The sequence below is a fragment of the Schistocerca piceifrons genome, chromosome X (assembly GCF_021461385.2).
Source record: "Schistocerca piceifrons isolate TAMUIC-IGC-003096 chromosome X, iqSchPice1.1, whole genome shotgun sequence".
Classification (NCBI taxonomy): Eukaryota; Metazoa; Arthropoda; class Insecta; order Orthoptera; family Acrididae; genus Schistocerca; species Schistocerca piceifrons.
The window spans coordinates 256,129,190-256,273,368 of record NC_060149.1 but is presented as its reverse complement, the minus strand read 5'-3'; the positions used below and the strand labels follow the sequence as shown (position 1 = coordinate 256,273,368).

The window sequence follows — 144,179 nt, the reverse complement described above, 5'->3', positions numbered from 1 at the left end:
ATCGAACTAAGAAACACAGGTTCTGTTGTGACTACCGATACCGCAATAATAAGACAGTAACGGACGCATACCCCATTCCAAATATATCGGAGACCTTGGATCACATAGGACAGTGCCAGTACTTTTCTACGATGGATTTGACAAATGGTTATCATCAGTTAGAGATGGCTCCAGAGGATCGTCCAAAAATTGCTTTCTCTACACCTGGACGCCATTACCAGTACATTAGAATGCCATTCGGTTTGAAAAACGCTCCGGCAACGTTTCAGAGGTTGCTACGCAGTATCTTGAGGGGTTTGAAACCACGGCAGTGTCTTGTCTGTTTGGATGACATTATAATGTTTTCAAGTAGTATGAAGCAACATAGCCGGACAGGGTGGCCAAGCGGTTCTAGGCACTTCAGTCTGGAACCGTGCGACCGCTATGGTCGCAGGTTCGAATCCTGCCTCGGGTATGGACGTGTGTGATGTCCTTAGGTTAGTTAGGTTTAAGTAGTTCTAAGTTCTAGGGGACTGATGACCTCAGATGTTTAAGTCCCATAGTGCTCAGAGCCATTTGAACCATTTTTGAGCAACATAGACAGCGGTTAAGGGAAGTCTTTATGAGGTTAAGAGCAGCTCGTTTGACGTTGAGCCTGGAGAAGTGCCATTTTGCATTAGAAGAAGTAAAATGTTTGGGTCATATTATCAGTAAGGACGGAGTGCGAACAGATCCGAGTTTGGTTCAGGCTGTAAGGGATTTTCGGGAACCGAAAACTGTTAATGGGATGCAGTCATTCATCGGACTTTGCAATTTCTATCGAAAGTTCGTGAAGAGTTTTGCAGATTTCGCACAGCCGTTAACGCAATTGTTACGGTAGGGTGTGAAATTTGAGTGGACCGAAGATTATCAGAAAGCGTTTGACAAACTGAAAGAAGTGTTAGCATCAAGTCCGGTTCTTGTGTTTCCAGATTTTGAAAATGAATTCATTCTAGCATTCGATGCATCGAATCAAGTATTAGGGTGTGTGCTTAGTCAGGAAATTGATGGGAAAGAACATCCTGTAGCCTATGCGTCTAGGCAGTTGAATGCAGCAGAGAAGAATTACTCAACAACAGAGAGGGAGATGCTTAGCATAATCTATGGAATCACATATTTTAAATGTTATTTATATGGGAGAAGATTTCGGGTAGTGACAGATCATGCTGTGTTGAAGTGGTTATTGGGGTTGAAGTATCCGTCCACTAGACTCGCTAGATGGGCTGTGGGGCTTAGTGAATTCGACTACGAGGTGGTGCACAAGCCTGGGAAGAAGCACGGCAATGTGGATGCACTAAGTAGGAAGGTGGCAAAAGTAAAAGTCATAGGTTATGACCTAGCAGTATGGCAAAAATTACACGACGCGGACAATGATTGTAAATTGCTTCGGACACAGCCACAGTTTAATGTTTACGACGGTCTTCTGTGCAGGGAAACGAAGTTAGGGCCACGGGTTTTAAAGGAAGCACATGATCACGTGTTATCCGGTCATAGAGGGTGTAGAACGACGAATAGGGGAGTGGCAGAGAGGTATTGGTGGAGAGGTAGGGAAGGAAGTGTGGATTAGTATGTCAAGAATTGTATACCATTGCGCAGAGAGCAGATTTGAGTCGGAAACAGATACAGCTACAACTATTACTGGAAGCGACATGTCCATTTTCTTTTCTGGGGATTGATGTCTTAGAAACTTTTAGGCGAACATCATCGGGGAACAGATTCGTTCTGACAATAATAGACCATTTTTCCAGGTATGTGGAGATGGTGGCTATGCCAAATCCACAGGCAGCAATGGTCGCGCAAGTGTTAGTAAATAACTGGATTTTGAAGTCTGGTTTACCAGAGACCATAATTACTGACCAAGGGACCAACTTCATGTCGGATTTAATGGAGGAACTGTGTAAATTGTTGAACATAAAAAAGTTGAGGACGAGCGCGTTGCATCCACAGACCAATGGAAGGCAGAATGGGTACACAGAACAATCGGGAAGACGCTGAGTTATTATGTGGATTCTCATCACCATCAGTGGTACGAGTATTTGAAGCATATTGTATGCGCATACAATGCAAAAGTCCATCCAATTACTGGTTTGTCTCCATATGAAGTAGTGTTCGGGCGAAAAATGCCGTCACCGTTTGATTTAGTGAAGCTACAGGAAGGAAGGACCGGTGAATCTGTACGTCAATTTGCAGGGACAATTCGGGATGTTTGGAAACGGGTACAAAAGGCGAATACAAAGGCTTTGGAAAGGCAGGAAGACGCAGTACAGCGGAAAGGAAGTTTACTGCAGTATAAAGTGGGGCAATGGGTAATGCTGTCCAGCCAGCCCCTATACACAAAAAGGGAAAACGAAGAAGTTCCTCACTAGGTATCAAGGGCCATACCAAGTTGTTGAAACCACATCTCCCGTTAATGTTAAGCTTCAGCTGCCAATTAGAACGACAATAGTACACATGGGGCGGTTACAGCCATTTAAGGGTTGCCCAGATGTGATTCCAGTCGTGTCACAGGAAGGAAAGAGGAAGAAGAGAGAGTGAAGAGAGGTGCTAAGCACAGAGAAAACCAGGAAGATAGAGTACAGCATGAAGTACCGCATGCTTTGCGATCTAGAAGGTAGTAGAGTATTTGTAGGTTTTTTTTCGTATTATGTGTCATTGTGTTTGCGTAGACTAAGTAGGCATTGTATTATTGTATATGTGTTTTCGAGTATTGTGAGCCTGCTGGGGCAGCAGTCTTTAAAGAGGGAGAAAGGGTAATGATGATCCCTGGCCTCAGGTTGCAGAAAAGGGTCGTGTAGTGTAGTTAACGACAGTGCTGGGTCAGGAAGGTCGTGTTTATTGCACCACTTCGTATAATGAGAGTAGTCACATAATCGGTGTTGAGTTTGAATCAAAAATAGTGAATGTTGGAGGAAAATCTGTGAAGCTGCAAATATGGGACACATGCACCGTGCAGTTATTTTTAGCCAGGGGGAAAGGAATAGACTGTCCAAGGGACATCGTAGAACCCTTGCAACAAGTCGGGATGCATTGGATCTTCTCCACCTACGAGAATTTGGTAGTAGTAGCAAGTTGTTTTGAGCGGGGAGTATTTGCAGAAGCGAAACGTACAGAGCTCGAAGGGAGCGGAATTTTAATCAATGGAACTAAGTGTAACGTAATAGGACCAACCTTCCATCGGCCACCACCAATTTCAGTAGTCACACAATTGAATGTTACGCAGCCACAGCTGTACTGGCCAGAAACCACTTTAGAGTTTTTGCCACGGCAGAATCTGACCTTGTTAAATCAAACTCTGGAGCCAGGTCTGTTGAAATCCGCAAATCAGTCCATTTTAGAGCAAGAGGGACGCATATCCGTCCAACAGCTTGTGCAGCATGTCGCTCAGTATAGGGAAAGGCAAGGGCAAATAACGATCATTTTGAGCACCTCTGTGCCAAGTGTCATCGCAGCCTTAACTTTGTTATGTGTTGTTTTCTTTCTGATCAGGCGGAGAGCCAATTCCCGGAGGGATCCGAGGGTAGTCCAAGGCCCAGTAGATTGGATACTGAGGGCATAGGTAAGGGGTTGAACTAACGTTCAGCGGAGTGGTCATCCATTAAGGATTGTTTTTATAATTTTCCCCTCATGTCATGTGCTTAGGAGCACTGGACTGTGTCTAAGTTTTCTAATAGTAAGTAAGTATGTCGTAAGTGCCAATCCAAACAAGTTTAAGAGTTAGTTAAAGGACGAACCGGGGACCAGGACTTTCCAAAGAGGGGAATAATGTAGCGGCACCACCGTTTAGGATAGGGAAAGTTAGTCTTGCGCGATATTCGGAGCACGAAAAGGGCGCACACAGCAGTCTCCATGGCGCATGTCACAGGCAGAAGAGGGCCACTGGCAACCTAAGTGTTATGCATATGTGACGCAAAGGATGCGCTTGGCAAAACAAGGCACACAGCCGAGTACAAGTAGGTGCCATTTCCTAACGAGATTCATTCAAATGTGGCAGCTCTCCTGGATGGTGAGGCGTGTCACACCACTGGGCTACACGCAGCAACAGATGGGGCGACAGCGTCCTAGTCCACGGCGGGTCGTCGGTTCAACCCTATAAGGCTGACACGATACGCAGCCGCCCGGAGCGGACCACTCTTCGGTTCGCTACTGCAGGCAGTCGTCTCGGCTCCCAACATACGTCGGAGACTTCCGAGGCGAGGGCCGAAGATCCGGACACCGGATCGCGGGCAGTCGTTGCCACCACGTTCTCAGCTATACCAGCGAGGAAGAAGCAGCAGCAGGGCTGGCCTATGGCTCCCGGCGGAGCAGCACGGCTCACACTGAGCAGTGCTGAGTCGGCTGCTGGCGCATCCATCCTGACATCATCGGAACTTAGCAGGCCAGCCAAGACCAGCACAACACAGCGTTGCATTGCACAGGCCGCTGGGGTGCTTCCTCAGCATTGCAGGACCCTGTGACGCTTACTGAGGTGAACAGAGCACTGTAATACATTCCTGGAAATTGAAATAAGAACACCGTGAATTCATTATCCCAGGAAGGGGAAACTTTATTGACACATTCCTGGGGTCAGATACATCACATGATCACACTAACAGAACCACAGGCACATAGACACAGGCAACAGAGCATGCACAATGTCGGCACTAGTACAGTGTATATCCACCTTTCGCAGCAATGCAGGCTGCTATTCTCCCATGGAGACGATCGTAGAGATGCTGGATGTAGTCCTGTGGAACGGCTTGCCATGCCATTTCCACCTGGCGCCTCAGTTGGACCAGCGTTCGTGCTGGACGTGCAGACCGCGTGAGACGACGCTTCATCCAGTCCCAAACATGCTCAATGGGGGACAGATCCGGAGATCTTGCTGGCCAGGGTAGTTGACTTACACCTTCTAGAGCACGCTGGGTGGCACGGGATACATGCAAATGTACATTGTCCTGTTGGAACAGCAAGTTCCCTTGCCGGTCTAGGAATGGTAGAACGATGGGTTCGATGACGGTTTGGATGTACCGTGCACTATTCAGTGTCCCCTCGACGATCACCAGTGGTGTACGGCCAGTGTAGGAGATCGCTCCCCACACCATGATGCCGGGTGTTGGCCCTGTGTGCCTGGGTCGTATGCAGTCCTGATTGTGGCGCTCACCTGCACGGCGCCAAACACGCATACGACCTTCATTGGCACCAAGGCAGAAGCGACTCTCATCGCTGAAGACGACACGTCTCCATTCGTCCCTCCATTCACGCCTGTCGCGACACCACTGGAGGCGGGCTGCACGATGTTGGGGCGTGGGCGGAAGACGGCCTAACGGTGTGCGGGACCGTAGCCCAGCTTTATGGAGACGGTTGCGAATGGTCCTCGCCGATACCCCATGAGCAACAGTGTCCCTAATTTGCTGGGAAGTGGCGGTGCGGTCCCCTACGGCACTGCGTAGGATCCTACGGTCTTGGCGTGCATCCGTGCGTCGCTGCGGTCCGGTCCCAGGTCGACGGGCACGTGCACCTTCCGCCGACCACTGGCGACAACATCGATGTACTGTGGAGACCTCACGCCCCACGTGTTGAGCAATTCGGCGGTACGTCCACCCGGCCTCCCGCATGCCCACTATACGCCCTCGCTCAAAGTCCGTCAACTGCACATACGGTTCACGTCCACGCTGTCGCGGCATGCTACCAGTGTTAAAGACTGCGATGGAGCTCCGTATGCCACGGCAAACTGGCTGACACTGACGGCGGCGGTGCACAAATGCTGCGCAGCTAGCGCCATTCGACGGCCAACACCGCGGTTCCTGGTGTGTCCGCTGTGCCGTGCGTGTGATCATTGCTTGTACAGCCCTCTCGCAGTGTCCGGAGCAAGTATGGTGGGTCTGACACACCGGTGTCAATGTGTTCTTTTTTCCATTTCCAGGAGTGTAGAACCAAATAAATCATTTGGAAATTTCTCTCTGAGTTTTAATATGGCACCTCCTGGCACCCACTCACTACATTTGGTGTCTTCCCGCTACATTTGGTCACCTTGATACATTTGGTGGCAGAAGTCACCACAACATAGCATTGTGCTTTTAATTTCCCCGTCCTCCTCATCAGTCAGATGTGCTGGTATTACATCTGAAGGCATCCAGGACAGCTTTTGACCTGAACATTGTGCCCTTTGGGTTGTCTTCTTTATAATCACGGCTAAAGTCATGGTGGCTTTATCAACAGGCCAGGAAATACTTTTGATGGTATTGCATGAAAAGACAGTGCTAATCATACGGGATGAAAAGAATGTAATACACCACAGAAAGAAAACAGCAGAACAATTAACGGAGCATATAAAGTCCAAGAACTTAGAAGAGTAGATAGCAACAGAAGATTAGCAGGGACTGTGTGACATAAATGGATATGGAAGAGGGAAATGTCCCAGAAAATTCTGAAGTACAAGGACAATTTAAAAACACAACCATAAAAGGATATGAAATAAAATGACTTAATGTTATAACGTCAAGTTGAACAAATATATTTCTAGGACGACACAATACATGTAAGTCACAGAGCAAGTAAACAAGGTAAGGCGAGTCTACACTGTGACAGTCAAATCAGCACTGGTTCCAAGCCTAGCGTCCGCTGGCTGGCTGGCCGCTTAGGTGGCGCGGCTGCTGCATGGCTGGTAGACAGCGCCGCTTGTAGAGGACGCACGTAGCTGCACGGCGGCACTTTGAAAGATCGGCGAGTCACAACACTTTTCCCCCCTTTGAATCTTTTGCACTGGTCTTGATGGAGGTGGCCTGTAGATTGCTAACGTCCATAGGTGTTGTTTGACTGGCCGTGAAGTCTCGAGGAGGAGGCTTCCCATATGGACGGAAGTGTCCCCGATGATAACGGGTCGAAATGACAGGAGACGGGGTCGAATCTGCTGGGGGGCCCCGTGCACCAATCTGCCCGTTGCGGCAAGTCCGGTTGTTATAACAGGAGACATGGGTGATGTGTCGGGGTCCGTAGGAAAAGGAGGCGAGTTGCTCAGATGATGGTCATCCAGTTCCTGCATGGGCACATCTCCTGGTGGCGTCTGCTCTTGTACTGGCACCGAGATGATGGTGAGAGGGCTGTATTGTGAGTAATGAGAGATGCCAAGATCCCGAGCGTCAGGTAGAGCCGAAGGTGAGTAGCAGCATTCGGAACAGGCGTTGCCGGCACACGAGGCCAAAGCTGGTCTGAATGATGCACTGAAACACCCGTGTCTGTCTGGATTTCATACAGGCGTCGGCCATGGTGTCGTAAGATGCGGCCAGGACTCAATTTTAGCCGCCTGCCATATCCCCGTACCCATACAAGGTCGCCGGCGGTGAACCGGCCAAGCAAAGGCACCCACGGCTGTGAGATGGAAGGCCGCAGAAGATGAAGTAGCGTGCGGGGCTGCCGGCCATGTAAGAGCTCAGCCGGGCTGTGGTCGCCCATGGGGGTGAAACGGTAAGAAGCCAGAAACTGGAGAAGCGCATCATCAGCAGAAGAAGAAGTCAGGAGTTTTCGCATCTGAGCCTTAAATGTGCGGACCAGTCGTTCAGCCTCACCGTTTGACTGTGGATGGAACGGAGGGGCTGTGACATGCATGACACCGTGACGGGCACAAAAATCCGCAAATTCAGAAGAGGCAAATTGCGGACCATTACCAGTAACAAGAGTGGAGAGAAGGCCTTCCAACGAGAAAATGCGAGCTAGAGCATTTGTGGTTGCCGCGGTGGTAGGCGACGTGCAACGAACAATGAAAGGAAAGTTAGAAGGGAAGGAAGGAGATTACTGTTTAACGTCCCGTCGACAACGAGGTCATTAGAGACGGAGCACAAGCTCGGATTAGGGAAGGATGGGGAAGGAAATCGGCCGTGCCCTTTCTAAGGAACCATCCCGGCATTTGCCTGAAGCGATTTAGGGAAATCACGGAAAACCTAAATCAGGATGGCCGGACGCGGGATTGAACCATCGTCCTCCCGAATGCGAGTCCAGTGTGCTAACCACTGCGCCACCTCGCTCGGTAGGAAAGTTAGAGTAGGCGTCAATTACGAGCAGCCAATAAGTACCTAAAAAAGGTCCCGCGAAGTCAGCATGAATACGCTCCCAGGGCTTCTCAGTCGAAGGCCACGGTGACAAAGATGACTTTGGGGCGGCGGCATGTGACGCACAACGGCCGCAGGCAGCGACCATGTGTGCGATTTCAGAGTCGATGCCGGGCCAGTACACATGACGGCGCGCCAGAGATTTTGTGCGAGAGACACCCCAGTGCCCTTGGTGAAGGAGGCGCAAGACCGAAGCACTCAAAGACGCAGGTACCACAACAGGTGGCGAAGCATTGTCGGTGGAAAGAAGAATAACACCATCCCTAGCCGTGAGGCGGTAGCGCAAATCATAGTAGTTCCGCAACGGATCAGAAGTCTTAGCGGACGGACGATCTGGCCAACCCTTCTGAATACAGTGTAAAACCCGGGAGAGGGTAGGGTCAGAACCCGTAGCAGCCGCCAGCCGGTCCCCGGTGATGGGGAACCCGTGCACAACCCGCTGCTCGGCAACATCCAGGTGGAAACACAAAAGTTCGGCCCTATCGAATGCCAGATCAGGACCCATGTGAAAGCGATACAGTGCATCAGCATTCGCATGTTGTGTCGTCAGCCAGAAATGAATCTCATAATTGAAATGAGACAAGTAAAGAGCCCAACGCTGGAGGCGGTGTGCAGCCTTGTCGGGAAGCGACGTTGATGGATGAAACAAGGAAACAAGTGGTTTGTGGTCCATAACAAGATGAAATTTGGATCCATAAAGAAAAACACCAAACTTATGAAGAGCATAAATGATGGCCAAAGCTTCTTTCTCAATTTGAGAACACTTTTGTCGGGCATCCGTGACCGTTTTGGAGGCATAAGCAATGGGTTGTTCCGAACCGTCAGAAAAACGGTGCGCAAGGACTGCACCGACCCCGTATTGAGAGGCATCTGTGGCAAGAACAAGATGTTGGCCAGGTCGATGAGTAACCAGGCACGGGGCCTGTTTCAGCATAGCCTTCAATTTCTGGAAAGCCGCTTCACATGACGCGGATCAGTGAAAAGGCACGTTTTTATGCAACAGGTGACGCAACGGCTGAGCCACCGAACTTGTGATAGTATGCTATTTTCCCCAAGAAGGCCTGCAGTTCCTTAACAGATGTAGGGCGAGGAAGGGCATCGATCGCAGCGACAGTTTGTTGAAGCGGACGAATACCATCCCAAGAGAGTTGAAACCCCAAGTACGTGATAGATGCCTGAAAAAATTGTGATTTCTGAAGATTACACTTAAGACCGACAGTCTGTAAGACATGAAAAAGTGTGCGGAGATTCTGAAGATGTTCGTTAGTGGTGGAGCCAGTGACAACAATGTCGTCCATGTAATTTATACACCCAGGGACAGGGAGCAACAATTGTTCCAAGAATCGCTGAAAGAGAGCAGGGGCGCTGGCAACCCCGAATGGCAATCGTTGGTATTGATAGAGACCGAAAGGTGTGTTAAGTACCAGGAACTGCCGGGAAGCAGTGTCGGGAGGAAGTTGATGATAAGTTTCTGACAGGTCAAGTTTAGAAAAATACTGGCCTCCAGCAAGTTTAGTGAACAATTCTTCATGTCAGGGCATAGGGTAAGTGTCGATGAGGCATTAGGCATTTACAGTGGCTTTGAAATCGCCACAGAGACGAATATCACCATTGGACTTAGCAACAACGACAGGAGAGGACCACTCACTGGAAGTGACAGGAAGCAAGACCCTTGAAGCAGTCAGACGATCCAGCTCCCGCTTTACCCGATCACGAAGGGCCACAGGAATGGGCCGAGCCTGAAAAAACATAGGCCGAGCAGTGAGTTTTAGCGTGATATGAGCTTCAAAGTCGTTTGCACGGCCTAACCCAGGAGAAAAAAGGGACGAAAATGTCGTCGACAAGGAATCTAGTTGAGCATAAGGAATAGCATCAGAGACGATATTGACATAGTCATCTATGGAGATCCCAAAAACGCGAAAGGCATCGAAACCAAAAAGATTCTCCTCGTTACTATGGTCGACCACAAATATGCTAACAGTGCGAACGACGGATTTGTAAGATACCTCAGCATTAAATTGTCCCAAGAGAGAAATCTTCTGTTTATTGTACGTCCGTAATTGCCGAGTGACAGGTGATAGGGTTGGAGAACCCAAGTGAAGATACGTCTGAGAATTGATGATAGTGGCAGCAGAACCAGTATCCATATGCATGCGAACGTCCCGACCAAGTATTTGGACAGTGAGGAATAACTTCCCTGAAAGGGAAGAAGTACCATTGACAGACAACACAGAAGCAGAATCAGCGTCACATTCATGAACGTCAGGTATGCGGTCTGATTTGCAAACGGATGACACATGACCCTTTTTTTTTTTTTTTTTTTTTTTGCATTTGTAACATACGGCCCAACGTTGTGGACAATCTTCTCGTGAATGTTGCGTAAAACACCGCAGACATGAAGGAAGTTGCCGTGGGTTTTGCTGCAGTTTCTTAGAGGTTTGTTTACGGTTAGGCCGAGGCTGCGCTTGGGAGCGTACTGCGGCCGTGTCGGCCCGCGGGGACACGCCGCACGCTTCAACAGAGCACAGAGGTTGTACTTCCCCGACGTCACCCCACGCCTCTATTTGCGCCCCAGCGGCGCGAGAAATTTCAAAAGACTGAGCAATGGATGGGACTTCATCGAGAGTCTGATTTGCCAACTGAAGGGCACGTTGCCTAACTTCTTTGTCGGGCGCCGATCGGATAACATCCCGTACCATGGAATCAGCGTAGGATTCTTTGTGAACTTCAGTAACAAATTGACACTTTCTACTGAGGCCGTGGAGTTCAGCAGCCCAAGCGCGATAGGATTGATTCGGTTGTTTTTGACAACGATAAAAGGCAACACGAGAGGCTACCACATACGTATGCTTTTGAAAAGATATGGACAGAAGTGAGCACATTTCAGCAAAGGACAAAGACGCGCCGGCCGCGGTGGTCTAGCGGTTCTAGGCGCTCAGTCCGGAACCGCGCGACTGCTACGGTCGCAGGTTCGAATCCTGCCTCGGGCATGGATGTGTGTGATGTCCTTAGGTTAGTTAGGTTTAAGTAGTTCTAAGTTCTAGGGGACTGATGACCACAGATGTTAAGTCCCATAGTGCTCAGAGCCATTTGACAAAGACGCAGGATCTTTCAAAGGAGCCAATTGCGACAACAACCGATACATTTGAGGTGAAATCCATAAAAAGAACAGAGACTTACATGTATGTTCGTCCGCGACATGAAATGCCAAGAAGTGCTGTCGAAGACGTTTTTCGTAATCAGACCATTCTTCCGCCGTCTCGTCGTAAGGAGGAAAAGGAGGTATAGACAATGACGAGAGACGCCCCGCATTTGATGCCGCGACGAAATCACAAATCGCATTTGTGAGAAGCGTTTGCTGTTCTATGAGACCTTGCAATAGTTGCTCTAAAATAGCCATGGAAACCAGTGTGTCAACGACGAAAAAGAAAAATCCACTACCTCGTCGCAAATTGTTATAACGTCAAGTTGAACAAATATATTTCTAGGACGACACAATACACGTAAGTCACAGAGCAAGTAAACAAGGTAAGACGAGTGTACACTGTAACAGTCAAATCAGCACTGAGTCCAAGTCTAGCGGCTGCTGGCTGGCTGGTCGCTTAGTTGGCGCAGCTGCTGCATGGCTGGCAGACAGCGCCGCATGTAGAGGACGCGCGTAACTGCGCGGCAGCACTTTGAAAGATCAACGAGTCACAACACTTAACCCAGGAAGTACTGTACAACTAAAAGGATAATAGGAGGAAGAGCAAAGAAACGAACCAATTCTATGGTTAGATGAGGAGGAAACAGATGAGCACCACATGGCCACATGAATACAAAGCAGCCCAATGAGGGACAATAAAGAAGTCCTCATTAGACAGAAGAAGAAACAAATTGAAGTGATAGATGCTTAACAGAGTCAGTTCAGTTGCCAACAGTGTGCTCAAAAGTTTGTTGTGAATTCTGATGTTATAAATAATTAAATAAATAAAATATTAAAAGCTACTATTAAATGATTCTTGTTATAAATATAAGTGTACTTATATTAGCATAAGTGTGAGTTTCATAGTGAGTAAGCTAAAAAAATGTGAAAATTATATTTTTCATCTCCCACTTACAGTCATAATTTCAAGCCTAATTTTATGCATGAGAGTCACACAAAGAGTGTAGCTTATGTTAATACTCATAAAATGATCAACCATGTGTGATAAATGTTGATGTTGCCACAGGTTAGTGAAATGGAGTATTTTGTGAAAATTATAAGTTATGATTTCACTGGGGTGACTGCAGTGGGGAAGAGAAGAGGATGCTCAATGATGCTCATCCATGGAATTTTAGATTATGCAAAAAGACTGGAAAATCAAAGAACAGGAGTTATACACTTCAAGCTGAGTTAGAAAATACAAAATTTTATTTACAACAGCCGAAGGGAGGACAAGAGAAGGAGGTACTTGGAAAAGGTTGCAAGCAAAGGATGGACAGTGGGAAATTTTTTTAGCAAATTCAAATTTTGCTACTCAGTACATTTCACTGGTCTCCATACTTTGATAATGAAGAGCCTCATACAGATGTAGAGGAATGCAGGGTGCAGCAGCACAATTAGGAAACTTGTAGGTAAGTTGAGTTAAAAACAGAACACGTTAGCAGTCACTGAATGGATGTAGGCCAAAAGTTAAGAGTTCATAGCACTAGGTCACAGGTTTTGTGAAACCAAGTGTTAGTCCTGACCAGGTAGCAGAAAACATAAAACAAAACAAATGTGTAAGGATTTTCGCAAATGAAAATACAGTATAAATAGATGAACACTCTCCATTGATGCTGATTCAGTAGTTCTTAGAGGAAGATGGGGATATACCTCTCATAGCCAACACCTGAATGAGAGTGGTATAAGGACAAGTTAGCAAATCTAATTAGCAGAAAACACAAGGGAGCCACTAGTACATGAAGGCAAATCCCTGTGGTTATTGGGGTCAGGAGAGACACTGGTTTTAGGTCTGATTCAAAATTCAGATAGATAGTATTAAAAGAAATTAAATTGATAAAGTCTTGTTCACAAAGAAAAGGTGACACATAAAAAATAACCAGAACAAATAATTATAAAAAAAAACTTTCATATTATAACCAGTTTTGTAACACACCAAGAAAAGATGTAAAAGAACTCCAGGAGTAGTCACATCTTGACTGAAATTGACAGGTCAGGCAACAAAACCAAATCAGTAGGGAATTTTGTCAAAAAGAGAAACAGCGGAGAAGCCACAGAAGATGATATTATTTCTGGTATAGAGAATGTGAGCATTGTAAAAGACAAGTCAAGTGTAGCAGATATTTTTAATAATTACTTTTTAAAAGTAGGTGAAAAAAATTGGTGCAAATAGTTCAGGAGAGAAAGTAAAACAGTACATCAAAGAAGCAGTACAGAGACAATTAGTGCATAAAAATTAATCTCACATCCCCATATTAAATAAGGAAGATCATTATGACCTTAAAAAGTGGAAGTTCATATAGGGTCTCTCAATATCTCCAATGGAACACAAAAAAGCTTTGAACCTATAATATGTAATGTTGTTAGTCACTCATTTAATGCAGCATTAATTCAGGGTTTTTTTCCCACACAGATTAAAATTTGTCATTGTTGCGTAAGACAACACTGCAACTCGTATGAAAATACCTACTTGCCAGAGTCATTCCTTACATCATTTTCTAAAAATTTTGAGACGATAATTAATTACACAATTGTCACCCACCTGTGTAGTTATGGGATACTTAATAATCACAGTTTTGATTACCAAAGGGCCATTCTACTGAGTCAGTTGTTTGTATATTTTCTAAGCACATAATACAATTTTCAAATGATGAAATATCACCATGTGATCATCTGTGACATATCAAAGGTATTCGATTGTGGCAGTCATAATACTCTTACCCTAGGCTGTTCTGAATAATGCAAAGCAGGATACTACACACACATCACCTTGGTTCTGAGAGTTCTGGAACCTGTACAGAAAATTGGATAGAGATCAACATAAATATCATTTCCACCATTTCGCTCATGAAAACCACACATTGCATGTTCTACCATCATACAGTGAGACCTTCAGAGGTGGTGGTCCAAATTGCTGTACACACTGGTACCTCTAATACCCAGTAGCACGTCCTCTTGCATTGATGCATGCCTGTATTCTTCATGGCATACTATCTACAAGTTCATCAAGGCACTGTTGGTCCAGATTGTCTCACTCCTCAACGGTGATTCGGCGTAGATCCCTCAGAGCGATTGGTGGGTCACATCATCCATAAACAGTCCTTTTCAATTTATCCCAGGCATATTCGATAGGGTTCATGCCTGGAGAACATGCTGGACACTCTAGTCAAGTGATGTCGTTATCCTGAAGGAAGTCATTCACAAGATGTGCACAATGGGGCGCGAATTGTCATCCAGAAGACAAATGCCTCGCCAATATGCTGCCAATATGGTAGCACTATCAGTGGAGGATGGCATTCACGTATCGTACAGCCATTACAGCATCTTCCATGACCCCCAGCAGCGTACATCAGCCCCACATAATGCCACCCCAAAGCAGCAGAGAACCTCCAACTTGCTGCACTCGCTGGACAGTGTGTCTAAGGCATTCAGCCTGACTGGGTTGCTTCCAAACACGTCTTTAACGATTGTCTGGTTGAAGGCATATGCAACACTCACCGGTAAAGAGAATCTGATGCCAACCCTGAGCGGTCCATTCGGCAAGTTGTTGGGTCCATCTGCATGGTGTCGTGGTTGCAAAGATGGACCTCGCCATGGACGTCAAGAGTGAAGTTGCACATCATGCAGCCTATTGCGCACAGTTTGAGTCATAACAAGACGTCCTGTGGCTGCACAAAACGCATTATTCAACATGGTGGCGTTGCTGTCAGGGTTCCTCCGAGCTATTATCCATAGGTAGCGGTCATCCACTGCAGTAGTAGCCCTTGGGCGGCCTGAGGGAGGCATTCATCAACAGTTCCTGTCTCTCTGTATCTCCTGTATGTCCGAACAACATTGTTTTGGTTCACTCCAAGATGCCTATACATTCCCCTTGTTGAGAGCCCTTCCTGGCACAAAGTAACAATGTGGACGCCATCGAACCAAAGTATTGACCGTCTACGCATGGTTGAACTACAGACAACATGAGACATATTTTGCATATTTTCATTCATTGATGTATCATGTGATAATACTCTGGGGTAACTCTTCACTTACGCAAAAAGTATTCATTGCACAAAAGAAGCTATTAAATTTGTATGTAGGGTTCACACATACATCTTACAGGCATCTCTTAACCACAGTTTCACAGTAATTTTATTCACTTACAAAATTTGTTATCAATAACCTATCTGAGTCTGAGAGAAACGGAGACAATCCTAAGTACAACATTACAAAGAAAAATGATACACATTCTTTAATGAATCTAACTGTGGCACACAAAGCGATGAAATATGCAGTTATAAAACTCTCTGAAAACCTACCAATTAAAATAAAATGTACATTGCAGATGTTTCTCCTCAACAACAACTGCTGTACCATAGAGGAATTATTGAATATACATAATTTATCAGTTATAAAGGGAAAAACTATAAATGCCCAACTTGTATATATGATTCAGTATTTGATCTAAGTTTGTTTGTTGACAAGTTCCACATCATAACATTTATCATGAATATGATCTATGGAACAAATATCTAACTGGCTAACTAATAGTAGACTAAGCTGAATTTTAACAAGACAATAGTTCTCAGAAGGAACAATCCCTACACATCATTTGGTTTAAAAATGACTGTTCTACCTCTTATGTTTACTGATGTGAACAAAGTAATTTATTTAATGACAAACATACAACTGAAAATTCTGACCTCTTCCACAGAAACAAAAAAAAAAAAAAAAAACATTAATTTGCTCAAAAAAGGTATATGACAAATATCTATGGTAGTGATTAAGAAGGTTAACAGATATATAATGGTGTCCATTTTAACTTTGTCTCCAACACCTCAAACTTTTGCCACTTGTGTTTTATAATCAGTTCTGTTGTTCTTGTGTGCTTACTGTGCTTGGTTACAAAGAGTTCTACCTGTGGCAATTTGCATCAGCATCAATTTTTCTTTCCCTTTTACTTCATCAGACTACTAGCTACCCTTGAAATGTCTCCTGATATTCACACTGCTACTCAGCTGGTGTAGAACCAATATCAATCATGAGAAAATATTTTTGCTCCCCCACCCCCCCCCCCCCCCTCCTCCCAAGACACTGACCACATTAGGTCACTCAACAGAACTTCCAAGACTGGCTGGTAGCTGAGTGTCATCCATCGCTGGTAGCATAAGATGCTGTTCCTGATGACACATTGCACTGATAGTTCCTGTGGTAGCCTTGTGAAGAGGAGAAAGCTATGTTCACACATCTGTACTCAGCTGAACTTGACTGCCAATACTTTTTTTGTGACTATAAACTGTAATTTCAGTTTACAGATATATATTTTTGTTATCACCTTTTGTATGTCTTCCATTTGCTCGATTTCTCTGATTTCATGCTTCTGCAGTTGCTTGCCTGTATGTTCAACTGCAGTGCTCAACACTTTCACGACAGCCACTATTTTCTTTGTTTTGGCCTGGATAGCTAAACATATTAAAAAATTATTATTTTCAGTCTGGTTTTTTAATCTAATTCTTAGATTTCTTGTTACCTGCTTCTTGTCTACACACACAACCTTCTTATGACAAGAAAAACAAACTTGTGATAGTCGGCATTAGCACCAAGAAATGCTGCTGCTTCTCTCTCTCTCTCTCTCTCTCTCTCTCCCTCCCTCCCTCCCCCTCCCTCATTCCCTCCCTGTGTCTGTTTTCCCAAGAAACGATAGCATGGCAAAGTTCTTTGTTCATCATAAGCACTTTTTTTTACATAAGATTTCAATTTCACAACTAGTAGGAGTAACTGATACTTTATTAAATATGACTGTTTTAGAACTTTAGATACTAGTCATTAACTACAGTGCTGCCTGTCACTGAGCAGCATTTGGTAGAAGGACAGCGTAATATATTGTTTGAATGTAAAAATGGAAATTGTCTGCAGTATACAGTCATCACTAAATCACTGCCTTTAGTTGGATCATTTTTGTTCCACATTTAAGACTATGACAGATACTGTTAGCACTTCTGCAATCAAGCCTGAGCATAACTTGGAGCTCAAGACCATGCCTGAGTATAGCTCCAACCATGATTTTCTAGATGCCAAGCCACCTTTCGCTCGGAAACTGGGCTCCTTTTGTATGAGAACATTGTACGTACATTTTTCTACCTGTCCCTTGACAGGTGCTGCCTCATGTAACCAATTTCCACAATTATTTCAGAAGAAGCAGCAGCAAATGCAACAGTTGCTGTAACAACCGGCTCAGCCAATGTGATTCTATTGTCACCAGTTTCATGTATGTACTCATTAGCTTTTGCAGTTTGATGTAATTCTGCTACAAATGTGTCACGTTTATTGAGTGAGCAAGAAATTTTGGAAGCTCAAGAGGAAGAAGTCAATGATTCTGGATTGGATGGAGAAATATCTGAGTGGAAACAGTCTCGGGAAGAGTCACATTCAGGTAAACTGCAGTCTGCTACAACTTTTCATCAGTGATATTGTTGCTCCTACTAGTTGTGAAATTGAAATCTCATGATGAAGCAGAATCCAACACAGGTCTCCAGATTTGTTTGGAGAAGATGAGACTATTTGCTGGCAAAGCAACCAAGCATGAAAGAAACAGGTTAGTATTGCCCTGATTGCAACATACCTCTCTGCATGAAAGGATACCTCAGATTTTTCCATATAAAAGAGAATTACATGTGAAATTGCTCACTAACTCACATCACAACTTTTTTAAGGATAATTATACTTTCTGTTACGATTGTTTTAAAGTTTGTTATCTATCAAAGAACTAAAGTAAATATGAAAAATAAATCTTTCTTCAGTTTGTATTTCCCTTTAACATTTAGCAAACACATATGCACCAGTAACTCTTTAAATAGTGGCACAAATGGCTGGTTTTCTGGGCCTGAAATTCTTCTAAGTGGCTAGACTTTAAAGTGTTAATTAACATAATTAGCAAAAGTATTTTACAATAACGTATTTTTTTCCTACAGAAAAGACTTTTTTATACTTCATGTATGAAAAGATGCATCCTGTAAGCAAACACCTCAGATTGTTACAACGGACAGTTTTAACTGGTGAACTGTCTTCTTATCTGAGCAGAAGTAGGTAAAGTATTCATCAATCCAAAGCCTGCTTTAAGCATCAGACTGGTTTACTAAGCATAGTTGTAATGAAACTGGTATCCATTGAGCTTCTTTCCTACAACTGACAGTGATAACTTAGCTAGTTACACAACCTGGCAGTACCACTCAGTGTCAGTGTTATATAGCTTACCTATTAGTGCACAATGCCCAAAAGAATGGTATATATGGTAAAGTAACTGAGTCATGGAAACCATTAATACTTAACATAGAGAATGCTGAAAAATTACAAGTTAAAAAATAACAGAAACAAATTACTTGTGACTCAATATAAAAATAAATAACACATTACAACAAAAGACTTCTTGCCATTGTGCAGATCTGCTGAACCTAATAAATGGCATATGATATTAGGAAGGCCTTCAATTTATATTTCATAATCTGGGATTCGTCACTCACAAATTTTCAATTCAGATGGAAGTATATTGAAAAGGAAAACTGTAAAATAGTGCACATCCTTTCTGCACGAGTGTTAAAGAAGTGTTATCCAAGTGAAATTTCTTTTTCTGTCTAGTGTTTGCTGTCTGTTCAGTTCCTTTAGAATGAGTCCACATTATTAACCATAAATCCCATGAAGGAGTACCTGGTATCTGTAAAAGGATGGTAGAATTAGAATTTAAAGAAGCTTGAACAATGGGCAATGGCTTGCTTAAAATTCTTGAACTGACACTGCAGATTCTTCTTAAGATCCTTTTTTTGTATGAGAACATTCTTTGTGAACACACAGAGTTGTCCTTAACATGGACGCTGCGGCTGACACTTATAAGCGTTTCCGCGATCAGCACGCCAGTGCAGCTGATGCTTATAAGCGTTTCTGCAGACAACAAGCCAGTGCAGCTGATGATTATAAGCATTTCCGCGATCAACAAACCAGTGTGGGTAACGCTTATAAGTAGCACGTTCACTAGCTGACTACTCAGTATAGTTGGTTTGGCTGTGCACTCGTGTTAGTACAAGCAACCAACAAAATATCATGTTACGTTTTCCTGTCTGCAGTTGTGTGTTTTCGTCTTTAGTCGTCTGTGTTGTGCATTGTTTGCAATGGCACCAAATCAACTGACACCGGGGCCTTCTAACCCGAAAAAGAGTAGTAAGAGTGAACAATATACTGAGCATGAGTTACTGAGTGTGTTAGAAGATAGTGATGTTGAGTTCAGAGGGGACAAACCAGAGGAAGGTGGCTTGAATTTGGAGACTGCAGAAACATACCATAGTGATGAAAGTTTGGAAGCAGAACTGTCGAATATGTTTCGCGACAGTTCGGAATTGGACGATACGGATGACGATGATGAGGAAATCGTTGACGATAACGAACCCATGCTCGCAGAAGTAAGCAAACCAGGTGCGACTTGGCATGAAGAACCACATGGAATGCAGTATCACGCATTTACAAAAGCAGAATGTTTGCAGATAAATCCTGCTGGCAATACGCCAATGGGTTTCTTTAGGCTACTGGTTACAAATGACATACTGCAGCTCGTACTTGATGAAACGAAAGGTAACGCGCACAATATATTTACGAGCGAAAATGCAAAAGAGGGCTCTAAGATTAGTAATTGGAAACATGTAAGCATAGGAGCAATACTAGTCTTCCAAGGTATTTCATTACATATGGGTAATGTCAAATATGCCCGATTACAAGACTACTGGAAGAAACACCCGCTGTTCAAAAATAGAGGAATAGCGATGAGTACGGGCAGAGACTGATATTTGCTCATCTTATGCTCACTGCATTTTGCGAAAAATCCATAGTCAGGGGACCCAAAACCAGATGATCGACTATATAAGGTACACCCTATACTGAATTATTTTAACAATAGAATGTGTCAGGTGATGACTCAGTGATTCATTGAAGGGGACAATTGTCAATTAGGCAGTATAAAAAGAACAAAAGGAATAAATATGGCATCAAATTGTACATGCTAAATAATCCAGACGGTTTCGTAAATAAATGCACTGTGTACACAGGGATGCGTGGTGATATGGTGGGAAAAGGGCATGCTGGACGAGAAGCTGAATGTTGGCCATCACATTTACACGGACAACTTTTACGACAGCTTTGCTTTAGCTAAAACCCTCTTGAATGCAAAAACACATTGCACCGGGACACTAAGGATAAATAGGATAAATACTCCTAAAGACGCGGTATGCGTAAAACTTGTGAAAGGAGACACTCTTGTACAATATTCAGATGGCGTAATGATTGGCAAATGGAAGGATAGACAAGAAGACTCCTACATTTCCACAGAATAACCACTGCCCTTTATCAAATATAATAGTTGTATGTCTGGGACCGATGGGCAGGACCAGATGTTGTCGTAACTAAGAAACTATTCTTCCATGTAGTTGACATCCTAATGTTCAATTCATATTACCTATATGATAAATATCAGGACATAAAATAATGTCATAGTATTATAGAATACAAATAATAAGGGGAGTACTTCCACCAATTGACGTTACGAAAGGTGTGGGTAACAAATATTGCAAAGACACATAAGTTGTGTAAAAGTGGGACGCAATTGAAGGGAAGAAGCAAATAATGAGGAAGCGATGTACAACGTGTGTGGAACGGGGCAATCGTATGGATACACCATACGTGTGCATAACGTGTCCAAACAAACCTGCATTCTGTTTGAACTGCTGCACAATTACATACCCGTAATATAATGGGATGTTGTATCTTCAGAGGAAGATCTGTTCATATTTCATTTGTAAAGTGTTTGTATTTGTTTTATTTGATAGCCAAGTAAAATGTCGTTGCATTGATTGCTCAGAACATTAGGTTTCTGTACAGTATGTGGATTTATTTGTGGTTTGCTATAAAAACATCCCCTCTACACCTTGCAAACTTATTTCTTATATGGGATTGGGTTTCCATAGCACCACACTGCAGATGAGTCCTGTTTCTTTTTCTCCATTTGATAAATCTTTTGGTGTTTTCAGACTAATTCTCTCTCAATGGAGCGGATTTATCGCTTGTTTGAATTGTATTTTCTTTCCAATTTGCAATAAAATCAATAAATCAGAGGCGTTGTTAGAATTGTTTGCAATAAATGTGTATGACACTTATAAGCGTCAGACAGCATGCAGCATTTATCACGATTGGCATACAGCTAAAGTGTACTTGTATTTTTATATCTACCACCACCTGTTGCGCAGACGTTATATTCGCTATCAATACTACGTATGTGCACAACGTGAACTTAGCAGGTTTCGCAAAGGTATGTTTTCAGCTCTCAGCTCATGTGTGCTTATAAGCGCCTGCCTGGAGTGTTAGTGGCCTGCACTGGTGAGTGCAGCGAACGTCTTAAACATGGTATGGTACAAGATATATAGTGAAAGCAAACAAGCTTTGCATTTTAGCATCAGTAACAAAAGACATTATTATTATTATTATTATTATTATAAAATGGATAGCAGCTCTTGGTTTCTGCACAAGATTCTAAATGTTATATATACAGAAAAGTTTTTTCCATTTAAAAGTTTTGACTTCACTGATTATTTGGGCATCTTTTGATATCAAAATTTAACTTTGACAGCCGGCCGGAGTGGCCAAGCGGTTCTAGGCGCTACAGTCTGGAACCGCGCGACCGCTACGGTCGCAGGTTCGAATCCTGCCTCGGGCATGGATGTGTGTGTTGTCCTTAGGTTAGTTAGGTTTAAGTAGCTCTAAGTTCTAGGGGACTGATGACCTCAGAAGTTAAGTCCTATAGTGCTCAGAGCCATTTGAACCATTTGAACTTTTAACTTTGACAACAGTTCTGTTTCAAACTGTATACACCACTTTACATTATATTCCACATCTCTGACAATGACACTTGGGTCATTTGCAAGTGGCTTACGTTTTTGTATCGTATGTCATGTTTACTGGTAGATCACTGTATGTCATTACTAATGGACATAATGTAGTGCACTACTGGATTGTATTTGCACTATACACGCACTTGAAAACCATGTGTGCCGCTACATATATACTGGCTATTTAGTGAAGTATGATGTGAAGCTTGAGGCTTGAAAAAGGCAGACAGTCGAAATTAATAGCACAGACAATAATAGGTTACAGCCTGCTTGGACCACGTTTTCATTCTTAGATCACTGATACATACCAAGAAAAGCAGTAGATCTACAACAGGATCATGTCGCCCCCCCCCCCCCCTGCCAACCCCAGGCTACTACGGCATAACACCTCAAACACGGTCAAACATGTCCACTGTTTGTTGATACTTTGAGAGAGCTTTGTGCATCTTGATTGTTGGATGCAGGCTGAGCTTTTACCCACTTCCTTAAAACTCCACCAAATGTAAAACACATGCACATGGTCAACGCTTTTGATAAACAAAAGAAGATACTTATTGTCTGTAACTTGCTATTTACCCTTGCAACTACCTCAAACACATAGGAAGAAATTGCTTTTCCTAGAGCTAAACCACATCTGTCAACAGATTATGTGCACAGAGATATGCTATTGTGCCCTGATTCACTACCACCTGAAATAAAGCTTTCAGGTCACTGGCAATGTGGAAATTGAGTTGCAGTTGTCTAAATGATCTCTTCCTTCATATACATAAACTGATTTTATTAATGAGTATTTTAAAATGGCAGCATCTGAAAGACATTGTACAGGACACTGATTACCAGTATAGCACTAATGTATGCTGTGTTAAACTGCATATGGTTGCTTAATATTTCATTATACACTGAAGAGCCAAAGAAACTGGTAAACCTGCCTAATATCTTGAAGGGCCCCCGTACGCACACAGAAGTGCTGCAACACAACATGGCATGGACTCGACTAATAATCTGAAGTAGTGCCGGAGGGAACTGACATCATGAATCCTGCAGGGCTGTCCATAAACCCATAAGTACCAGGGAGTGGAGATCTCTTCTAAACAGCACATTGCAAGGCAGCCCAGATATGCTCAATAATGTTCACATCTGGTGAGTTTGGTGGCCAGCGAAAGTGTTTAAACTCAGAAGAGTGTTCCTGGAGCCACTCCTTAGCAATTATGGATGTGTGGGGTGTCACACTGTCCTGTTGGAATGGCCCAAGTCTGTTGAAAGACACAATGGATATGAATGGATGCAGGTGATCAGACAGGATGCTTACATACATGTCACTTGTCAAGAGTCAAATATAGATGTATCTGAGGTCCCATATCACTCCAACTGCACACGCCCCACACCATTACGAGCATCCACCAGCTTGAACAGTCCCCTGCTAACATGCAGGGTCCATGGATTCATGAGGTTGTCTCCATACCCGTTCATGTCCATTCGCACGATACAATTTGAAACGAGACTCGTTTGACCAGGCAACATGTTTCCAGTCATCAGTGGTACACAAGTAGGCCTTTGGCTCCAAAATCCCATATTGTTGATGTTTCATTGAATGGTTTGCACACTGACACTTGTCAATAGCCCAGCATTGAAATCTGCAGCAATTTGCAGAAGGGTTACACTCCTGTCTTCAATCGTCGTTGGTCCCATTCTTGCAGGATCTTTTTCTGGCCAAAGCGATGTTGGAGATTTGATGTTTTACTGGGTTCCTGATATCTCCAGTATACTCGTGAAATGGTGGTATGGGAAAATCCCCACTTCATCGTTACCTTTGCAATGCTGAGTCTCATCGCTCGCGTGCCAACTACAACACAAAGTTCAAACTCACTTAATGTTGATAACCTGCCACTGTAGCAGCAGTGACCGATCTAACAACTGTGCCAGACACTTGTTATCTTATATAGACGTTACCGATCGCAGCGCCGTATTCTGCCTGCTTGCATATCTCTGTATTTGAATATGCGTGCCTATACCAGAATGAGATTTTTCACTCTGCAGCGGAGTGTGCGCTGATATGAAACTTCCTGGCAGCTTAAAACTGTGTGTGGGACCAAGACTTGAACTCGGGGTCTTTGCCTTTCGCGGGCAAGTGTTGAATTGAAGCTGTGAGGACGAGACGCGAGTCGTGCTTGGGTAGCTCAGTCTGTAGAGCACTTGCCCATAAAAGGCAAAGGTCCCAAGTTCGAGTCTTGGTCCGGTACACAGTTTTAATCTTCCATGAAGTTTCATGCCTATACCAGTTTCTTTGGCACTTCAGTGTAGCAATGCAAGCCTTGCCTCTTCAGAGATTTAATAATAAATTTAATTTCTTCCTTTTCTTGTTTTCTGTTGCAGTAAAATCATTGTTGCAAAGCAACAGAAGTTATATGTCCAGCATACCTGCATAAACCAATTTATAATTACCTTGTCAGTTATTGACAATTAACAGTTATTAAATATTCTGCAAAACATTGGTGGATCACTAAAAGTTTCATTCTCCCACAAAAGAGAAGTAATATGCTAAACACCCTAATAAGTTTTTCACAATTGGCCATTAATTTTTAATTTTGTTCTGAGAGCTCCCCCTTCTCTTGGTGCAATGCAGTGTTTTAATCTGTTTGACAACATTCTTCAGCAATTTGAAATATTAGATGAGGTGGAATTCTGTAACTGGCCTCTGAGTGTTTTTCAAATTAATTCCTCCAATATATTTTCTTTCAGACTGGAAATGAATCCACTAGTAACATACTAAAAGAAAAGAGAGAGATTATTATTTCAAAGGCATTTATGGCTTGTTGCAGTCTCTCTGAAAAAACAATATTGAAAAACTGTTACATGGTAGTGTACTGAGACCTATCAAGAATAAAATAAAATTCTGATTATTTTTTCAAAAAGTCTTTATTTTTATAAAAAGTCAATATCCCAAACAGTACATAATATAAATCATATTCTCATCATCCACAAACTCACAAAGATTATAGAAAAAATTGTACATAAACAACAGTTTGAAAGAACGTAAAAATATTCCTCAAAAAGTTTTATTTTTCATCAGGTTTTGCAGATAATACTAAATCATATACTTGACGTAACTTTCACAGCAGCATCTTCTAAACTAGATGCCAGCTGTATTGGAAGACCTGACTCTCTCAGTATTTTCTTTGCCTCTTCAACATTTGTTCCTGCAACAAAAAATGTCAGTGTAATTTCTGAAGGTGTATTTTGGAATTATAGGAAGAGTGATGACTGTTCCAACATCTCCAGTCGAAAAGCTTTCAGTACCAAGAACATCGAACTATAACATCACAGTACTGAAGAGGTCTTGTACAGGTGTCCTGGTAAAGTGTAACAACATTCCAAGTTCGTAACAGTATTTACTCTACAAAAGTGTGCAATAATAATGATGTGTAAACTTAATGCAGACCACTTTGCCGAAGTCTCTTCAGTGACCTAGGTAATCTTACACTTGCATGACAATATATATATTCCCTAATGGTATTTGTGACTAATAATTAAAGTAAATTTAGGATAAATGCTGTAATTCACAACCACAGTAATAGATGCAAAAATAATTTCCACATGGACTATGCAACTAGTTTTTAGTTTAGAAAGGAGATTTATACTCTGGTGCAATATCTATATAACAGGTTATTGTTGGACATCAGGCAGGAAATTGAAAAATCTTCAAACATTCAAAAACAAAGTAGAAGATAATCTCACAGCCATTCCTAAAATTGAACAGTGTATTTGGACTCTGGGATGATAAACTGCAAACAAGCTCAGGAGTAGGGTGAAGCAAATGGTAATAACACTGAACAGTAACTGTAACAACATTCTAATCAAGAGTAATTTCTGAGTTGGGTCTAAAAAAAGGAGCAAGGTTACATGCAATGTTTACATTTCCCAAATATGGCAAGTACTGGGAAGCCAATGGAAATTCAATACCAAAAGTCACTATAAGAAATGCCAAACACTGTGGTATTGTAGAGTCACTGGTAAATGTGGAGTTAGATGTGTACAGCAGTGAGATATAAAACTAGTGCTGCACATGACTAGGCATGCAATAAGAAATCTGTGAATAGGGTTCATCACACAAAAACTGGGTCTGGATTACAAAGACATAGAATAAGCAACGTATAATTTAAACGGAGACAATGCTTCACACATTGGTACTACACAAATTTCATGGATAGAAGGCAAGTCAGTGCTTAAGCTGTACTTGTCCCTCTTCCTTCAATTGTAGAGCCATTAGTTTCACACGACTTAATGTGGAAAAAAGAAAAATGAAATTATTTGGTTTTTAGATGGCCAATGAATATGTATTATTCCATTAATTTCCCTGAATATTTCAGCCTTTAAGTCTTTCTTTTAGCCAATAAACCTGTTAGATTAATAACTGTGACCTTTCACTGACCTACTGCGAGAACATTAATTGTATTTTTATAACAATGTACTGTTACTAGCCCATTATTTTGAGTCAAATTATGTTTTTGTATGTTTCTTTATACAAAAGCACATACAAGTTGGGTAACATATTAATACTTCTTGTTGATTAAATAACTTTGAGAGCATGCAAAAATATTTTATGTAGAATCATTTTACAGTCTATCTTGATTGTGTGTTCTCTAATTCTGCTTCAGAATCTCCATTCTTCCAGAAACTCCCACATAAATTCCTGAAACACCTTGATAACACTCTTGTATTGCCCAAATCAGTCATTTACAGGTCTAACTGCAAACCAATGAATTTAATGTCCCGCATTATCAGCACGACTGGATGAACATAAAAACACACACACATCTCAAAAACTTATCACATAAGGCTTTCACACACAGAATGTTTCACACAAATACCACACTTTTACACAATTTTCTAAACAAATCATATGCATTATAATATATCTAAGATATGCAATACTATTTTCCAGAATGATCACACTAGTTTCCATAAAGAAATATCACAAAGTTCAAGATAGAAAGCCCTCTTTGGTTGTTTGTTTAGTTTTTGTCAACTGGAGTCACTGAACAAAGCATGAAAAGGAAGGTTCCTGAGAGGCTCTTAAAATGCAGATTTTTTTCTCATCCATGACTGATGGTCCCTCATGTTGAATGAAAAACTTTACTCTCAGTCTGAGATATGAAAGCCTCTGGGTAGAGCTTGGATATTTCATTACATGGTGGTCATCTTTTCAGCAAGCTAAAGGTACACCTGGATTGATGGTGGTGCGTTGATATATGAGCACAAACAGCAATTCTCCATAATACACAGGAGTTAGTCCACTGCCAAACACAGAACCACTTAGAAGTATGGATACCATTTCTATCTTGAAGCTAAAAAGTTAAAAGTGGTATCTTTTTCATCTACATCTACATTTATACTCCGCAAGCCACCCAACGGTGTGTGGCGGAGGACACTTTACGTGCCACTGTCATTACCTCCCTTTCCTGTTCCAGTCGCGTATGGTTCGCGGGAAGAACGACTGTCTGAAAGCCTCCATGCGCGCTCTAATTTCTCTAATTTTACATTCGTGATCTCCTCGGGAGGTATAAGTAGGGGGAAGCAATATATTCGATACCTCATCCAGAAACGCACCCTCTCGAAACCTGGCGAGCAAGCTACACCGCGATGCAGAGCGCCTCTCTTGCAGAGTCTGCCACTTGAGTTTGTTAAACATCTCCGAACACTATCACGGTTACCAAATAACCCTATGATGAAACGCGTCGCTCTTCTTTGGATCTTCTCTATCTCCTCCGTCAACCCAATCTGGTACGGATCCCACACTGATGAGCAATACTCAAGTATAGGTCGAACGAGTGTTTTGTAAGCCACCTCCTTTGTTGATGGACTACATTTTCTAAGCACTCTCCCAATGAATCTCAACCTGGTACCCGCATTACCAACAATTAATTTTATATAATCATTCCACTTCAAATCGTTCTGCACGCATACTCCCAGATATTTTACAGAAGTAACGGCTACCAGTGTTTGTTGCGCTATCATATAATCATACAATAAAGGATCCTTCTTTCTATGTATTCCCAATGCATTACATTTGTCTATGTTAAGGGTCAGTTGCCACTCCCTGCACCAAGTGCCTATCCGCTGCAGACCTTCCTGCATTTCGCTACAATTTTCAAATGCTGCAACTTCTCTGTCTACTACAGCATCATCCGCGAAAAGCCGCATGGAACTTCCGACACTATCTACTAGGTCATTTATATATATACTGTGAAAAGCAATGGTCCCATAACACTCCCCTGTGGCATGCCAGAGGTTACTTTAACGTCTGTAGACGTCTCTCCATTGATAACAACATGCTGTGTTCTGTTTGCTAAAAACTCTTCAATCCAGCCACACAGCTGGTCTGATATTCCGTAGGCTCTTACTTTGTTTATCAGGCGACAGTGCGGAACTGTATCGAACGCCTTCCGGAAGTCAAGAAAAATAGCATCTACCTGGGAGCCTGTATCTAATATTTTCTGGGTCTCATGAACAAATAAAGCGAGTTGGGTCTCACACAATCGCTGTTTCCGGAATCCATGTTGATTCCTACAGAGTAGATTCTGGGTTTCCAGAAACGACATGATACTCGAGCAAAAAAACATGTTCTAAAATTCTAAAACAGATCGACGTCAGAGATATAGGTCTATAGTTTTGCGCATCTGTTCGACGACCCTTCTTGAAGACTGGGACTACCTGTGCTCTTTTCCAATCATTTGGAACCTTCCGTTCCTCTAGAGACTTGCGGTACACGGCTGTTAGAAGGGGGGCAAGTTCTTTCGCGTACTCTGTGTAGAATCGAATTGGTATCCCGTCAGGTCCAGTGGACTTTCCTCTGTTGAGTGATTCCAGTTGCTTTTCTATTCCTTGGACACTTATTTCAATGTCAGCCATTTTTTCGTTTGTGCGAGGATTTAGAGAAGGAACTGCAGTGCGGTCTTCCTCTGTGAAACAGCTTTGGAAAAAGGTGTTTAGTATTTCAGCTTTACGCGTGTCATTCTCTGTTTCAATGCCATCATCATCCCGGAGTGTCTGGATATGCTGTTTCGAGCCACTTACTGATTTAACGTAGACCAGAACTTCCTAGGATTTTCTGTCGAGTCGGTACATAGAATTTTACTTTCGAATTCACTGAACGCTTCACGCATAGCCCTCCTTACGCTAACTTTGTCATCGTTTAGCTGCTGTTTGTCTGAGATGTTTTGGCTGCTTTTAAACTTGGAGTGAAGCTCTCTTTGCTTTCGCAGTAGTTTCCTAACTTTGTTGTTGTATCATGGTGGGGTTTTTTTGTCCCTCAGAGTTTTACTCGGCACGTACCTGTCTAAAACGCATTTTACGATTTCCTGGAACTTTTTCCATAAACACTCAACATTGTCAGTGTCGGAACAGAAATTTTCGTTTTGATCTGTTAGGTAGTCTGAAATCTGCCTTCTATTACTCTTGCTAAACAGATAAACCTTCCTCCCATTTTTTATATTCCTATTAACTTCCATATTCAGGGATGCTGCAACGGCCTTATGATCACTGATTCCCTGTTCTGCACATACAGAGTCGAAAAGTTCGGGTCTGTTTGTTACCAGTAGGTCCAAGATGTTATCTCAATGAGTCGGTTCTCTGTTTAATTGCTCGAGGTAATTTTCGGATAGTGCACTCAGTATAATGTCACTCGATGCTCTGTCCCTACCACCCGTCCTAAACATCTGAGTGTCCCAGTCTATATCTGGTAAATTGAAATCTCCACCTAAGACTATAACATGCTGAGAAAATTTATGTGAAATGTATTCCAAATTTTCTCTCAGTTGTTCTGCCACTAATGCTGCTGAGTCGGGAGCCAATTATTAACCTAGCTCGGTTGTTGAGTGTAACCTCCACCCATAATAATTCACAGGAACTATCCACTTCTACTTCACTACAGGATAAACTACTACTAACAGCGACGAACACTCCACCACCAGTTGCATGCAATCTATCCTTTCTAAACACCGTATGTAACATTGTAAAAATTTTGGCAGAATTTATCTCTGGCTTCAGCCAGCTTTCTGTACCTATAACGATTTCAGCTTCGGTGCTTTCTATCAGCGCTTGAAGTTCCGGTAATTTACCAACGCAGCTTCGACAGTTGACAATTACAATACCGATTGCTGCTTCGTCCCCGCATGTCCTGACTTTGTCCCGCACCCGTTGAGGTTGTTGCCCTTTCTGTACTTGCCCAAGGCCATCTAACCTAAAAAACCGCCCAGCCCACGCCACACAACCCCTGCTACCCGTTTAGCTGCTTGTTGCGTGTAGTGGACTCCTGACCTATCCAGCGGAACCCGAAACCCCACCACCCTATGGCGCAAGTCGAGGAATCTGCAGCCCACACGGTCGCAGAACCGTCTCAGCCTCTGATTCAGAGCCCCCACTTGGCTCTGTACCAAAGGTCCACAGTCAGTCCTGTCGACAATGCTGCAGATGGTGAGCTCTGCTTTCATCCCGCTAGCGAGACTGGCAGTCTTCACCAAATCAGATAGCCGCCGGAAGCCAGAGAGGATTTCCTCCGATCCATAGTGACACACATCATTGGTGTCGACATGAGCGACCACCTGCAGATGGGTGCACCCTGTACCCTTCATGGCATCCGGAAGGACCCTTTCCACATCTGGAATGACTCCCCCCGGTATGCACACAGAGTGCACATTGGTTTTCTTCCCCTCTCTTGCTGCCATATCCCTAAGGGGCCCCATTACGCGCCTGACGTTGGAGCTCCCAACTACCAGTAAGCCCACCCTCTGCGACCGCCCAGATCTTGCAGACTGAGGGGCAACCTCTGGAACAGGACAAGCAGCCATGTCAGGCCGAAGATCAGTATCAGCCTGAGACAGAGCCTGAAGCCGGTTCGTCAGACAAACTGCAGAGGCCATCCGTTCAGCCCTCCGGAATGTCTTTCGCCCCCTGCCACACCTTGAGACGACCTCCCACTCTACCACAGGTGAGGGATCAGCCTCAATGCGGGCAGTATCCCGGGCAACCAGTCGTAGTCCAATCGGGGGATGCGTGGGACGAGCTGGCCGTCGCCGACAAACCCCCATCCGGACCCCCACAGTGATGCCCATTGGCAACAGCCTCAAGCTGTGTGACCGAAGCCAACACTGCCTAAAGCTGGGAGCAAAGGGGTGCCAACTCAGCCTGCATCCGAACACAGCAGTTTGATCACAGCCAACTTCACTTGGAGTGTTGGCATAATCAGGTTACAGGAAATGACTGTGAGTAGCTTTATATCATTTTCAGAAATGAATCTGGATGTGGTATGACAATGAATTCATAGCCCACTTATCAGTATGATGATGTGTCCCCTTTTGCCTGAATGCTTCCACTGATTCAGTTGGGAAGAATGTCATAAAGCCATCGTATCTTCTCCTGAGGCAAGCTGGCCCACAACTGTTTTAACTGATTCTCAATATCTTGGATATTGGCACTGAGACAAAGTTGAAGCTCGAACTGGTCTCACACACCTTCCACCAGGAAAGATCTGGGGATCTTGTTGGCCATGGGAGTACCTCAACATCATGCAGACAGCTCATAGAGACATATGCTGTATGTGAGGGTGCATTGCCTCTTGAAACAGGACACCATATACTTTTGCATGAGTAGTAACACAGTAGGACATAGGATGTACTGTTATGCTATCAGAGTTTCCTCATTCACCACCAACTGTGACCTTGAGTCATACCCGATTGTTTCCAACACCATTACACCAGGAGCAACATCCATGTGTGTTTCCAAAACATTAGAAGAATGAAACCTCTTCCTAGGCCACTGCCATACTCATGGACGATGTATCTGACGTAGTGCAGAAGTGCATATGATCACTGAACACAAAGTGATGCCATTCATCAACAGTCCATGCTTCCTGGTCACAGTGCCACTCCAAATGCAGTAGTCTACACATGGGACAGGAATTCCCTAGTCTGACTGCTGATAATCTCTAGGCCTAACTGCCTGATCAAAGTTTAACATTATCTAAACAGCAAATGACCTCATTTTATTTCCAGATTTAACAACCCCACTTCACACATTGTTTCATTCATCATTTCACACAATATTTACAAGGCAACCCTTAGTTTTACCAAGTGCAATGATTGTAGGCACCTAAATAATTATCCCCATGCAATGGGACCATCCTACAGCCCATGGTGTAATTTACTCAACATCTTCACTTGTCAAGCCCTCAAGTTGTTTTCCACAGATACCTCTATAGCCACCTCATGTACGTTTTTTGACTTCCCATGTCTGTATCGCACATTTACCTCCCATTTTCCCTCTTTCTCTTCCAGTGTATACCCCTAGTTTACCTCCCATATTCTCCTACAGCGTTTACTTAAATTTATCACTCCCTGACATTTACATTCCTCATCCCCCCCTATAGTGGCATCTGATTACAAATTTAACCCTGCTCCATCTGTTTTAAATTTGATAATGTAATCAGCCAGGACAATGTAGCTGTGCAAGTGTGTGCATTCTATAGCTCTGAAGGATTCATCCAAAACTTAGCAACATCCTCAGTCTTGAATGAGATTTTCACTCTGCAGCGGAGTGTGCGCTGATATGAAACTTCCTGGCAGATTAAAACTGTGTGCCCGACCGAGACTTGAACTCGGGACCTTTGCCTTTCGCGGGCAAGTGCTCTACCACTGAGCTACCGAAGCACGACTCACGCCCGGTACTCACAGCGAAAGGCAAAGGTCCCGAGTTCGAGTCTCGGTCGGGCACACAGTTTTAATCTGCCAGGAAATTTCATATCAGCGCACACTCTGCTGCAGAGTGAAAATCCCATTCTGGAAACATTCCCCAGGCTGTGGCTAAGCAATGTCTCCGCAATATCCTTTCTTTCAGGAGTGCTAGTTCTGCAAGGTTCGCAGGAGAGCTTCTGTAAAGTTTGGAAGGTAGGAGACGAGGTACTGGCAGAAGTAAAGCTGTGAGTACCGGGCGTGAGTCGTGCTTCGGTAGTTCAGTGGTAGAGCACTTGCCCGCGAAAGGCAAAGGTCCCGAGTTCGAGTCTCGGTCGGGCACACAGTTTTAATCTGCCAGGAAGTTTCATCCTCAGTCTTGTTTATGTGCCTACCAATGAGTTAGTGCCTTGGTTATTTAGCATGTTTTTACCTTTACTACTCCCATTATTTATAAAATGTAAAGGGGGGCTACAAAATCTGCAATTTGTGGAACTTTTGTGATAGTGCTTCACATCTTCTTTGTCAATGAAAAGTTTCTCTTCATTCTGATTATGAATAATCTACCTGCCTTCATGCATACTAGACCAACTTATTCTTTTGCTATGCTAAAAGAAAAAAAAAGTTGAAAATATTACGAAATGATGCATTATTTTGTTTTTCATTGGCCTTATCTATCTTCATTCTTTTAGATGACAACAGCAATGACACTTTTCCTTCATTTTGCAGTTGTTTGTGTTTAATTTCATTAATTTCATCACTTACCTTCTAGACGCACAACCAACGGAATACTCAGTTTGATGTTTCGTGATGCATTTACTATACCATTAGCAATTGTTGCACAGTTTACAATCCCACCAAACACGTTGACTAATATGGCTTTCACATTAGGATCTGCAATGAGATGGAAGGATACATATTATTTATGTATATATGCATAGATGTTTTTATTTCTCTTACATTTTAGTTGCTGTCTTAAATGAGTCTACACGGTGTTTTACACTCAAGCAAGTAGTGAATAGCTACACACTTCTTGTGTACACAGATTCCTTTCATTCAAGTTCATGATACAAGGGACACAAAACATGGGGAAGATCAATTCTCACTTACAGAAGTACAGTTCTCTTCAAATTCTTTCACCTGTTACAACTAAAACTGATTCTTTGCAACGACAATTATTTTGCAATCTTAATTTTCCATATTACTTAGAAAGACGCACTGAAATTATTTGTTGGAATGTTAATTGATGAGTCTTTTCTGAACTATGCGTACCATTTGTTATGAAGTAGGGGTCACCATCAATTCTGTTTTGTTAGCATAAAAGTTAACATTTTGGACAGCCCCATTACTGACATTTAAAGCTAGTTTTAGAATTTCTGGCATAGCACTGACATACATTTGATGTGCATCTGTATAAAAATGCACAAGTGCATAGCAGTGCTTCCATCTGCCTTGACTGCAGAGGTTCCATCCTTTTTTTAAGTTGGTTGATTAGAGCCGAGTTGTTTAGCTTTCACTGGAAATTTACGATTCAACTGTGGATAATTATTTTCCTATTCCAAGCCTCAATTTTTTTCCATGAAACCCCAGACTAGATTCTTAAGTAAAATTAGAAGAAATGTATTTTAGCTCAGCATTAAATGCTGTCTGGCTAATGTGAATGTGAGAACATTCCTATAATGTTTTTCTAGATATTTAAGTTCTACATGCAGTAATCCTTAAGATTTATTAGGCAGTATATGCGATTGGTCTTCCCAGAGCTGGTTTTAGGCCCAAGTGACACAAACCACTGCATGCTGCGCAGAGTTGAGAGGGACGCCACAGGCACCATAAATGTAAGATTTCTGTACAGGACATATCACAATTAGTAGATTAGTAGTGGACACAGGAAGTATCAAGCTGAGATTGATGTCGGAGTGCTCGTGTGCACTGGGGAAGGGGCTAAATGATAAGTCACTTATGTGGAAAACTACTCTCTAACTGGTTTTGGTCGGCCAAGTGCATTCTGTAAATTAAAACTCTCGCCCCCAGTTGATTAGGTTGCCTACTAATCATGGTCTTAATTTCTGCTAGGACAAATGCAGTCTTGCATAGAGTGAGGAAAACTGTTTTGACCAGATGCACTTCATGATTTTCACAAATTGTAAGGATAAACTTCCCACCTATAAAAGGAAAGGTCTAAACTTAATAACTCTCTATCTGACAAGCTATCTCAGTGTTACTGACTAAGGGGTCCAGTTCAGGGGCTACAACAAGAAATTGATTCTCTTCCACTTCTTTATAATGGCAAAAAGTTACATACCTAAAAAATAATTGTATAAAGTCATACCTGAGGCAATAGCTTGTATGACCTGGTGAGAGGAAAATAAACAGCAATAACGGAAAGAAATGGAGCAACACTGATAGAGGACTATAATTATGATATTCTCCTGTAACTTTGCAAGTCACTGCCAAAATTCAGCTCCCATTTAACGTATTTGGCGAATGACTAGAAAACTCAGAATGAGTCAGGGAAAAAATAGGATATCACTCACCTCACAGAGACAAAGGAACTGATAAAGAAAACAGATGGAACAGAATTTGCCCCCATGCCTTTGTACCTAGCCAGTTCCGTTGCTTGGAGCACATCCCATTCCTTATGTTACAGATCACAGTTTCATCAAGATTAAAGAAATATTCATCACATAACAGACTACCCCCAAGTACATAATGCATGTCAGCTGACAACTATCACCAATTCAGTCAGTGATTGTTTTACAACTAACCTGATGTCAGGATTTTGAAGGCTTCATATACTTGTTCTTCTCTCACACCGCCTCCAACATCAAGAAAATTTGCAGGTTCTCCTCCATGCAGTTTAATTATATCCATTGTGGCCATTGCAAGTCCTGCTCCATTAACTGAGAAATTATTTAAAATTAACATTAAAAACACGACCTATAGAAACATCAGTAATGAAGTATCACAATTCATCAACAACGATCATAAAGTACAATAAACAAAAATCCATACACTGAGAATAAAGCTGCTGTGACAGGGACAGATGACATTTTCTATTTTAAATTTTCATTTTCAGTGTCAATAAACATTTTGATCTTCAACATAAAAAAACCTGTCGTTTGTTGGAATACATCTCTGTACTTAACTTCTCCTCCCCTTCCTCCCTTTTACACAGTGTCCCAGTTTCTATGTAATCTCCAATAAATGGTTTAGCACGATGTTCAGCCTCTCTCTCCCTTTCAATTATTGTACAACCATTATCTGCATGTAAGTCAGTAACATAATCATTACTGTCAGTAGTAGCGGTAACACTGCTGCAATTTCTACTTAAAATTAGTGCTTCTATTTTCAGTGCCCCTGTATCAGCATCCCTACCTACGTCCTACACCACGGGCGTTTGCCACCATACTTCTGTTCAGTATTGTTTTGCACACCTAACTAGTTACTGCCATCTTTATTTGTTCTTCATCAGCTGGCTAATCTACCCTAACTTGGGTTTCTGAGTGACCTAACTTTCCCCTCCTCACCTTTACGTTTCTAAGGGAGTGAACTTTTGACACTTATAGTCTGATATTTAGTAATCAAAAGGTGACTAACAATTAACTTGAAGAGAACCTAAACTGCAACTTAGTGAGGATTAGGGGAACAAAACCACAGTAGATCACAACATCCAACTGAGTTGTTCATGCTGTGTAGCGGTTAGTACCCATAAGGTAACAATGTAGTTGGCTTCCTTTATGGGGAACAAAAATGGACAGATTGCTTACTGATCTACATTGCAGATCATGCAATGAGTCACAGTTTGATATCCTCTTGACAAAATGGATTACAAGTGACACAAAGATAAAGCTGATTGTTAAACAACAATATTGACTGGTGACAAGGAATCTGCTTTTAATAAACTGCCACTCAACCATGAGAGTGATGACAACATTATCTGTATTGCTCATAGTTCCACATTAGGTAACCTCAAGCCTATGGCTCATGTCATATGGGGATGGCTGTCAGCCCTCTATCACAAATACATACTCAGCAAAGTAAACAGACCACCTACTCAGAACTAAGGAAAGGGCACTATAGACCTGTTTCTCAATGCACAACACCACAGAGTCAACACCACTGAAGGGTATTTCTCCTGGCTACAAATGAGAATACCATTTTGTAATCCCAATTATGCTCTGACCTCACATTTTCATGCTACTACACAAGGCACAGAGGGGGTTATCGAGGATGAAGATGTTGGCTAGGTGTCATGTATTATGGCCATGCATTGATGTTTGTCAGTCTCAGGCGGCTGGCGCGCTGCCAAGATGGACTTCAACCGCCTTATCGGCGGGGTCAAAGGTCAAGCGCTCAGAGAGCTGACGTAACATGCTGTTGCATACTCTATGCCGACAGATTCTAGATGTACCCTTGTCTGGTTTTCAGCTACGCTACAGTTCAATTTATTTGTGAAAATACAATGTACAATCTCCTACAAATTTAACATATTCACAAGTACCTTTACCTTTAATCCATATAAAAACAGTTTCATTAACAGATATTTTACGTCTACTACGTGTATACTAGGAAAAGGGTGAAGGTGACATATATGTTGATTTGCCAAAAGTGTGCAAACCCAGTCAGATCTAGTGTCCACGGCCCACTCCTGATTCCCGATCCGCCATGAGACCATGTGTACATCAATTTTGCAGGCCCATCTAAGATGTCTATGTCATCACTTGTTGTGGATGCTATCTCTCTAATTTCCCACATGTTAGGTGGGAGTCATGAATGACCTTAGCAGCTGCAAAGTAGGCCCTAGTGCCTCTCTTCACTACTGAGGCACCACTACAGATCGCTGTAACTAACAGGGGCTTACGTGTGCTCTGTTGTTTTAGCCAAAGAAGTGGCATAACACATCTTACCACCATTTCTTTTCATCCTGTATCAAATTAAAATGCAGAGTGGTTGACCAGGACAATCCAGACCCACAAAAATCAACAACAGCCACTTCAGTGGAAGCTCCGACATGCTTCCTCTGTTCACATAGATCCACCACGGTACACGGCTGTTTCCCAATGAAGATTCTGCACAGGCACATTAACCATACCTTTATCAGTCTCCTGTACCTGACTCAGCGTACCCTGTTCTCACAGCCACCCTGAACGGGCTCTCTAAATTAAAACTCTCGTCCCAGTTGATTAGGTTGCCTACTAATGTATGGCTATACACCAGGTTGGACTCTAGCGGGACACTGCTGGTCACAGCCATGCACTGTATGGGGGCTTATGGTGTACGTAGATGTAGATTTAGGTGTAGTTGTAGATGAGAGAGGCTCTTAATGTTAGAGTTAGTGCCCAAATATTAGCACCTCATGCTACACTGGCATAGCTCTGACTATAGTAACTAAATTATGTTACACTCCCAATGTGAATTCGTCAGGGCCCAAGTAACTATCCAACAGCACTAACCACTGCCATCTAAGCTTCCCAGCCAGGCCAGGTCATGATTGCTGCCTGCCAGACTTCCACACAGTACCCACCAAAGCTACTAATTTCTGCCATTGCTGACACAATGTTATGATCTCCACCCATCTCAACCCCCCCCCCTCCTCTCCCCCTTTGACCAGACCATCATAACAATGGACTATGGAGAAGATACAGAGATTCAACCACAGGCACCATTTGAAGAAGATCCGTGCCACAAGAACAAGTGCCCAAGGTCTTGCTCACACCATTAGTTGTGAGCTAACTACTGGTAAACATGCTCGCCTACCCTCCCCTCGTAAATTGCTGTTCCTAGTTCCACCTCTCGTACTAGCAGCCCCACAAACCAGTATAAGTGAGGGGATCTAATATCTCATCACTCCTGAAATGTGAAGACAGTTCGGAGAGTAGTGACAATATTATTCCTGGGCTCATAGTTCCACATTTATAAGCTCTATGCCTACAGGTCAGTAAACTCACCACTCTATCAAAAGCAAATAACTGGTATAACAGATGAGTCAAACAGTCCTTATTTCATTACTGGAGCCATAGTTAAGCTGCCTCAAATGCAGAAATAAAGCTATTACCTCACATTATAGACCCGAACTCCGATTTGTAACCCTGTGGAGTGTGGCTTTCGTTCATCGATTCTGATTTGGGCTCTTTACCAAGTTTGTTGCTTTCAACTTAGTATTGATCTTACATTCAACAAGCTATATGGTATGCATCTGTTACAAGATTAGCTAGAGCCAGGTCACAACACTTCAATGCTGGCATCTTATTATGGTGTGAAAAGGTTATGTTGATACCATGCTCCAAGATTCTGAAGTACTCAGGTCCTGCCTGAGACTGTAATTAGCATAGCTGTGCTGTGATTTAGAGCTGTTCACACGTCTTTTCAAACTCCCAAGGCCATGGCAGGTTAGTGTAAAATGAACAGGATTGCTCAGAGGCCCTGCTGACTCGTGAGTTCCTGAGATGTCAATATTCCAGCCTTGGCGAAAGCTTATAGGGAGAGTTGGACTGAAAGAACTTAGACAATGGCTTCATGCCATAGGGCATGACCATCTATTTCTTTGCTTGCACCTTGCAACACAAAGTTTGGCTAGCTAGACAGTAACACATACCTTAAAAATTCCTCTGCTTCTACCACTTTTCATTTGGGAACAGTTAACAGCAGAACTCTAGAACCTGATGACAGGTTAACAGAGTTGAAAGAGGAATTAAAGAACATAAAATCAGACATAAAAGAGGTATAGAAATGTGGTGAAGAAATTAACAACAAACTGGATTACAATCAGGATGTGTTTTACTACGGAGGAACAGATAATGAAATGAAGGCTTTATTATCAACAAAGAATGGAAAATGCAGAATGGACTGCAACAATATCATCTACACATTCTTTCAGAAGAAAACAGACATTGGAACTGCCAAGGACTAATTGAACTGAAAATGAAAATGACTATGTTTTATCACATAATTAAGGAATGATGTGACGTTGTTAAACCACTTTCAAATTGCAAGTGAAAGTAGACTCATAAGATGCATATTAAAATTAGATAAAAAGTTAGAAAGAAATGTACTAATCAGGCAAGTAGTCAGGATTGCAAATTTAAAATTTATCAAAGCACAGAGAGAGGTACCACATTAAGTTAAGCAAAAATTTGACGTTTTGAAAATGAAGGTCATACAGGTAATTATTTAACAAAAATGCCTATTCAAATGGTGAAAGACGTAGCAGGGATGAAGAACATGAAAGAAAAAGTATCAAACGGTATAAGGTAGCTATCAAACAGATGACAACAGTTTCAAGCATACAATAACATGATGATAAGGGCATATGTTGAATTAAATAAAACTCTTAATAAATGTCTTGCATAGGATATGACAAGGTGCAATGAAAACTCAACTGAAAATCATACAACTGAAAAATAAAAAAATAAAGTAAAATAAAGAGTATGAAGAAAACAAGACAGAAACCAATATTGGTTCAATTAAGGTAGCAAACAGCACAGCAACTAACAACAGAGAAAATGTTGCACAAGCATTCCAAAACTTTTTTAAATGTTAGTATACAAGGGTGGTTTGAAAAGTTCTTGGAATCACCACAAGTGGTAAGCACTAGCGCAAAGAGTTGTTCACGTGATATTGATTGGACTGTTGCCTGTAAACATGCACCATGTCAGTGCTCTCGGAAGAGAGTTGTAGTGGTGACATGGCTCTGTTGTTGCTCCTGCATAGTGATTTGCGAAGATGGGGGGGGGGGGGGGGGGGGGGCAAGAAAAAACGAGATTCAAGCAGCGATTGAGTACTTTGTAAAGAAAGGTATGAAAGCAAAGGACATTCATGCCGATTTCCAGAATACACTGGGGGACTCTGTTCCTTCATATTCAACTGTTGCCAAGTGGACAAATGAATTTAAATTTGGTCACGAGAGCTTAGATGATGATCTGCGCAGTGGTCGGCCAAGATGTGTCACTACAACAGAAATCATTGCAACAGTGCAAAAAATGGTCATGGAGGATCAGCGATTGAAAGTGCGTGAAATCGCTCACGCTTGGCAGATGTCATCTGAAAGGGTATATCACATTTTAACTCAAGAACTAGAAATGAAAAAATTACCTGCAATATGGGTGCCGCAACTCTTGACGCTGGATCAAAAATGCATGCTGCCGGCATGGTAAAATTACACGAACTAAGGTATGAATTGTTGCCACAACCACCTTATTCACCTGATATGGCTCCGTCAGACTTCCATTTCTTCCCAAAACTGAAAATTTTTCTTGATGGATGAAGATTCACTTCAAATGAAGAGTTGATAGCCAGAGTTGACAACTATTTTGCAGGCCTGGAGGAAACGCATTTTTGAGATGGGATCAAGGCACTGGAATATCGTTGGACCAAATGTATTAATCTACAAGGGAACTACATTGAAAAATAAAAAAAAAGTTTCAGAGATGTAAGTATTTTTTTCTATTCCGTTCCAAGAACTTTTCGAACCACACGCATAGTTCACATGATGAATCAGAAACACAAATAGTTAATAATGAAAGTGACATTGTTCTACAAGCATTGGCAGCTGAGGTGTACAAGCTCTTCAAGGTGTGTGAAAAAGATAAATCCCTCGAGGTGGCTGAATCAAAATGATTAGTTAGCAGAAAATTTATCAAAAAGAAACTAACAAAGTTTTTACAGTATTTTTATAAAAGAAGATAATTTCTGTAAACTGTAATAATGCTATAATTTTTCTACTTCACAAGAAATGGGACAGATAATATCTAAAAAGAACTATATACATATAAGCTTCTGAACTGTAATGTTCATGATATTAACTAAAATTATCATGAACCATTAAATAATTATACTTTAAACAAGCAAAGGAACAAGCTGTCTTTAGAGGTTAATATAGCACAGAGGGCCATTTGCATGTCGTTATCTAAATGACTCAAGAGAACAACGAGTATGGAAAGGCCCTTCGTCTGGGTTCCATTTATTTTGAGGAACTTTTTGAGTCAGTATTACCAGTTTTTATTTATGGTAGTGAGTTTTAGTCTTATAATGTGAAAACCATTCAGAAACTGGAAGTTCCTGAGTACACAATGGAGAGATACATGTTGGCAGTTTTGAGGTAAGTGAGAAAAGAAAGGAATCAGTAAACAGACTGGCATGAGAGACTTGTGGAGTACCATAATGAAAATGAAATTGAGATGGTCAAGACATGCTGTTAGATAAATGAATGTTAGACGGGCCATAGAAGTTATCCCTTTGATTTCCAGACGTAAGAAAAGTGCAAGGCAATAACCTGATGGAAAATGGGTGAATAGAGGGCACGAAAAACTTGCACAAGTTCCATAGATGTGTATAACAGAAGACTGTATGGTATGGAAAATTCTAGAAGAAGGCCTTTTGACCAGCAGTGGCTGTCAAATAGTTGATGATGCCGCTGCTGCCGATGACGACCTGTGTACCCAGTAGGTCCATGTTTTATTACCTGGTATTAGTTCACCACAATACAGTGATTCCTATGACAGTGTCCTAACAAAGCCTTGCAATTATTATTTGCCAGTCTTTTATCTAATGCTCCACCTAACATACAGGAATGTTGCCTGTAACAGGTAAACTGCTCTCACAAATGTGATTGCTAGGCTGAATAAATGTCCAAAGGACACTCTTGCAATCAAAACTCAACAGGAACTACACTGACAAAACATTCATGGTACAGCTTTTACTTCCAAACCTCTTGCAAACCAGGCAAATGCAACAAATAGGCTTCTGTCATGCACAAAGAGATTACCCATACTACAATCAATACATACATGTAATATTGTCCCTGGATTCTACTTTTCCACTGTTCCCTGTAATAGTAGATGATAATATACTGAGAATACCAGATGTAGCATGCAATCCAGATTGTCTTCTTTCGAATGCAAAGAAAGGTGCAGGTTTTAATGGTTTCAGCAGTCATATTGTGATTTTAGTGGGCCTCTATACTGACAATGAAAGGAAATATAAGGCCTGTGTAATCACTTTAGGCAACCATTTTCACTTAATGTTGCAGGTGGAGGCCTTGTTTCCTGGAGAAAATTGCAAGTTCCCAGACCATGATGGCCCTACTCATGATGAGGAAGCTGGCCAACTAACATATCTTCCCTCAATTCCACAACTACCATATTTACATATTATTAATCAATTGTATGGAAGAAGGAAAACAAACAGTTAATGACCTGCAATCCTATTTTAGCACCTTTCAAGGAATTTAAACAAATCCTTTGTGAGAAATATTATAAGATTCATCCACCATTCCCAGGTTCAAGTCCCAGTCCAGCGCACAGTTTTAATCTGCCAGGAAATTTTAAGAAACAGTGTTGGTTGCAGTGATCCAAAGCAGAGACTCATTTACACTTTGTTAGTTTTGCAAATAGGAATTAAATGCATCAAGTCCCACAAAGATTTAGAGCGTTTTCAATATCAAATATGGCTTTACATTACCTCATATATCTGTTTATGTTATTTTGTCAAACTCCTGTGTGCAATACAAACCAAGGAAAATATTTTTTCCTTCTCTAAGGCCAGCAGCATAATACACATCAGATAAAGATGCACCAGAATAGCTCCTTATAACAATCTTTATTAATGTCAGACTGTTTTGACATTTATCATCGTTAGGGAACTGTCTTATAACTGTCAGTGCTTTGACTAGATGGTAAATGAAGTAAATATACTGAAAATAATACATTATTACGGCTTGACAGTAGTTTGACAATTCTACTCTTACGGCATTATGTGTTTATGTTGAGAGAGTAGAACTGTCAAACTACTGTAAAATGATAATTAATGTATTATTTTCAATATATTTATATTATTTACTATCTAATCAAAGCATAGACAGTTATTAGACAATTCACTAACAACATAATGTGGATATCACATCATTCTAGATGAACTTGACAATGGCGATAAATGATGAAACAGTCTGTCATTTGAAATGGAAATGAAGTCCCATGCTTCTTGACAGAGCATCAGGGAACGATGAGGGAGACCCACACCGCCGTACTAGGCAAGGTCCTAATGGAAGTGGTTTACCGTTGCCTTCCTCCGACCGTAATGGGGATGAATGATGATCATGAAGACAACACAACAACACCCAGTCATCTTGCGGCAGGTTAAAATCCCTGACCCCGCTGGGAATCGAACCTGGGACCCCATCCTCGGGAAGCGAGAATGCTACCGCAAGACCACGAGCGGCAGACTGTCTGCCTGTCATTAATAAAGATTAATTATTATAAGCAGTTATTCTGTTGAATCTTCCTACTAATCAAGGAAAATATGTAACAAGTGAATGCTAGGGCAGTAGTTTTATTAATTCCCTGTTCCTGCTGGAGTTAGTCACTAGCCAAATAATAATAATTGTCAACATCAGAAATTACAAAAGGATGTATAACCAATTGTGTCTCATTGTACCAGCCTTAAAAAGAAAATATAACACAAAATATTGATGTCTCTTCACTTTCCATTTTACACTTATTTTCAAATACCTGTGCCCCCTAACTAGAAGAGCACAAATCAAGATTTATCAAACAATGGAAAATTCAGGATGGAATGTAACAATATTATGAGAAGGAAAGTTGACACTCACCATATAGCGGAGATGTTGAGTCGCCAATAGGCACATCAAAAAAGATTTTCACACTTAAAGCTTTCGGCCAATTGTCTTTGTCAACAATAGACACACATGCACGCAAACATAAACTCATGCAAACGCGACTGCAGTCTCAGGCAACTGAAACCACACTCAGTAGCCTGAGACTGCAGTTGTGTGTGTGTGAGTTGCATTTGTGTGTGTGTGTGTGTGTGTGTGTGTGTGTGTGTGTGTGTCTATTGTTGACAAAGGCCATTGGCCAAAAGCTTCAAGCGTGAAAATCTTTTTGTTGCGTCTATCAGTGACTCAGCATCTCTGCTATATGGTGAGTGGAAACTTTCCTTCTCATAATATTGTTACAAATCAAGATTTAAATTTTATTTGTTCAAGTGTGTGTTTCACAAAGATACAACTAAAGTTTGCACTTTATGATAACAAATCACTACATTTATTTTAAATTTATGCTATCATACAACAGACTTTGCATCAGTTCACCCAGAAAACTTACCTAAGCAACCAATGTTACCCGACATTCCAATGTAATTTAAATTATACTTTGCTGCTTGCACCTCTCTTGGATCAGTTTCAGACGTGTTGTCAAGCGCAAAAATATCTTGCTGTCGAAATTTTGCATTGTCATCAAACTGGATTTTTGCATCAACTGCAACAACATTTCCTTCAACAGTTTCAGCCAGAGGGTTTATCTCCACCTGAATTGCATCCACTTTAAGAAAGAAGTCCCACAGCCTTTTAATTTCTGTTGCAGCCTATTAAATGTAAAAAAATTTCAACTTTAAGGAAGATTATCATAAATAGTTTGTTTTAACAATTATATTAATGAAATATCTCAAAATAAAGTGAAAAAAGATACCTGTCCTTAGAGAGGCCATCAAACTAATTGATCACGATTTACTATGTAAGTGAGATGGTAATTAGTTACATGTTTATACACTTCTGAAAGGTGAATTATGCCTGTCAGAATCCGTATTACTACGTGTTGAGCTCAGACTGCTGCAGTCATTATTTCCATATTTCTAGCACATGAATTTTTCACACATTTGTATGATTAACATTTCAATTAGTGTCATTAGCTAGTAGGTCTCATTGTAAAGTCTTCAAGTGTGGCCAACAGCAAAACACTGCACTAGCAGTCTTCTTTCACAGTTACATCAACGAGAACCAATGAACAGTACACATAATTGTATTTTAATTGGATTATGTGGTCAAAGTCTACTGCTGCTCATCTCTCAATCCCTCTTCATTAAAATGCCACTCTTGTTTGCTAGCACTTGGAACTCAACTTTTTTCCAGAAATAAAAAGTTAGCTTCTTTTTAATTATTGGCTGTTGATGGTGAAAGAGTTAATGTTCTTAGAATGAGAAGATGAGGTACTGATGAAAATAAAGCTGTGACGGCAGATAGCAATTCGTTATTTGGTTAGTTAAGCTGGTAAAATATTTTCCTGGTAAAGACAAACCTCAGATTCAATTCGCAGACCAGCATACAGTTTTAATCTGCCAGTAAGTTTCAAGGTTTAACATTGGTTGTATTGATCCACACGCAGATCATTTACACTTCGTTAGTTCTGCAAATGACAGTGTGCTCCAGCAGTGCTTATGGCAATTAGTTTGTATCTGAGAGACTGCTGCTACCATCCACACTGATGTTTCACATGGTTTCCATACCTTTCTTCAGGCAAACATCAAAATGACTCCTTTTGATATTTAATGGCCATAATCCTCCTGAATCTTTTCCAATTTGAGTTTTTTTTGTGCCTCTAAAGAAGTTGCTGAAAGCATTCACTCACCCACCCACTCTCCCACCCACCCTTCCTTCCATGAACAGAGCTAGTGATATGGTTTATGTATTTGTGTTGTGCATTACCACACCAATCCACAAAACTGACTGAGCTGCACTATTGATCAGAAACCTAAGAGGCTTTTTTATAATGTGGGGAGTGGTCAGTACTGAATGGATTCAGAATAATTAGTCTCCACGTCACAAGCACTGGAGTTTCATGCACGGTGGGGCCACGCCACAACATAACCCAGCTGTTTTCACTTTTCTTGACGAGTCCCTCAGTAATCAAGTCATTGGTTTGGACTGGTCAGCAGAGAGAGGGATTGTTCTCCTGTGACCACTTTTTCCTGAGTGTAATGATAAAACTGCCTATCTCAACAGTCTTCCACCAAAAAGTGAGATTCAGTCATAGGAAAATCTGGTTTACTAATTTTTTTATTTCTTTTAGAAAGATGTCTCACCTTATTTACTTTAGCACCTTCAAATCCGAGGAATTTTGCTATAGTATTAGCCATTTCATCACTTACACCTTCTGATATGTTAACTGGTACAGTTTTTATAAGATGAGGTGTCTTTTCTGCCACATTTTCTATATCTGTGCCACCAGATGGTGACGCAACAATAACTGGACCATTGTGTTCCCTGAAAAAGTCAAGAAATTCTGATCATCAAAAAGTAGTTACAGAAGACTTTTGCAAATATTCACTTCTTAAGTAACTGTAAAAATGGTCCATTATTTTCTAGAAAAATATAAATACTCGCCTCCAAGGAGACATAATCACAATAGAAGAGTTTCAAGCATAGAAAATAGGGGAATCCATAATGTGCTGGGTGCTGTAGCTGTGCAGCTAGGTAGTACAACAACAACAACAACTACTACTACTACTACTACTACAGAGCCAAAAAATAAATGGCTCTTCACTGGGAAGTCAAACACAAATTGTCCATCACAAAAAAATAAAGAACAAGGGAAGTTTATCTGACCTGACTATCAGCATCCCAAACAGAAATATCTATGATCATCATCATCATCATCATCATCATCATCTACCATTTTAGTCATCAAGCCAGCAAGATGTGAGAGTCAAATTATAAATGTCATATCTCCACTACGTGGAATCAAAAATTCTTAAATAGGACTACACTGTGAGCACATAATAATCTGAGGCTAGAACTTACAGATTTTGTAGAAATTTTAGATCTCTAGAGAAATATAATCCCCACACACCACACTCAAACTCTAACAAATGAATATGCAGCTATATTTGGCTCATGATAAACAACCTTCACTCTTTTCACCCTTTGCTCCCTCTTTAGGGCTGGAAAACAAAAAGTTCAAGTTCCCAATATCAAGTGGATGAAACGGGTTCAGAAAAGAACTCTTAAATGCTATAAAAGACAAGGCTGGAGAATTCACACTCTTAAAAGTACCTACCGCGATGCCTCTGCAAAGTTACATTCTCTGAACCATTAACACAGAAAAATTATAATCAGAAAATCACAAAGAGAAACTGCCAACAGAAGAGAACAGATGGTAACCATTAAACAAACTCACAACAAAATAAAACAGGTGAACAGAATTCACTACAAAACTACAAGCAGTATAGTGTGCATCAAGAAACTACATCAAAAAAGCAATAAATAAAAGTAACAAACTGAGCCAAATACGGGTGTTTCACGGGAATGACATCATACGAAAAAGTGCTATGAAAAGTCATGCTGTAATGGTGCCTGTGATAGGATGCAGAGATGTATGGTGGGAACAGTACGGTGAGCTGCTAGGTCCAACATCAGGAGGCTGTACTTGGGAGGAAGGTGTGTTTTGGGGGGCGGGGTGGAGAGGAGAGAAGCAGAGATGGGTAAACGACTATGCTGGGGAGGGGAGTAGAAGTCTTGCGTCAGGCTGGAGTGGAGAGAGGGAAAGGGGTAGAGGGAGGTGGAGGCTGATGGCTTCACCTGAATCTGCAGTACAGCACTATTTCATTTTCATACAGCTGAGGCACTGTCTCTTACTATGATGCTTCCATTTAATGTGCGGAGCTTCATGAAATATTTTAAGTATATCTCACGCAGTATTAAAAAGTTTTACAAAAACAGTTACCTGTGCAACTAGCAGTAAATTCCCATTTAACTGTTGATAAACTGAATCATACACAACTGCTGCAACATGATGATAAAATGCTGTTTTGAGAGTCTTCCCCGAGTATTTTTCAGTTCCAGGTCCTATATGCGAGATCTATACCATACACCCTTCCACTACTGCCTACTCCAGTCCCATCGCAGGCATATCTTACCGCATCAAAGGAGGGCCACGTGCAAAAGCAGCTACGTAGTCTTATCAGTTTAGATGCATCCACTGTGTAGCTTTCTATGTGGGCACAACTAACAACTCTGGTACCGCGCACTGCGGAATTTGAATCCGCGCCAGACGTCATGGACATCGAAGACCCATAGAGGTCTCTGCACCATAAGATGTGGCGACGCGCGCCTCCTGGCCCGCTTTCAGTGTGAGAGCGCCACAATGGAACACGTGGCCCCAGCGGCCAATAGCGGCGCCCCCGAGAGCACACTTAAGCGCCGACCACTCGCTCATCCAGTCAGTCTTATCTCGCTTACGTTGGTTTACACCTCGCTTGAGCTAGACTGCGTTCTTCCTGGTTCGTGTACGAGTTTGTTTCCTTGTGACTCTGTTGTTCGGTCTTGTCGTATTCGTTCTGTCCTATGTTGGTCGTGTCCGTCCTTTTCCGTTGTGTTGTTGTTCGCGGGCCTCTCCGTGGGTCCCGCCGCGCCTTCTGTCAGTGCTACCTCGCCACTGTCCTGGTCGCAGTTACAACAACAACCTCTCTGTCCTCATGTACAGCCACTGCCAAACTGTGGCCAAGAGAAAGCTGTACTACCCAGTTGCTGAGCATGCAGTTCAACATAGTGTGCTTGACTTCAATTACTGCCTTACAGCTTATGCCATTTGCCTTATAGCCTACGTCATCTGGATTCTTTGCACCAATACCAGTTTTTCTGAATTGCTCACATGAGAATGCTCCCTGAAAAATACCCTTCGTTCCCGTAATCCTCAGGACCGAACCTTCACTAATTCCTATCCTCCACATCCCTCTACCCCTTTCCCTCTCTCCACTCCTGCCTGACGCACAACTTCTACTCCCCACCCCAGTATAGTCCTTTCCCCTTCTGTGCTTCGCTTCTCTCCGCCTCCCCCCCCCCCCTTCCCCCAAAAACGCATCCTCCTCCCAAGTACAGCATCCTGATATTTGACCTAGCAGCCCACCGTACTGTTCCCATCATACATCTCTGCACACTACCACAGGCACCATTACAGCATCCCCCCCCCCCCCCCCCCTATGCTACACTGCTATCCCTTTCCTCCCCACTTCTTATCTCTTCTGTATCCCTACTACCCACCCCAGCCAAAATTATTACTCACCCAGGCGGGCCACACTGCCCTAACATGACAGTGACCACGCGCACACCCACACGTTTTATTTGTCTGATGAAAGGCTTGGTCCGACAGCTAAAAAGTATCTAACAGTCTATTTTTAAAAGCGACTGTCCACTGCTTAATGTCTCCTCTATGTGGTGTGCTGCAAGCTATTCTTTACTATGAGTCCAGCCTACATTTTCCATTATAGAAAGTATTTCTCACTTAATATACTCCAATCTTCCATACGCCGCATTGTCTCCCTCACAGCAGAGAATGTTTTAGAAGCTCCAGTATGCTTATACAAGCTTGTTAACTGATAATAGGAGACTTAACAGGAGGCAATAGAAAGTGTTTGCTGTAGTTAAAAAATAAGAAACGAAATACTTTTCTACTAGCTGCACTGATGACTTCCAGTTACTGAATGCATTCTTCACCCAATATAGCAGCCCATGTTTCCCAATCACCTCCTCAGTTGTGAAAAAGTGCTTAGTGGAGGAACATAATTTTGATTTACATACAGTAAAGCATTTAGAGTTTTGCACGCTAGATTAGAGAAATATGAAAAAAAAAACATTTTCAGTTATTGAGTAACAGCAAGTCACATAGAAATACAACAATATACTGTCAAAAATATAATTACAAAAGCTCTTAGGGTTCTATCTTCATTGTTGTGAAGCACTGTGGGAAATGGAAAGACCCTGAACACGCTGCTTGTTGGGGGGGGGGGAGGGGGGGGGGAGGGGGGGGAGGGGAGGGAGGGAGGGAGGGGGGAGAGAGAGAGAGAGAGAGAGAGAGAGAGAGAGAGAGAGAGAGAAAGAGAGAGAGAAAGTTGACAGATATGCTGAGCTGGAAAAACAACGTCGAACTTTTAACTATCTCATTCAACTAAAGTGTTCCGGCATTGTACACTAGGTATAAATCAAATGAAGTAGTGCATTTTTAAAGAAATTAGCCTCATATTCATAAGAATGGAGGCTAATGCTCTATCCTAACATCCTGATTTAGGTCTCCAGGCTGAGACAAAAGCAGCCATGTGTGTGTTTCTTTCTAAATCTGAAGAGGAACTGTGTCTAACAGCTTAATCTACTTTTAAATGTACTTTTAATGTCTCTGTCCACTGCTCAATACCACTTCATGTGGTGAATAGCAAACTATCCTATACCATATTAATGTCAAAAGATGAAGTATAGTTGCAATGCAAATCAGAAGCTGGTTCTTTCAAACATGAGATTCTGGATGTGAGTAATTTCATTCATAGATACACCTTTGCAGGACACATTATATCACCTGGTGACATTAATGATCATCTTAATTTCACACAAAATACCTGCACTTAAATACCAGCGCAGACTGTTTTTTTGCATGAAATTTCTATGCTGCCTAAAAGTAACTTATTTTGCTAAAATAGTTGTCTTAACACTGCATTTATGTTTTAATGGTTTTTGGAATTCCTCATGTAGCTATCTATTTTACATATTACAGATACAAAAAATTGCTTCCTGTTCACAATGTTTTGCTGTTTAATATAAGCTTTACCTGTGAACTCCTGAGAGCATCTTAGAAAATATTTTGGGAAGTCCTGGTGGAATGTAAACAATTTAAGAAGTAAACATTACAACTCACTGAATATTAGAGGAACTGAGTCATCAAAAGGCATATAAACAAAACTGAGAACATTGCCAGCTTTTGGGCAATGCTTTTTCTGATGAATAGTGTATACATACACAAAAACAAATATGTACACACACACGCCCACACTGCTACATTGTGGCAGCTGAGTCACACAAAAAGGAAACTGTTTCCTGCTCAAGATGTTTTGCTGTTTAATATGATCTTTACCTGTGGACCTCTGAGAGCATCTTAATTAAACAAGTAATATCATGACCACAAAAACTAGGAGCATTCTTAAAAATAAAATAATAAAATAAAAATAAAATGAAAAACTGCAGGCATACAGGCGTGTGTGGACATATGTATGTATGTTTATTCTATAGATCACAAAAAGGATTCATCCAAAAGCTAGCAAAGTTCTCAGTGTTGTTTATGTGGCTTGCAAAAACTTAGTGTGTCTACTATATGGTGAGTTGTTAACTTTACTCCTTAAATTATTAAAAAATGTTTTACTATACACAGAGTACTTCTTTCTTACTCTGACTTTTATTTTCTTAATATATTCCACTGCCTACTTAATGCCAGAGATACAATAATCAAGAGACCTTTTTCACATAGTTTTTGACCAATTTTTGTTCTAAGAGCACTAACAGCTCCATTTCAGTGTGTGTAAACAGTTTGTACAACATACAAGGATTGTAATATAGGCATTTCCTGCATTCACATTCTGCTATAAGAATACTAAAAGCAGTCTTCTCATGCTACGTGTATCAAAAGCTGTCTACATAACAAGATGGAGTGAAAGGGTATGACACCACTGACGTTTCAAATTCCATTCCAGGCACATTACAGCCACCACATCCCAAAGCATACATAGAAGACAATATAGTCATCATCAATTGTGGGTTTTTGTGGATACCAGTCATCACTTTCTGTACTTCTACAGGGCGTCTCAAACCTTTTGGATCAAACTGAAACTGGTGATAGTGGGTCCACAAGCGATTATACTGAGATAGGAAACCAATGGTCAGAAATGCACATTTATTGTATACACACTGTATACACCACATAACAACAACATAGCTCACAGTAATTTTTCAAAGCAACAGCCCCATCTTGATGCACGCGATGCAACAGTGCATGCAGTTCAGCTGCACTCTCTCAGTGATCCCAGTTGCCTGTTGTACACTGGAAAAGGCAGCAGGTGATAAACAACATACACACCTTACCACCAAACAGACATACTGTACACAACTTAGTCCATAGCATGTGTGTATGACAGCATCACACCAGCACATTAACCTGTTCCACACGTATACCACTATACCTGGCGTCAGTTGTCCATTGCATCAGACAGCTTGTGGTGTGCCCGTGGTGAGGTGTGCTGCTGTGTACAGCGCATGACACATAAACAGAGATGAAATGACATGAGAGTTGGCAGACATGCATTAAATGTACAGTGTGGCAGGATGTAATGCCTGTAAACCAGCACGATTGTACAGAGAATGCTTTCCCAACAAGAATCATCCTAATTGCGAGAAGTTTCTCTCTGGATACCAACTTACAAGAGATGGGGTAGTTCACACCACAGATAGCCAGCAAATTTCCCGCCAAAGGGATGTCCAGACACCAGACTTTGAGGAGATGGTGTTGGGTCTTGTGGCCAACCACACAACAATAGACATCAATCAACTTGAAAATTCCTGGCAGATTAAAACTGTGTGCCAGATAGAGACTCGAACTCGGGACCTTTGCCTTTTGCAGGCAAGTGCTCTACCAAATGAGCTACCCAAGTACGACTCACGCCCAGTCCTCGCAGCTTTACTTCTGCCAATACCTCGTCTCCTACCTTCCAATCTTTACAGAAGCTCTCCTGCAAACCTTGCAGAACTATCACTCCTGAAAGAAAGGATATTGCGGATACATGGCTAAGACACAGCCTGGGGGATGTTTCCTTCACTCTGCAGCGGAGTGTGCACTGATATGAAACTTCCTGGCAGATTAAAACTGTGTGCCAGACCAAGACTCGGGAACTTTGGAAGGTAGCAGACAAGGTACTGGCAGACGTAAAGCTGTGAAGATGGGTCGTGAGTCGTGCTTGGGTAGCTCATTTGGTAGAGCACTTGCCCGCAAAAGGCGAAGGTCCCGAGCTCGAGTCTCGGTCCGGCACACAGTTTTAATCTGCCAGGAAGTTTCGTATCAGCACACACTCCTCTGCAGAGTGAAAGTCTCATTCTGGATCCATCAGCTTGCCCGTTTGCACATTTCAAAGGGTACGGTGTGATGAGTATTGGTGCAGCAGGTTTTCATCCTTGTCATAAAAAACAAGTGCACAAGCACAAGGACCAACAGATTTTTAGTCCCACGTTCACTTTTTCAATGGATTTGCCACCCCAGGGCTGTAGTGCTGAACTCTGTACAGTTTGTATTGCTCATGAATGAGGCCTTATTCACCTGTGATGGTGTTTTCAACAGCTGCAACAGCCATTTCTGCCCCACATCACATCCATTGGTGGTCACCAGCAACACTTCTCTGTCAATGTATGGGCAGGCATTGTCAAAGATCACTTAATAGGACCTTATTTGCTGCCTTCCTGTTTGATTGGTCCACATTAGCTGGTGTTCCTGTGAGATGTACTGCCACAGTTCTTGGTGACTGTACGCCGTGTTGTCCATGAAAGGATGCCGTTTCAACATGACGGTGCACCAGTCCACTTTGATGTTAATGTTCACGAGCACCTGAACAACACAAACCCTCATCGCTGGATTGGAAGGGGAGGTCCTGCCTCATGGCCAGTGCAATCACTGTATCTCACGTATATGGACTTTTTCCTCTGAGTCAATGTCAAGATGTGGGTGCATGAAACCCCCATAGAAATGTATGATGACCTGTTTCCTAGGGTCCTAGCTTCCTATCTCCTGATACAACAGACACAAGGGATCTTTGAGAGAGTGCAGCATAACTTGAAGCACCATTGCTGTGCATGGATTGAGACTGGCAATCTCCACTTTGAATAAGTACTATGAGCTACACTGTTGTTATGTGGTGTACGCTGTACATGTCCATAACACAATAAAAATGCATTTCACACCACTGGTTCCCTATTTGAATACAATCTGCTGTGGGTCCATTATCACCTGTTTAAGTTTGACCCAAAAAGTTTGGGACACCCTGTATGTAGCAGCAAAAAGCCTGCAGGATGTTTTTTTTTTCTTTCCAGTGAGAATTACAACTGGTGAGGTTGCACATGAATTGTTATTTAAGCTTGTCAAAGTATGTTACTTACATAAACAAGTAATATTATGACCATAAAAGGTACAAGCAGTCTCCAAAAAGATACCAGTTACACTGTATTATGCAATGTATAAAACAAAAGTGAGCAACACACTTATGTTGTTGCTGATTCATTAATAATAAACACTGTGTATGTTGTATGGCATTATACTAATATGTATATTAATATACTTAAGAGAAGTATTGTGTGTATTCTCTCTCCCTCCGGCAACCCCCTTTAGTAAATCACAATAAATACTGCACAAGATATATACACTCCTGGAAATTGAAATAAGAACACCGTTAATTCATTGTCCCAGGAAGGGGAAACTTTATTGACACATTCCTGGGGTCAGATACATCACATGATCACACTAACAGAACCACAGGCACATAGACACAGGCAACAGAGCATGCACAATGTCTGCGCTAGTACAGTGTATATCCACCTTTCGCAGCAATGCAGGCTGCTATTCTCCCATGGAGACGATCGTAGAGATGCTGGATGTAGTCCTGTGGAACGGCTTGCCATGCCATTTCCACCTGGCGCCTCAGTTGGACCAGCGTTCGTGTTGGACGTGCAGACCGCGTGAGACGACGCTTCATCCAGTCCCAAACATGCTCAATGGGGGACAGATCCGGAGATCTTGCTGGCCAGGGTAGTTGACTTACACCTTCTAGAGCACGTTGGGTGGCACGGGATACATGCGGACGTGCATTGTCCTGTTGGAACAGCAAGTTCCCTTGCCGGTCTAGGAATGGTAGAACGATGGGTTCGATGACGGTTTGGATGTACCATGCACAATTCAGTGTCCCCTCGACGATCACCAGTGGTGTACGGCCAGTGTAGGAGATCGCTCCCCACACCATGATGCCGGGTGTTGACCCTGTGTGCCTCGGTCGTATGCAGTCCTGATTGTGGCGCTCACCTGCACGGCGCCAAACACGCATACAACCATTATTGGCACCAAGGCAGAAGCGACTCTCATCGCTGAAGACGACACGTCTCCATTCGTCCCTCCATTCACGCCTGTCGCGACACCACTGGAGGCGGGCTGCACGACGCTGGGGCGTGAGCGGAAGACGGCCTAACGGTGTGCGGGACCGTAGCCCAGCTTCATGGAGACTGTTGCGAATGGTCCTCGCCGATACCCCAGGAGCAACAGTGTCCCTAATTTGCTGGGAAGTGGCGGTGCGGTCCCCTACGGCAATGTGTAGGATCCTACGGTCTTGGCGTGCATCCGTGCGTCGCTGCAGTCCGGTCCCAGGTCGACGGGCACGTGCACCTTCCGCCGACCACTGGCGACAACATCGATGTACTGTGGAGACCTCACGCCCCACGTGTTGAGCAATTCGGCGGTACGTCCACCCGGCCACTATACGCCCTCGCTCAAAGTCCGTCAACTGCACATACGGTTCACGTCCACGCTGTCGCGGCATGCTACCAGTGTTAAAGACTGCGATGGAGCTCCGTATGCCACGGCAAACTGGCTGACACTGACGGCGGCGGTGCACAAATGCTGCGCAGCTAGCGCCATTCGACGGCCAACACCGCGGTTCCTGGTGTGTCCGCTGTGCCGTGCGTGTGATCATTGCTTGTACAGCCCTCTCGCAGTGTCCGGAGCAAGTATGGTGGGTCTGACACACCGGTGTCAATGTGTTCTTTTTTCCATTTCCAGGAGTGTATAAGCAACATTTCAGTTTGTCCTCCCATCTCCCTCTATTCCACTTGCATAAGAAAATCGTGGTGGGAAGAGGAAAGGCACAGTATACTGATAAATGAATCATTCAGTTTCAAGCCACAGCCTAAACATAAGATACCCCTTATTGCCTCAAAATATGAAGGTCAGAAAACAGAACAGGTTAACTAACGATAGGCAACAGACACACCTCTCTTAACACATCTTCTGCATTCCCCATTTCTGTAGAACCATTACAGCTGAATAGCTGTAAAATATTTCTTCTGTTGTGTAATTCATAGCTAAAACTGATGTAACCTGTGCACACACAAATAAGCATGTAATGAATTAACAATGATAAAATTAGCTGTGATGTGTTGGCTGGAAATGAAAGAGTGTTATACAGTGCCACACAAATTATGGACAGTGGTGAGTATCTACAAAAGTATGGCAACACACTGATGGATGCAACTTTCAACTGGGAGCAATATCAATATCGCAGTTCCTCTTTCTTAAAGTTTTCATTTTGCATGATCATTTATTCCTAGACTAATAAAGAGACCCTTCAAGTTAATCTCTTTCAAAACTTGAGATATTTAACCCTGCTTTTATTTCAATGACAACAAATTGCCCCAAATAATTTTATTTCAAACTAAATTGAAAAATCATGTTTGAATAAAACTGATCAGTGGTCACCTGAATCATACAATACAAAAAATGATACTACAATGAATAAAGTACTTGGTTAAATAGACATAAATGTATTGAATTTTCTTGTGTAAGATGTTGATCATATCACAAACAATTTCTCTGCTGACTATACAACTGTTTGATGGTCCTCCATATCTCGAATGTGTGGTACCATAAATGAATATGACTGACAGTCCGAATCACAGTGAGAGAGGAAAAAAGAACAAATTTGTGTAAGCAATTGCATGAAGATGTAAAACAGGGTCAAGCACTCCAAAAGTACTCAAAGGTTAGTGCTACTGGTTAAGATTTTTTTCCCCTCTCCACGAGTTCTTCATCATGACAACAGCCACCTGTATTTGTACCCAAATTGGCTGATCTTATTTTACATCATGATCCGGTCATAACTTTTACTCAATAGTTGTGAACCATCTTTCTTACAGTACTATACATGGTGTAAACAATAACTGTTTACGACACACCACAGTGGTGTAGATGAAGTCAAGACGAACAGTCTGCATTCTGTCAAGCCAGTAAACCACCTCAATCTGGCCTACAAAGTCCACCTTAGCTAAAAGCATGTGCACCAGGCGAGATTTTCAGTACCCTCTCACTCTCTTATGCTAATGGCTTAGCCTGCTATTTCACTAATATTATCACTTTAAGGTTTCCCATGAGAGTAATGAAAAAGGAAGTCTTTTTTTTTAAATGTTATACAAAAACTAATTTTGTTTACAGTTGCATCTAAATTAACCATTACGAACACAGTAATATCATAGTAAAAACAACAGACAAACAAAACTATTTAATTGCTAATTTTATGCTGCTAAAATTAGAAATATTTAGAGGTAAAATTTACACAAACGTGAATATTATGTTTTGAACATGCATGAACAAAGGGTCTTTTAACCCTTTTGTCACTGATGTGACACATATGCCACTAAAGTAATACACAGTTTTAAGTACTGAGACATCTATGTCTCATGTCCCTCTAGTGCTAGCATGTAGCGAGATGCTTTCAAAACTTGGAGAAAAATACTACGGCCCATTGGGTGGATATATAGAAGGCTGTGAGTGATCATATTGAGTGTGCATATATATATATATATATATATATATATATATATAGGGAAACATTCCACGTGGGAAAAATATATCTAAAAACACAGATGATGTGACCTACCGAACGAAAGTGCTGGCAGGTCGATAGACACACAAACAAACACAAACATACACATGAAATTCAATCTTTCGCAACAAACTGTTGCCTCATCAGGAAAGAGGGAAGGAGAGGGAAAGACGAAAGGATGTGGGTTTTAAGGGAGAGGGTAAGGAGTCATTCCAATCCTGGGAGCGGAAAGACTTACCTTAGGGGGAAAGAAGGGGTATACACTCGCACACACACACACACACACACACACACACACACACACACACACACACACATCCATCCACCCATACACAGACACAAGCAGACATTTGTAAAGGCAATTGCAAACTCTTGACATTTGTAAAGGCAATTGCAAACTCTTGACATTTGTAAAGGCAATTGCAAACTCTTTGCCTTTACAAATGTCTGCTTGTGTCTGTGTATGTGCGGATGGATATGTGTGTGTGTGCGCGCGCGAGTGTATACCCCTTCTTTCACCCTAAGGTAAGTCTTTCCGCTCCCGGGATTGGAATGACTCCTTACCCTCTCCCTTAAAACCCACATCCTTTCGTCTTTCCCTCTCCTTCCCTCTTTCCTGATGAGGCAACAGTTTGTTGCGAAAGCTTGAATTTCATGTGTATGTTTGTGTGACTATGTCTGCTTGTATCTGTGTATGTGTGGATGGATATGTGTGTGTGTGTGCGAGTGTATACCTGTCCTTTTTTCCCCCTAAGGTAAGTCTTTCCGCTCCCGGGATTGGAATGACTCCTTACCCTCTCCCTTAAAACCCACATCCTTTCGTCTTTCCCTCTCCTTCCCTCTTTCCTGATGAGGCAACAGTTTGTTGCGAAAGCTTGAATTTCATGTGTATGTTTGTGTGACTATGTCTGCTTGTGTCTGTGTATGTGTGGATGGATATGTGTGTGTGTGCGAGTGTATACCTGTCCTTTTTTCCCCCTAAGGTAAGTCTTTCCGCTCCCGGGATTGGAATGACTCCTTACCCTCTCCCTTAAAACCCATATCCTTTTGTCTTTCCTTCTCCTTCCCTCTTTCCTGACGAGGCAACCATTGGTTGCGAAAGCTAGAATTTTGTGTGTATGTTTGTGTTTGTTTGTGTGTCTATCGACCTGCCAGCGCTTTTGTTTGGTAAGTTTCATCATCTTTCTTTTTAGATATATTTTTCCCACGTGGAATGTTTCCCTCTATTATATTCATATATATATATATATATATATATATAGAGAGAGAGAGAGAGAGAGAGAGAGAGAGAGAGAGTGTGTGTGTGTGTGTGTGTGTGTGTGTGTGTGTGTGTGTGTGTGTGTGTGCACGTGTGTCCAGGAAAATCAGACAAAATCGCCATCTTCTCTATTCCAAGAATGCCTGAAGTAACTAATTGTTTTTTATACATCACAGACATTATTTTAAGACATTACTACATACCTCAGTAATTCTGCTAGTTCGTACATAATTCGTGTGTAATGGGACATACAGGGTGGTTCATCTGAAGTTTTGGATGAGATTATCTCGAAAACTATACATTGGGTAAAAATAGTGGGTAAGACAAGTTCGTTAGCTCAAAGGGGGACATCAAATGATACTACACGTGACCTCCAGCCCCCACCCCCTTGGGTGGGGCAGGGGTAACTTTTAAATCTTAAATGGAAACCGCCATTTTTCATTGCAGACTCAGATTCTCCACAAAAAAGTAATCAAGTTTTGTCTGAAACATTTTTTAAACCGATGACAGATGGGGCTGAAATCGAGAAAAAAGTAAAATTGGGGGAGAACTCTGATTTATTTAGAATTATCCGAGAAAGACGCATCAAATCAATAAAAAAATGTGCACCAATTCTTTCGTTACACCAAATTAAGCTATTTTTGTACAAAATGCACTGTATTCTACTTTTAGTGTTACCCAGGCACAATGACATGGAGGTAGTAGAATGATGTTCCCATGGGGTGCTTCATTAGTGTGAGTCCTCTTGCCTCTCACAATTTGGGGTGTTTAATTAATGAAATTAGCCACTAAGAAATTGTTCAAAATTATCCCCATTTGCTTCAATGCATAAAGTCAAACATCTGCGAAAGTTATCCACAGTTTTGAGCAGCACATCCTGTGGTATGGCTGCACATGATCTTCGAATGCATTGCTCCATATCGTTTCTGGATGTGGGCTGTCTTTCATAAACAATTTTTTTAAATAGCCCCACAAGAAAAAAGATCAGGAGATGTTAGGTCTGGTGAACTTGGAGGCCACTGAATTGGTCCGCCGCGTCCTACCCACCAAACAGGGTACCGTAAATTTAAAACGTTCTGCACATTTTTAGCATAATGGGGAGCTGCTCTGTTCTGTTGGAACCACATTCGTTGCCTAGTTTCTAAATCAACATCTTCCATTAGCTTCAACAAATCATCACGGACAAGTTGTAAATAAGATTCCCCAGTAACATTTCGGTCAAAAAAAATATGGTTCTATCAAGTAACCATTTAAAATTCCACACCACACCATTAATGACCATTTGTGTTGATTGTCAATGGGTCTGAGCCAGTGTGGATTGACAGGGGACCAATAATGACAATCATGATGATTTAATTCACCATTGTTTTTGAATGTGGTTTCATCATTGAACATAACATATATAAGAAAATCATTGTCACCTCTTATCATTTCCATTGGCAGAAATGCATGCATACTTACATATCTTTCGGCGTTAATGCCTGTGTCAGTGCGATACGATACGCACGATAATTATGTGCCTTCAAAATCCTCAAAACAGTTGATTTCAGTATTCCAGTTTGTCTCTGAATCGCGCGACTACTAATTTCAGGATCCAGTTGAACACAGGCGAGAACAGTAAGGGTACGAGCCTCATTTTCATTGTATTCGCGATGACGAAGTCGACAGTGTATGTATCCACTTCAAGCTCATTGAGTGCAATTTCGAATAATGCTTCCACTTGGATGTCGTCTGTTTGGGAAATGATCCATATACAATTGCACAGCTTCAGTGTAATTGTTATGGCAGTCACCTAAAATTATCATCATATCAACAATCTCTGTACGAGGATAGTGAGCCATGTTTCGCTAAAGAGTAATTTACTTTCATCAGTTCATGTTTACGGTTCACAATTTGAAAGTGAAGTGACGTCTAATCGCATTGTATCGACCTTTATACTGAGCCACAGTTCACAGTTTGGCCACAGTAGTGCCACAGTCAGGTGAGTAATGCAATTGTGAAGACTTCCCTAACAAGATTTTAATACCATTCCGCCTCCCTCCATCAAAAACTGTGGTGATTAGGTTACATTTTGTAAAAAAAATAGCTTAATTTGGCATAATGAAAGAATTGGTGCACATTTTGTATCGATTTGATGCATCCTTCTCCAATCATTCTAAATAAATTGGAGTTTTCCCCAATTTTAATTTCTCTCAGTTTCAGCGCCATCTGCCAATGGTTTAAAAAAAATGTTTCAGACAAAACTTTATTACTTTTTTATCGAGAATCCGAATCCGCAATAAAAAAAAATTGGGGTTTCCATTTAAGATTTAAAAGTTACACCCCGCCCCACCCAAGGTGGCAGGGGCTGGGGGTCATGTGTAGTATCATTTGATGTCCCCCTTTGAGGTCACGAACTTGTCTTAGCCGGCCGAAGTGGCCGTGCGGTTCTGGCGCTGCAGTCTGGAACCGCGAGACCGCTACGGTCGCAGGTTCGAATCCTGCCTCGGGCATGGATGTGTGTGATGTCCTTAGGTTAGTTAGGTTTAAGTAGTTCTAAGTTCTAGGGGACTAATGACCTCAGCAGTTGAGTCCCATAGTGCTCAGAGCCATTTGAACCATTTTTGAACTTGTCTTAGCCACTATTTGTGCCCAATGAATAGTTTTTGAGACAATCTCATCCGAAACTTCAGATGGACTACCCTGTATATGCCACAGAAAACTTCACAGAATGTAGAAAACATTGATGTGTGTCGTATGCCAAAGCCATCTTCAAATGGTATGTTGAAAACTTGTGTGCAATATTTCATGTTTTTCATTGTCAGGAGAATAAATGTGTTTTGGGGCTGATTTGTTACTCTTTTTCAACAATTGCCATCCTGATAAAATCATTCTAAAATTAAATATTTATCTCTGAAAATCATGGGTTCACATGGAAACATGGAACACACGTGTACCATTTCACCAATTTTTAAAAATCAAACAGATCACATTTTTTTGGTACTGAAAATGTATTATTTATCACAAAGGGACATGGGTTTTGACCTTTTATTTTGCAAATACATGCTAATTATAGGTAAATTTTAACCATGAAAGGGTTAATATCCAAGAATGATTTTGGCAAAACTTCATGTGGTGTGCATGTGATGTAGCTTACATGGATTTTCTTGAACAACATGAAGCTGTTTCTTGGCTTGATAGACTGCAAGATTCTTATATCCAAAACACATCATATGAACAATTAAGTCATTCCTTGCTTCACGTCTGACTTTTACCATTTCGACCCAGTCAGCCAGTATGCAGAACTACTGATCACGACTTTATATCACATTTATATTATTTCACTGCAAGTTGGGTCATTAGGGAGGCCAAGTTGTTATACGCCTTCAGAACACAAGTGATGGTTATAGTCGACTACAAATTAATTTCAATAAAAACTCTTTAGTGAGTGGTCTCATCCCAAATTCAACAAAACTTAAATTTAATTCTGTGGTATTAAGTGCATGTAGTGTCAAGGTAAAATGTGGACATCAATTCATAAAAAGCAAAATTTACATGGTGCATAGATTCAGACACTTTGCTGAGACTACAGGTACTGACTTATCTAATCCCTTGTCACACATTCTTACTGGTTTTTTGTTTGTGATCTATATGATTTGATTAGTAATGGTCTTTTCTTGGAACACAATGTTATTGCTAGAAGGCACAACCACAAACTATGGGCACTTGTGGCAGACCCTGGCTAACACTACTGAAGTTGTCAATGTTAACAAACACTCTTTTGAGATAGAGTAGTTCATATTACGGTCATTAATCTTTCTTATGATGAAAATTCTTTGTTACAAAGGACCTAAATTTCAACATTCCCAGTAAAGTAAATACTAATACTACTAAAAGAACTGTGGTCAAAGTAAAAGGCATATGTGAGATGCTTAGGGTCCCACAGCATATACAGGTCCAGATTGCTATGTCTACTGGAAAAGCATTTTGTAAACCTGTTCCTATAGGCTCATTCTCAAACTCTCTTTGTGCCATCATCAAAAGATTGAATGCAAAACTGCTTGAAAATTAGATAATTATCACAAAGAGAGAGACAGCTAGCTCTATCGTCCTTATATCGGGCACCGATTAGGTAAATAAGACATTGGATTTCTTTTGTTCTAATAACATAGCTAAAAGGAACCTTCTTCCTAAATTTGTTACCAAGTTGAAGAAATGTGTAAAAGGTTCCAACTTTCTTTTTGCATCTGAGTAGGCTAAATGCAGACAAATCCCCAAGAATCCAAAACTACCAGTTCTTCATTCACAAATCTATGTAAGAGCCATTCCCCAATATGTCCAATTGATGGATGCCAAGGTCCTAATTATAAAATTAACAGTTTCTGCTATGCTAAGCTAATAGCTGCATTCACTTTTGAGGAAACATAGTCCGAAAAAAACAGCTATGAGACAGCAATGTTATTACGAGAAACTAAGATTCCACGAGAGACTAATGGGGTCTCTGGATATAACCAATTTGTACATAAAGGTTCCAGTTGAAAAGACTTTCGAGATTGTAAGATTGAATCTTCTTAAGTATATGAAATTTGCAGTACAGGAAATTACTGAACAGTTGCATTTGTTGCATAAAAGACTAACTTTTAACTGTTTTATTTTCAATGGTAAGACTTATCTTCAAATGGGCGGCACGGGCAAAAGGTTGCTGTCTTTCTGTGTTTTTGACTGACATTTTCATTAATTACCTAGATAGAAAATTCTTTGCAAATAATAGGGCCATGTCTAATAATATAATTTTGTATCGAGGATATGTAGGTTATCTCAAGATTTTAAACATGGCTGCAGCAGCAACTGTTAAAATTCTTCACAATAAAGGATGGCAGCCAAAAACAGTTGCAGGATAGAATTTTTTTATTAAAATTCTTGACCAAGGTTTCGGTACATATAAATATACCTTCATCAGAAGTAAAACTTCCTGAATAGAAAGACACATTCATTAGAAAAGCCATATCAACGAAAGTGAGAAACAGAAGCTTAAGTAACGGTGAAATTGCTAAAGTAATACAGGCACACAATCTTTAGTACTTACTAAAATTACATCATGCACTGGAGAATAATAAAACAATTATGCCAAAAGGCGTCATCAGTAATTAAAATATCATCTCCATTTGTACAACATGTGTAATGGGCACAGGATCAAAGCGAACAGTTTAACAATGTTACTTCGCCTATGAACTGTTGAGACACGAGTGTGAAGGCACTAAGGTAGATTGTTTCGCCGAGAGAGGGCACTTGCATGTGCCAGACTCGCGCATATTACAATCCATAAATACATACATAAGCGCATCAAAAATTATTAAAGGTTGTGTTAATTCAAACTTTGTCTTAATAAATAAAGCGTATCACGCCAATTAAAGACATTTATGTAAACTAGAAATATAGAACCAAATTTTCCTGTGTCCTAGTGTCAAACGGATAAAGCTTGCGCTTGGAACATCTAACGAGAGAGGGCACTACTGTAATGCGCGAGAGTCTCGCGTAACGTAGGCAGTGAAATACATACTAGCGAAACAACCAAAATGTTATAATAAAACGAAACCATCTGTCTGTATGAATAAAACATAGGTTATATTTTTATTGCACTTACAGCAACAGAATCACACATTTGGCAGGCTCCCTCAGTCTGCTGCATTCAAAAACACACTTCATTGTCGAGTTGGAATCAAATAGGGAAGTCTTAACTACTTCGACTTGAATACTACTAGGCAATCTAAAGATTCTTGTTTAGATGTTTTCAGAAAACCATGCACCGCGGATGTAATTATTAATGTAGAAATGGAAATGATCATATGGCATTGTTGGCCGAATGTAGACTCCTGCCACTCGTGCACTTAAGTGTGTGCATTCTTCCTGTCAATGCTCATGTCAATGTTCAACAGGCTAGCTAAACTTGTCTTAAGCTCTGCATATGTTAGAAAATCATACAAATCACACAAATATGTCTGAAAAATGGTTACACTGAAAGTGCAATACTATTGCTATTTATCAACTGGTATTCAATAGAAGGGAAAAAAATCTATTCCTGGTCCTCCTGAGAACCTGCCTAAATATGCATCTATATCCTATACAGGGAATTTCTGCGAACAAACTGTCGACGCATTTAAAAAAGCCAGTATACAAACTGGCTTCCAGATGCTCAAGAAACTTAAGACAGTTTTGCTTACACCTGTTGCTAACAAGCAGGATAAATTTACAAAGTCGAAGGTATATATAATCACTTGTGGATCCTTTGATAGTGTTTACATTTGGCAGACAGGGCATGACTTTTTAACCAGATTCAGGGAACACCATAATAACAACACTACTGCTAAGGGTTGTCATCTCAGTGATCAGCAGCATCATGCAGATATGACTGAAAAATCCCTAATGATCTTTAACATAAAGCCAAAAGGCTTAGATTTAGACATTTTGAAAGAAACTGAGATATATAAGCATTTTAATGCTAACCAACATGGAATCTTGAATGAACACATTCAATATTTTTCAGGATTTGTTATGAGCACGGCTGTGTGACACAAATGTCTGATTCTGAGAAAAACTCCAGCTTCCATTTAATTTTTATATAGTGCGCCTCCCCTACCTAACCCCCTTTTCTCCATTCCTGTCCCTCCCGCCCAATCTAATTTCTACTGTGCCTGTTTCATATTTTATAGTTTAGGCTGTACAATTACTTATGTATTTTATACTTTTGCTTTACAATTTTTGTAAAGTGCAACAAGATGACACGATTTTAATGTTTGACGATCTATGGTATCAAATAATATTTCTTAGTTATATGGACATGATGGGTAATCCCACCAAGACTGATTTTTTTTATACTACTTATACTGAAATACGTCCCACGTTTCATAAAAAAACTGGTTGTGTTCATTAGCAGAATTTTTCCCCCTATTTGATGTAAGTGCAATGGTGTACATTGAGTACTTTCATTTACCGATTTGGGTCAGCCAGATGGACTACCCTAGTTTTAAAGAAAATATTGTATTCTCCTTCCCCTGTCTTACTGCCTATAATCAAATTTGTGGCATATGTTAGTACTGCTATTGCATATTTTAAGTTTATGTGACTTGTCATATTGCACAGTTGTTGCGATTGTAGCTTTTGACGATGTGTGGCACCATGTAATACTCTTGAATTTAACTTAAAATTTAGTAACTTTTTATCACTGTCAAGGCATTGCCACTTGTAAAAAGCAAATATTTATTATAAAATAAGTTGGTTCACAGCAACCAGACACATCGTATAATAAATGTATAGTAGTTGTTGAGCATTGGCAACACTATATGTTTTGTAATGTCACCTGGTGGCAAAACTGTCTTCTTGGTCTGCACTCTGCAGAATTATGTCAGTAGCCTGTGAATGTTTGTTTCGTGTACAACTGAATACATATATCTACATGCAGCAATAGTGCCTGGATAGGTGTATTATAATTTGTGCCAGGTGTTTTTAAATCAAATTGGAATGATTAAGGCAATCCGTTACTATGTTTTAAAAAATATTTCTGGAAACAATTTTCTGCATATGTCTGATGGTGAACAAATTCCAAAATGTGTCATAAGCAATAAAGTCATTCCTTGCCTGATGTTTGACTTATCATTGCAACTCAGTCTGCCCATAGGCAGAACTACTGATAGTAATATCAATTTATTTGTATCAATTTCATTTACACCACTGTGGTATGTTGCTAACAGTTATTGTTTACACCCATGTATTGAAATTTATCTTCCATCTCCAATTAAAATGGGAAATCAGACCATACTAACCAATCTGGTACTACTATAATTCAAGTTAATGCAAACACAACAACAGCTCTCTTATTTTAGATGAATAAATAATGAAAACTAACGAAAGACATAGTTAAAAACTACTTAAAGGTACTCTTAAACTGAATATAAAAGATGTACAGCTTGTGATCTACAGACCTGTCCATCAGTATACAAACATAGGTCTCCCGCTTAATGGTAACAGACTCTGCTACCATAACTTTCTTAACTAGAATGCCATCCTTTGGAGTCTGCTTGGTGATAAGTCTATGCCCAATCATGTTTCCCAAAATGGCCTCAATTTCTGCTGGCCTGAAATAAAATAAGAGTATTAATTCTTCAATTTAACTGTTTCCTGGAGGATACAAAACACACACTGTTTAAAACAAATGGATTAATCCATCATTTGAGAACTTTCTGGGATGTAAGGTACAGTGAAGCGACTCAGACACCCTCTCCCATGCAAATGTCAACCTCACCTTCCAGTGGTGTACCCCGTCACCATGGCTATGACGACTGAGTCATTGTGATATAACCAAACCACACAAAGGGAATTGTAGGAAATGACATTCTCTGCCCACCTATAACATCTTCACTGGGAGCAAGTGTCAATGCTCAGAGGTGGCAGCCCAAACATGGCAATGTGCTGATATACTTTAACTACCCACAACTGCTTAAAATCAATACATTAAAGAAACTAAGAGAAGCAGCTAGATGGACCTAAAAACAATGACAACATTTGGCATAAAGAAGGACATGATTATCAGGTTCCAAAACGTTCAAAACTTATACCAACCTCAGAAACTGCCACCATGTAGAGCAGCAGCAGAGATATATAGACTCAGCATCCTGGCAGTAAGTGAAGTGAGATGGAATGAATTTGAAGAATTGAAGACCTTGAGTGGGCATACATCTCTGTATTTTGGAAAGCTAAACAGTGATGATCCACACGTGGAGGGAGTGGGATTGCTCCTAAAAGAATGAACAGCAGCTTGGGGAAGCATATGTCTTCAAAAATTCTCAGGACAAGATTCAAAGGAAGAGTGAGAAATAACTCCATAGCGCAATATTCTGCAAAAACTGAAGAAGCTAGAGAGGAAATGCCAATTTGTATGTAGAACTCCAGAAAACAGTCAAAAACACCACCAGGAAAGTTATTTTAATTATGACAGGTGATTTTAATGCAAAGATAGGTGCAGACAATCCTGGAATGGAGCAAGTGATGAGACAACATGGAGTCGGCAACATGATTAACAATGAAGAGGTTTTTGTAGCTTTCTGTGAAAATAACAATCTAATTATTGGTGGCACAATCTTCTCTCATGAAAAATGTCAAAATATCACAGATGTCTCCAAATCTTAACATTACAAATCAAATTGACCACACAGCTTTTAGTAGAAAGTGGAAAAAATCCCTCATATAATTGAGAAACCGAAGGAGAGCAAACATAGGAAGTGGCGACCACCTTATGGTTGCACATGTTCGCATCAAGATAGTCATTAAAAGAAAGTGTTTCCACACATTGATGTAGGAAATAGAAAAATTAAAGTAGCAGCCAAGAATTCATACTATAATCAAGAAACCGGTTTCAGGGCCTTTGCACAGATGAAGAAGTGGGCACTGATGGAAAATGGGAGAAGATGAAAATAGCTGCTAGAGGCACAGCTGCAAAAAATTGCTTGCTTCAGGAAGCCAAGAAGAAAGGAATGGGTGTCAGAAACAACTTGGAATTGTCGACTATTTGCCTTCCCTTCCACAGTTTTCACATGCTCATTCCATCTCATATCGCTTTGCAATGTTACACCCAGATATTTAAATGACTTTACTGTATCAAGCTGGACATTAGTAATACTGTACCTGAACATTACGGGTTTGTTCTTCCTACTCATTCACATTAAATTGCATTTTTCCACATTTAGGGCTAGCTGCCATTTATCACACCAACTGGAAATTTTGTCTAAGTTGTCTTGTATCTTCCTACAGTCATTCAACTTCGACACCTTACCGTACACCTTACCGTACATCATCAGCAAACAACAACCGACTGCTGCCCACCCTGCCCAGGGCACACCTGACAATATCCTTGTCTCTGATGAACACTCACTGTTGATGACAACATACTGGGTTCTATTATTGAAGAAGTCTTCCAGGCACTCACATATCTGTGAACTTATTCCATATGTTCATACCTTCATTAAAAGCCTGCAATGGGGCACCATGTCAAATGCTTTCTGGAAAGCTAGAAATATGGACCCTGCCTGTTGCCCTTCATCCACAGTTCTCACTATATCATGTGAGAAAAGGGCAAGCTGAGTATTGCATGAGAAATGCTTTCAAAAACCATGCCGATTCGTGGTCATAAGCTTCTTAGGCTCAAGAAAGTTAATTATATTCAAACTGAGAATGTGTTCCAGGATTCTGCAACAAACAGAAGTTAGGAATACTGGTCTGTACATTTTGTGGGTCCATTCTTTTTACCTTTCTTAGTGTAGTCACCTGCACTTTTTTCCAGATGCTTGGGACTTTGTGCTGGGTGAAAGATTCACGATAAATGCACGCTGGGCAAGGGGCCTATGCTGTAGGGTACTGTTTGTAAAATCGAACTGGTGATTTATTTATTTTCAAATCTTTAAGCTGCTTCTCCATGTCAGGTATGCTTATTTCTATGTCGTCCATACGGGAGTCTGTCCGATGGTCAAGTGACTGTATTTTTGTACAATTCTCCTGTGTAAACGATTTCTTGAATGTGAAATTTAAAACTTTGGCTTTCATTTTGCTATCTTCAACTGCCACAACAGATTGGTCAACAAGAGACTGAACTGAAGCTTAGACCCGCTTAGCGATTTCACAGATCTCTTCACAGACGCACGAATCTCTACTAATCTTCGCTTGACATTTGTGCATCCTCTTTTGAACCTAGCCTTTGCTTCCTCAGTATCTTAAGAATTTTGTTATTAAACTGTTGGTGGGTCTTTTCCATCCCTCATCCACTTAATAGGCACATAACTCTCCCAACCACGATTTAGAATCTGCTTAAACTTTGCCCATAATTCCTCTACATCCATCTTACTGGTTCTAATATGTTAATAACTGCTTATCTCGTCTATCTAGCAGAAACACTGTCCCAGCCTTATTGACTGATTTATTAATTTTTGTCATCATAATTGCTGTAACGACAAGTCTATTTGTAGCTACAAGGTCTAAGATAATTCCATTGCATGTGGGCTGCCGAGCTAGCTACTCAAGACAATTTTCAGAAAATGTGTTCCAAAGTATTTCGCATCACTGACTGTTTGTCTGTACCTCCCCCCCCCCCCCCCCCCCAATTAATCCATAGACATCCCAGTCTATACTCAGCAGGTTAAAGTCGCTTCCAAATAGTATTGTATGATCTGAGTATTTATGCACTCTTAAATGCACACTATCTTTGAATGACTTTAGGACTGCCATAGTGGAATCAGGTGGCCGGTAAAAACATCCAGCAATTAACTTAGTTTCACCTACACCTGTTATATGTGACCAGACAACTTCAGCGTCACATTCAACTTCGACCTCAGTAGAGAGAATATTTTTGTCAACTGCAATGAAAACTCCCCCTCCTATGGCCTCTAATCTGTATTTCCAATATATGTTCCATGACTTGCTAAATATCTCAGAGCTTTCCACTTTGGGTTTCAGCCAACTCTCAGCCCCAAGAATAATTACAGTGTGAGAACTTTCCTGAAGGGCAGTAAATTTGGAAACTTTACAACGAATACTTCGACAGTTTACTCATAAAACTGTGAAGATTCTCGCCAAAAAGAAAGTCTCCTGAAGTCATCCTGTAAGGAGCAAATAAGGACATCTCCTCACCAACAATGATGCACAACATCCAAGATGACATGAGCACTTTCTGGAGGTGCTGAATAGAGACAATGAGGGAGAGTCTAAATAAAAAACAGCACCAAAAGATGAAGATGATCCTGAAATATTAGAAAATATCATTAAATTGGAGCTGCCTCCAAAGGAAGAGATCAAGGCAGCAATCAAGCAGCTAATCAATGGAAAAGCCCCATTGATTGATAACACAAGACCACAACTTCTGACCACTGAGCCAGACACAGCCACTAATATTTTCCACCCTCTTTTGACAACGATAAGGAATTTTAAGAGCATGCCACAGGAGTAGAGAGAAGGAATTTTAATTAAATTGCCAAAAAAAGGTGAAACCACCAACTGCCATAATTGGAGTGGCATTAACTTGCTTACAATTTCAAGCAAAGTGTTGGTGTGAATAATCCTTAATAGAATTAAGGGCCAAGCTGAACTGCAGCTAAGAAAACAGCAAACCAATTTTAGAAGTAACCTTTCTTTTCAGATCAAATAAACACTCAGAGTCATCATCAGACAACCAAATGAATTCATTACTTGTCACCACATTCTTTTTGTTGACTTTTAAAATGTCTTCAACTCCACTACAAGAAGACCTACATGGAAATCTTTGAAAATGTACATTACCACAGAGAATAGAGTGAAGGTTGTCAGGAAGACTTACAATAACTACACATGCCAATTCATCAATGAGTATAAAGCTATGGAGGGCCTTCCAAGTTAAGTCTGGAGGTCGCCAACAATGTGTTTTATCTCCAACTATCTTTTTACTGGTGCTTTATGAAATTACGAGGAAAGTGGTGGAGTAAAAGGAGAGAGTGATATGCTGGGGATTGAATGAGCAATTGTAAGATCTTAAGTTTAATGGTGACATTTGCCTCCTCTTGCAGAACTATGTTGACATGGAAAGAACACTGCAGGACCTTGAGCATGAAGCCAAGATTGTCATGCCGAAACTGGAGACTGCCAAGGTGAAGATTATGAAACTCAATAAAAAGAAATATGAGAAAGTTGGAAACAATGAGGAAGTTGAAATGGTAAACGAACTCGCACACTTTGAGAGTGTAGTTACTGAAGTGTGAGGAGTAGCTGCTGATGCTGGAGCAAGAACCTAAAAGGCAAATGGGGCCTTCATACAACTATATCCATTATGGAGGGCAAGAGATATTTCCATGACAACTAAACTATGAATATTCAGAACAAATGTGAAAGCACTGCTGCTACACGAATGCGAAATTTGGAAGATTACCTCTACAATCACCAATAGTTTGCAAGTCTCCCACAGTAGATGTTTTAGGAAAATCCTAACACTTCGACTGTTGGAGGTGTGTTAATTCATCATGCATCACTGTACCCCTAGTGTGCCAGATGTGTTTAAGCGCAGCCCTTGGGTTTTCCCTACTGCAGTAAGGATGTGTTGATGCATACCGTGCCACTGGCCTTTTCAGCGCTAGGGACAAATTTAAGCACACTGAGTCACAGCTACCTGAGCATGGCAGACGTGTAAACACACAGAGCTGTCTTTCCGCCCTGCTCTTTCAGTAGCTGTTCAGTGGTCTGACTGTATAGTACAAGAGTGCCTATATGTTTGTTGCTGTGTTCCACCTTTGCAGAATTTTACTTTGCTTCCCGTGTTTTTGTCAGTTTTGTTGTTTTCTATGGAAGAAATGTCACGTCGCCCTGGTTGCACTGATAAAGAGATCCTGGATATGCTCACTAGGAGCGACAGTGAATGGAATTATCTGATGTTGCTAGCAGTGATGAATCTTCAACAGAATCTTGAATCTGTAGTCGTCAGCCCATTACATCAGGGGGAGAGAAAGAATTACGGTCAGCAGTTTGTTCGAATTCGAGTAATCAGAAAGTGACAGTGAAATGGTTCAGAAAAGAAAGCACATAAGTGACAAGTTTGACTGGAAAGAAACCGATTTCTAACCATTAAGCCGTTACTTTGATGACTCGACTTCAGGCCACAAATAGTGATCCAAGCATTCTTTCATTTTTTCTGATATTTATGTCTGAAGAACTGTTGCAATTTATTGCAGATGAAACAAATTGTTTTTCCATTTACACCAGAGAAAGTACTACAGAATCTGTGATTTTTCAACTCTCAAAGTGGAAAGACACTGCATTTGAGGAAATGTATTGTTTTGTTGCTATGTGCCTTCTAATGTCGCAAGTTAAGAAGTTAAAATTAAGTGATTATTGGTCCAGCGATACACTTCTGAAAACACCAGTTTACAGCGAAATGGTCCCGAGACCATTTTTGTCTACTCCCGAGAATGCTACACTTCAGTGATAACTCAGAGTACTGGAGGTGACAGTCTATTTAAAATTAGGATGACTGTTGACAAAGCTCTTAAGACGTTTTGTAATTAATTCTGTCCACATCACAAGCTTTGTATAGATGAAAGTATCTTGCCGTTCAAAGGACAATTATCTTTTAAGTAATTTATTCCAACCAAACAAAGTAGATTCAAAATAAAGACATTTGTACTGTGTGACTGTCAGAGTTCCACAATTTAGGAAAAAGTGGCGACATAGTGGCAACTCTTATGGGACTGTATCTGGAACAGGGTCATATTCTGTGTCGATAATTGGTGCTCCAGCCTGGACCTGTTCCTCTGGCTTCACAACCATGGAACAGCCGCACGTGGCACTGTTTGTAAGTATAGGCGCAACATGCCAAAACTGCAGAAGAAATTAAAATGAGGAGAAACTGAGTTTAAGTCCACTGACAAGATCCTTGCTATCAAGTGGTATGATAAGAGAGAGGTGTGCATGTTCACCACAAGTCACACAACACAAATGGTTGAAACAGAAAAGACTGACAGAAATACTGGCGAAAAAATATATAAACCACAATGTATTGAAGATTACAATTCGAGTATGGGTGCAGTTGACCATTTTGACATGTTACTGATCTCTGTGGGATCAGTGCGTAAGACTGTGAAATGGTACAAGAAATACTTTTTTCACATTCTGGATCTGTACATTCTAAATGCTCATGCTCTCCACCAGTCGGTAACAGGGTGGAAAATAGTGCTTACGGAGTTTTACCTTTCTATTGTACAGGAGACTGTAGAAAAATATGCTACAGAATGGAAAAAAGCTGGTAGAGGAAGGTGCTATGATGACGAGAATCCTCTGCGATTCACAGGGAGACATTTTCCGGCTGTTATTATGAGTGAACATTCGCAGAAAAGTACGCTAATGTGCAGATGTGTGTTTTGCATGAAACAGAATCTGCACCAGGAAACTAGATTGTAATGCAGAACCTGCAATATTCCATTATGTGCTGCACCCTGCTTTGAGACTTATCATACAAAGAAGCATTACTAATCATTGGGAACTAAACCTGAGAAAATTTGTTGACACTTCTGAATGAATTACTAAAAAAATCTATTTTTAACTCCGCCAGTGCCAGTCCAGTGTCCGGATTGAAAAGAAGTATGGGAAATAGATGTAACAGATGTAAAATTATTCAAACAATGCCTGACTTCTTCATATGTAGCAGTTTGCTAGCAAATGAAAGGACCTGGTGATTGAGATGGCGCAATATCTGTACTGTGGCAAATGTAAATATATCTAGTACATTGTGTGCCAATAATCCATATATTAATCTACATATGATACATTTAAATTATTAACATGTGACATAGACAGTTATATTCCTTTATCCTTAGTAGTACAAATACAGAGCACATTCAGTCCACTTGTAAAAAACCAGTTTTCCATAACTGATTTCAAACGCCTTTGATCAACGACAAATAACATGCCAAAGTTAAAACTCTGTTCTCATTGTGATTTTTCTTGATACTTTGCCTCTGTTGTTAGCCAATATTGGAAATTAAACTCACTCTCCTGGGGATGGTGGGAGGCTTAAAATTGGTTATTCGATTGAGGCTGGCTCTGAAGCATTAACAGAAACCGGTATTTGTAAAAGAAGTTTCGAATATACCCTGCTTTTATCTTTTCATAAGAATCAACATCTTTTGACTAATTTGTAGATTATTTGAAAATAGTAGAGGAATAAAAATTTTGATTCCATATCTTTGTCTAAATTTCATTTTCATCATGTGTTCACTCTACTAGATATGTGAATTGGAAGTTTACATTGTTTTTGGGCACGATTTTCACGCCCAACTTTCATTCCAATTATGCAGCTTGGAATGTTTTATAGAACATGGTTTTTCAGCAAAATCAGAACAAAAATATCACATTTTTGACATTTTTACAAAATCTTCAAATTCGCCCTTAATTCAGTCAGTACTGGAAAGTGCTACACAAATGGAACTTTATATTTGAGAACCTCGTCTTGTTAGGTTAATACATGCCAAGTTTCACGTTCGTCATAGCATTAGTCCAGGAGACACAAAAATCCAAATTCGAAATTTTTTCAGGCACCTATTTTTTTGGCCAATTTTACCTACAGTTTTCTGGCTCAAAATGGCTCATAAGATTCTTTTCATTGTTATTCTTAAGATAATGCATAAAGTTGTACAAGATGGCCACATTTGATTTGTTTACAAAAACTTTTGCCCGAGATATTACAGCTGAAAGTCATCAAAAATTCACACTGGCTCTGTGCAAGTTGTAAGCAGTCCAGAAGTTTTCAGCACAGGGCGGGTCAGGCCGCATGGGCCGCTCCACTCTCCACGGCGGCTCCACGAGACAAGCACTTAGCACAGGGAGCTATTAGCACGGATTACGCCGCAGGCTGTGGCGGTTCAGTGCGCCAAGAAGATGGTGTGCCTCCAGCAGTCAAAGGTTTAAAATCTCTCTCTTGGGAAAATGTGATCTCCAATGATGACCTTTAGAACAGAACTAGAGAAGAACCAGTCACCATCCAAACCCTGAGAAGGAAGTGGAACTGCATTGGACACATCTTTCAAAAAAGCCAGGATGCTGTAAAGACAAAAGCTCTTTGCTGCAACTTACAGGGTAAATGGAAACAAGGAAGACCAAAGATCAGAAGACAGGGCAGGAAGAGATCAAGAAGGAGAGGAAAACATTTTCAGTTGAAGATTGTTGCCCAAAATCAAGTGCGCTGGTGGAGCTTCATCGAAGCCCTAGATGCTCTGCAAAAGAGCAACAGGAAATGAAGACAAAAAAGACAAGAATTTCTGGTCTAAAATAGCTTGTGGTGACATACATCACAGGTCTAAATGAAATTACATTCTGTTAAAATCTATGCCAAGAAGAAGAATTTACCAAAAAAATTTTATGACTACCACATGCACAGGCATGGAAACTTCAATGGACGGCGCACAATCTTTATTGTATGCACAGAAATCAACAGCGATGAACAGATGTGCCATTTCAAATATTTCAAGATAGACTGATGACCATAGGAAACAATATGAATGATGTCATTCCTTTCTTTTATTCCTCAATAAGCCATAGTATTTCTCATATTATCTATGGCTTCTTCACTTCTGTCTTTGTTATACATGGGGTAGACTCTTAAGACATACAGTGTTTTGTCTTGATTATACCATATTTGTTTTCTATCAGACAATTCCCAAAGTTTTTAATTAGCTCTGTGTTTCTTATCTAGGAAAATTTACAGTTTATCCAATTATTTATCAATTAAAGTAATTCATTCATTCTTGATGCAATATCTGTTGACATATTCTGAGCACGAGCACTCTTACGTACAGACCACCACGACAGGATGTAATTTTTTTTTTAAATTTTCTTAATGGCATCATTAATACAGTAGTTCTGTAATACTGTCCCTAAGCACACACAGCCGCTCTGAAAGTGAAATTTCAACTTGAGGTCACATACACAATTGGCTGCATGGGTAAAGAGTATTGTAATATCATCAATAGAGTGAAAATTATCTGCGAGTGCAGAGGCTAGCGCATAGGAATATCAAAAAGGTAGTATGAAACTAAGTATCAGATTAAAGGAAATAAAGATTTTATAGCCACTCTTTGTGGTTTCTGCCCATATGAGTTTTAAATATTTCTTAATAAATCAACATCCTACTTCCTCATACCTTACGACATGCTACTTCCACAAAAACAAAAAAACTGTACTATAGAAAGTTACGAATAAAAAAAGCACTAATATACCACACATTGTACTCGAGCTTTTATCAACCCAATATTCCACAAGAAATACTAACAACACATACAGATACTTACTTCTTTGTTATGTGAACACCGCTTTTAAATCCATTATCAAAATGACCAAGCCCTCGACCACCTGCTAGCACTTGTGCTTTTATGACATACTCAGGAACTTCTGAAATTAAAATGGTATTTTTTCCTCAATATAAATATAACAAAATCAAAAAGCTATCTGTAATGCAATTTGAAAATTTTCAGTGCATTTTTTGCACAATCTAATTCATTCTGAGATACTGTAAAGCTACTTGCAGCCTATACGCATACTGATAGTTTTTGCTTACTGGGTCCACTATCTTAATTTTATTTGTAGGTAAGATAGATGAATCTATTTATTGACTCATTTATGTAAATTGTTAATGTAACACGTATTAACTGTATGGTTTCTTTGAGTATGATTCTTTGATTATGATAACGATCCAGGCACTACCGGAACAATATATGGAGATTCAATGCTTAGACATTCCTGGTAGCAAAATGTATGCTTATTTCAAAATATTTAATTTTAAAGCACACTTAAAATCTTCTTTCAAATAATGCATCCACTTCTTACTATGCACTGAAAGAGGCTCAGCATTTTACCACCATTTCTTGATGTGATCGGAGATTGATTGGATTACAATGCATCATTCGATGCATCATGCAGTGATACTATTCTAGAACGTTATTCGTAGGTTCTCATTAGTTGAAAATCTTCAATGCAGCCAGTGTTTAAGTGTTTAATTGATTCAGTTGTGTTAAAGACCAGTAATCTTGTTTCAAAGAATAAAAAATAATGAATATGGTACTTTATGTTGAATACTAGTGTAAATATCAAAGTGAAATAAAGAAATACATGATAACTCATGAATTTTAAAACCATGTAAACTACGCACATAATATGTCTTGCAACATTTATTTCTCTTCTATTATTCAAAACAGACAAAGCTTCTGACATGGTACACACTGCTTCATAAGCCTCTACAATGAGGTGAAAAAAGTCACGATATAGTGATATGCACGTATCTAGATGGGGGTGGTATCGCATACACAAGATGTAAAAGAGTGGTGATTTGGGCGGAGCTGTCATTTGTACTCAGCTGATTCATGTGAATTGTTTTCCCAACATGATTATGGCTGCATGATGGGAGTTAACAGGCTTTGAATGTGGAATGGTAGTTGCAGCTAGACACATGGGACATTCCAATTCGGAAGTCATTAGGGAATTTAACATTCTGAGATCCACAATGTCAAGAGTGTGCCAAGAATACCAAATTTCAGGCATTTTGTCTCATCACGGACAGCACCGTGGCTGATGGCCTTCACTTAATGACAGAGCAGTGGCATTTGTGTAGAGTTGTCACTGGTAACAGATAAGCAACACTGCATAAAATAACTGCGGAAATCAATGTGGGATGTACAACAAACATATCCATCACGACAGTGTGACAAAATTTGGCATTAATGGGCTATGACAGCAGACGACTGAATCAAGTGCCTTTGCTAACAGGACCCAGATGACTGGAAAACCATGGCCTGATCAGATGACTCCTCGATTTCAACTGGTAATAGCTGATGGTAGGGTTCATGTGTGGCATAGACCTCATGAAGCCATGGATCCTAGCTGTCAACAAGGCACTATGCAAGTGGTGGTGGCTCCATAATGATGTGGGCTGTGTTTATATGGAATGGACTGGGTCCTGTGGTCCAACTGAAATGATCATTGACTGGAAATGGTTATTTTGGGCTGCCTGGAGATCATCTGCTGCCATTCCTAAACATGTCACCAGGCCACAATTGCTCATGACTAATCTGAAGAACATTCTGGACAATTCAAGTGAATGATTTTGCCACACCGATCACTGAACATTAATACCATCAGACATTTATGAGACATGATTGAGAGATCAGTTCATGCATAAAATCTTGCACTAGCAACACTTTCGCAATTATGGACAGCTATTGGAGCAGCATGGCTCAATATTTTTTCCAGGAGACCTCCACCGACTTGTTGAGTCTATGCTACATGGAGTTGCTGCACTACGCTGGGTGAAAGGAGATCTGTATGGACAATGTCTCACACTAAAACTCTGTGAGGAAGTATTTACAATATTACAATAGCCCTTTCTTTTTCTGACTGAATGCTCTGTTGTGGTATCCATTAAATCCACCCTCTACAATCTGTCTGATCTCTTTGTTGTTTGATTTTACAATCAGTTATATGAATATAGCTGATTCTCCAATCTTATTTTCGTTGCACATTTCACATGCTTGCTTGATTTATAACCAAATACCTAACAGAAGCAAGAAGAGAGTTTGAAAATGGTTGTAAAATTAAGCAGCATTTAACATCATATTATAGTTTCAGTAAACGTATTTGCATATTGTCTGCATACATCCTGCTGCACAGGAAAGGGGAAAATTGTAGAAAAATTTCATGTTCTTAAGGACTGGCACCTAAATTGGAAAAGGAAACTAAACACATTACCCCACCCTTGTAACAGACTGGAGAGAGGGGAGAGAAGTGTTGCAGGTGTCAGTGTTGTCATATAGCAACATGGGCAGAAATAATGAGATGGTAATTAGGTCAGAAGATGATATGCTGTAACATTTCGGTTGGTCTTATGTGACAGTTATCAGTTAAATGCTGCATGGAATGTTGTAAGAGTATTCTATCCACCAGGGCAACTGGTGGATAAATAATGTCTTTTAACCATTACATCTATGGTGCCACATAAATTTCCATTTGTGTATGGTTATAACAGAACTACTCACATTACATTTGATTACTGATGTCACAGTATTACCAACAATAATTATGTCACCTTGATTTTTTGTGGACCATCCAATGATCTGCATGATCAAAACTGGTAATCAAACATTTTTACTCCAGCAGCCCTTTAGGCTGAAGACACCACGTGCGCTGATTGACTTTTCCCTACATGTGGATGAACTTAAATGGTTTCTATTTCAGCTATATTGCTGAATCTCTCTGATTTTTCTCTGACCTAGCCAATCACATCTTCCTCTGTAGAACACTACATAGACCATGAAAGAAATAACTGTGTGAAACTGCTCACTCTCTCCAAGAGTTACAGCACAGCCCAGACTGAGAATATGTTCCTCAACTTTCTAAAGATGTTCAAGATAGTTTGAAATGCCTGGATAGTGAACAAAACATGAGATTACCGAATATGTGTAACTTTGCGAATGAACTGAAAACATCCTGGATTTTCTTACAACTATCTGGGTATTGGAAATGCAATAACTGTAAACAGTCTCACTGAAGGTTTGATATTATCAAGCAGATTACTTTTATCTGTTTCTGTAACATTTCCTCAGAAGACACCTGAAGCTGCTGCTTCACCTGACAGTTTCTCCCCATTGAAAAATTGACACCAATTTTGTTTTGCTGAGCAAGATCTGAAAAGGATTGGCACTTGTTGCAGGGACGGGTAATCAACGTTCAACTTAAACAAATGTATTGTATTATGCATAAATAAGGAAAAAAAAACTCATGTTATAGTTTGTTGCATCATCAGCGATGAATCACTGGAAATAATGCTAACCATCTAGTAGTATGTGTCCAGACTGATTTAAGGTGAATTAACAGCACAAATTTAGATGCAGAAAAGGCAAGTGCCAAATAGATTCACTGAAAGAATCCTGAGTAAACTTAATTTACCTAAGAGACATATGTATGTGTCAACAGTATGTGACTTACCATATAGGATTAAAAAAGGAGATAGAAACGATTCAAAAGAAAACGGCAGATTTCATCACAGGTTTGTGTAACCTGTGGAAGAGTGTCATGCAGCTGTTCAACCAGCTTTAGTACCAGACACTAAATAAGAGTTCTTGGGAATCAGATAGGCTTCACGTTAAAAAAATTTGAGATCATAAATTCCGAGAGGAGTCAAGCAATTGATTACATTCTCTCACGACACATATTTCACAAAATGATCATGGAAGAAAAATCAGAGGAATTTTTCTTTGAAGGCAAAAATGGTACACAATGTAACCTTTACTAAGCAGGATAATATTCTTGAAAGAGATAACTGTAGATTTAAATGTCACATAGTGAATTTTTTCATACAATTATCTGATTACAGGCACAAACTGGCTAAGCCCACTGTCATTAACTGCAATTAATAATGTTCTGCGACAGCAGTTACGGAGACTAACAATGTTATATGAGACATGTCCATCATCCACAGCATTCGAAAATGGAGCCCCTAATCAATGGCTATGTTCTTTCCTGCTGTGCACAAGACTTAGGACTTGAACTTTCTTTTCATCTTGATACATTAATATTTGAGAAAGCAGTCCATGAAATGGAAGCTAATTTGACTTCCACAACCTTAATACACTGAAAAATAATATGACGTGCGGGCATACCCATCCACACGTGCACGCACACGCGCACACAGCACTTAATAGGGACTACCAGCATACTCAAATAGTACATTCTACCAAAAGGCAAGGAATACGTTAACTATCTTTAGAACGTCAGTATCAGAAAAAAGGGCCTTTTTCTTAGTGGATACCACAGTTATAAATTTATTAAATGAAGGCAGTACCTTCCCACTTAGGCTGTATTTATTTAGACCTCTTCTTCATTGCACAACTTGTTTTGGCTTTACCAGTCCATACTGAGTTTTATTCTTTGGTCAACATTATATTGTTGTGCATTTCTCTTGTCTTAAGTGCATCAACTATTTATCAAACAATCAAGAACAGTACAATATGTAAAGGAAAATGACCACATCTATATCATATGAATATGCTGCCATTTTCATAGATATGGCAGCTTGTTCTACGTAACTATCTTTCACTTAAGTTCACACTGTGTGTGCTCATTTCATGATGGTAATGCAGTGTGCTATTTTATACAGCTAACCACACAATAATAGCTTAACAGAGAAACTAGTTGTGTAATGAAGAAGAGATCCAAAAGTGGAAAAATGCTGACTTCATTTGTGAAAAAAAAATGATGCCAAAGTGACATTACAGAGGATGTTTGCTATTATGAGCAATACAGGACAATACATTCAAAGTTCACTAGAAATCACTATGTTAGTTTCTGCGGAAGTTGTCCATTATCGTAGGTTCAATTGTGATTAAAGTTGCTTGGTTAACTTGTTAACAAACTGAACTGCAATGCCGTGCTCCTGCAGAATCCAAAAAGTAGGTCTATTTAATGATAAAAACCTCTCAGTTGATGTGTGGTTTTTACCCAGTAAAACAAATGATTTTGTTTCCTAACAAAGATGGTGCTGCAGGCTAGCAACCATGTTACTAGCAAGCAAGTCAGTACTGAAGGGGATACGGAACATGTGATCTACAAAACTGTGCCTCTGCGGAAAGACAATACAGTTTTGGAATTATTTAGAAGAAACAGTTGAAATGCATATTTATCACATTTCCTCTCTATGGACTACTATATTAAGTAGGTTATTTCAGAAACACCTCCACACAGTTCACTGGTGAGTAGGAATCTAATGACTATTGTTATGGGGCTGGCAAGGATATAAGTGCAAGTTTTTGTGTTTTTTGGTAAATTTAAAATAGCTACAGCATTTTATTCTAACATTAAGTATGTGCCAAGTCTTCAACAACAAACTTAACAATATTAACTAGGTTATTTCAGAAACACCTCCACAATGTGCAAAATTTTTGGTGAACAACAGAGTAACAATAACAGACCAATGGACAGATATGTCAGAACAATGCTACCCCAGGACAGCTTAAGATGCCCTGCATTTCATCCAGACCACCTTATTTTGAACAGCGCCACTTGATCTGGTCTGTGTTCAATAGAATCAGGACAAATAGTAGCAGCTGTAGTGACTCAATGTACAAATGGGGATTAACACTGCCAAACTCTGCTTGTGGCACAGAATGATAAACTGTTCAGCATATCATAAGTGTGTGCCCAAACCAATAATTTCCTGGCAATTCAGAGTGTAAAGTAACAATCTGATTTTTCTGTAGTCTCTGTCACCTCCTTGGCAGCACCTCAGTTTGTGTTTTTGAAGCTGAAAATCTTACTCAGTGTTTGATGGTGTTTGATCAAGAAAAATGTACACAATAATCCAATTTAGGTTGCAATTTTTTGGACAATGACCAATTCTCCTTCTTCGTGAAATTGTTAGTGCTTAATATAAGGTCAGCACTTACAAACAACAAATTCCAGTGGTAGTATTACTCTTACGATTTCCAAAACTATAAAAAATGCTCATTAATGAAGCACTGTCCAATAATCAGTGGTAGTTCTAACCAGTCCCGAAACTAAGTAATTAAGTGTGGCAGGACACACTGTCCATACTTACACAAGACATCACAGTTTGCATACCATACTGGTGTTTAGTAATCTGTCAGAGTAAAGTACACTACAATATCTCACATAGTTCACTCAGTAATTAAAGTCATGACACTCAATAATAGCTCACTCATGTGACAATGATAGCTCAAATCACCTACCCATCACAACACAATTCAGTCAAAATATACACTCAAAAATCACTTTAAAGTTTCTGGGCATCAACATTACTTCATTTCTGTGGCTGTAAGTACAGGTATTTCCATGAAAAAATCGTTCATACCAACAACATGAGCAAATATCGGCAACAGAGGTGTTACATGCTTGTTATCTCGACCAGGACAAGGCGCAGACTGACTCATTTTGAGTGACTTCCAACTATTTAAAGGCTGGAGTATGAACAGACTGTTATTTTGGAAATAATACAGTCATTTAAGAAACATCCGTGAGATAAAATTTTGCTGATTAGGATGTACCATAAATATTGACAAAATTTTGGTTTACAATGTGGTAACCTAGGAATTTAGAAAAGCTCGTGAGATTACTTTATGCATACACATTGGGAATAACTCATGAGTACAGGTGTTGTATTGCAAATTATTTTCGATAACAGTAAATTATTCAAAATCTTAATTAGTGGCTAATTTAATTAGTGAGGGGGGTCATTTGATAGAACAAGAAAGGTACAGTATCACAGTTCAGAATTTAATAAGCCTAATGGCAAAATTGGCAATAGAAATTATGATGGTATGAAACTTTAATGTCAATTATCTATACTGTTGGACTCAGAAAAGTCCAAGTTAAGTTTTCAAGTATTTAGGTACATGTCATATACATAAAGAACACATAACAGTACGATAATTATTGTAATTACTGGGAAGAAAAATTATTACTCATCAGGGGTGGACGTAATCACACATGGAATAGTTCCAACTTGCTATGTCACAGGAGGATTGGTTTATTGGTTTAAAGGGAAGGGGGGGGGGGGGGAGGAATGGACCAAGCAAGGTCATCAGTCCCTTGTTCCCGGTAGAACAATTACCCAAGAGAAAGAAGAAAACAAGGAAGACATACGGCACAATACAGGAGAAAAGAAGGACGACGGAAGGACAACAAATATTACAATGGGCAAAACAGGACAAGAAAACCACAAAGAGATGCAAGAAACATGGAGAAGAAATTAAAAACAAGAAAGCAGAATACCATGGCTGGCTGACCATGAGAATAAAAATGGAGAAGCCAGCCACTCTGTAACACATTAAAACCTCCACCCTAAAAGCCCTAGGGTGGAGGACACAGAGGGACAAAGGGTATGCGCTAAAACTCAGATCAAATGATGAAACCCACCCTCACGAATAAAACATAAAACTAAAGCTGCTGTTGAGGCATTTTTGCCCAACACTGCAGGTAGGGTGCTGGTAAAGTTTAAAGTCCACCGCAGAGCAGCTAAAAGTGGGCAGTCCAGCAAGAGGTGGACGACTCTCATTTGGGAGATACAGCAACACTGAGGTGGGTCCTCGCAACGGAGGAGGTAACCATGTGTGAGCCACGTATGGCCAATGCGGAGCCGACAAAGGACAACTGATTCCCTGTGACAAGCCTGCAGGGAAGACTTCCACACATTCACAGTATCCTTAATGATACGCAGTCTGTTGTGCATGCTGTTATGCCACTCTGCCTCCCAAAGTTGAAAAACCTTGCAGTGTAAGACAGAACACAGGTCACACACAAGATTATCAGTGGTAGAGCGACCCTGGCGGAAGCTGCCCAGACAAGGAGCCAGTAGGCCACGTGACTCCAGGACTCAACCCAATCACTGACACACCATACGTTCCAGCAGCTTACAGAGAATGTTGGTGAGGCTGATGGGTCAATAGCTACCCACATGAAGCAATTTTTACCAGGTTTTAGCACCACAATGATGGTGACCTCCCGCCATTGTGATGGAAAGACGCCATCGCACCAGATCCGATTGAATATGACGAGGAGATATCGCTTGTAGTCAGACAAGAGATGTTTAATCATCTGACTGTGGATCCGATCCAGTCCAGGAGCTGTGTTGGGGCAATGTGCAAGGGTGCTGAGGAGCTCCCCCTCTGTAAATGGGGCATTATAGGGTTCACTGTGGCGTGTAGTGAACGAGAGGACTTTCCTTTCCATCTGCCGTTTGAGGGTGTGAAAGGCTGGGGGGTAGTCTCCGATGCAGAGGCTTGAGCATAGTGCTCACCAAAGTGCTTGGCAATCGTGTTTGCATCGGTAGATAACATGCCACTGATGTTAATGCCAGGGACACCTGTTGGGGTCTGGTACCCAAAAAGATGTCTGATCTTCATTCACACTTGAGAAGGTGACTTATGGCACCCAATGGTAGACACGTACCTCTCTCAACACTCCTGTTTCCGTTGTTTTTTAAGCTGGCACACACGGGAAGGAGCCACTTAAAGGCTATGAGGTGCTTAAAGGAAGAGTGCCACTTACGTTGCTGTAGAGCTTGCAGACACTCTTTAATTGCCTCAGCTACTTCTGGCGACCATCAAGGGACTGTCTTTCGCTGGGGGCAACCTAGAGAATGAGGGATCACATTTCCTGCCGCAGAAATTATCGTCGTAGTGACCTGCTCAATCACAACATCAATGGCACCACGTGGGGGAGACTCAACGGTGACAGCAGAGATGAAGGCTACCCAGCCTGCCTTGTTTACAGCCCATCGGGGTAGGCGTCTGTGGGCATGATGCCAGTGGGGAAGTGGTCACTACCACACAGGTCGTCCTGTGCTCTCCAGTGAATAGATGGGAGAAGTCCTGGGCTGCAAATTGATAAAACAATAGCCGAGTAACTACCATGAGCCACACTGAAATGTGTGGCGGCCCCAGTATTTAAGAGGCAAAGGTTAAGTTGGGACAGTAAATTTTCGACATCTCTGCCACAGCCAGTAAGCACGTGTAATGTCTCTTGCAGCGGTCTCTCCGCAACATTTTCAGAAATTTTATAAATTATATAACTCAGTACATATCTCGAAATATCTCTTCTTATCTTACGATTCCTAAACTTTAATATACGATGATTATCAATGCAAAGTAGTTTCAAGCCCTATTATTCCTTTGAGCGTGCATTTATTCCATGGAATAGGTTCTCTGCTATCTATGTTTTCTCTCATGAAAAGAATGATTCAGATCTTGCCGATTAGGCGTGAAAGAACGAAGTTGTATATGTATGTATTGTTGAGCTAGTCGCCATCTTGATGAGATTCTGTATGAGAAGGAATTTAATACATGAACTAAAGTAAGTGTGTTCGCATATTATTTAACTGATTATTATTGACAGTGTCTGCTTACTATGCTGTGTTGCACGGGATCAGTGGGACACGTCTGATTTACACTGGACGAACCTGCCATTTTGTACGCTCAAGATATCCAGTTTATTACTTTCAATAAATGGGCTAACACGGTCTTACCAGCAGATCTCCGGTCTTCCCCATGTGATCACCGAAAGTTAATAATTATTACAAATGTTTTCAGGAGATCGACTGACAATTTTTGTCGCACCGAGACTTCAAAATTGCTTCACTGCCTTATGGAATTTAAGTTAAGCTCAATTTAATCAGGATAGAACAGTAATGAACTGTGTGAATGTGATAAGCCTGCTTTGTGAATGAAAATTCCCTTAATACACGCATGTTTTTTTTTTTTTTTTTTTTTTTTTTTTTTACCATCCTGATCAGTGAAGCTAAATCAGGCCGGTGTGAGAGAGGTTTTTAAATTTCAGATCCCACAAAAATATTAAACATGGAGCTACCCCAAAAGGGGTTATGGGCATTAAAATCTCCCAAAAGTACGAAAGGTTTAGGGAGTTGATCAGTCGGTGCAGCCAATACATTCAGGGGTACCGCACCATCTGGAATGAGATATACATTGCAGACAGTTGTTTCCTGCATCGTCCGTATCCTGACAGACACAGCTTCAAGAGGAGTTTGAAGGGGCACAGGTTCACTACATACCGAGTTCAGGACATCGCAAAATCCACCTGAAACTCTATTATATTCGCTACGGTTCTTGTAATATCCCCTGTAGCCGTGAAGGGCAGAGGTCCACATTGCCGGTAACCAGGTTTCCTGAAGGACAATGCAGAAAGCAGGTGTGAAGCTTAACAGTTGCTGTAGCTCATCCAGGTGGTGGAAAAAACTGACGCAGTTCCACTCGAGGATGACGTTATCATGAGACTGCGAAGGCATGAAACACTCAATGAGGCAGCCTATGCCTCAGGGTCACCTGCTCCCACCGACTTATTTCCTGAACAGGCTATATCCATTGTGTCTGAGGGTCTGGCGAGATCTAGATCCTCAGCGGACGCCAGAATCTTCACTTCATCCTCACACGCAGAGCTTGTAGGCAACGGTGGTGTGGGTGCCACCGCAATTCCCTTGGGCTTGGGGGTCTTCTTTCTGGATTTCTCTCACTGATCCTTGGGTTTCTCTGGCTGTGAGGGCTTCACTGATTCAATCTCTGGGACTGAGGGTGATCGTGAAGCCCTAAGACCAGTTGCTTGTGGGCACTTCAGCCACTGGTGGGCATCATCTTTCCCACTACCAGAAATCTGGGAAGGGAGTGGGGAGTGACCCAAGGGACCCCTTCCTCCTTCCTAGTGAGAGGAGCTGAAGAAGACTTATGCTTCTCTGGCTGAGAAGTGGGGACTGGTGTCCCCAATGGTTGGGAGGACAGTGCTCCTGAGGTATGTGCTCCTTCCTAGCAAGAGGAGCAGCTGAGAAGTGGGGACTGGTGTCACCGATGGTTGGGGGGGAGGGGGAGACAGTGTCCCAGAGGTAGGTGGTACGGGAGCAACAGGGAAGGAAGTGGCCCCCACCATCAAGGGGGCAGGTGTAGTCTTCCGGCTCTGAGAGCCGACTGGAGCTCGCGGAACTGATAGGGCTACAACTGTTCTCTTAGCGGCGGGAAAGGAGGTCATAGCCACAGGATGTAGGCGCTCAAATTTCCTCTTGGCTTCAGTGTAGGTCAGTCGGTCCAGAATCTTATATTCCACGATTTTCCTTTCTTTCTGTAAAATCCTGCAGTCTGGTGAGCAAGGGGAATGATGCTCTCCGCAGTTGACACAGATGGGAGGTGGGGCACATAGAGTATTGGGATGGGATGGACGTCCACAATCTCAACATGTGATGCTGGAAGTACAGCGGGAAGACACATGGTCGAACTTCCAGCACTTAAAGCACCGCATTGGGGGAGGGATATATGGCTTGACATCACAACAGTAGACCTTGACCTTTTCGGGTAATGTGTCACCCTCGAAGGCCAAGATGAAGGCAATGGTGGCAACCTGATTATCCCTCAGACCCCAATGGATGCGCTGGACGAAATGAACTGCTTGTCGCTCTAAGTCGGCACGCAGATCGTGGTCGGACTGCGAAGGAAGGTCCCTGTGGAATATAATACCCTGGACCATGCTCTTATCAGGCATGATGGTAACAGAAACATCCCCCAGCCTGGCCACGTTTTGAACAAGCCCTCCACCTCTCCAAACTTGTCCTCTAAATGCTCTACAAAAAACTGAGCCTTCATCAAGACAAACGATGTCTCCATAAGGTTCATTGCCACCCTTAGCCTTTCATTACTCCCATGGTGTGGCCAGGGAGGGGAACAACTTAGGATCATACATCCTTGCATTGTACTGAGACTTGGAACACTTAGAAACTGCTGGCGTTTGATCACCAGCAAGTGATGATGTGGTACACTTCATTGCACGTCATCCGCCATGATGCCACCCACTCCGACCTGGGGACCTCCTCAGGGGTGCCACCCAGCCGCAGCAAAGGCTACCTGGCAGGATGGCCATTGCCAGGAGTCCCGATGCCCCAGGGTGACGGGCATCTACTCCTTGGCATAAGTGAGGAGTTAATGGCGCAGGCATAAGCAGAGTGATCCCTGTGTGGTCAGGGGCTACAATCAACAGGGTACATGGTGGTCCGACCACAACATACTGGCTACCATGCTGGATATGAGGTGCAAAGAATTCCATGGTCACCATCGGCACAAAAAACGAAACTGCACAGTGGGTGGAGGAAAACACACCAAGGAAGGTTTCCTCGCTCAAGAGATGGAGGATGAGCGGGACTGCATTGCCACGACGTGAAAGTGGGCTATACATCTCAATGCACAATGGACATGTTGCACCGTGTAAAGTGCCCTTCCCCAGTTGGCTACCTCTTTGGGAAAATTTTGAAAAATGGAGGTCAAACCCTACAGGGGATCATCAGATAAAGGCCAATATGTGAGATAGTCCTTTTAGTCACCTCTTACGACAGGCAGGAATACCTCGGGCCTATTCTAAGCCCCAGGCCTGCAGGGGGGTGTCACAGGATGGGTTCCTGATGAAACCAAAGCCATCAGTTTAATATATGTCTGTGACGGTCTGTGCTTTGTAAATAACGTAAATTTAGTTAACTTACAATTATAATTTTTCTAATTTTTTTTTCTGTGTGTTAAATAAGTGTACACATGTTGTTAAAGAAAGTTTTTTGTGTGATGTGATACTAGCCAAATGCTACATAATAAATAAGCAATTATAATAAATAAGTAATTAACATGCTACATGCACTCTTCATTATCTCATTATCACAACTATACAATCATGACCGCAACATTAGACTACACGTATTTATTAGTTTTCTCATTTGGCAAAAGATTTCAACTTCTTATCATCAAAAATAGGTACTTTATCCAACCAGGAACATTGTGGTGTAATTTTTTTCACATTAATTTAATTAATTCAGGGGTATCAGGATTTGAAGATATCATAATGTCATCAGCATACAGAAATACACGTGTCAAACTTGAAACCTAAGAACAAACAGCCTACTTTGTACACCAATTGTTCACAATTCCAAAAAAAAGATTATTCTAGCTTAAATTTCTATAATTTCAAAGTTGCTAATTAATTAAGATATGATCTCAATGTACCAATATTACGATGCCTTGAAATATTTCGAAATTATGTTCCGATAATATTTAAGCCCAGAATTTTCCAAACACAGTGATGATCTTAGATTTTTCATATTTTGAGTTTTAAAGGAAATATTCAAAATTTAAACTTCTTAAATAAATTATAAATGGTGGCTCTCATCGAAACCACCACATTTTTGTTGAATACGGCAGTATGGTATCATTACAATATCAAACAACAGTGCCTTATGTTTCTGTGAAACACAAGGAAACAAAACACTGAATGTATACTTTTGTGGCGGTGTTCGTAGCGACAAACAATTCGCTGTAGAAACGGCTTACGAAGTCACCGCCACACTTTTAATAGCGGGCCGACCGGTCCGCTGGAACAGTGAACAGAAAGATGAAAACCCAAACACTCTGATTAAATAAAAGTCGGTACTTATCTTTATTAACAGTAGTGAACTCCGTGTCTACAGAAATCGGTCTAGTTCGAGTCGGAGCGGATAGGTCAGCGTCGGCTGACTACAAACAACAACTCTGCTGCGATGAACACACAACTGACTAGCAAGTACACAATTCGGTGGCGAGTATACAACTGAGCGGCGAATACAGAACTGTCCTAGTGCTCGCGACTCCAGCGCTTAAGAACCCAGAAGCCAGCGGTGGCGCGCGCAGACTTGCGGTGATTTGCTGTCTCACTGGCGCTGCTTATGCGGACGGCGTCCGGACTTTGATGCTGCCAACCTTTTGGCAGCGGGCTCAGGTGGCATTACTGGCTAGGATATAACATATACGATGTAAATGATTCTAAAAAGCCAGGCTGGTCACCTTTGTAATCTCACTTTTGTAAAATTAATTGCTGTAGCATTCTCTGACAAATCACTAAAATCCATGAAGTGAGGCATTCCCACCAAAGGTTGAGATTTTAATAGCCAGACATGAGCTGACAGCAGTCAGTCGAACTGTGAATTCATGAAAGCACAGACTATGTCAATATGCTGTAAGCCTAATGTGATGCATACCACACAGGAATACTACCAGAATGATCAGTAACTATGTTAATGTAACGACAATGGCGAGCAAGCGATATTAAGCACTGAAACTTTAACCATGCAACTGCTTGACACAGTAAGAAATGCACACTATAAATGAAAACATTTCAAAATCAAACTCGGATCACTCTGCTCCACACAGTTTGTGCTTATTTAAAATAATCTGATAATCTGATAGGTTGTGTAAAACAACAATGCATTTCTCTGTAGACTAGAGGTAAAGATAAAGCTGTCATACAACACAGAGGTTGGTTTGAGCACCACAATACTTTAATAGACATTGTCCTATTGAGGGAGGTATGCTGTCCTCCTCTGGCCTATGAGCTAACTGACACAACCAGTTGTAGGGGGAGCTGCAGTTTAATATGCACTCCAGACAATAGAGCACATGCATGATAAGTTATTGGTTTTCATTAATCACTTCAGCTGTATTATTACACATTCACTGTGTTACAAGAGGTTTTGTCCTTTGAATATCTCCAGGTTGCCGAGATGTTGAAAGAATAAGACCAATTGAAACACAATAAATGTGTAATAATATAACTGAGGTGGTTTTTATTAATCCTGAACAGTGTCAGCTGTGGTGCTCAACATAATCAAGATTAGTGATAATCGATAAATAAAAAACCTGCGAGCAACCGGGTATCGAGTCCAAGATTTTTGAATGCGAACTCTGACACTTTACCACTGAGCAGCAAAATCAATAGAATGCAGCTCATAAAAACAAACAATAACTGCCTAGGAAACCTATGCAATAACATAAAATAATGCACATATAACAGATAAAATAACATTTATGATCAGAAATAATCGGACCTACACAGGTGTTACAGCAACAATAAGCAACAAAGAATAAATAATAATGACTGAAAGTTCCAACCTAAATCAGAAATCCTTGACACTTTGTATAACACAGATTTCCACAATAAGGTTTTCAGTTACATATGAAAATCACAGTATGAATAAGTTAGAAAGATGGTAAGAAGAAGAAGAAGAAGAAGATTAAGATAACAGAGGAGTCGTGCAAAGGAAACAAGATAACAGAGGAGTTATCAAAAGAAAACAATCATACAAGATAACGTAATTTGATATAAAAAGAAACTTTTTCTGCACTGCTAGTCTTCGTGAATTGAGACTCCTCCCTTGTCTGGAAACATTAAGCCCACCAATTTTCTTGGTGTAAAATTTCATATTTACACTGGAGAGCCAAAGAAACTGGTATATCTGCCTAATATCATGTAGGGCCCCCGCAACATGACATGACATGACATGACATGACATGAACTCGACTAATGTCTGACATAGTGCTGGAGGGAATGGACACCATGAATCCTGAGAGCTGTCCATAAATCTGTAAGAGTACAGGGGGGCTGGAGATCTCTTCTGAAGAGCACATTGCAAAGCACCCCAGATACACTCAATATTTTCAGTCTGGGGAGTTTGGTTGCCAGCGGAAGTGTTTAAACTCAGAAAAGTGTTCCTGGAGCCACTCTGTAGAAATTCTGAACATGTGGGGTGTCACATTGTCCTGCTGGAATTGCCAAATCTGTCTGAAAGCACAATGGACATGAATGAATCCAGGTGATCAGACAGGATACTTATGTATGTGTCACCTGCCAGAGTCGTATCCAGATGTATCAGGGGTCCCATATCACTAACTGCACATGCCCCACACCATTACAGAGCCTCCACCAAGCTTGAACAGTCCTCTGCTGACACGCAGGGTCTATGGATTCATGAGGTTGTCTCCATACTTGTTCGCGTCCATCCGATAATACAATTTGAAACGAGACTTGTCCGACCAGGCAACAAGTTTACAGTCATTAACAGTCCAATGTCGGTGTTGACGGGCCCTGGCGAGGCGTAAAGCTTTGTGTCATGCAGTCATCAAGAATACATGAGTGGGCTTTCAGCTATGAAAGCCCATACTGATGATGTTTCATTGAATGGTTCACGCGCTGACACTTGTTGATGGCCCAGCATTGAAATCTGCAGCAATTGGTGGAAGGGTTGCACTTCCGTCATGTTGAACAATTCTCTTCAGTCATCATTGGGCCTGTTCTTGCAGGATCTTTTTTTGGCTGCAGCGATGTTTGAGATTCAATATTTTACCGGATTCCTGATATTCACAGTACACTTGTGAAATGGTCATATGGGAAAATTGCCACTTCATCACTATCTCAGAGATGCCGTGTCCCATTGCTCATGCGCCTACTGTGACACCACGTTCAAACTTACTTAAATCTTGATAAACTGCCATTTTAGCAGCATGCCGACTGCAGTGCCATATTCTGCCTGTTTACATATCTCTGTATTTCAATATACATGCCTATACCAGTTTCACTGGCACTTCAGTGTATTTGCACTATCATAAATATCACATTTAATTCACCATGTTTCACAATGAAAATTGTAGTTTACAGACACTGCTCAGAAGTTATTAATTTTTCTTACTATAATGACCATAGTTGTTACACAAGCCCCTACAAGAAGACACCATTGGGGAAACTCGAGGAAGTCAATGATCAGTTTGACCACTTGAGATTTGTTAGGGACTGTGGGTGTGAATCGTCTCTTACTTTATACTACAGGAAGAAAACAATCTTTTAGCCTGCATGAATCATAGATGAAAACTGTTTCACATCAACAGCAATAACCACAAGAAAATCATAATGGATGAAACAACAGAATGTTAACCCACTTACTTAATTTCTTAGAAATATCCACTGCATCTGCTGGATTCTCAGCCATCAAAAAGTTCTGCACAGTAACTCCACTGTTTTGCAACAGTACTTTGCTCTGGTATTCCATAAGATTCAAACATCTTTGCTGGGTAGTAGAAATCTGGAAACAAAAGATTTTATATGAAAAATTACAGTGTGGAACATCTGCACATGAATTTGCATTTCTTACAGATAATATTTCATAAATTCATCTTTTTCACAAAAAGGTATTGAAGATGTTCAATTTATGTTATGTGATAATTCTGGAGAGTCACAGTACACAAAAATACAAGATAGCAGAAACATTGCACAAATGTTCTTTTCAAATAGTCAAAAACACGGCATACGGCATCAGAAGTGTTGTCACAGTGGGTAACAGAATTTAACAGCATGGCCACATGTCCTGATTAAACTGCAATTGAATGAGTAATAAATTATTACTTTTCTCCATATCATTTTCATGTCAATGAATGATTACAAGCTGTTTGTCCTAAGCACCAAACCAGCAAGGTACCATCAATATGGACTACATGAGAGTGATACATCCAGACAAAGAATTTATGGTGGAAGTACATCATCTATGAATGTCTTAACTGAGCACCATTAACTCATTCAGTGTATTATGAATCAAAACACATCAGCTAATAGTCAACTGAGTAATTTCTGTTGACTTTCTTATAATCAGACAGGTACCGTTTCCCCCCACTGGGCTCACAAGAAAACTGAGCAACAATCATTCATGCTTAGGACAAGTATAATTTACACTACATATTGCCAGCTTGACAGAAACATCTTGATAATGAGTAAATATTCTACACTACAGTTTTCATAAACTCAAGCTCATATGAATTCAGGACTGCAATGATTGCTAAATAAATGTAACTCTAGACACTAACCATGGGAAGACGACATAAAAAGTGGTCTATGTAATTCTTTGCAGTTCACTGACAAGCAGCAAGATAGAATGTACATTGATAAACCATGAGAGCTACACAATTGACTAGCCTTCATCAGCAACACCAGATAAGTTCAAAGCAGGCAGATATATATAGCAACTACGCTGCTGGAGGTTGCAGAATCCTGACTCCACATTTGCTGAATATGTACTAAGTCATGGCCACAACTATCAGTCACAGTCATATGTCATTCACTTGGCAAAACAAAGGCCAAAGGCCTCTGCTGGAGGTCCTGGAAATCAACCAACACCTAGCTCACAGCCCTGATCTAATCTTAAATGACCAAACACAGCTTAAAATTTCCCCTCTTCTAAACTTCACACAATCCTCTCAGTTTTCCATTACCTGCCACACTGCCTGTTCCTTCACATTTCATTTCCTGTATTTATTGAAATTGCCTATGTAATCAGCATGTTCTATTGTTACAATTGCTAATTCTTTCTTTTAATTGGTTTCTATATCACCTTCCACGTTAATTACCTCTTGGAGTTGCCTAATCATATATTTTATTTTACTTGGTTCGTTTATTTAAGTAAAGTGTTGTTTATGCATGGTTTTCGAGTATAGTGTTAATGTTTTTCCTGAATGAAATTTTCACTCTGCAATGGAGTGTGCGCTGATATGGAAACTTCCTGGCAGATTAAAACTGTGTGCTGGACCGAGACTCGAACTCGGGACCTTTGCCTTTCGCGGTCAAGTGCTTTATCAATGAGCTACTCAAGCATAACTCATGACCTGTCCTCTCAGCTTTAATTCCACCAGTACCTTGTCTTCTCAACTTTAATTCCATCAGTACGTCATCTCCTACCTTCCAAACTTCACAGAAGCTCTCCTGCAAAGCCATGTCTCCGCAATATCCTTTCTTCCAGGAGCGCTAGTTCTGCAAGTTTCGCAGGAGAGCTTCTGTGAAGTTTGGAAGGTAGAAGACGAGGTATTGGTGGAATTAAAGCTGTGAGGATGAGTCATGAGTCGTGCTTGGGCAGCTCAGTGGTAGAGCACTTCCTCGACAAAGGCAAAGGTCCTGAGTCCGAGCCTCAGTGTGGCACACAATTTTAATCTGCCAGAATGTTTTCATATTTTTCCTGTTGCTCTCTTTACATTTATTTTTATCCAACTTTTTACCTCTTAAATTGAAGTGCAACAAAGTGTTTATTTCTCAGTTTATGTTTGGAAACATCTTTTCCAATGTTGTTTACAAACAATGTAACTTCTTTGTTGACAACAGTCAGTTGAAGTCTGATGATGACCTTGTAAGCTGAAAACCAGTTAATGTGATAAATTAACCCTGTAGATCATAAGCAATACAGGGTGCTTTTTAAATATTTTCATGATAGACTTCCAAGAATAGATGGAACAATCAGGTAAAATGTCCATTATTATGGCCAACCCAGTAATTAAGAGGTACTCAATTGTGTATACTGTTTAACCAGTCTGAATACACGTTTAAGAAGTCTTACTTACAAGCTAAGTTTAATCAAACATTTCATTTAGTGTCATGACTGTTCATTGATAACTTCTTTGTGCAAAAAAAAAAAAAAAAAAAAAAAAATGCTACACATATAGTATGTAACTCTATGGTGACAAACATAAGACACTATGCTATATGTTGGCTGCAAACGTAAGTGCTAAGTTTTACGAAGCTGTGATGGAAGTGTCATGCCTCTCATGGTCACAATACTCACAGCATGGTCTATCTACACTGAAAAGCCAAAGAAACGGGTATACCTGCCTAATATCGTGTAGGGCCCCCACGAGCAAGCAGTAGCTCCGCAGCGTGATGTGGCAGGGACTCAACTAACGTCTGATGTAGTGCTGGAGGAAATGTACACCATGAATCCTGCAGGGCTGTCCATAAATCCATAAGAATACAAGGGGATGGAGATCTCTTCTGAACAGTATGTGGCAAGGCATCCAAAATATGCTCAATAATGTTCATGTCTGGTGAGTTTGGTGGCCAGCAGAAGTGTTTAAACTCAGAAGAGTGTTTCTGGAGCCACTCTGTAGTAGTTCTGGAGTGTGGAGTGTTGTTTTATCCTGCTGGAATTGCCCACAACCGTCGGAATGCACAATGGACACGAATAGATGCAGGTGATCAGACAGGATGCTTACATACATGTCACCTGTCAAGAGTCGTATAGATGTATCAGGGGTCCCATATCACTCCAACTGCAAATGCTCCACAGATCTTCTACCATCTTGAACAGTCCCCTGCTGACATGCACGGTCAATGGATTCATGAGGTTGTGTCCGTACCTGTACATGTTCACCTGCTTGATGCAATTTGAAAAGAGACTCGTCTGACCAGGCAGCACGTTTCCAGTCATCAACAGTCCAATGTCAGTGTTGATGGGCCCAGGCAAAGTGTAAAGCTTTGTATTGTGCAGTCATCAAGAGTACACGAGTGGGCCTTCGGCTCCAAAAACTCATATTGATGATGTTTCGTTGAATGGTTCGCACACTGATACTTGTTGATGGCCCAGCACTGAAATCTGCAGCAACTTGTGGAAGGGTTGATTTCCTGTCATGCTGAACGATTCTCTTCAGTTGTCATTGGGCCCATTCTTGCAGGACCTTTTTCCAGCCACAACAATATCGGAGAGTTGATGTTTTACCAGATTCCTTATATTCATGGTACACTTGTGAAACTGTCATACGGGAAAATCCCCACTTCATCGCTTCCTCGGTGATGCTGTGACCCATCGCTCATGTGCCAACTATAACATGTATCTGGTACAGGTTACTTGGACAACTAACTTCCACATGCATTCATAGTAACTGTAGGCTCTCTGTACAGTCCCTATTTTTCACAGTATTTTCACCAGATGTTTTTTGGGGCAAATGTTTCTGAAAGAGAGGCCTGCCAAATAACTATAGACATAGTTGCAACTATCAGTGGAGAAACAAAAAATGGCAGTTTTGCCAGCACAAAGGAAAACTGGCCTTTTCCATCAAAAGATGAGAATCTCATTAAATAAGAAAGAGGGCTTCTCTTATCGCTACAGGAAATTGAAAAATCTAAAAGTATTTCTAGAGATGTATTATATATAACTGAACATCATTTGGAAGGCACACAAAATGAACAGATGCACCTAGATATGTACAGTAGTATCCCATTACTGTAGGCATATCAGAAAAAGGAGGAGTGTCTATATAAAGTGAAACAAAGCCCCAGTCCAGAGAACTCAGTGAGGATTGCATGGAACAGCTTTCTGAATGCTGTCTTTCAGTAAAACACTTGGAAACACACAAGACAGCATTTCTGACAGACTACAAACCACCAATAAAAAATATTTTAAACTTCATTCGGCAATTAGAAATGAAACTTCTAAGACTTAATAAAAGTAGTACATGTGGAGAGGTCAATATTGATTTCATATCATAGCTTTCATTGTGGACACCGACAGTTAATGATGTCAAACTCTGGCTGGATACTTCCGCCAACATTCCCAAGAAGAATAGAACTATAGTAAAACAACAACTGACTATTCATAAATCCAGCTGCCTTTTATAAATAGATGTGAGCCCTGTAATAAATGGTTTATCAGAGTGTGAAAATTTATCAGAATATTTGGACTCAGTGTGTATTTTCCATATAGGCTGTTGTTGTTGTTGTTGTTGTTGTTGTTGTCTTCAGTCCAGAGACTGGTTTAATGCAGCTCTCCATGCTACTCTATCCTGTGCAAGCTTCTTCATCTCCCAGTACCTACTGCAACCTACATCCTTCTGAATCTGTTTAGCGTATTCATCTCTTGGTCTCCCTCTACAATTTTTACCCTCCATGCTGCCCTCCAATACTAAATTGGTGATCCCTTGGTGCCTCAGAATATGCCCTACCAACCGATACCTTCTTCTAATCAAGTTGTGCCACAAATTTCTCTTCTCTCCAATTCTATTCACTACCTCCTCGTTAGTTATGTGATCTACCCATCTAATCTTCAGCATTCTTCTATAGCACCACATTTTGAAAGCTTCTATTCTCTTCTTGTCCAAACTATTTATTGTCCATGTTTCACTTCCATACATGGCTACACTCCATACAAATACTTTCAGAAATGACTTCCTAACACTTAAATCTATACTCGATGTAAACAAATTTCTCTTCTTCAGAAACGATTTCCTTGCCACTGCGAGTCTACATTTTACATCCTCTCTGCTTCGACCATCATCAGTTATTTTACTCCCCAAATAGCACAACTCCTTTACTACTTTAAGTGTCTCATCTCCTAATCTAATTCCCTCAGCATCACCCGATTTAATTCGGCTACATTCCATTATCCTCATTTTGCTTTTGTTGATGTTCATCTTATATCCTCCTTTCAAGACACTGTCCATTCCATTCAACTGCTCTTCCAGGTCCTTTGCTGTCTCTGACAGAATCACAATATCATCGGCAAACCTCAAAGTTTTTATTTCTTCTCCATGGATTTTAATACCTCCACCAAATTTTTCTTTTGTTTCCTTTATTGCTTGCTCAATATACAGATTGAATAACATCGGGGAGAGGCTACAACCCTGTCTTGACACCGTTACTGTACAGACAGCAGATAGTGGTCTGTGTACAGTAAATGCTGTGTTCGAAGTTTGGTTTAGTCTACTGAGTTTTGTTTTTGGCCTTTTTTTGTGAATCATACTGATGACACATCACCATGATGAATTATTATGGGTGGAGGTTACACTCAACAACCGAGCTAGGTTAATAATTGGCTCCTTTTACCGACCTCCCGACTCAGCAGCATTAGTGGCAGAACAACTGAGAGAAAATTTGGAATACATTTCACATAAATTTTCTCAGCATGTTATAGTCTTAGGTGGAGATTTCAATTTACCAGATATAGACTGGGACACTCAGATGTTTAGGACAGGTGGTAGGGACAGAGCATCGAGTGACATTATACTGAGTGCACTATCTGAAAATTACCTCGAGCAATTAAACAGAGAACCGACTCGTGGAAATAACATCTTGGACCTACTGATAACAAACAGACCCGAACTTTTCAACTCTGTATGTGCAGAACAGGGAATCAGTGATCATAAGGCCGTTGCATCATCCCTGAATATGGAAGTTAATAGGAATATAAAAAGAGGGAGGAAGGTTTATCTGTTTAGCAAGAGTAATAGAAGGCAGATTTCAGACTACCTAACAGATCAAAACGAAAATTTCTGTTCCGACACTGACAATGTTGAGTGTTTATGGAAAAAGTTTAAGGCAATCGTAAAATGCGTTTTAGACAGGTACGTGCTGAGTAAAACTGTGAGGGACAGGAAAAACCCACCGTGGTTCAACAACAATGTTAGGAAACTACTGCGAAAGCAAAGAGAGCTTCACTCCAAGTTTAAATGCAGCCAAAACCTCTCAGACAAACAGAAGCTAAATAATGTCAAAGATAGCGTAAGGAGGGCTATGCGTGAAGCGTTCAGTGAATTCGAAAGTAAAATTCTATGTACCGACTTGACAGAAAATCCTAGGAAGTTCTGGTCCTACGTTAAATCAGTAAGTGGCTCAAAACAGCATATCTAGACACTCTGGGATGATGATGATGATGATGGCATTGAAACAGAAGATGACATGCGTAAAGCTGAAATACTAAACACCTTTTTCCAAAGCTGTTTCACAGAGGAAGACCGCACTGCAGTTCCTTCTCTAAATCCTCGCACAAACGAAAAAATGGCTGAGATTGAAATAAGTGTCCAAGGAATAGAAAAGCAACTGGAATCACTCAACAGAGGAAAGTCCACTGGACCTGATGGGATACCAATTCGATTCTACACAGAGTACGTGATACGTGAAAGAACTTGCCCCCCTTCTAACAGCCGTGTACCGCAAGTCTCTAGAGGAACGGAAGGTTCCAAATGATTGGAAAAGAGCACAGGTAGTCCCAGTCTTCAAGAAGGGTCGTCGAGCAGATGCGCAAAACTATAGACCTATATCTCTGACGTCGATTTGTTGTAGAATTTTAGAACATGTTTTATGCTCGAGTGTCATATCGTTTTTGGAAACCCAGAATCTACTCTGTAGCAATCAACATGGATTCCGGAAACAGCGATTGTGTGAGACCCAACTCGCTTTATTTGTTCAAGAGACCCAGAAAATATTACATACAGGCTCCCAGGTAGATGCTATTTTCCTTGACTTCCGGAAGGCGTTCGATACAGTTCCGCACTGTTGCCTGATAAACAAAGTAAGAGCCTACAGAATATCAGACCAGCTGTGTGGCTGGATTGAAGAGTTTTTAGCAAACAGAACACAGCATGTTGTTATCAATGGAGAGACGTCTACAGACATTAAAGTAACCTCTGGCATGCCACAGGGGAGTGTTATGGGACCATTGCTTTTCACAATATATATAAATGACCTAGTAGATAGTGTCAGAAGTTCCATGCGGCTGTTCACGGATGATGCTGTACTATACAGAGAAGTTGCAGCATTAGAAAATTGCAGCGAAATGCAGGAAGATCTGCAGCGGATGGGCATTTGGTGCAGGGAGTGGCAACTAACCCTTAACATAGACAAATGTAATGTATTGCGAATAGATAGAAAGAAGGATCCTTTATTGTATGATTATATGATAGCGGAACACACACTGGTAGCAGTTACTTCTGTAAAATATCTGGGAGTATGGGTGCGGAACGATTTGAAGTGGAATGATCATATAAAATTAATTGTTGGTAAGGCGGGTACCAGGTTGAGATTCATTGGAAGAGTCCTTAGAAAATGTAGTCCATCAACAAAGGAGGTGGCTTACAAAACACTCGTTCGACCTATACTTGAGTATTGCTCATCAGTGTGGGATCTGTACCAGATCGGGTTGACGGAGGAGATAGAGAAGATCCAAAGAAGAGCGGCGCGTTTCGTAACAGGGTTATTTGGTAACCGTGATAGCGTTACGGAGGTGTGTAGCAAACTCAAGTGGCGGACTCTGCAAGAGAAGCGCTCTGCATCGCGGTGTAGCTTGCTCGCCAGGTTTCAAGTGGGTGCGTTTCTGGATGAGGTATCAAATATATTGCTTCCCCCTCCCCCTACTTATACCTCCCGAAGAGATCACGAATGTAAAATTAGAGAGATTCGAGGGCGCACGGAGGCTTTCAGACAGTCGCTCTTCCCGCAAACCATACGCGACTGGAACAGAAAAGGGAGATAATGACAGTAGCATGTAAAGTGCCCTCCACCACACACCGTTGGGTGGCTTGCGGAGTATAAATGTAGATGTAGATGTAGATGATGCAGAATGTGGCAGTAGGTTCACTAATAAGATACATTTATTCAGTGAAAATATGGCTAGCTGTGGGCCATTTACATAACTGTATCATTTACTTTAATCTTAATCTACAACAAAATTGAGTAGATGTAACCCAGCCACATAAATACTGTCTACTGAGAAATTTATTTATGGAATAGAAGTATTTGGCAAGTAGCAATGATTTCACTTTGTTATTAAAATTTTCATTTTCAGCCAGCACCTTTAATTCATAAGGGAGGTGGTCACATATTTTCATGGCTTTATACTTAGCTCTTTCCTGTGCAAGACAGGTTAAGTTGCAGATGGTGGAGAGGCTACTCTTCTCCCTAGTTTTATACTGATAAAAACTACTATTGTTTTTGATCAATACCTGTTTTTTTTTCAAGCACACCTAATAAGGGAGTAAATGAAGTTCAAGGATGGATATCAGACATTATTATTAGTATTTCTCTGTGCAATGAATACTTTGTGCCAAAGTGTGGAATTGCCCCACAAAAATATTCATATAGTGTCAAAGAGTGGAGGTACAAAAAGTAAGCTAATACAGTATTCTGATGCTTTCGTCATCAAAATTAGAAAGTGCATACAGAACAAATGTTTCTAACCTGATGTGTTTGAGAAGATTCACGAGACACGTTCAGAAAGTGAAGTGTACTGTGACCATAGGGGGCTGTGGTCTTTTTGTTCTCCGAGAGATGGCAACACTGAGTGCTAGAGAGGGATCCCTTGACCAGAGTGATCATTGCTGGAACATGGTAGTACGTAAACTCACATCATAGCGACCAGTTGTGTGAAAGATGTAGATGAGAGATCCCGTTGAGTGAGAGTCACATGCTGCGATCCATTTCCTACTCGCAGAAGGAATAACACCTACTGAAACTTTTTCACAGATGAAAATGGTTTATGGTGAAGGTGTTGTGAATACAAAGTGTGTTTTAGGAGTTTAGAGGAGGCACAACAAATGTTTATGATGAACTGAGGTGTGGAAGACCTTCCACTTTGACTACTGAGTTGGTGCAAAAAGTCAAGGAAACTGTTTGTGAATAATGTGCTGATTGACAGTGGATAAAATTTCTGCAATGTCTTCACAACTCTTCAGAACATTCATATGAGACATTCACAGAAATCCTGGAATACTGGAAACTGCATGTGGTGGGTCCAAAAACAAGGGAAAGAGCAGCACAAGAAAACTCGGGTCAATAGTGCCCATGAGTTCCTAGAGCAGCTTGAATTGGAGGGTGAGGATTTTCTGAGCTCTATTATTTGCTTTGTTTTGTTTTAGGGCGCAAAAATGACTAGGGTCATACGTGCCCATGTCAGATCCGTAGGACACAAAGACAAAAAAGGAGTTAAAACAACTACATGTTAAGCCCAATCGACAGAAGGAAAGACCGCTAAAACCAAGGAACTTTGAGAAAGATCCATAAAATACATCGTAGAGAAACGGAGGCCCTGAACTAAAGATAATGTCCCTCACCATACTGCTATGATGGATAAAAAGTAAAACGCAGTCGACAGCCCATGCATCACTCACTAAAATGCAAAAATACATTAGAAAGTAAGTGGTTAAAAAAAGGGTATTTTATCAGGAAATGGTGAACCATCAAAGGTTGAGGGCAATGAGCACAAAGTGGTGGGGGAGCACCACTTAACAAATGCTGATGGCTAAAAAGATAGTGACCAACATGCAACCTAACCAAAATGATCTCCTCATGGCGAGAGGGCCGAGAGGAGGTCGTCCAAGCCACTGGGAGAGGCTTAATTCACTGCAGCTTGTTCCCTTGAAGGGAGGACTAGTAGTGATGCCAAAGTGACACCACCTGCTGACAGATAGCAACACACATATCATCAGAGGGAATGGAAGAACTAGCGGACCGAGGTACGAGGACTGCAGCCTTGGCAGCAGCCTCATTTCCCATCAGGCCGACGTGATCAGGAACCCACATAAACATCACAGTGACTCCATCAAGAGTGAGCAAGTTACAGCTTTCCTGGACCCTTTGCACTAAGAGATGGTGGGTGTACAGGATACAGACCCTCTGAAGGGCACAGAGATTCGGAGCAGATGGCTCAATTGAAAAGCCTGTGTTGTTAGATGTATTGCGTTGCCTGGTACAGGGTGAAGTTCTCTGCTGTGAGTACTGAGCAGTGTTCCAGAAGCCGATACTAAAAAATAATCTGTGGTAATGACGAAGGCACACCCGACACCACAGTCTGTCCGAAAGCCACCAGTGTACACAAAGGTACAATAACAAAGTTCCGTGAGAAGGTCGTGAAACTTATGGTGATAGAGCGAGCCTGGAGCTGTGTCCTTAGGAAGCGAATGAAGGCCAAGGTGAACACGAGCTGCCGCACAAAGCCAAGGTGGTGAAGGGCTCACACCCATCAGGAAAGTGGCAGGTAGCAAGAAGTTAAGCTGCCAGAGCAAGAGCTGAAAGCAAACTCCAGGAAGTAAAAGAGAAGAGCAACATGTCCCATACTGGTGATCAAAGGAGTCATCAAAGAAGGAGGTGTAGGATGGGTGGCCAGGCATGGCAGACAAACAACGTGTGTATCTGCTGAGGAAAAAGTCACAACGGTACAACAGTGGTAGTTCGACAGCTTTGGCATACAGACTCTCAACCAGGCTAGAGTAAAACACGCCAGTAGCCAAACAGATGTCACGATGATGGTTAGTATTAAAATGCCATAAGAGAGATGGATGTGATGATGCAAAAACGAAACACCCATAGTCTAGTTTCGAACGGACATGGAACCGGTACAAAGGGAGGAGAATGGTCTGATCCGCTCCCCAGGAAGTACTGCTGAGGACACATAGGACTTTGAGGGCCTGCGTACAGCGGGCGTCCAGGTAAGACATATGGAAGAACCAAGGAAGTTTCCTGCCAAGCATGAGCCCCACGAATTTCATAGTTTCAACAAATGGAAGAGCAACAGGCCCAAGATGTAAAGACGATGGAAGAAACCAATTGTGCTGCCAGAAATTCATACAAATGGTTTTGTCAGTGGAACAGTAAAAGCCACTGTCAATGCTCCATGAGTAGACAACCAAGACACTGCTGAAGCCGGTGCTCAAGGAAACAAGTCCACAGAGAATTGCAATAGATCGCAAAACCATCAATGAAATGAGAGCTAGAGATGTCCAGCACAAGACAGGCCATAATAGGGTTAATGGCAATAGTACAGAGGACAACGCTCAGGACAAAAACTGAGACAAGCCGTTTTCCTAGATAAACGTGTCCAACAACGCAGAACCCACACATGCGTTGAAAACTCGATCTTTTAAAAATTCCTGAAGGAAGCAGGGCATGCGGCGATGGAAGCCCCACGTGTAGAGAGTACGGAGGATACAAGTTCTCCAGCAGGTGTTGTAGGCTTTCTCCAGATCGAAAAACATATCCACAGTCTGGTATTTCCACAGAGAACAAGTCATGACGAGGGTTGACAAAGTGACAAGATGGTCAGCTGTAGAATAGCATGCTCAAAATCCACACTGTGCAGTGGTTTGTAAATTTCGAGACTCAAGCCACCATACCAACTGGGCACAAATCATATGTTCCATCACCTTGCGAACAAAGTTGGTGAGAGAAATGGGGCAATAACTAGAAGGAAGGTGTTTGCCCTTACCAGGCTTATGTATGGGTATGACAGTTGCTTCATGCCAGCAACTGGGAAACTTGCCCTCTGGCCAGATGCGATTGTACGTATGAAGGAGAAAGTGCTTGTCCACAAGAGAAAGGTTCTGCAACATCTGAATGTGAACATCATCCGGCTCTGGGGTGAGGCATCAGGATGAAATGAGAGCATGATTTAGTTCCCTCATAGTAAAAGTAGCACTCACTATTCTGAGAAGAGAAGGGCATCACCCAAAAGACTCTCACTTGTTTCCAATGGAGGAAGGCAGGGTAATAGTGGGTGGAGCTCAAAATCTCCACACAATAGCAGCCCAAGGTGTTCAAGATAGCAATAGGGTCCACTATGACATCATCTGCTACTGTCAAGCCGAAAATTGGGGAATGGACCTTGGTCCCAGAGAGCTGTCAGAAGTTGGCCCACACAACAGAAAAGGGAGGGGAACTGTTAAAAGAACTAGTAAAGTAAATCCAGCTAGCTTTATTGCTATCCCGAAGAATGTGACAACACAGTGCACGCAACTGTTTACAATGAATGCAGTATGCCTTTGTAGGATGACGGCTAAAAACGCAGAAGGCACATCACTGCACACAAATTGCATCACAGCATGCCTTAGTCCACCAAGGGACCGGGACATGGCGCGGTGAAGAGGAAATGCTAGGAATGGAACATTCCACAGTGGTAAGGATAATGTTTGTAAGATATTCTATCTGGTCATTACGAATGGGGAAATGTTGGTCACCAAAGGTTCCCAAGGAGGAGTAAAGTGTCTAGCCGGCCTTAGAAAGCTTGGGTGTGCATGTACATGGGTGCTCCCGTGTTAAGGCAGATGAAGTTAAGCTGATCGAAAAGGAGAGCCAACAGGGCACCTCTCTGACAGGTTCTGTGAAAGCCCCAAAGGGGATGGTACACATTAGTCACCGAGCACCAGAAAGGGGTGAGGGAGTTGTCGATTACACTGGAGGAAGCCAACCCTGGTGACACTAAATGACAGAGGAATGTAAACGGAACAAAGGGGAAAGGTGAAGTGAGGAAGGAAAATTTGGACTACAACTGTTTGAAGCTAAGTAGTCAGGGATATAGGTTGACTATGAATGTCATCCCAGATGAGCTGCATGACTCTCCCTTGAGATAGAATGCTGTCCTCAGGGGGCGAAGGTCAAAGCGGACCGGGAAGAAATGTGAGGTCTCAAAGTAATTATGAGGACACAATTTTGTTTTCTGGAAGCAGAAAACATGTGGATGCTGTGATTCCAAAAGCAGCCATACGTCCTTTTTATTGGATCGAAGGCCGTGAACGTTCCTTTGGAGGAGAGTCATGACGAGAAAAGGGCAGGAGTGAGAAAATGAAGGTGTGTCACCTACATGCTGCCGACTGCCAGCCTTTGAAGACTCACTGCTACAAGGTACAGAGGCTGAAGGATCCTGCTCCATGAGATCTACAGAGGTGTCGGCATTCTCTTTCTGCAAGTCTGTGGAGTCCAGGGCAGAAAAACGGTTGACAGCGCACACCAGTGACCAGAGGTTGGCCAGGTGAGGGTATCATATGGTGACACAGTGAAAGAAGATATCCACGTCAGTGAAGGAGAAGACCCTTGAAGTTTTCCCGGCGGACATAATGTTCCATCATCTTTCGGGCGTGCACTCGGGACAGTGACAATTCTTCTTGCGATATTTCAGCTAGAAACCTCCCAGCCATCATCATCCCAGCCTTAGTCTCCGACTCGCCTTGAAGATGGCTGGGAGGTTTCTAGCCGAAATATCGCAAGAAGAATTGTCGCTGTCCCGAGTGCACTCCCGAAAGATGATGGAACAAGGAGAAGACCGTTTGCCTTTGATTGATTTCTTGGAGCCTTTCCGGTTAGCAGAGGAAGACTCAGATGTTTGTTGGCAGGAGGGACATAAGAAGTCTTCGTGGGAGTATTCCATCTGTCCTCTCAAACCTGCCGGTTGTGTAGCAGGTGATTTTGCCTTGTGAGGGTGGCTTGTTGCACAGCTGCGAGGAGCATCCAGGAGACGGGGATGCTACAATGACACTGGGTATTTTACAACTGTGGTGCTGAATTTGAGGTCACATGTCTGTGTGGCCATATCCTTTGTGGAGTGAGATGTAGCAAGAACAGTACTGTAAGTGCCAGATGGTAGGTCGCAGGGCTTCCGACTAGCCAACAATTTGCGAGCGACTGGGTAAGGCACTTTTTCCTTCACCCAGATCTCATGGACAGCGCGCTCATAGAGACACGCTGGACAATCTCAGGAGGCGGCAGCACGTTCGCCATCACAATTGATAAAGCAGGGAGAAGGAGGTGGACAATCACTCTCATGAGCATCCCTACCGCAGGTTACACATTTGGCTGGGTGTCAACAGGACATTTGAGTGTGACACTGGTAGCAGTTATCTGACTGTGATAACTCCGTACCCTGCTTTGAACTTTGATGGTGAAAAAACAGTGCGTGTGGGCACTACATATGCATTCGCCTTTATCGTCATCCAATGGAAGGCAGTGACACCCTGATCAGAGAAGTACGTTCAGATTTCTGCCTCAGTCAGACCATCGAGCAGCCTAGTGTAAATAACACCATGTGAAGAATTCAATGTTCGATGGGCCTCAACACAAATAGGATAGCCGTGGAGGAGCAAGGCTGCGAGCAGTGGTTGTGCTTGAGAATCGGAAGTAGTCTCCAAAAGCAAAGTGCCATTGCGTAAATGAAAGCAGGATTTCACAGGGCTGGCAACTGCATCAACACCTTTCAGAATAATAAACATATTTATCATAGCAAAGACTGACCATTTTCAGTGCATGAAACCACAAGGAACCGTGGTGCAGCTGGGAGGTTTCTTTGAATCATTAGCCTCATTCCATTTACGTTTAGTAGACATTGACAGTGAAGGCGAAGATTGGTTCACTGCCCCCAAGATTGCCAGCATCTCTGATGGTGTGCTCCTTCGAACTGCCCCCCCCCCCCCCCCCATCTCAGAGGGGAGCACATCTGCCTTAGGTGATCGTTCACACCGTAGGTCACACCTCCCCAACACCTGACAAGAGGGTCCAATCGACAGTTTGAGAAGGTAGCAGCCTGGACTTGGCCTGTACCAGGGGGTACATGCGAACCCTACCTGTCGACCCGGGGCTGGGAATTACGCGTTACCCGGTCACCTGTTACCAGTCACATGCATGGCCCGGCCTTCAGGATAACACAGGGAGGAAAAAGAAAAACCTCAAACACCAAAGCAGAGGAAGGATACGAGAAGGGTAACGAAGAAGGAAAAAAAGGAACAAAAAACAGTGGAGAGATTGTTCTGATACCGGCTACTGAAAATGCAAAACACATTTCCGAAAGCATCCTGGACACCTTCTCCAAAGGAGGGGAAAAAGAATAGCAAGAGGATAAATATGCATCATGGAAGGGAAAAGAGCCAGAAAGGCTGAGGCCCCGTGGTAGCCAAGCACAAACCTACCAAAGAGTTGTGGTTGTGAGTCCCCTGGGGGGCGGGAAGCTCTCTTGTGACTGGAGATGAAACGTAGGTGGCTCATTAGCTGCCTGAGACTAAAAGACAGTCACCACAGTGGCGTCACACCAGTTCCCCATCTGCCAAAAAATTCAAAACCACAATTTTGAGCAAAAAATCATGGTCTCAATGTTTTGGGACCAAAAGGATATCATTTTGGTTGAATTTCTTCCTCACCAGCAATTCCCAACATCGTGAGACTCTAAAAAACACAAAAGGAGCAGTCAAAACAAAAGGAGAGGATTCTGACGAAGGGAGTGGGCTTATTGCATGACACCTCACACAGCCTTAGCCACCAAAGTGCTCTTAGACTCCCCACCCCCATATTCCCCTGTCTTTGTGCCTTCATATTATCTTCATTTCACCTCCCTGAAGGCCCACCATGAGTGGAATCAAATGTTTAACTCAAGAGCAGGTGCAGAAAGAAGTTCAGAAGTGGAGGACGGAGCTGGCGGAAGAGTTATTCAAGGAAAGCATCAGGAAGCTTGGGATGCAACTCACCACATGCACTGAATGGGATGGCGATTATGTGGAAAAATAGTCAACAAGTGTATCAATAATATCTCTTTTTTTTTAATATACTTTTTCTACAACAGATATAAAAAATTAGCTCACTTAATTTCTGAAAATGTCTCATGTAATACAGCATGTGATTTCCAATTCAAGTTCTGATCAATATGCCCAACCAGGAATTGTGAACAATCGGTTTTACATATTTCCTTTCCCTGTTCTTTATTGGTATTAAAGATAACATATCTGCCCTTGCACAGAATGGAAAAATTATTTTTTCTATATGATACACAATTTACCAAGAACCAATCAACAATATTTTATACTCATTCTATTGTTGCAGCTCTTTGGGCTTAATTATGAAACTTACACCAGCAAAGAGCACAATTTTTCCTTTATCGGTGCACAATTGGTGACAGATGCTTGAAATCTGGTGTGGACTTCAATATGAGTTGTTTTAAATAGTTTTGACATGGAAACTCTGTCTTAAAATCTGCACGACAGCAATGGTAATGTTGCCAACAACAGCACAACTAAGGCGGAGTTACTAAACATGGTCTTCCAAAATTCTTTCACCAAAGAAGATTCAGTAAATATTATAGAATTCAAATCAAGAATAGCTGCCACTATGAGTAATTTGGAAGTAGATACCCCTCAGTGTTGTGAAGTAATTTAAGTCACTTGTTGTTGTTGTGGTCTTCAGTCCTGAGACTGGTTTGATGCAGCTCTCCATGCTACTCTATCCTGTGCAAGCTTTTTCATCTCCCAATACCTACTGCAACCTACATCCTTCTGAATCTGCTTAGTGTATTCATCTCTTGGTCTCCCCCTACGATTTTTACCCTCCACGCTGCCCTCCAATACTAAATTGGTGATCCCTTGATGCCTCAGAACATGTCCTACCAACCGATCCCTTCTTCTGGTCAAGTTGTGCCACAAACTTCTCTTCTCCCCAATCCTATTCAATACTTCCTCATTAGTTATGTGATCTACCCATCTAATCTTCAGCATTCTTCTGTAGCACCACATTTCGAAAGCTTCTATTCTCTTCTTGTCCAAACTATTTATCGTCCATGTTTCACTTCCATACATGGCTACACTCCTTACGAATACTTTCAGAAATGACTTCCTGACACTTAAATCAATACTGGATGTTAACAAATTTCTCTTCTTCAGAAACGATTTCCTTGCCATTGCCAGCCTACATTTTATATCCTCTCTACTTCGACCATCATCAGTTATTTTGCTCCCCAAATAGCAAAACTCCTTTACTACTTTAAGTGCCTCATTTCCTAATCTAATTCCCTCAGCAGCACCCGACTTAATTAGACTACATTCCATTATCCTTGTTTTGCTTTTGTTGATGTTCATCTTATATCCTCCTTTCAAGACACTGTCCATTCCATTCAACTGCTCTTCCAAGTCCTTTGCTGTCTCTGACAGAATTACAATGTCATCGGCGAACCTCAAAGTTTTTATTTCTTCTCCATGAATTTTAATACCTACTCCGAATTTTTCTTTTGTTTCCTTTACTGCTTGCTCAATATACAGATTGAACAACATCGGGGACAGGCTACAACCCTGTCTTACTCCCTTCCCAACCACTGCTTCCCTTTCATGTCCCTCGACTCTTATAACTGCCATCTGGTTTCTGTACAAATTGTAAATAGCCTTTCGCTCCCTGTATTTTACCCCTGCCACCTTTAGAATTTGAAAGAGAGTATTCCAGTCAACATTGTCAAAAGCTTTCTCTAAGTCTACAAATGCTAGAAACGTAGGTTTGCCTTTCCTTAATCTTTCTTCTAAGATAAGTCGTAAGGTCAGTATTGCCTCACGTGTTCCAGTGTTTCTACGGAATCCAAACTGATCTTCCCCGAGGTTGGCTTCTACTAGTTTTTCCATTCGTCTGTAAACAATTCGTGTTAGTATTTTGCAGCTGTGACTTATTAAGCTGATAGTTCGGTAATTTTCACATCTGTCAACACCTGCTTTCTTTGGGATTGGAATTATTATATTCTTCTTGAAGTCTGAGGGTATTTCGCCTGTTTCATACATCTTGCTCACCAGATGGTAGAGTTTTGTCAGGACTGGCTCTCCCACGGCCGTCAGTAGTTCCAATGGAATATTGTCTACTCCGGGAGCCTTGTTTCGACTCAGGTCTTTCAGTGCTCTGTCAAACTCTTCACGCAGTATCGTATCTCCAATTTCATCTTCATCTAAATCCTTTTCCATTTCCATAATATTGTCCTCAAGTACATCGCCCTTGTATAGACCCTCTATATACTCCTTCCACCTTTCTGCTTTCCCTTCTTTGCTTAGAACTGGGTTTCCATCTGAACTCTTGATATTCATACAAGTCGTTCTCTTATCTCCAAAGGTCTCTTTAATTTTCCTGTAGGCGGTATCTATCTTACCCCTAGTGAGATAGGCCTCTACATCCTTGCATTTGTCCTCTAGCCATTCCTGCTTAGCCATTTTGCACTTCCTGTCGATCTCATTTTTGAGACGTTTGTATTCCTTTTTGCCTGTTTCACTTACTGCATTTTTATATTTTCTCCTTTCATCAATTAAATTCAATATTTCTTCTGTTACCCAAGGATTTCTACTAGCCCTCGTCTTTATACCTACTTGATCCTCTGCTGCCTTCACTACTTCATCCCTCAAAGCTACCCATTCCTGTCAATTGCTCCCTTATGCTCTCCCTGAATCTCTGTACAACCTCTGGTTCTTTTAGTTTATCCAGGTCCCATCTCCTTAAATTCCCACCTTTTTGCAGTTTCTTCAGTTTTAATCTACAGGTCATAACCAATAGATTGTGGTCAGAGTCCACATCTGCCCCTGGAAATGTCTTACAATTTAAAACCTGGTTCCTAAATCTCTGTCTTACCATTATATAATCTATCTGATACCTTTTAGTATCTCCAGGGTTCTTCCATGTATACAACCTTCTTTCATGATTCTTAAACCAAGTGTTAGTTATGATTATGTTGTGCTCTGTGCAAAATTCTACCAGGCGGCTTCCTCTTTCATTTCTTAGCCCCAATCCATATTCACCTACTATGTTTCCTTCTCTCCCTTTTCCTACACTCGAATTCCAGTCACCCATGACTATTAAATTTTCGTCTCCCTTCACAATCTGAATAATTTCTTTTATTTCATCATACATTTCTTCAATTTCCTCGTCATCTGCAGAGCTAGTGGGCATATAAACTTGTACTACTGTAGTAGGTGTGGGCTTCGTATCTATCTTGGCCACAATAATGCGTTCACTATGCTGTTTGTAGTAGCTTACCCGCATTCCTATTTTCCTATTCATTATTAAACCTACTCCTGCATTACCCCTATTTGATTTTGTGTTTATAACCCTGTAGTCACCTGACAAGAAGTCTTGTTCCTCCTGCCACCGAACTTCACTAATTCCCACTATATCTAACTTCAACCTATCCATTTCCCTTTTTAAATTTTCTAACCTACCTGCCCGATTAAGGGATCTGACATTCCACGCTCCGATCCGTAGAATGCCAGTTTTCTTTCTCCTGATAACGACATCCTCCTGAGTAGTCCCCGCCCGGAGATCCGAATGGGGGACTATTTTACCTCCGGAATATTTTACCCAAGAGGACGCCATCATCATGTAATCATACAGTAAAGCTGCATGCCCTCGGGAAAAATTACAGCTGTAGTTTCCCCTTGCTTTCAGCCGTTCGCAGTACCAGCACAGCAAGGCCGTTTTGGTTATTGTTACAAGGCCAGATCAGTCAATCATCCAGACTGTTGCCCTTGCAACTACTGAAAAGGCTGCTGCCCCTCTTCAGGAACCACACATTTGTCTGGCCTCTCAACAGATACCCCTCCGTTGTGGTTGCACCTACGGTACGGCTATCTGTATCGCTGAGGCACGCAAGCCTCCCCACCAACGGCAAGGTCCATGGTTCATGGAAAATACAGGAAAATCTTCCACTCTAGTTTATATACCAATTAGGTTCCTTTCAGAGTACTCTGATGAAATAGCTCAATTTTTAGTGATTATATACAACAGCCCACTCAACAAAACGGACCCATGCTCAACGACTGGAAAGCTGAACATGCTACACCAATACACAAGAAAGGAAATAGAAGTAATCTGCTGAATCATAGACTGATATCACTGACATCAATTTGCAGTGTGGCAACATAATGAAATACCGCAAAGAAAGCTATATACTGACACACAACCAGCACAACTTGCTTGTTATTCACGTGAAATAATAAGCACTACTGATGAGGGATCTCGTAACAATTCCATATTTCGAGCTTTCCAGAATGACGTTGACAATGTTTCTCATAAGTGGCTTATTATCCAACCTACGGAGCACTGTTTCAGTTTTGTGACAGAATATGCGATTTTCTGTCAGAAAGATCACAATTTGTAGTAATTCATGGGAAGTCAACTAGCAGAACCAAAATGAGATTTGGCGTTCCCCAGGACGGGTTGTAGGCACTCTTCTGTTCTTAATGTATATAAACAATTTAGGAGACAATCTGAGCAGCACTCTTAGAATGTTTGCAGATCATATTGCCATTTACCATCTAGTGGAGTCATCAGAAGATCACCACAAATTACAAAATCATTTACACACAATATATTCATTGTGCGAAAAGTGACAGTTGACCCTGAATAATAAAAAGTGTGACGTCCTCCACATGAGTATGACAAACTGCACAAATTTAAAGGGTGCTGGTTTAATTGAATGCATTGTAATTACAATTAAGAACAACTGAAATTGGAACCATCATATAGAAAACGTTATGGGCAAGACCGTTTTACTGGTAGAACACTTAAAAGATGTAACAAATCTACTAAAGAGACTATCTACACAATACCTGTCCATCCTTTTCTGGAGTACTGCTGCACAGTATGGGATAGTTAACAGATGAGATTGATGAAGAACATCAAAAAACTTCACTAATACGGAAGACAGTGACACTGATATGATAACTGAGATGGGGTGGCAATCATTAAAATAAGCTGTTTTTCAATGTGGCGAGATCTACTCATGAAACTATGCTCATCAACTTTGTTCTCCAAACGTCAAAATGTTATGTCGAATTCCACTTACATCGTGATAAAATATGGGAAATCAGAACTTGTATGGAAAGATTTAGGTCTTGATTTTTTTCCCCCACATGCTATCAAGGTTTGAATTATACAAAAACTGTCTGAATGTGGGTCTATGGACCCTTCGTCAGACATTTAAGTGTGAATTGCAGAGTAATCATGCACATGTAGATATACATAGCAAGAACAGGAATGGTCCCAGAACTGACCCAGTTGGACTGTCAGTAGTTATTTGTCCACATTCAGAATAAAATTCATTATGAGACCTGCACGAGCTACAAATATGACCCTTTATTTCCTATCAGTTAAATACGAAGTGAGCCACTTATTTATTATACCTCGAAAGCCATAAACTTTAAGCTACTCCAGAATAATGTGGTTTGACAATCAACATTATACGAATTAATTGGAGAGGTCCTTCTAGAATCCAAATGGTGACCAACTCAGAAACTTATATTTCCAGATATGCTCAACCATTCTTCAAAACACTATCTGTTACAGCACCTCTGAGAATTGATTTATTAGTGAACCTAGTCAATAGTTATTAATATCTCTCCTACTACCTTTCTGAAAGAGGTGTCTAACAATAGCATACGTTAAGTCACATTTACATCTGTATGCATTGCACCTAATTGCTGTGTTCCTGTGCTTGCCCCACATGCATGCCCCTTTCTCAACATGAGTGCACAAGTGACTGCATTCACACCTTCGGAGCAGTGCACACAGTACTACTTAGTTCAAGCTGCAGTTGAGGTTAAATGTGCCTGTGTGGCTGCCAGTGGGTTTATTTACCAGGTGTAACTGCACTGTGCACCCGCGAAGCTGCAGTGTTCTACAGCCAGTATCACTTATAAGGAATCCTGAGAGGAACAAAACAGTTGCTAGATTCTGAACATTTACAAATTAACAGATAAACAATATGTACGTAAATGTATTTTATCTCGCAAGACTTGTAATCATAATGATGAATTCTAAATACAAGAAAACTTTATATTATGAAAAAAGTAACAATCATCAAAGTGACATGTTTGTAAAGTCTTCAGTTTATATTATTAATGCATATTTTTCTTCATTTGGAGAGCTCATAGACTAAAGCATTAGAAAGATTCTGAAACATGTGGACATTTTGCTGTTGCTCCAATTAATTTAATTCATGGGCTAAGCTGAATGCATTGGGATCTCCAACATACAAGGACTGGCTGATGGCTAATGAAGAAATACCAGAGATTAGATGCTGGGTTTCCGAGTCAATTCGCAAATAAAAAAATTACTTTATTGATGCGCATTTCTACCAGAGACTGGAGCCATGTGCTTCTAAGGTTCCTAATTTTTTCAGAAATGAATACTCCAAAGGAAGTAAGTCGATCGCTGCTGTGAAACTTTAGAGCCACCGAGCACAGCAGGGTAAGGACCTCATCATTTGCAAGGTCTACACCATCAGTTACTCTGCAGTTGTGTTTTAGACAGAGGTGGGAATTTGTTGTGGTGTTTATCATCATGTGTTGGGTCTTAGATAATGAAGGAAAATACGAATTACAGAGGCAATGAATGAGTAGTAACAAGATTAGCTCAGAAGACTGAATTGTTGCTACCAAGCACAATTACACCAGTCTGAAGTTCCAGTTTGAAATCTATTATCATTCTAGACATTTACCAGGCTCCCTGGAAAAATCGCGCCCGCATATATGTGTGTGTGTGTGTGTGTGTGTGTGTGTGTGTGTGTGTGTGTGTGTGTGTGTGTGTGTGTGTATGTGTGTATGTGTGTTTTCTTTTCTGACAGGTTGTGGGAGAGGGTCTTATTTTGCCAAAAAATGTTTAATTAGATCATTCAGTTCCTTTTTTGTTTACCTTAGTTTGCAAACCCTAGAGAAGAGAGTCAAACAAGTGGTGCTCTGCACATTGCAAAAAAACACACACCTACACTGTAATCTGCCCAATGAATATTAATTTTATTGATTGATCATCAGTAGCATCTGCATTACAAAACACAAAATACCTTTTGAATTACATTTATTTCTATTGTACAGTGTTTCATATTCCTTAATGTGAATGCACAATGTAGCAACGACATCAAGTAGCTAATATGAAACACTATACATGGAGATAAACGTAACTTGAAAGATATTTCGTCTTCTGTAACACAAATGTTGCTGATAATGGGCATGTGCCTCAGACTATTAATACAATAAATAAAAGTAATCTCTATTGGGCAGTATATATAATGGCTTTCCTTCCATGCCACAGCTCTGTGATGTTTTCCTTTATTACTATTCCCTAAAGTATTACTCTACCCAGTATGCATTATTTCTCTTTGTTCCTACAGTTTTTCATTGCCTTCCAAACACACTCACACATCTGAGTCACACTGTACCAAAGGTCTTGTCCTCACACAACACACAGCTATGTGACAGCGGGGATTGTTGGTGCAGCGTCTCATGCCCTCATGCCCCAAATTCTTCCTGCTGATAATTATAATTACTCCTTTCAATCTCATTTCCTCCTTCATTCTTGTACGTTTTTCCATGGTGTTTTCCACATCTACCAATACCACACAAACTAGTTAACCTTGACCTAACCAATCCCTCCATCCACCTCCCCCCCCCCCCCTCCTTATATACAAGATGGTGGCAAGTGTAAAAGTAAATCGTGCTTCTCTGTGGAAAAAAGTAAATTTCGGTGGTAAAAAGAGAATGTGTGTAAATTGTAAGGACAAAATTTCAAGGCTTAATGAATGAATTTCCAGTTCACAATTTATAATCAGTGCTTTAAAAACGGACATGAAGAAACTTCAATCCCGAATACGTGAGATGCTGATGAACAAAGAAGATTCATCAGAAGGAAACAAGTGAAAAACGGAAGAAAACTGTTCCCAGGAAGTCCAATCTTGTTCCCAGAAAGTCCAATCTCAAAATAACACTAAAACTACAGTGTGCAAAAACAGTGAAACTTCAGTGCTTAAAAACAGTCAATCACAAGTGCATAAAAACTTTATTGTGCACACTGCTGCAGATTCATTGAACACGCCTGTCGGAGCCGAAAACTCTGGAAATGAATCACAAAAAGTAAGCACACCGTAACTAATTGATCCTCTGAGTGCGAAAATTGGAAAACGCGAGAAGATCTGTGTATTAGGGGATAGTCACGCCCGGGAAATTTCTGCAGTGTTAACGAAAAAATACAATTTCAGGGAATCTGGATTCGTGGAGCCTGGGGCCCCATTACAAGAACTAACAAACCTAACAAAATCTAATGAAGTAGTTTGACGAAGGATGATTTTGTTGCTTTGCTCAGAGGAGCTAATGAAGTTTATAGAAATGAATCATACAAGGCTATCACAGAACTGAGAAATTGTCTAAATAACTTGATTCATACAAATGTTCTCTTTGTGAATGTCCCACACCGTCATGACTTACCGAGATGGTCATGCGAGAACCACGAAATTAGTGTCGCTAACAAGAGTTTCGCGGAAATATGTACTCATTTCCAGAATGTTGATGTTATAGACACAAACATTTTAGAGCAAAGGTTCTATACAGCTCACACCCTTCATTTAAACGCATCAGGAAAAGATGTTTTTGCTGATAAAATATTTACTAATATCTCACCTGACAATGAAGAAACCAAGACAAGTAGCAATTTAATGCAAATTACAAACTGTTTTTGGCGAGCAGCAAACAGTAAAGCCCCCAATCAGTTGAAAATTACGAAGTGATTTAAACCCAGTAGGCCAGAAACGAACAATTAAATCATAATACAGCTTCAAATTACAACATGGTTCAATCCAGAAAGGATGAAATACACCAAGATTTTTTTACGCATAACGTCACCTGCAGAAGAAAAAGAAGCAACAGAAGAAAACACAACAGCCAAACAGACTGCACATGGAACAGCAAGTAGACAGAAAGTAGTATGCCCACTACATCTTAAAGATTTTTTAACTACAGGTACAAAGAACAAAAGCACCCAAGATAAGTGATACCTCCACAAATAAGGCTAACCTGTGCATCTTTCATCAAAACATAAGGGGACTTAGCAGCAAAGTAGATCAGCTGTCAGTTAATATAAATGACAAATTGTATAAACAATGCTCAAATATTATACTTTACAGAACATCATATCACAAAGGGCAGTAACTTATTACATTTAAATACTAACTACAACATTGCAAGCTACTACTCTAAAAACAACAAGGAAAGAGGTGGTGTAGCTATTTTTGTTAAAAATAATGTCATATTTGGAGCTATAGATGTAAGGAAATACTGTCTAGAACAACTATATGAAGCCTGTGCAACTGAAGTTACAGTAGATAGCTTCCCAGTAATAGCAGTGGCAATTTACAGGGTACTTGGAACTAACTTTAGGGCCTCTCTGATGCAAATAGAATTAAAAGTAGAGCTCCAGCATCTGATGAATTCATATAATCTTATTACAGTAGTTGACTTTCCCACCAGAATCACACCGAGAGTCAGTCTTTGATAGACAATATTTTTACAGATTTAAGTAGGCACCATTGCTTCACTGTCACCCCTGTCTTGAATGGTCTGTCTGACCATGATGGACAGCTGCTCACTCTGCATGAAGCTAACCCCACCTGGAAATCTATTACGACAATGACTAGTGATTCATTTGAAGTCCTTAAACACAAACTGTAACAGATGGACTGGAGCCCAGTATGCAGGGTGGATGATGTTAATGCCAAATTTAATATATTCATAAATGAGTTCTCAGCCTTATTTGAAGAGGTATTCCCAAAAAAGTTTGTTAGAAGCAAAACTGGTACATCACAGACCAAACCCTGGATCACAAAGGGAATTAAACAATCATGTAAAACAAAGAGGGAACTTTACATTGCAACTAGAATTTCTAAGGACACTACAAAAACTAACCATTACAAAATGTACTGTAAGATTCAAAAGAAGGTAATACAAAAATCACAAGCATTGTATTATGATCAAGAAATTGATAACTCTCATAACAAAATCAAGACTATCTGGAACATTGTTAGAAGGGAGACAGGGAAAACCATAAAAACTTCTGAAGAACTCAAAATTAAACGATGGTAATCTAGTACACGATCCTGATAACATAGCCAATATTTTCAACAACCACTTCTTGTCAGCTTCAGAACAAATAAGATGCAAGAGCTCTGTTAATGAAGTTTTGAGTCATATGCAAAAGACTATACCCAAACATACAGGTAAAATTCACATTAGACCTGTCACAGCATCTGAAATTAAAAGAATAATCATCTCCCTCAAGAATTCTTATTCCACTGGGGTAGATAATATCTCTAATAATTTACTAAAACAGTGCTGTCCTTACTTTAGTGATGTACTTAGCCAAAATTTTAATGCATCCTTACAACAAGGAACTGTGCCTGACAGACTCAAATATGCAGTTGTAAAGCCCCATTTCAAGAAAGGTGACAAAACCAAAGTCACAAATTACAGGCCAATTTCCCTTCTAATGGCCTTTTCTAAGATAATGGAAAAGCTTATGGATACGAGAATTTTGGAACATCTAAATAAATATAACATTCTCAGCAAAAGTTGATCTGGATTCCGGAAGGGATGGTCAACTGAATAAGCAATTTATGCTTTCACAAATAAAGTTCTGGAATCAATCAATGACAAAATGGTAACAATTGGATTATTTTGTGACTTGTCAAAAGCATTTGACACTGTGAACCACCACATCCCATTACAGAAAGCAGACCTATTAGGAATAAGTGGCTTAGCAAATAAGTGGTTAGAATCACACCTCAAAGATAGGAAGCAGAATGTAGTAGTAGATAGTACCAATGAGCTCCATAGTGGTGTGGTTTCATCTGAATGGAGAACCATTAAATGTGGAGTGCCCCAAGGATCCATTCTTGGTCCTGTACTATTCCTCATGTTTATAAATCACCTACCTCAATGTACAATGTTACAATGCTTTTTTACCATTTTTGCAGATGACACCAACATTGTGATTGATGGTTATACATGTGAAGATCTTCAAGGATCTGTTAAGAATATTCTTACCAATTTAGTGAAATGGTTTAGCTTCAATAGACCCCCACTCAACTTTAATAAGGCTAATTATATTCAGTTCACTGCAACTGCTAAAACGGAGGATGAATTAACTGTGAAATGTGGAACAGAGTCAATAGAAAGAGTTGAAACAACAAAGTTTTTAGGCATTTTAATAGACTCCACAGTAAACTGGTCTCATCATATAATAAATCTCCAGAAAAGACTCAGCTCATCGATTTTTGCCCTACGCATTCTATCCGAGAGCGGAAACATACATACAATGAAAGTAGCATACTATTGATATTTCCATTCTCTTATAACATATGGTATTATATTTTGGGGGAACCAAACACTAGTAACGAAAATACTCTTGGCCCAGAAATGTGTTATAAGAATAATGAGCGGTGTTAGACTTCCGATGTACTTGTAGAAACCTTTTCCAGAAAGTAAAAATTCTTACTGTCATGTCCCAGTACAAATTTTCTCTTATGGGGTTCATCAGCAAATATACTGAGTTTCATAAAAGAAATAGTGAATACCATGGATATGATACTAGGAGAAAGCACGATTTCCACAATGAATGTAAAAACCTGAGCATGGTGCAAAAGGGTGTGCATCTATCTGGTGCAAAAGTTTTCAATGCTCTCCCTCCAGATATTAAATACAAATTTGATAACCATTCCTTGTTTAGGGAGCACCTGAAACAATTTCTACTGGAAAGGTCATTTTACAGTTTAGAAAAGTATTTTCGCCACAATGAAAAAACCATCTAGGTCTGTGGATCAGATATTTTGATTGTGATATACCATAGTTTAAGTTTGAGCAGTGATGTAGGTACCATACCATGTAACATTCATAGTAATATTCACTGGTTTTTAATTTGTTTTCACTTTCTATGTGTAATGTTTGTTGTAATCTGTCACTCTTACCACATATATGTATAGCAAACATGTCGTATTACTTTTGACTGATTGACTGCTTCACTACTACCTTTGCATTGATTGCTTACTGGCACACTCTATATCCTTGTGAGTCTATCACAATTGGATAGATGGGGTAATAAATAAATAAATACAAAATAAATTCCCTTACACCAACACGCACACACTCCCAAACCTCATTTGCTCCATACATTTTTCTGACATTTTTGTGCTTTCTTATGTATTTGTGCATATTTTTATACATTTGTCTATATATATTTACACGTCTGTACGCATTTTCGTAGATATTTTTCTGTTATCTAGTTCCTCTCACAACCATCTAACACCTTCATTTGCCCACTTCCTATGTCATTTCCCACTTTCCCAATGCCATCCCTGCCACAATGGACCATGGCTGCATCTTTCTGCATCATTTCAGGAAAGTATCCCTTTCTTGACTAAAACCCAGTTACACATCCTGTTCCTTAAATGCTGCCTAACCATCGAATTCTCCCTAATGAATTAACCACAAAAATCTGTGGATCCCATCCTTCCTTTCACAATGACCTTCACCTTTTCAGATTCCTTCGGTCCCTGACCCTCACAAACCTGGTACTGCAAAAACACATCTCTCTGGCTTAGGCATCCCAGAACCACCTCTGCTTCTTCTATAAGATACTGCTACTGTGCAGAGATTAGATTAGATTAGATTTACTTTCATTCCAATTGATCCGTAGTGAGGAGGTCCTCCAGGATGTGGAACATGTCAGAAAAACAACAATACATGACAAATATTTACAACTAAAACAAATAAGCTAATGTACCATTCCACAGGTCCCAAGTGGAATGATCGTGATTTTTTAATGAACATTAGAGTCATTTTACAAATACTAATGCACTGAATTTAAAATAAAAAAGGTTTTTATTTATTTATAAGGTAATAAACATGTAATACAACTACTGTATTACTTATTTACAATGAACACATTACTGCACTGAAATGGTGCAGAAGTTAGATTATACTTACACACACACAAATTTTCAATGAACACATTATTGCACTGAAATTGTGCAGAAGTTATGTTGTACTTATATACAAATCAGTTGGTTTTACTAAGAAATTCATCAATGGAGTAGAAGGAGTTGGCCACCAATAAATCCTTTAGGCTTCTCTTAAACTGAATTTCATTGGTTGTTAAGCTTTTTATGGCTGCTGGCAAGTTATTGAAAATGTGTGTTCCTGAATAATGCACACCTTTTTGTACAAGACTAAGTGACTTTAAATTCTTGTGAAGATTATTCTTATTTCTAGTATTGATTCCATGAATTGCGCTAATGGTTTGAAAAAGTGATATACTTTTAATGACAAATTTCATTAAGGAATAAATATATTGGGAAGCAGTAGTTAGTATCCCTAGTTCCCTAAACAGGCTTCTGCAGGATGTTCTTGAGTTCACACCATATATAACTCTTACTGCACGTTTTTGTGCCCGGAAAACTTTAGCTTGGCTTGATGAATTACCCCAAAAAATAATCCCATATGACATTATGGAATGAAAGTAAGCACAGTATGCCAGCTTTTTCATTTTTATATCCCCTATGTCTGACAAAATTGGCATTGCAAACAGAGATTTGTTAAGGCGCTTCAGCAGTTCTGTGGTGTGCTCCTCCCAGTTGAATTTATTATCAAGCTGTAATCCCAAGAATTTAACACTGTCCACTTCTTCTATCTTCTTGTCATCGTATGTTAGACATATACTCTTGGGACACCACTTACAAGTTCTGAACTGCATGTAGTGTGTTTTTTCAAAGTTTAGTGAGAAAGAATTGGCTAGGAACCAGTGATTAATGTCCACAAATATTTTATTGGCTGATCTTTCTAAGACTACACTTGATTTGCTATTTATTGCAATGTTTGTATCATCGGCAAACAAAACAAACTTGGCATCTGGTGATGTTACTGATGAAAGGTCATTGATATACACAAGAAAAAGTAAGGGCCCCAAAATGGAGCCTTGTGGGACCCCACATGTAATTAGTTCCCTCTTAAATACATCACATCTCTGAAACTGAATCCCTTGTTCTCCACCACTTGGAAGAGCATTGCAGACAGCACCTCCAGAAGTCAGCCAACCTTCTGACATCCTACTTCTCCCTTGGGGCACCACTATCCTAACCACAGTGTTCCTTGAGGTTAACTGCAAAACAATTTTACTGCCACCAAAATGCATTTTGTGTATGGACCATGAAGATAACAGAAATTAGGGCTCATGTAGAGACACATAGACAGCCATCCCTCACTACATTTGTTGATGGAACAGGGAGGGAAATGGCTGGTAGTGGTACAAGATACTCTCCACCATGCACCATATGGTGGCTTGCAGAATGTGGATGTAGGCATATATGTAGATGATTAAGATGTTCTTGAGCTTTGGTGATGTTATTTTCTTGAGATTTTTGTATACATATAATGTGTACACATATTCTAGCTGGTCTCACATAAAAGCTTCATGAAAACAGAGCAGATTGCTCTCAAAGACCTGTGACAAGCACTGTAAGATGTTCAATGCCTTCAGGGATGTTCCTTCATGTTATGTAAGTTTGGTAACCACAGAATCTTGAAATAAATCATGAAGCTCAAAGAAGCTCAGGAAACTGGTTAGTTTCCTTCATTTGCAAGCTAATTACAAGCAAATGACCACAAAAACCCTGATCACTGTGACTCCAATTAGTCATATGCTTGTTCTGCATCAATAAATATTTTTATTAAATGCTGTCTTCAAAAGACTGTTGTATAATCACTTTCAGCAATCACAGCTTCAACAACTGCTGCATGAAGGTGTAAAATGTTGAAGCATTCCATAAAAATAAACACTGGAACTTTTAAATGTTAACAGGTGCTCAAACTTAAAAAATGTATATTACTAAAAATGTAAATTTACACTTACCATCCTCGCAAAGTATGTAAAGCTGCATGGTAAGTTCTTCAACATCTTCTGGGCAGCTGCCATGGCTCCTGAAAATACAAAAATGATTAACTATGAGCAACACTAAAGTGAAATTGACAGGTTAATGTTTCACTCTGCTTCTTAGTTTCTTCTCAGCATTTGCATACACTACAGTATCTGTTACTGTATTTAAAGTTTTCATTTCAAACTACAGCATTTCCTTGTATATTTGTATCAAGTTTTTCAGTGCTAATAAATCAGAGCTAGATATTCTAAAAGGAGTTTTATGGTCTAATTAACAGATACACAATCTCAAATAACAAATAAACACTAAAAAGGTGTAGTGAGAAATCAGACACATTAACAGTTCATTTAACAATAAACATTCCTCAGACAAACTGAAATGGCAGTGAATAAATCAAACCATAGCTACAACATAAATAAGAGAAGATAGAAAGGAGCATATAAACAAATTCAAAAAGTAAATACACCAAAATTCAAATACAAATATGCTAAAAATGTTGCTCAAGTCTACATATGGTATGCAATGAATTATAACCACCTCAGTCAACTGCTAACTCGGTTGTAAGTCCACATAACATCTGAAACAAATATTCATGCAAGATCACTGTATATAATTATAGATTTGCCACTCTGTAGGTAGTGAGTATTCACACATGATTAATCTAGTGTCACATCATAGTTCATAATTAGTGCATGAAGCATTACAGTTGGACTGATGACAATCAAAGACCAACTGTGTTGAAAAATCACAGTTTTTTAATCCCCGTGTGGGTTACCATGTGTTATTGGGACAAATAAATGGTGTCCTCAGTGCAGACTGATGACTGCAGCTGTATGGTGAGGGGATATCTACACAGCAAGAACTTTAACCTCTAGTGTTGACAGAAATATATTGCTCATTTCTGGTACAGTCATTTCCTTGCAGAATGGGTATGTTTGACACTTTTGCATTCTTTTTCAAATGATGATGATATATTTCAAGACAATTTACCTAAGAATCTAGCAAATGCTATGAGGAATGGTTTGGAGATCACAGTGTTGACTTCCACAATCTTATGATACATCTAGAACATCAATAGAAACACCGCATTACAGCTCTGCCACTTAGGATGGAATACCAGAGTGTAAACAAAAGCTTGCATGAAATAGGTATCTGTCCACAATTCAGTAATCACACAGTTTAAAAACGGCCAACAAATTAAGTAACCTGTTCTCCTCAAATTTTAAAGAGAGATTTTCCTATGCAGCAGACCTGATCTACTAAAAAAAAATCATTTTCAACACTCATACAACTCAAGCTGGATCCCTAATCAAGTAATTGTAACTCTGACACGTCTCCTGTACATCAGAATGTTCTGAAATTCTGTATGTAATGAGATAAATAAAACACATTTCACACCAGTACAGATTTTCCAAAGGAAGGAAGACAAGTTTATTTAGGATATTGGAAAACCTCAATCAGGTTAGCTAAACAGTGATCTGAAGCTTCAACATTCCGAATATGGTTGGAAAAAGGGGGCATGGTGGCTATAGTGTACTTCTTGATTATTACACTTTGTCGAAGATTTTTCCAGTGAGGACCTTCCACCTCTGATGAGCAGTTGTGGAATGTCAGCAAATAAACCTCCTCAATGACTCTAAATGTTCTCCAGACATAATTTTCTTTATATATGGGATTAAGTGTAAGTCAGAGAGTGTCATATTTGCTGAATATGGTGGCTGTCCCAAAAACTTCACACTTTGAATCTCTTAGTTCTTACATTTTGAAAACACCTTAACTACAAAATGCATTATCCTAACATTTTTTCTTTTGCAATCAAAGATTTTTCTCATTAATATCTTGGCTAGATGGTCCAGAATATTTTTTTTACAGTACTTCATCTGCCATATTCTTTCTGGCAGATGAAATTTAATTTTCCTTTATTGGGCAGGAGGACAAGCTTCAACACACTGGTTTAATTGCTCTTTCAGTTTTAGCACGAAGAAACTGAGCCAGATATCACTTACAGTAACAAATTGTTGAACAGAATCAGTTTGGTTTCCTTAAATCTGTCCAAATATTGTTGACAAACACATTTTTGCATTTGTTTTTGGCCAGAATTCACCAGATGTGGCACCCATCTTGTATTAATGAACAACAGGAGCCATCAGTATATTCTTTTAAGTGTGATATCATATGTTACATTATTGGTGTCTGTCATGTTTTAGTTGTAATGTGATTTAGTTATTGTGAACCATAGCTTAGATAATGTTTAATACTAGACCTACATGTGTGTAGTGAAGATTACAGTTGTATTACAGAAGGCAAAACTGCCATTTTGCTTTGCACTTTTTTATGGCAGTTGTCGTGCCTGAAGTCTAGGTTCAGTTGTAAGCTGATACTTTGGTTTGATTGGGAGTTGGTGAGGGCAACAAATATTTAATAATAAAAAGTTATTTTTACAATGAAGACATGCTGACAGACCTACTTGTAGCATAGCCCTAGCCTTGGGTTAGGTTGGAAAGGGACACCTTTCTTTTATTCCATAGTTACAATTACATCCCTGGTGAAAACTTATACTCTCCTACTGTGGTCTGAAATTTCAGATTTTTAATATGTTACAAAGCCTTAATCACAACAGCCCATCCTATGAGTTCATCATTTTTAGTTTTGCTGAAATTTTTGTGTTGTTAGTGCCATCATCTATTGGTCATTTCTCAAGACTCATATCTCTATCATGGCAATAACGTCATCGGATTGTGGCAAAGTATCATGTTTTTTATTAATCCCACTTTTTCTTGGCTATCATTCACAGTATGCCGATGATATTGTTTCGTACACCTTTATTCACTCTTAGTCCAATATTATAGCGTACACTTTCTTCAGGTATTCATCTACAGCTACAGCTTTGGGATGTTCCTAGCTACATCATACTCAACATCTTCCAAGTACAGCACATTAACAAAATACACACAAAACAAGATATTTTGAATGGCATATAATCAAAAGCAATCTGTAGATCAATTTCACTTGCACTACTGTGAACACTGTGCCAACATAAATTCATTAATTTCAATGGCAAATGTATACAAATAATCCAACCCGGCTTCGAATGAATCCAGTGTCTTAATCACAGTCCTTTCAGGTTCAGTATCACGAGCTTATCTACAGGAAAGAGTCCACATTACTTCAGAATTGCAAGCAAGAGCTCAATTCTCTGAACTTTATCTATGCACATTACATAAGCACATTCTGTAATGTTAACACTATAAATTATTCAGGTGCCAAACCTTTCGTTTTATTTAGTATTATCAGCCCTTGCAAGAGCAGGCTTTTACTGTGAGCTAAACTTTTCCCTCCATAAAGTTAACTTCCTTCATGCTATAAATCTGCTACAGAGCACCATCCTCAGTTTTAAGAACTTGATGAAAGTTTGAACCCCACATTGAATGGATCAATCGGCTTCCAAACATGAGCAATCACAAATAAAGGACATTCAAGATAGACAGCATTTTTGCTACATCCTAATGGTAATAATGAAGTAATGACACCTCTTTGCATTTTTTAAACTTTATATAAAATACACGTACATCGCATCCACCAAAATGCTTGTTGGGCATTTATCTATTACTTAATACAGTAGTTCAGTTTAAGAGAAGCCTAAAGGATTTATTGGTGGCCAACTCCTTGTACTCCATTGATGAATTTCTTAGTAAAACCAACTGATTTGTATATAAGTACAACATAACTTCTGCACAATTTCAGTGCAGTAATGTGTTCACTGAAAATTTGTGTGTGTGTGTGTGTGTGTGTGTGTGTGAGTATAATCTAACTTCTGCACCATTTCAGTGCAGTAATGTGTTCACTGCAAATAAGTATTACAGTAGTTGTATTACATGTTTATTACCTTATAAATAAATAAAAAACTTTTTTATTTTAAATTCAGTGCATTAGTATTTGTAAAATGACTCTTAGTGTTCATTAAAAAATGACGATCATTACACTTGGGATCTGTGGAATGGTACATTAGCTTACTTGTTTTAGTTGTAAATATTTGTCGTGTATTGTTGTTTTTCTGACATGTTCCACATCCTGGAGGACCTCCTCACTACGGATCAATTGGAATGAAAGTAAATCTAATCTAATCTAAACAGCTTTTCTGGAATTACCTTACAATTTATGTTTCTATAATGAAAAGTGTGTTATTTATGGCACAAAAGTAGATATTGTCCAACACTACAGAATAATATGTTACCACAACTTTTATTCTGCATTCACATTTATTAGCCTTGCCACGGTGGCACTATCACACTCTATACTCAGATTAAAATAACTCTATGATTGACAGATTGCAGTGGCAGAGGGCAGTGTTGTCAGAATGCAGCCGACCAGCAGGTAACACAGTGAACATTTGGTGCTCGAGAAAGAACTATGATTGGCTGGCGGCTGGCTTTACCACTAAATTTGCTGAAATGCCCATCACAAAATTATTTTTATCAGCATATAGCCCATACTAACTGCAAGATATGAAGGAATATAAATATTGTAAGAGACAGTGTCATTGAAATTTCACTCCACAGTCATAAGGATTATGGTTAAATTGTATACAATGAAGCAAGGTCTTCTAGTACAGAGATTCCAAGTACTGTGTCCCAAGAGGATATCAGGCCAGATATTTAAGTTTGTTTAGTAGGTAAATGCTGTACCCTCATTCTGCATTAACTTTAATGTGTTTTCACCACCTATCTGACAATAATTCCTGGTGTGAGTTACCTAGAAGTATCAATCACTCTTTCAGTAAGTTGTACCACTTATACAGATGTGGTCTATGAACAGCAAAACAATTCAGTTGCAGCAAAGACTAGTGGTTAAAACAAATGCAGATAACCCTAGTGATGTGGAGCTGCCAACTCAATCAATCTGGTACATGGGAATTACTGTTTGTAGAGGAACATATCTGTACAAGAAAGGATTTATGTGCACTGAAATGAAGATTGGTATGCTGTAACAGTGACACACTTAAATATCAGCCGGGATGAAACTGCAAAAACGTTTGCACGACCAAACATAAGGGGAAATTTTTCTCGTTTTGCACATTTTCGTGACTTAATAACATTTATTGTGAATTGTTATACATGAAGTGAAGGGTCAATATTGACCTGGTTGTTCTGGAATCATTAAGATTGTCCAACAATAATGCTGCCACGCAGAAAACAGCCTAATCAGTGAACAGTCTCTCTGCTCATTCTACTCATAAATTAATTTTGTATTTAGTTGATAGCATGCAGGGACAGCGCCTTGCAAGAGAACATCCGACAGACACGTTTTCCAGTCCACTTTTTTTTTTTTTTTTAATATAAATCGTTCATCGACACAAACAAGAAAAGAGGTTGATGGCTATGGTCAATCTTCCAACACACTACAAATGTTGAGACTGAGTGGTTTAGAAGAATACTCTCAGTGTTTCCGTGAATATGTTAAGTGCAATTTGTAAACGCGCCCATTATTCACTTATTTACGTTTTTACTACAACAATGAGTAATTAAAAAAATGATTTCGTACAAAAGTGTACTACGGTGACTACAAATAAATTTGTAATTTCCCGCGTAACAAATCGCGGAAAAATTTCTCTACCATTCGGTGTCATTGTAAACGGACTCGCGAGGCTACTTTCTCTATAAGACCCCCCAGAGCGAAAAGAATCTCGTGTTGGAATCCGTCAAAGCATCCATTAACATTGTCCGTACATACCCACAAAAATAATGTAACTTTTAAGTGTTCATACCTTCAACGTGCTGGTACAACAGTGCGGAACGACGGAACTTAAATTTTTTGTTGACAAATATATTCCTCTTATTAAAGCGCACGCTATGAATACACTAGCTATTTAACGTCGTGCCTCCCCGCATCTTGTTTACATAAATGTAATGTGTTATCTAATCTTGCGTAACAGTCTCACAAAGTTCGTGCCTTATCAATCTATTTGTCGGCATAGCATATGGACCCTTAAATTACTTATCGATAGTTTCAAAAGGTACAGTGTGTTTGTGGACAGATTTGATCCTGTTTTGTTTTAGCCATTTCAAATGTTCTACACGGTTGGCGACGTGCGTATCTCACAACAGACAACCGCGCATCCCTAGTAGAGTTTAATCTCACCTTCACGCGATACCGCCTTTTCCATAGACAAAGCTCATAAGTCTTTTCCTGTTCCGTGTTCCCTCTCCGGACAGTAATTGATGCCTGTTTTTCGTCTTTTGGTCTCAATATGAAGACTGAAGACACATGGATATTAACAGTTGATTTTAGAATTATAAACGTCAATCATAACACGGTGGTTCTTGCCTCTCCCGTCAATATTTTTCTTGGTCACTCTTTGATAAACAATTTGCCGAAGTTATTGCAGAGTAATGGCTGATGATAAAATACTATGATTAGATTCTCTAGCTAAACACAATTCCAAAATTTTTATTGGTAATATAAGATCATTCGCATTGTGTTCTTTTTGCAAATAAGCATTACAGCATCAAATGTAGCAGCATCACTATAATTGGGTTTGAAAATTACACTCATAAACCAGAACATTATGGAAACCTGCCTAATAGCCGGTATGTCCACCTTTGGTACAGACAAGAGCGGCGACGCGTTGTGTCATGGAAGCAACGAGGCGTTGATACGTCCCTGGAGGGAGGTGGCACCACGTCTGCACATACACGTCACCTAATTCTCGTAAATTCGCCACGTTCAGTCACATTCCAAATGTGTTCAGTCGGGTTTATATCTGGCGAGTGGGGGGTTTGGGGCAGCACATCAACTGGAACTCGCCACTGTGCTCTTCGAACCATTCCATCACACTCCTGGCCTTGTGATATGGCGCATTATCTTGTTGAAAAGTGCCACTGCCATTGGGAAAAGTGATCTCCATCAAGAGGTGTCTGTAGTCTGCAAACAGTATACGATACTTCTTGGCTGTCATGGTGCCTTGCACTAGTTCCGTTGGACACATAAAACCCACATGAATGTTCCCCAAGGCATAATGGAGCCACTGCCAGCTTGTTTCCATCCCACAATACAGATGTCAAGGAGCTGTTGCCCTGGAAGACGATGGATTCGCGCCCTCCCATCAGCATTGTGGAGAAGCTGTTCAGGATTCATCAGGCCATGCAATGCTCTGCCCATTTCAGTTGTAGTTGCTGATGTTGTGCTGTTAATATCGGAACATACGTGGGTTGTCGGTTGCGGAGGCCCATTGTTAAGACTGTTCCGTGCACTGTGTGTTCAGGCACACTTGTAGTCTATCCAGCATTAAAGTCTGATGTTAGTTCCACCACAGTTTGCTGCCTCTCCTGTTTTACCAACCTGCTCAGCCTATGACGTCTGACATCTGTAATGATGGGTGGCCGCACTACCCCACAAAGTTTGGACGTGGTTTCACCTTACTTTCGCCATGTGATCAAGACACACCACAGCACTCCTTGAACACTGGCCAAGTTGGCAATTTCCGAAATGCTTGTGCTGAGCCTTTGGGCTATCACAATCTGCCCTTGGCCTAACTCAGATAGATCATGCCCCTCCCCCATTCTACACACAGGCAGCATTCTAGAATGTGCTTTAGAAGTGACTTGTAAGAAATCTCCTTTGTAGACTGATTGCATTTCCCCAGTATTTTACCAATAAGTCAAAGTCTGCTGCTGCTTTACCTGCTACTGTGTGTGTCTCACTAGCAGTTGTTCCTCGCCAGGAGACCCTGCTATGGCCTTGACGGGTTTACATCGGTAGTAGGTCGGCGGTTATAATGTTCTGACTGATCAGTGTATAGTCATAATGGTGTAATTAACATTTTATGTGACAAACAGTCGCAAGCACTTTGGCTTGGCGTGATATTTACACAGTAAGAGTTGCTTATATATTTTGCTATTATGATGATAATTTAAGTACCGTACAGTTTGTTTAGCATGAGTGTCATGTAAGAAGATATAAAAAGTTTTGATTTTGTCGTGCAATAGATGAATCAGTTTTGGACCTACTTTCATTGCGCATAAATTCGTATAAGTTTAAGTTAAAAATTTATTTAGAATGTGTAACAGGTGTGTATTTTACCTCAAGACAGTCATTCGTCAGGGATGCCGGCTGATGTTTCACTAAATATATTGTACTCGTGGCAAGGAAGCCATCAAAAAAAATCATTGGAATTATACTATTTCAGCAATATAGGGAAACTATGGGAAATCCTGCATGTGGACGACTGGATTAGAATTTCAAGTATTATTCTCCAAAATATGACACCTTCTCTTCTATGGACGAACAGCAGAGACAGTAAGGCCTTTTACATTTCATGTATGACTTCACACATTTCAGGTTAGGTGGTAGTGGTCACTCAATCTCAGTGAAGTTGTTGGATTAATACACTGAATTTTTGTAGATGATAAATACAAGGCGCTAAATTCTACCATGATAAACTATCTGATATAAATGAAGTGTCCAACGGTTATATCTCTCATGTTAGAACAGAGTATAAACAATTATTTTTTCAAATGTAGTTTATGAGACATGAAATAGTGAGCACCATTCTACCAACGTTTTAAATGTTCTGATTTCGTTTTATTATCACAAAATTTTATCTAACATTGACAGGGTAAATGAAAATAAAAAAAATTACATCTTACTCTTGTAAATGATTCTGAAAAGTCAGCTAAAACATTCGAACAAGCAGAAGACTATAGCAACATGTAAGATTTAATTGAATAATTAAACATACTGGTAGTGTAAGTGTTAACAATGAAAATAAGTTATTTAGTTATAGTAGGGCTTCTTCCCTTTCCATTCACAAATGGGGCAAGGAAAAAATGGTTGTTGAAATGTCTCTGTGCATGCTGTAATTAATCTAATCTTATCCTCACTATCCTTTTGTGAGCGACATTTAGTAGTTTGTAGTACATTCCTAGAGTCATCATTTAAATCCAGTTCTTGAAACATCGTTAGTAGACTTTCTTGGAATAATTTATGTCTATTTTCAAGAGTCTGCCAGTTCAGTTCTTTCAACGTCTCAGTGGCACTGTCCCACAAGTCAAACAAACCTAGCAGCGTTCTGGTACATTACTATCTTATAATTTATTATGACATTACAAGATACACAGCCTATTGGTCAAAAGAAATTTTAGTAATTGAAAAGATGATGGCATTGAATGGAGAAGAACTCAAGGGAAATTTTTATGATCAAGAATTACAAAAAAAACACAAAGTGTCCTGATGTATATATTGTTGAGAAAGTTTCGTGAAAGAAAAGACAAAAAGTACATGTGAAATTGTTGGATTCTGACGAATCACACAATAATTGGGTAAATAAAAAAAATTATAAAATTTTTATATATGTGAATGGAATTCATAACTGAAAATTTAAAAGTGTTTGGTACTTATTATATTATTAATTCTGCTATGTTATTAAAGAAGGGAAAATTTGTTTTGATACTAAATAAAAAGTTAATAAGAATGATATAAGATCAAAATCATTTAGTATTTTAAATTTGAGTTTACTAAATGAAATGGATTTAACATAAATAGTTTATTAGATGTATATAAAACCATTATGAAAGTTATACAAAATTTGATTATGAAAAAACGAATTTAGTTTTTATTTTTATTGAAAATAAGATGACATAACTTAGTGTGGCACTTAAATTTTACATTTGACTACATTGACTCATTCTATATCATTTTGTTTCTCTTAATTTTATATCCTTTTAGTTCAAGAAGGTCTTCTAATCTAGGGTTTGGGTAATCTGGGGTTTGGGAACCCAAATCATAACTTTTCAGAGTATATCCTCGTATAACCTGCAATACCATGAAACCTGCAGGTGTCAAATATTTGTCATCTAAAATACCATTAGTTCTGTTATCAATACTTTTTTAAAATAATCTTCAAGGTCTAGCTTCCCAGAACTTGCATTAGTACTTACTCCACAATGAGACAAAATGTAGTAATTTGCAAGATATGGATCTTTGTACTTTGGAGTGATATTTTTATAGTAGCGAAACCTGATGAAGATTTATTAAACCGTTACCCAAATCTTCTTGTTTGTAGCCATCCAAAATATTGAAATCATTGCAGTAGCAAACAATGTGTAAATTTTCTTTCATTCTCTGGTTCAAGTTTATTGAGGTGGGATCATAATTAAATCCAGTTCTTCAAAATCTGGATGTATGGCTCTAATATTGTTGAGTGTTTTGCAGACTTATTTCTGATCTACTCACTTTAATTATATTCATAATCGTTATCAAATGATTTTAAAAGAATGAATGTCGGTCTTAAATTTTCATTATTGATTGAGGAACAACACACGGGGCCATTTCTACAGTTACATTATTTCTTTGTGTTAACAATTATGTAGCTAAATCAAATCTTTCGTCTGATTTTTGTATATAATTGTCCTTAATTTTATTCAGATCTCTTAAGTCATCTACTTGTTCTTCATTGTTTTTTTTCTATATGCTCCATTAGACCTTCATAAAGTTGCTTTACATCATTCTTTATTTTGTATTCACCATGTTTCTAATTGAAGGCAAAACTTCTTGTGCAGCCCATCTTCTGAATTGTGTACCTTCTTCCTTTTTGATTTAAAAATTTAGGAATATAAGCCTGGTTCATTGATAAATATTGATTATTTTTTAACTGCCTCTTAACCCTGAGGAATCCTCTGGTATTAAATTTTCAAATATTTTTTGCCTACTCCATCAGAATGTTTTCTTGCTGTATAACCACTATCTTTATATTCCAGTATTTCAGGAAAAACTTTAGCTTTAAGCTATGGATTATTCTTTTTATCAGCTATCACTAAAACTTCCTTACCATTGCATACAAGCTTGTTGTTCATGAAGAAGTTGCTGAAGCAGCCTTTAGGCTATGCCAGAACTATGGTTGCATGTATTTTGTATAACACTTTTTATTAATTAAAGTTTAAATATACAGTAATAAATGAGTTGCTGTTGCTCTCTTGGTTCATATATTGACAAAAGTTTTGTATTGTTGATGTATCTGTCATTACTACTGTTCGTTATTTGCTTCTCTCATATCTTTACTGAAATCTGTCATAATGAACAAATGAAGGCAAATGAAAGTAGTATATTGTTAACAGAATTCTATGACTTCAAATTACCCAAAGCTAGTGTATCAATGAATAAATATTGAGCACCATTATTTATTTGTTGATCGTTTTGTAAATTTATATTTCACGCAATTTTGCCTCTGTTACAAAACATTCAGCTAAATGAACATGTAACACGTCAGCCTCAGTTGCAAATAGAAACCAAGTTTGGTTCCTATTTGCAACTGAGACTGATGTGTTACATGTTCAGTTATCACAGTTGCTGACAGTGCTGCACAATGTTAAAAACTCTTAAATCCAGCTAAATCACAAACATTTATACCACAATGAAGATAATTATCTTTTTATTTTCCCAAAATGTAATATGTTTTTATACTGTTAATATTGTCTTGGTAATAAATTAATATAAATAAATTTTCAATTACTCCTAATTCTTTTTCAAAACGTTTTTAAATTCTTCATCCTTCAATAAAAAATGATGTGGTTTTAATTTTTTACATGTTTTCAGATTTTGAGTAAACTCTTCTAACACAGATTGTGCTCAGAGATTTTCGCCACCCAGGGACCGGATGTTGTGTCACTCTCATCATTATCATCTCATCCCCATCGACGCGCAAGTCGCCGAAATGGCGTCAACTGAAAAGAGTTGCACCAGGCCAATGGTCTACTTGGTGGGAGGCCCTAGCCACATGACATTTCATTTCATTATGTAATAATTCATTTATACCTAATAAAAACTGTCTGTATTTAATGGAAGCAATCAAAATCAAGAAGTGTAAAAATTGTGAATTATGGAAGTTAACTGATAATTTTCAGTCACATAAAATTACAAAGGGTAAGCATTCTTATATATGTAATGAATGTGTTAGCAAATATTAAAAATAGGTACGATAAATATAATGACGGTCTGCCATGGAGGAACGTAATGCCTTAGGATAACACCATGGCATTCATACACGAGAATCACCATAACTACATCAGAGTGCCAGTATGGTGAAAGTTATGGTGATTCTCGTGAACGATTGCAATGGTGTTATCCTAAGGCATTATGTTCCTCCACGACAGACCGTCAATGCACAGTATTACTGTTCGTTTTTCGAGCAACACCTATGACCAGCTTTGCGAAAGAAGCGGCGACACTTTCTGCGCAACCCTCCCATCATTTTGCACGACAATGCGTGGGCGCATACAGTGCAAGCTATGGCTGCTCTGATCGGTCACTGGAATTGGGAAGTACTGTACCATCCATCATACTCCCCAGACTTAAGTCGTTGTGACTTTGATTTGATTACTATGTTGAAGGAACCATTTCGTGGCATTCGCTTCAGAACTGTTCCATAGATTCGACAGGCAGTAGACCGCTCCATTCACACCATCAACAGAACAAGCTCTGCTAACGGTATACTACGCCTTCCACATCGCTGGAAACGTGTTCTACACAACGGTGGTGACTACTTCGAAGGAGAGTAACAGGTGCAAACATGTAACTCTTTTGTATAGGTTGTGAATAAATAGTTGCCACAATTTAAGTTCCAACCCTTGTATATGCAACAACTCCTCCTTTTCCGATATTAGTTCTGCATGAGTAAGCTGTTAGACTGTTCTCTTCTATATGCAACTTACCTAACCCTGTGGTTATGTGGTGCTCAGACAGGCACAGGATGTCTATCTTTTCCCCTAAATTTTGCAGGCAGGCGAGAAGCTCTTCTACCTCATTACTCAATCCTCTAATATTTTGGTGGAATAAGCTAACCTTACTTCTCTGTGCATTCTTGTGGAGCTCTTCTGTTATAGTGACTTCTTTGAAAACAGGCTGTCTGAAATTTGCTTCTAACCTAAAAAAGGTGCCCCTCTGACACCAGTAAGCACAGGGACCTTGCATTGTGTGGTGCTGGCCTGTCGTACATTTCCTGCAAGAAGTTCAGCCAACCTATCTTTCCCTCTCTTATTCAGCTGCAGGTCATGTCTACTATAACCCCATCTCCCAATTGTAGCTATAGATACTGCACTCATATGAGAATTCATTTCAGTCAGCAGTAACCTGCTCAACTCACAGTTAACATGGCTCACAGTAGTATTAACCTAGGGCTGGTCATGACGCTGCAGGACCTCCATGAAACTCACATTTGTGTGTGTGGTTGCTACACCTATTTCATCCAGGTCATCCCCATGCTGTAACTACTGTTCTCAATCAGGCTGCATCGCCGGCCGGTGTGGCCAAGCGGTTCTAGGCGCTACAGTCTGGTACTGAGCGACCGCTACGGTCGCAGATTCGAATCCTGTCTCAGACATGGATGTGTGTGATGTCCTTAGGTTAGTTAGGTTTAAGTTGTTTTAAGTTCTATAGGCCTTAGCTGTTAAGTCCCATAGTGCTCAGAGCCATTTGAACCTGCTCCACCCACTATAATGATCTGATCCTCTTTCCCAAAACCTTCACACAATATTCCTATGTCCTCTGTCACCTGGCTACGGCTAGCACTTGGTTTCACAATACTTGTGACCTGGTACACTGCTCCCAGCTTTTCCTGCATCATATGGCCTACACCCCAGCCATAGCTACTACCTAGCAGCAAGACTCTTTTCTTCCTACTCTCTTTTCGTACCGACTTGCACTGAGTTTCCTAGCTAGAAGCGTGCTGTACCCTACCGTATCATACAGCTGTATGAGGCTCTTCCCCTCCTACTTTAGGTAACAAGCTAAACTTATTCGATATTGATAGCTCAATGTAGAAGAAGTTGATGAGCTGTTTCCCTTTCGCCTAATGCTTGTTAACTTTACCCAGTTTGTACAACCTTTTTTCCCCTTCAATATATCCAGTTCGAATTTCGTGAGATCTATTTCAGCCAGAAGGGTACAAATCCTTGATTCCTGTACAGCGATTCTCTCGTCCTTTTTGCTGAACCTACAGTTCGGTGGGAGAGCCTCGTTGAGTTCCCCATTCAGTTCCCCACTACATTCACACCAGGAGGTTATATTGGATAACTTTTTTTGATCTTGGAAACTAATCACGTGTTTTGTGTGCATATTAAAAATAAAAAGTATAGTTTAAAACATTATTAGACTATCTTTTATGCATTATAAACTATGGAACTAATTTCTGTCATCGTCAGTGTGTGTTTAATTTGCTTACCATGTTTTGCACTTGTGAAATGAACATTTGCAGAGGGTTACTGCTCTGAAGCTAATAGGCTAATCGTTATGCAAACCATGACAAAACCACTTGAGCTGCAGGAACAAAAGGCATAAGATGGAAATGAAAATGTTAATCTGAAAAAGTTAAAATTAACAAAATGAAGGAAAAGAAACAGAAGAGGAATGCAGGGCTTGAGTACACAATGGTTAACAAAGGAATAATTATGGAAAATGGGAAATACGCCATTACTGTGACTGCAAGAAACAGCCTTTTGTAAAGATTCAACAAGAAATTAGGGAAAAAATATTTTCAGAATTCTGGGGCATGAAAAACTAAGGTCTCCAGAATTCATATGTTTATGGACGAATCATAGTCATCTATATTAAATGTAGCTACATGAAGAAGGGTGACGGAAGTTGAAGATCTAATAGTGTGGTGTATATGGTTTTGATAGATTCTATGGAAGTGGTAGTTTGTAAAGTAGCATTTCTAAACATACATAGACTTCAAAAATGAAGGGGAAGGTTTGAAATTATAGTTGAAAAAAACTAGCACTTGGTCAGAACACTCGTCCTTTGGATCAGAGAGGCCATCATGGAACTAGAAATAATGCTTTTAGTGACAATCAGAGAATGTATGTAACTGATCACATTAAAAAATTCTGAAATACACAGCCTGAAACATAACCCATACAGGGTTTATATTGCACATGAACATTCTATTAGATGTATTTATGACGATTATGTCAATAATTTCTACAAAAAAAGGCACTAAAGCCAGTTTCCTTCTACAAGTACAGAAAAATCTTCAGAACATTGAATATATTTTTCAAGCATCCAAAGAGCGACACATGTAAAACATGTGACAATCTTTCCTTGAAAATTAAAGACTGCAAATTAAAAAATGTTAGCAACGAACTTAATGAGTTAGAAGTTCAACAACAACTGCACCATCGAAGAGGACAAGCTGAATTTACAAAAATGAAAGAAAATATAGATTTAGCAAAAGGTGAAGAACGTACTTATATGTTCACATTCGAACTCCAACAAGCACTGCCTCTTGCTAAACTGAGTACTGGCCCAGCTTTTTAATCCAGGAAGTTGTGGTGCTACGATTTTAGTCTACATGACAGTCTGGGCTAGGTTACTTCCATATTTGGGATGAACCAACTGCTGGCTGTGGATCAGAGTAGATCATAAACTGTTTAAAGAAGCATAACCGGGAAATTTAATGTGAGAGAAACAAATTTGCTTATATAAGTGATAACTGTTGCAGCCAAAACAAAAATTGGTCTATGGTAGCATTTTATCATACGTAATTGCTCCTGGTGGCTTTGAACATGAAGAGCATCGTTCCCCATTTTGAAGCCATATGATACTTCCTTTGGACCAAAATTTTGGCTATATACAAAGCTATGTAACAAGGAATGCACCGGTTGTGTATGTTCCACAACAATGGGTAGGAATTATAGAAAACTCTTCTCAATGAAAGAAGTTCATAGTAGCGAAAATGATGCAGAAGGAGAACCTCAAAACACATTTTACTTTCAGAACAAAGACTGAGTTAAAGGAACCCACCCGATTCAAAGATGCAGTTACCTTTTCATGTTCAATGGATAACTCAATAAAATTAAACTTTAAGTAACAATTTAATGACCTGGATAAAATGGTAAATCTTTATCTGAGAGGTGAAGCTGAATCACCAGCAAAGGCCGTCTTTCCCTTAATGTACAATGGACGGAAGGATCTGTCAAAAATGAAAGACATTTTCTTCACGAAAGATTACATCCCAAACATCCTCTTAGAACAATATTGCAATAAAGCAAAGATCGGTCATAGATCAAAAGGAGAGATACAGGGTGTTTCAAAAATGACCGGTATATTTGAAATGGCAATAAAAACTAAACGAGCAGCGATAGAAACACACCGTTTGTTGCAATATGCTTGGGACAACAGTACATTTTCAGGCAAACAAACTTTCGAAATTACAGTAGTTACAATTTTCAACAACAGATGGCGCTGCGGTCTGGGAAACTCTATAGTACGATATTTTCCACATATCCACCATGCGTAGCAATAATATGGCGTAGTCTCTGAATGAAATTACCCGAAACCTTTGACAACGTGTCTGGCGGAATGGCTTCACATGCAGATGAGAAGTACTGCTTCAGCTGTTCAATTGTTTCTGGATTCTGGCGGTACACCTGGTCTTTCAAGTGTCCCCACAGAAAGAAGTCACAGGGGTTCATGTCTGGCGAATAGGGAGGCCAATCCACGCCGCCTCCTGTATGTTTCGGATAGCCCAAAGCAATCACACGATCATCGAAATATTCATTCAGGAAATTAAAGGCGTCGGCCGTGCGATGTGGCCGGGCACCATCTTGCATAAACCACGAGGTGTTCGCAGTGTCGTCTAAGGCAGTTTGTACCGTCACAAATTCACGAAGAATGTCCAGATAGCGTGATGCAGTAATCGTTTCGGATCTGAAAAATGGGCCAATGATTCCTTTGGAAGAAATGGCGGCCCAGACCAGTACTTTTTGAGGATGCAGGGACGATGGGACTGCAACATGGGGCTTTTTGGTTCCCCATATGCGCCAGTTCTGTTTCTTGACGAAGCCGTCCAGGTAAAAATAAGCTTCGTCAGTAAACCAAATGCTGCCCACATACATATCGCCATCATCAATCCTGTGCACTATATCGTTAACGAATGTCTGTCGTGCAGCAATGGTAGCGGCGCTGAGGGGTTGCCGCGATTGAATTTTGTATGGATAGAGGTGTAAACTCTGGCGCATGAGACGATACGTGGACGTTGGCGTCATTTGGACCGCAGCTGCAACACGACAAACGAAACCCGAGGCCGCTGTTGGATCACCCGCTGCACTAGCTGCTCGTTGCCCTCTGTGGTTGCCGTATGCGGTCGCCCTATCTTTCCAGCACTTTCATCAGTCACGTTCTCAGTCCATTGAAATTTTTCAAACAGATCCTTTATTGTATCGCTTTTCGGTCCTTTGGTTACATTAAACCTCCGTTGAAAACTTCGTCTTGTTGCAACAACACTGTGTTCTAGGCGGTGGAATTCCAACACCAGAAAAATCCTCTGTTCTAAGGAATAAACCATGTTGTCTACAGCACACTTGCACGTTGTGAACAGCACACGCTTACAGCAGAAAGACGACGTACAGAATGGCGCACCCACAGACTGCGTTGTCTTCTATATCTTTCACGTCACTTGCAGCGCCATCTGTTGTTGAAAATTGTAACTACTGTAATTTCGAAAGTTTGTCCGCCTGAAAATGTACTGTTGTCCCAAGCATATTGCAACAAACGGTGTATTTCTATCGCTGCTCGCTTAGTTTTTATTGCCGTTTCAAATATACCGGTCATTTTTGAAACACCCTGTATATGAAGAGAACTGTTCTACAATGATACCTAAACATACATTAATACATTAAATCCCTATGTACTTCAGTAACAACGATCACTATATTTTTCCTACTCCTCAATGGAAAAGAGTGTGAAAAAATGTCCGAAAAACAAAAATATATGTATAAGCATATATATATATATATATATATATATATATATATATATATATATATATGCTTATTAGTTCATATCTGTTATCAATAGGTTCTTAGATGGGAAAGTAAATACACTCTTAAATATTCAGTATATCTTTTACACCAGTATTAATATATTGTCATAAGTATACTATTTGTGGTGTGGTGTAATGTTTTCAACAGATGTTACTCGATACTTATACATTAAGAGTTACGTGATGTTAAACATACAATCATTTGCCTATAATTGAGCTTATTTTCATTTGTCTCTCTGTTTCTATGACATATATTTGTTTTCAGTTGATGTTTACGGAACAATGAACAAATGGGTATATATTATTAGAAATTATTTTTCATGTTATGAAGAATATTTCTTTGTATTTCTATAAATCTACTTCAATGACGTAGTTATGGGCTACACATTGTGGCTGAGTTTTCTCAGGAATTAAATAATAAATGTCACTGAGCCTTTATACTGTAATAACATAATCATTCATACTAAAAAAATCATGCTAACTAATATTTCAGATGGATTTTCCCATAAAAAACATGGTAAGGCATACAAATTGTTAGAAAATATTAAAAGAGATTATTATGGTTTTATAAAATGTTCACATCTACATCTACATTTATACTCCGCAAGCCACCGAACGGTGTGTGGCGGAGGGCACTTTACGTGCCACTGTCATTACCTCCCTTTCCTGTTCCAGTCGCGTATGGTTCGCGGGAAGAACGACTGTCTGAAAGCCTCCGTGCGCGCTCTAATCTCTCTAATTTTACATTCGTGATCTCCTCGGGAGGTATAAGTAGGGGGAAGCAATACATTCGATACTTCATCCAGAAACGCACCCTCTCGAAACTTGGCGACCAATCTACACCGCGATGCAGAGTGCCTCTCTTGCAGAGTCTGCCACTTGAGTTTATTAAATATCTCCGTAACGCTATCACGGTTACCAAATAACCCTGTGACGAAACGCGCCGCTCTTCTTTGGATCTTCTCTATCTCCTCCGCCAAACCGATGTGGTACGAATCCCACACTGATGAGCAATACTCAAGTATAGGTCGAACAAGTGTTTTGTAAGCCACCTCCTTTGTTGATGGACCACATTTTCCAAGCACTCTCCCAATGAACCTCAACCTGGTACCCGCCTTACCAACAATTAATTTTATATGATCATTCCACTTCAAATCGCTCCGCACGCATACTCCCAGATATTTTACAGAAGTAACTGCTATCAGTGTTTGTTCCGCTATCATATAATCATACAATAAAGGATCCTTCTTTCTATGTATTCGCAATACATTACATTTGT

General features: G+C 40.4%; 1 protein-coding gene across 3 annotated transcripts; it reads right to left on the bottom strand.

Annotated features, from left to right (window-relative positions):
* Positions 1 to 25,087: 25,087 nt before the first annotated feature.
* Positions 25,088 to 131,292, bottom strand: LOC124722924 (succinate--CoA ligase [GDP-forming] subunit beta, mitochondrial). Of its 3 annotated transcripts, none has more exons than XM_047248084.1 (10): positions 131,227 to 131,292; positions 125,064 to 125,131; positions 94,218 to 94,356; positions 77,225 to 77,324; positions 67,358 to 67,510; positions 46,784 to 46,964; positions 45,031 to 45,289; positions 35,680 to 35,814; positions 33,680 to 33,808; positions 25,088 to 25,387 (listed from the first exon to the last, which is right to left on the bottom strand). In XM_047248084.1, exons 1-10 carry the CDS (start codon positions 131,249 to 131,251, stop codon positions 25,281 to 25,283), a joined length of 1,296 nt encoding a protein of 431 aa, XP_047104040.1. In that variant the 5' UTR covers positions 131,252 to 131,292; the 3' UTR covers positions 25,088 to 25,280. The 3 variants fall into 3 exon arrangements, with proteins under 3 accessions (XP_047104040.1, XP_047104041.1, XP_047104042.1); XM_047248085.1 differs by lacking the exon at positions 131,227 to 131,292 and adding an exon at positions 130,853 to 131,139; XM_047248086.1 differs by lacking the exon at positions 131,227 to 131,292 and adding an exon at positions 129,841 to 129,963.
* Positions 131,293 to 144,179: the final 12,887 nt, after the last annotated feature.

What these genes read in the sequence shown, in the direction of transcription:
- LOC124722924 (XM_047248084.1), bottom strand. Translation starts at nt 131,251, where the DNA reads ATGGAAAAGGCGGTATCGCGTGAAG. An exon ending in GGTGTTCACATAACAAAGAA is followed by an intron (nt 67,511 to 77,224) that starts GTAAGTATCTGT and finishes ATTTTATTTCAG; the next exon opens with GCCAGCAGAAATTGAGGCCA. An exon ending in GTTGGTTGTGCGTCTAGAAG is followed by an intron (nt 25,388 to 33,679) that starts GTAAGTGATGAA and finishes TTTTTGTTGCAG; the next exon opens with GAACAAATGTTGAAGAGGCA.